Below are 144179 nucleotides of genomic sequence, written 5' to 3' on the forward strand. Positions count from 1 at the left end.
GAAAAGATTAACCAAACTAAAAGTTATTTCTTTGAAAAAATACATAAAATCGACAAATCCTTAATTAGACTATCCAAGGAAAAAAGAGAAAGGACTCAAATCTACAAAATTATAATGAAAAAGGAGACATTAAAACTGATACCAAAGAAACATACAGTATAAGAAGTAACTGTGAACAAATATACAACAAACTGGACAAACTTGAAGATCTGGAAAAATTCTTAGAAACATATGACTTACCCGGACTGAATCAGGAAGAAACAGAAAATCTGAATAGACCAATACTGCTAAGGAGTCTGAATCACTAATCAAAAATCTCCCAATGAAGAAAAGCCCAGGACTGGAAGCCTTCAGTGGTAATTTTCACCAAGCAATTAAAGTAGAATTAACACCAATCCTTCTCAAACTCAAGAAATAAAAGAGGAAGAAACACTCCCAAACTCCTTTTATCCTGATACCAAAACTAGAAAAGGACACGACTAGAAAAGAAAACTACAGGCCAATATCCCTAATAAATATGGATGAAAAAATCCTCAATAAAATACTAGCTAACCAAATTCAGCAACACACAAAAAAGGATCACAGACTATGATCAAATGGGATTTATCCCTGGAATGCAAGGATTGTACAACATATGCAAATTAATCAACATACATCATATTAATAGAATAAAAGAAAAGAAACATATGATCATCTCAAAAGGTGCAGAAAAAACATTTGACAAAATTCAACATTCACTCCTGATAAAAACTCTTAACTAATTAGGCACAGAAGGAACATATCTCAACATAATAAAGGCCATATATGACAAACACTCAGCTAACATCATACTTAATGGTGAAAGTCTGAAAGCTTTTTCTCTAAGGTCAGGAAAAAGACAAGGGTGCCCATCTTTACCACTCCTATTCGACACAGTACTAGAAGTCACAGATAGAGCAATTAGGCAAGAAAAAGAAAGAAGAGGTATCAGAATTGGAAAGGAAAAGGTAAAATTGTCTCTATTTGCAGATGACATGATTTTATATATAGACCTGAATAGACGTTTTCCAAAGAAGACATGCAGATGGCCGTTACATGAAAAGATGCTCAATATCACTAGTCATCAGAGAAATGCAAAGCAAAACCACAATGATAAATTGCCTTATACCTGTTAGAATGGCTATCCTCAAAAAGACAATTATAACAAGTGTTGGTGAGGATGTGGAAAAAAAGGGAACCCCCGTGCATTGTTGGTAGGAATGTAAATTAGTGCAACTACTATAAAAATCAGTATGAAGATTCTTCAGAAAATTAAAAATAGAATTACCATATGATCCAACAATTCCACTTCTGGGTATTTATCTGAAGAAAACAAAATCACTAACTCAAAAAGATATATGCACCCCAAAGTTCGATGCAGCATTACTTACAATAGCCAAAAAAGGAAGCAATCTAAGTGTCCATCAATGGATGAACGGATAAAGAAAATGTGATACACACATAGACACACAGACACACACACACACCAGAATACTAAGCCATAAAAAAGGAATCAAATCTTGCTATTTGTGACTACATGGATGAACCTTGAAGATATACTGCTAAGTGAAATAGGTCAGACAGAGAAAGACAAATAGCATATGACCTCACTTATATGAATATAGAAAAGTAAAAAACAAACCCAAACTGAGCTCATAGATAAAGAACAGACTGGTGGCTGCCAGCCATGGGGGTTTGCGGAAGTAGGTGAAGGGGTCAAAAGGTACAAACTTCCAGTTATAAAATAAAGGAGTCATGCATATGTAATGTACAATATGGTGATTATAGTTAATAATACCGTATTGTGTATTTGAAAGTTGCTAAGGGTAAATCTTAAAAGTTCTCATTTCACACACACACAAAACTGTAACTGTGGGATTATGGGTGTTAACTATAATTACTGAGGTGATCATTTCACAATATATGCAAATTCTGAATCATTATGTTGTATATCTGAAACTAATATAATGTTATATTGTCAATTATATTTCAATTAAATATTATTAAAAAAGATTCGTCTGATAGAATAACAAACAAGTGAGGTAATGTTGATGAAAGCACTTTGTAAACTGTAAAGCACCAAACAAATAGTTACTGAGTGACAACAAAAAATACTGCATGGTGGTATCACAGATAAAGACTAAACTGATAACTGCATACAGTTATACATTTATTTATATCAATAAATATATATATTGATAACTGCATAGTTATATTTTATTATATCAATAAGTATTTATTGATTAATAACAATTAGATGGTCACAGAGGAATCACAAAACCCACTGACAATGTTGTAGAACGTTATAGTTTCAAAAATGCAAAAATTTGTGCAAAAAATGATTGCCTGAATTGCTACCCAGTATCAGAACCTCCATGATTATTAGCCAATTTTCTTTTTTCCTGCTATGTGTATCAGGGAATTTCTTTCCCCAGCACTTCATTCCTTCAGCTCAAAAGCATGACCTCTGACTTTCTGAGCAGCTGTGCAAAAATTTCTAAGATCAATAAGGGAAAACATCACAAGTAATGGCAGGTGGATGGGACAGAGTAGTCGAAGGTTGACAGAAATACAGCCCCTAGTCAGTTCATTGCTCTGTAACAGAGGACTCAGTTACTAAGAGAACTGATCTCCTCCAAAGGGTATTCTGGCAGAAATACTTCTCTTCAAAAAAATTTCTGATGTGTGATGGTGATATGAAAGTGGGGGGGGGGGGCGCAGAGTGAAGACCCTAAATATTTGCTACTATCTGTCAGAAATGGTCGTCTGAGAGAACTGTGTTATGGGGGAAAGTAAATCTCTAACCATTGCTTTGACCACAGAGGCCAGAAGTGTTTGTTTCAAGACATTGAGTACAGAGCTGAGGTCTGGTATTTTGCTGGTGACTGCTGAAGAGGAGGGATTTGGCTTCTGGCAGAACATAAAGCCAAGTTGACAACAAAGCCTTCCTTTCAAGCCATCCAAATGAACACATTTCTAATCTGAAATTCAAATACTTGACAACAGAGAGCCTGTGAGCTGGGCTTTGAACAGGAAATTGCTTCATGGTTTTAGCATAATGAATGAGGCAGTTAGACTAAATCCATTTAGCAGGAAAAGAATGCTTTCACATGCTTTCTGAAAGAAACGAGGGAGGAACCTTCTTAATTTCCCAAATTTCTCAGGACTTAGAGACGCAAATGCTCCATGTAAATTGTATCTGTTCTGTTCTATGATTGGTATGTAAAAAGCCATCCTCTCCCCAGTATTCAGAAATCATCTTTGTTAGAAAATGCTGGGCTTCTGAATGTTGGGGAAACCGAAGGTGATGAATAAAGTTTAGGAAGTTCTCATGCTTATTGTGTCCTGTACTTCCCAGGATGATGGGGAGTGCATTAATTCTGAAACCTTGTCTTAGTCACTGGCAGTGTTAATTCCAACAGACCCAGTATTGCAGTCTTTTAGGGAACAGGGGAGAGATGTGGATGCAAAGAACAAGCTTGGACAGAAGAGGCAGAGGAGGACCAACACGCTCCATGGGGCAGACTCTCTCACATTCCTCGCCATTGTGTCCAGAAATGAACCTCTAGCTCTCAGTCGTAACACAGAAGCAGGCTGGTCCTGACAACAGAGGCAGCACTGAGACTTGTAGCACAGGCAGGGGAAGAACCACTATTAGGGGAAGGGGAAAGATGTTTGTTTGTGTCAGGTCCATGTAACAAGGCTGACCTTAAGAGAGCCTGATGACAGACATCCTTTGGGAAGGAGAGGACTAGAGAAAATGAAAAAACCACCACCACCACCACCCCACCCAAAAAAAGAAAGCAAGAGTAATAATATCAGTAGCATAAACAAGAAGGAGACAGACCCTGGGAGAGTGGGTTAAGTCCTATCCCAGGCAGGTTTGCCAGAGGAGGACTGATCTGTAACCAAGGCCCAGCAGTGTTTCCTAGCAGCACTGAATATAGACACAGTTGTGTGTGGCACTGCCTCTGAGCCTGGGCCCAAGACGGCCAAGGGAAAATCATTCTGTGTAACCAGGCTTCTACCAGAGCAGACAAATATATAACAAGGTCTGACATCTTTGCATTCACAACTTGCTAGGTAATATACCCAAACCGTCTCCTGAGCCCGACTGCTATGGAAACATGATGTAAATAGATATGGTTTCTTTTTAGTCATTGTTTTCAACTTTCCTACCAGAGGCAACAGTAAAGTCCTTCCAGTTGGCCTGGTAACGAAGACACTATGACAGATTACTTTACAAAGAGATGTTTTAACACCATTCATGTGTGCCAAGCATCTAATTCATGTTTACAGTTAAAAATAAAAAGGACTGTGTCCCAGTTTCCTCACTGCTAAGCAATCGTCCTTCCTGGCAGAGGATGGGAGACCTTGGCATGTATACAGATTGGCTATATGATCACCTACTTGAAAGGACGCATGATGAATTAAGCTGAGAAGTACTGACTTTAAATGTATGAGAACAGTTCTGATCTAGAATAGTGATGATCACCCCAGAAGCAGAAAATGAATACTTAGTGGACCTTATGAGTTGTACCGAAGCACCAGTTAGAACTAGTCCAGTTCATTCATGATAGTACTTCAACCCAAGGAGTGAGAGATGGGCAGAGAGGAGAGCTGGATAGTCAAGAAGCTTGCATACCTGGGTAAAGCAGGAGAGAAAAAGCCGATGAGCTTTCGTTCAGAATCCTGTTCTGGAGCCTCGGGGTAGGAGATGCCGGCAAAGGAGCCATGTGGGCAAGCGGGCATGCACAGCAGTGGGCCCTTTCTCTTGCCTATGGAAGCCAAAATCCCTTTGAGGCAGTCTTTAATTCTGTAAGAGATAAAGCGTAAAGGCTAAGTGAGCCTGGGAGAACAGAAGAGAAGGAAATTCGTGTTGAAGTAGAAAGGGTTAATAGCTGAGCTTTATTATGAGGTGGAGGGAAAGCTCCCAGAAGGGCTTACTAAATACAGATACTTATAGATACTGAAGATATCTTTGTGGACCCCTTGCAAATTTAAGGCTAAGGCTGCAAGGAGCCAGAAGCAGCAGAGAAGGAAGTACATAGATGAGGATGGCTGGAAGCATCAGAGACAGCGAAGGGTTCCTTATAGCTTTCCACCCAAGCCCCTGTTAGGTAGAGACTGAAGGGGGGTGTGTCCCCCTGGGGAAGTGGGAGGGGTTTAGCCTAAAGAGGACTGATGAAAGTTCAGTATTTCTTTCAGATGTGGTGGTTTACTCTTAAAAATGCTTGAGTATTTTCAACTCCAGTGTATATTCATTTTGCTTTGATATAAAAATGATCTAAAATGAATTACCAACAAGCTAATGTGACCTTCAGGAAGAGGTGCCGTGCCTCTTGTGTGGTGATGCCTGGCTCCCTGCCCGTGGGCTGCATCCAACTGAGGTACGTGGACCTGGGGCCAGCACTTGACGGAATCGTTACAAAGCAAGTTGCTCAAAGCCCAGATCTGACTGTTGTTTTCTTACCCAGTCCTAACTCAGAATAACTCAGAACAGGCAAAGTAATCTAAGGAGAGTGTCCCCTGTCTTCTAGCTCTTCAAATGCTGCCTTTAAAGAATTACCTGAAAGGAAAACTTGATAAAATGACGTCAATTTTGTCCCTACCCCAACTAGGAGAGATTTGGCATCTTCTTTGGGATGACTTCTCCCCTTTCTAGTGTGTAGAATATAGTTAGAATTAAGTTGCTAACAAGAATACAAACTGACTGCAAATGCAAATTTACGCCTCCACCAGGGTTATCTTTCTCTCCTCACTCTTCTGGAGAAAACAAATTTTAACTGAGTGTTTGCACAGGCACAGGGCAAGTCTTGCAAGTAAACTACTGAGGGAGACCCTGCAGGGTTTGCTTGTCTGTTCAGCCATTTTCCCCCTGGGCTCTGCCATGTGGCCCCTTAGCATGGGGTGTCTCGGGACTGTGTGACAGAACTCCAGCCTGGCGGGCTGTTGGAGTTTTTCCAACATCGCAACAAATCGCTCCCTCTTAAAAGAGAAAACAAAACTTAACAAGCCAGGCGAAACATTCGCCATGTATTTGTATCATTTCATTAGTGTTCATTAACGTTTTTAGTGAAACAGCTAATATTTAATGTTCACATTGGGCGCTATTAGAAGTCACTTCCTCTCCTTGATTATTTTCTTCACTTACAGAAAAGGCAGAGCCACCCTCTTATTCTTAGCCATAACCCTGAGTCAACCATATAGTCAGGGTACGACAACAGCCTCAAATGTTGCTCCTTTGTGTGCTGTCTTCATATATCACCTGTACATATTTATTTTTCACTGTATAACTTTAACTTAATTCTTGTTTTCCTAGGCTTATTTGAAGCGAAAATACTTCTCAAATAGTCGTTTTGATGTGCTGATGTGTTTCTCAATATATTAAATTAAATAAGTATACAACTCAAACTATAAGATAGAAAAAAGTTTCCATCTGCCCCCTAAATCATCCTGTGAAACCCCAGTAACACACATAAAACAAGAGCAGATTACATCATGTCCTACAGTGCCCATAAGGGATTAAACACAGAGGCGGGAGGTAGGTTGGATGGCCTATATTCTTTCAGTGGTAGCAACTCCCAGAAATGAAGTTGGGCACTGAGTTCCAAGGAGGAGGATTTGCGGCTACAGGCAGGCCTGGAAGAGAGGGAAACGGGACTTTCTCCTGTAACTCCCAAGGGAGGCTGGGGGCTAAAAGAAGAACACGGCTGAAGCCATAGGTATGCGGCGCTGGTGTGGAAGCACCGCCATCTGACTTTTCTCCTGTTCATTCTGACTAGTGGCTGCTGCAAGGATGGAGAGAGAGAATGAATTGCTTTTGGGGGATGAAGCAGAAAGTCCCTACTGAGGGGTAGCAGGACGTGCCATAAAGATTATTTTAAACGGGAGACAATTGAGAAGAAGCAGATATAAGACAAGCTCTCTGCCCTCCCACTAGCTGCCTAAGAGCACGACAAAAATTTGTAAAGGTATCCCCCTCCTCTCTCTACCAGGAAGTAAGGGAGTTAGTCACCAGAGACAACGCTACATGCTTATCAGCCCGGAGACAGCACCAGAGGAACCCATGTAACACCAGCCGTGTTACAACCAGCTCTCATCGGCCCTTAGTTTCCCCATAGATTCGCGTCCCACAACTTGCTGACTCCAGGAGCTCAAAGTCCTTTCCTTTGTGTTGTCACTTGTCTAAACATTTATTATAACTACTAGTATCGTTCAGATGCTCTATAAGCTCAAGTTCTAACCACCCTTTTGTGTTACTCATCACTGGGTACTCCCATGTGTAAGTGCAATGCACATGCTAATAAACTTCCGTTGGTTTTTCTCTTGTTAATCTGTCTTTTGTCAATCTAATTTACAGGGCTGCAGTCAGAGAACCTACCATGAGTGGAGGAAAAAATATTTTCCCTCCCCTATACTACCTGTCTGTTAGTTTCCTCTGCATTTGAGAGTAACTGGAGATTATTTTCTTCCTGCCCCTACGGTTGCAATAGAATGAGATATATTAGTTTTAAAAATGGATGTCTTTTTTCTTTTTGGGCAAATGAGCATTTAGGGCTGGGTAAATGACCCTTGTTTTCGTGCCTGCAGGACACAAGCACAGTAAAAGAGATGGGTGTTTTCCTGGGAGAATGTGTAGATCCTGCAAAAGTTTCTAGCTGAAGCCTAATGGTACCTTGAAAGGTCCTGAGCAGCTGGCCCAGGTGTGGCCCACAGGATTGGCCGCAGCCATGGTGCTGACTGGGCAGGGGAGCATATGAACATCACGTTCAGAGTGACCCTGGAGGGCCCTGGAAAAAAGGCTGCTCATTTTGCCCAGGACCATTCCTGCTCTCCTTCCCCTTGGGATATAAGTATTGTTGGGAAAACTAAAGAAAGAGTGTGACAGTGTGAGAGCAAGGACCATGTCTCAGTATTGTCGTCATTAGTTTTTCAGCAAATGACGAAGTAGATCAAAGTTATACATTTGGATGGAATGTTATTGAAGGGCCTAGCGTAGCGCCCCACGACACTGTTCTACTAATAGTTCGCTTACTTTATATGGGCCACTTTTCTGAGTTCTTTACCTATAGTAATTCCCTTAATCCCCACCATAAATTGTCTTCAATATACATTATCCCCAGTTTACAGATGGAGAAACTAAGCCCAGAGTCATAGCTAGCTGAGGCAGAGCCTTTAAGAATGAGGGAAGTCTGGCTTCAGAATCTGTGCTCTCATGTCCTATGCTATCCTGTTTTGCTTACTAAACATCATGTGGATGGATGGATGGGGCAGAGGGTGGAACAGCAGCTTATATGACTCACTGAGATTGATGCATCTGCTCTTATGTGCGACCAGAACCTTAGTGGCTCTAATTTCTCTACTTATGCTAGAAAGGTTATGGGGTTTTCTTTCCCTCACGTTCAGAAATGAAATGAATGACACACAGACATAGAAAACAAACTTATGAATACCAAAGGGGAAAGGGGGGGAGGGATAAATTAGGAGGTTGGGATTGACATATATACATTACTATATATAAAATAGATAACCAACAAGGATATGTACTGTATAGCATAGGGAACTATACTCAATATTTTCTAATAACCTATAAGGGAAAACAATCTGAAAAAGAATATATATATATATATATATATATATATATATCTGAATCACTTTGCTGTACACCTGAAACTAACAAAACATGGTAAATCAACTGTATTACAATAAAAATTTAAAAAAGAAATGAAATGAATGGAATTTGAACTCTGGATTGCCTTTGGAGTGTTTAGGGAAAATGTTGCCACGTTCCTTTTAACAACAACAAAAATTGTGTGAACAAGCACTATGTGTTCATGAACGTTCATTGTTAAGGCATTAGTGATAAATCAGCAAATTCAGGATCTTTTTTTTTTTTTTTAATTTTAGAAGAGCAGGCAGGATGTTAAGTAATCTGATTCTTCTTCTGTTTTCCGTTATATCTCCTGGTAGAAACCCATTCATAATGGTCAACTTCTTTAAATAGCATATGTGTACATAAACTTTAATATTATATATAATTGCGTTGGAGTTATTTTGATTTTTAGAAACAGTTGTCACAATTGGGTTTTCAAATTAAACCTCTGGGCCAGTATTTGGGTATTAAAATGTTAAAAGGATAATATGGCCTGATCATTCTTCTTTTAGTGACATTCAGGAACCACTATTGAAATATATCCCACTGGGTAACACCCAGTGGTTAAGCCACAGAGCTCTGGAATCAGACACCCTAAGGTGGAAACCCATTTGCAGGCTGTGTGATCTGAGGCAAAGTACTGAACCTCTCTGTGCCTTTGTTTCTTTTTGTCTAAAATGGGCTAATATGATCCCATGATCATGAGATGATCCATGTAATGAGATCTTAGTACAGTACCTGATACACTGAAAGCACTCAATAAATGTTACGTAAAGTGAATAAGCACACATTCTATAAGTTTCATTTATGTTATACTAAGATTTCATTCAATATTAGAAAAAGGCCTAGCCTCAGGTCTTTCACAGAATGCAAGCTCACCAGGTGTTAAATTTGTATGTTAATTATCCATTGATAGCCACCTGGTGTATGCTTTTTCTGACATACTATCTACAAAATAATCCCCCCTTAGGCCTTCCACTGAATAAAGCAGGAAAATAATCTGAGGTTGTCTCCTCTACAGTAAGTACAACTGTGGTTTGAAAATAGCCTTTCCATAATGGTACATTATTTTTTTCTTAGCAGTTTCACTCCTGCAGTCATCTAATACCTTTGAAGCAGATTAAGCCATTAAACGGTGTTCTCCTAGTGTCTCATAATTGCCAGCAAAGTCTAATCAGATAGCGGTGGCTACACGAGAGCCTTCAAGAAATACTATAAGATAATTAAAACATAAAGGTTATGCAAAAGTAGCAAATCAATAGAGACAGTAAACATGGTTTATCAACAATCCTGAGAACATTTTTTCAATTCTAAAATGTAAATGGACCTGGGTTGGAGCACACAGCTAGGATGACAGATAGGATCCCGGTAACGGTTTAATTAACTCCAGTTTCCTGCATGTTAAAGGTTGCCTCAGCCCACTGGCTCATGTAACAAACCCTCTGAGGATTTCGTTAGCCAGTGTCTGATAGGAAGACCGGGCAGCCTTCCTTTCCTTACAGGGTTACGTTCTGCCCTACTCCTTTGGAGGCCTTATCAAAACACAGTCCTCTGTTTTCTCTATAAATACACAGATATTTTTAATTTCAGCTCAAATGGTTTGACTTTGTAATCAAGGTAAAAGAAATACACACATACGCTGCCTAAGTAATGAGAACAGTGCGTTGGGAAGAATTGCGTAATTAAAATTATATATTAAAATTCACACGTAGGTGTAGAATGTTAGAAAAACCATGGCAGCTCTCCAGATGATTCACTTGCTTTTTTAATTCTTCTATAATGTAGTCTATTTTATAATGAGCAACAGAACTCTGCCACTTGGTTAGTTCAACTGGATGAAAGGGATAATAAGGAATGTTTACTATTAATGGATATTGAAACTACTACTTTGAGCAGCCCCAGTAAAGAATAGTTATTCACTGTTCTTAGCTGGCCATTTAAAACGGAATATAGCCAGTGTTTTGCTTGCAATCATGAATTTAACTAACTCTTACAGGAGAGATAAGGGTAAGCTTTATTTCAAGAATTACTCTCTATTTTTAAAAAAATTGCTCTGAGGGCCAAGTGTTAGCTAAAAGAAAAATTCTTTTTCTAACCTGGTAGAATTAGGTTTCGCACAATTACCTTTATCATTAGTAAATAAAGGAGTTACTTAACCTCTGCCCTTGCAGAAGTTCTTGATATTTTGCTTAGGAAAGGGCAAGAGGCCCATTATAGATTATTTACTCATTTTGTTAAAAGGTTATTCTTGAAGACTGTGATACAGAAACACATAATACATAAACTGTGTTAATAAAGATCTATTTACTCCACCATTTAAAGAAGCTGGTTATTATATGATGCTCATTAATACCATGAACAGATTTTTTTTTCCCAGTGTTCCCAAAGATTATCAAGCTGTCAGTAAAGGACTCATTTTCTTTAAATTAGAAATCACCGAGGTAGCCTGTGTGGAGGATATTAAAAGCAAGTGTAGTCATGCCATCTTATTGCAAGATGAGCTAGAGCTAAGTACATCACTTACCTTTTGAAATGAAATGTCGAAAATGCCAACTACCTGCGATTTAAAAAATGTCTCTCTCTTCCAATACTTAGGCTTTTCATCCTGAAGCAGGAATCTAAGCTTGTCCTTTTAAACAATGATTTAAAGGAAGAAATTTAACACCCCCTGCTTGCAACATCCATTTTTCAATAAATCTATACTTTCTCTGCCCTCCGCCATGTTATCAGTCATCCACATCCCAGAGGAAATGCATCAGGCTCGGGGTTAAATTAAGGTCCTATCTCCAGTGATTGTCTAGAAAGCTGTCTACATTCTCAAACAAACTTATCTGCATTATATACAGCCATAAGTGCTTCTTGCCAAGTGAAGACACTGTTGTTTTTCTCCACTGATGTCAATGGTAAGATTACTACTTCCCAGTTGAGAATTAAAAGCCACGATTACATTTCATTATAAATTGTAAATAGGTTGAACTTCACAATCTGTTTAGTTCTGTGATGCTGAAATCAACAAGGGATATGTATGTCTTATATTCTTATGAAAAAAATAGGTCTAATGAGATGCATTGTCTTATTTCTCAAAATAATATTTCAAGTTATACCACTTCATACTATCTTTCTTTGATAGTTTGGTAGTTTGCTCATTTGGAAGAAGTACAGTATCTAAAAAGACCACTGTTTTACAACTTCTTGCTTAACAAACAAAAAATAGAAAAGCACATCTGACATACATTAGTTTTATTAAATAGAAGAATTGTCTCAGACATCAAGGAAGGTTAGTCAAGGTCAAAGATAACTAAACTTTGTGATAAAAACATGAAACACATAACACATGCACACTACACACACGTGTTCTTTTTCCCCACTTTAAGCAAACCCATTTAAATGCTCTTCATAGGTAAATACTTTAAAATACATTGGGCTTTATCCCCTTTAGTGGGATAGAAATACCAACCAGCATGATTAGAAACTAAACAAGGCCCAGCTTACAAAATAAGAAGGGTTCCACAATAATTTGCTATAAAATCCCTGAACTGAGAGGTAGAAGAAGGCATCACAGAGAAATACCTGAGCAGGGTGAGGGTAGCTTATCCTAACTCACCAGCTAACTAACCACTGCATAGTTGGAGGGAGAGGAGGGATAGTTTGTACTGTATGTTTAGCCACAAAATTCACAAACTCACTCATTCAATAAATATACATCGAGTACATACTATATGCCAGGTATAGTTCTAGGCCCTGGGGATGTATGAGTTAACACAACAGACAAAGTCCATGTCCTCATGGAGCTTATATTCTAGTGGGAGAAGTCAGATAAAGAAACACACAACTAACGAGGCACTCTGTGCTCTGGGAAAAACTGGCAGAACAGGTCTTCAGATAGGTATTTTCAGGAGAAGATTTTATGAGCCCAATTCTTGCATCTCCTCACATCTAGAAGAGCACTAAAATCATTAACAGTGACATCTGCTCCTCCTGACCAGCAGCAAGTCTCTGCCAAAATGTGTGCTTGACCCTCCTTCACTAAACTCACATTAATATATAGACTGACCTCTCCCCCGACCTCTTCAGAGCAGTTTCTCAGAGCTGCCGGAAATTCTGTCTCCTAGGCTATACAGTCCTCACTTTGCACCAAATCATACTTAACCCACACACAAAAAAAGAGAAACACATAACTATATATACGCCTCATGAGAGTTAGTGCTATGGAGAAATCTGGGGTGGGGGAGGGCACTGTTTTGTATAAGGGGCTCAGGAAAGGTCTCATTAGGTAAGGTGACCTTTGAGGAGAGAGCTGAAGGGAGTGAAGGGGTGGGCCCTGGGGACATGTGGGGGAAGAGAATTGCAAACAGAGACAACAGCAAGCACAAAGGCCCTGGGGTGAGTGCTCAGAAGAGCAGGGAGGGGGCTTCCCTGGTGGCGCAGTGGTTGAGAGTCCGCCTGCCGATGCAGGGGACATGGGTTCGAGCCCTGGTCTGGGAAGATCCCACATGCCGCGGAGCAGCTAAGCCCGTGCACCACAACTACTGAACCTGCACTCTAGAGCCCGTGAGCCACAACTACGGAGGTCGTGTGCTGCCACTACTGAAGCCCGCACACCTAGAGCTGGGCTCTGCAACAAGAGAAGCCACCGTAATAAGCCCACGCACCACAACAAAGACTAGCCCCCGCTCACCGCAACTAGAGAAAGCCTGCGCGTAGCAATGAAGACCCAACGCACCCAAAAATATATAAATAAAATTTAAAAAAAAAAAGAGCAGGGAGTCAATGTGGCATGGTTAGGGGGAAAGTGGTAGGCGATGAGGACAGAAAGGTAGTGGTGTGCCATGAGATGACCTGTGGGTATGCTTCGGGTAGGTCATGTAGCACCTTGAAGGACAATGTGAGTATTTGAGCACTGTGGAAAGAGGAGTAGTGTGACCTGATAAAGGTTTTTAGAGCATGACTATGTCTGCTATGTGGAGAAGAGACGCAGGGGACAGGAGTGGAAGCAGAAAGCAGAGTCAGGGGACTATTATAATCATCTAGAGAAGAGATGATTGTGGCTTGGACTATGGCGTTGACAACAGAGGAGATGAAAAAATTTTAGACACATTTTGAAGGAGCCTAAAGAATTGCCTGTCAGACTGGATACAGTGTTGAGAGAAGGATGGATGGCTCTAAGGTTTTTGGTTGGCAAACTTGGAAAAATACAATTGCCATTTACAGAGATTGGGATGACTTCCACGGGAGCAAGATTATAGGGGTGGAAGTGGCTGGGACAAGAGCTTGATGGTGGGCTTACGTCTGAGATGCCCATTAGACATCCAGGTGGAGATGTCAAGTAGAGAACTGGATATATGAGCCTGGAATTCAGGGAAGAGGTCCAGGCTGGAGATATTACTATTTTTTTCTTTTTTTTTTTTGGCTGAGACGCACAGCATGTGGAATCTTAGTTCCCTGACCAGGGATGGAACCCGTGTCCCCTGCAGTGGAAGCACGGAGTCTTAACCACTGGACTGCCAGGGAAGTCCTGGAGATGTAAATCTAAAGTCATCCAAATAGAGGTAACACTTAAATCCAAGACACTAGATGAGCTCACCCAAGAAGCTGACACAGACAGAGGAGAATTCTGAATGCTGAGCTTGGAATACTCCGTGGCTAGAGTGCTGAGAGGTGGGGAAGAACCAGCAAAGAAAACAGAGGAAGATGACTGGTGAAGGCGGAGGATAACCGAGAAAGAGAATAATTCCAGAAGCCAAGTGAAAATGCTTCAACAATGGGGTAATGCATTATGCCAATGCTGTTGATACAGAAAGTAAGAATAGAACAGAGAATGACCACTGGGTTTGGCTCTTTGAAGGTCACCAGTGATCTTGACAAGAATGATGTCAACACAGGGACAAGAACTAAAGCATTATGGGAGTAGATTCAAGACAGAATGGGAAGAAAGGAGCTAGCAAGGTCCTATGTCTTGTAGGAGTTTTACTCTCAAGATGAGAAGAAAAAACAGGGAAGTACCTGGAGAGGAGCCTGGGTAGGGTTATTTTTAAGATGGGAGATATTACAGTACTTTTGTATATTGATGGAAATGATCTAGAAGAAAGGGAACACTGATGATGCATGAGAAAGGAGATAATGGCCCACATGTGCATTACATAAGCGCCAAAATCTATTAGTAAATTCCACTGTATAGACTGCAAATCCCTTGTGGTCTTACGAGCTCATACACTTTTATATAGAGAGAAATGGTTAGGGGTAGGACTAGATGACTCCAAAGGTCCCTAACTAGCTGACACTATGATTGTCTATGTTCACAAGTCTAAATACACACTCAAAATCAGAGGTAACAGTAACTTTATAAAGAAGAAACACAAATACATCAGAAGTAGCAAGAGCTCAGCACTCCCCTCTGCTGATAAAAGTCATTTTCAAGTAAAAAAAAAAAAAAGATGATAGGACTGGTCTTACATTAAAAATGTATGTGAATATTTCAGGTCATTTACTGTCCTGTAGTGTTGGTTCAGATTGAATTCAGAACCCTGAAGACACGAAGAAAGTTGTTTTTTCATGGCATTCCTGCAGCGTAAGTTTTGTTTCATGGTATCTTTGTGAGATTATTGACACAGTCCGAAGTTGTAAGTGGAATATTTTAATGAATAGAATTTTAGGGACCAATGTTGTACTGTCCTATCATGAGAGCCACAAGCTAAGCTAAGTCTCTCTCTGTGTGCCTCCCCTTTCCACCTCTGAATTATCTAACCCATACTTGAAGTTATGGCCCATTTTTGTAACCATCTATTGTGGCCATCTGGTATAATCCATTACCCCTAGAGTTTGTTCCACTTTAAGATTATATACTCTTAAAGGTTCTTTCACAGTTTTTGTAATTGTCTTTTTTTAAATCAAGGAGACCACAGACTTAAGAGCATGAACAATTTCCTGCAGTTCTGTACCATGATGAGCTAGCACTTGATTCTATTAAGCCTATACTTTCTAGATGTGTTAGTTGGGCCCTTTCATTCATGTTGCTAGAAATATGTGTGTGTGTGTGTGTGTGTGTGTGTGTGTGTGTGTGTGTCTATATATATGTATACTTAAGTGCCCAATTGAAAGGCGTTTATTGTAAGGATACACAGGAAAGTAAGAAAGACAAGAAATAATTGAAACCTTTTTGTATCCAGGTATCATGAGGCTACAATGCTGCTCAAGAAACTGGCCAATGTTTAAAATATCCCCTGTGAATGTACAATGCCATTGACCCCTCAGCAGCAAACTTCTGTTGCCCTGATCTTTGGGTCACTCTATCTCTGTCTTTGTTCTATTCATTTCCAACAAAAGCATCTCTGTACTCCTCACCACTTTGTAGCTTGTGCATGGTTTTCCAGCCTGGGAAATTGTTTACTTCTATATCTCTGTCTTTTGGCCTATAACTCTTCTAACCACTATCCATTCTCCCCAAGATAAAGGCTATGATTAATTTAATCATTTTCCTGGGTTTTCATCTACATCATTGGCTGGTTCTTCATTTTCAAATCCCAGATCTTCCTGGTCATTAAATGTTGTGGTTTCATGAATATCAATCCTGGTCTGCTTTCTAACACTTTGTCCCCCAGGTGATTTCATTCAGCCATGATGTTGGCTTTGACTAATATCTATACCCCTGTGATTTCATCTGCATAACTGCTTCTCCTCCTTCAGATATCAGCTCAAATGTCACCTTCTCTAAGAAGCCACATTCGACCAGTCCTCCCTTTCACTATGACTATGTCTTCCCTATAATCTTCTGTGACAAGGACACATTTTGAAATATTTGTAGGATACACTGACCACTATCTATTTCTCCCACGAAACTGTAAGATTCAGGAGGGTAGAGCCTATCTCTGATTGGGTTAAGCACTGTGTTAGCTACCAGCTCCTTGCAGAGCATGGGGCATTTAGTATGATCTCAGAAATGAATGAAATACTGAATGAATCAATCTCTAACTTAGATTTTTTCCCCCAATGAACAGAGTTCACATGCTAAACGATCTCATAAGCAGGCCCCCATGTCTGATCTATCAGTAGGGATCAGGGAAATGGAGTCACGTAAAACAAAGAATCTTCTCCATCCATTTTCTTTGGAAGAGGGTTTGGTGAGTGGTAGACCTGAAGACTCTTTGCCACTACATTCTATCATCTCTATTCAGAGTTAACTATGTCCAGTTTTCCTATATAGGATTGAGTCAGCAGCTAAGAGTATAATACATGTTCATCATTGTGACTCCCACTGGTACACCCCCGGGAGATTAATGTATGTCAATGACTCACTATACCTTATAAATGTTAATTGACAAGATATATCAGGATAAGTGTCATGGAAAAAACACACAAGATAGAATACTGTTTTGTGTGTGCTTCGATTTCAGAATTTGGAGCTGCTTAGACAAAGAAGTGTTTATTTTGTTTAAAGATGTTAGACTGGAGTAGGTATGTCAATAGTCTAAGATTAAATAACCTTTTTTTCTGAGAGTTGCAAATACTCTTTTCCCAGATTACTGGGTTTAACACTATTTCTTTTTACTAAGATAATCATTAAAAATTTTTATTAGCTTTGTTTTGAACTCTATCAGCATTTGTGAACTGATTAGAATAAAAACTGTTTAACAACAAGTTAATAGTTATAACTGACTCATAGTTGATAATTAGGAAAAACCCTTTCTCTTGCATTGGTATGCTGTGTTATTGATTTAACTTTCATTTTCAAGGTCATTTTTTCCCCATAAACTCCCTGGAGTAGCTTAGTTAAATATACTGCATTACATAAAAACATAAATAGTTCAAATCCAAATGCAACTAATCAATTTTATAGAATTGAAGAATGTTGCTCACGTTATTAAAAAAAAAAGATTGTTGACAAATCCAAAGCAATATATAGTATACTTGGCAGGGGTGATATAAAGGGCTAAAGCTAATTATTATTTTTGGGTTTTTTTTGTGTGTGTGTGTGGTACACGGGCCTCTCACTGTTGTGGCCTCTCCCGTTGCAGAGCACAGGCTCTGGACACGCAGGCTCAGCGGCCATGGCTCATGGGCCTAGCCACTCCACGGCATGTGGGATCTTCCCAGACCGGGGCACGAACCCATGTCCCCTGCATCGGCAGGCGGACTCTCAACCACTGCGCCACCAGGGATGCCCTATTTTTGGTTTTTATACAAAAAGAATAATGACTTTATTATTGACATTATTAAAAACTAAACAGTAGAGAAAATTATATAAAATAAAAATTTTAAACCAACCACAAAACAACCATCCAGATATTACAGTGAAGTAATTTGATGAGCATAGATATATATAGATTAAAGGATATATAAATAGATCAAATTTTCTAAAAATTATATTAATGAAATATTTTTAACTTAATAGAAAAAAGGAAAAATATATGTGAATTAATTGCTGAAACACAAGTACATGCTCTACTTCAAGGAAAAAAATTATAAAAGAACTAAAGAGACCAGAGTTCATTTCAAAAGTCAAATTCTTAAACTTTAGACAGTATTCATCCCTGACCTGCTATGAAAGATGATGACATTTGGACATTAGCACATGACAGTTTCCCTCTCCTTCTTTCTTCCTTACCCCCTGGTTTTGGTAGTTCTGAATATTATAATGCCAAGGTTTATAACATAGTATATTCTGTAATCATATTACCCTACTTTAAAAAATCTGAATTCTGTATTTCTCTTCTATATATCTAATTCTCTATTCTTAAGTTCTGTTTTTATTTTTTAAATTTTATTTTATAGTTAAGTACTTGTTAAAAGAAAGTCTTGTGGACTGTTATTTCCTAAGTTTTTGTATCCACTGGAATGCCTATTTTATATGTATTCAGTCAAGGTGCCTCAGGGAAATGGAGGGAGAATCAGTCCAGGTGCTTCAAATAAAGTGCGATTTGACTGAAGGAGTTAGAGGTTTACTAAACTGCTGAAAGGGCTGGAGTAGTCCAACTCAGGGAAATTGGCATTCAGGAAATCAGGAACGACAAAAATCTCAGGAAGCCAACATTGATGACCTCAGTGGCCTATAGCACCCAAATGAGTGACTTGCAGGGGGATGCCTAGAAGCTGCCATGTGCCAAAGCCTATATGCTTGCCTGCTGCTAGCACCAAGCCATGATGGCTTCTGCATCTTGTCTGCCTTCTACATCTTGTTCAAGTTCCTCTCACCGGCAGAATTCCATCTGGAATTCTGCTGGCTGGAATGGAGAAAACGGTATTTCCAGTCTTTATACCTTGCAATATAGGAGGGGACAAAGGGACAAAATGACGCCTGGTTGTCATAGACAATCTAGACAATACCTTGACTGCTTGTAATATTCTGGAGGCACATATTCTTTCCCACAGAAATATTTCCCTATGACTCTTGGCACTGAGTGTTGCTAGGGAGCCTAATTAATTTCTTCCCATCTCCCTACTTTCTTTTCTTTTTAAACCTAGATACCAAAAGACTTTTTTGGGTTTTTTTGAAGTTCAATTCAATAATATCATTCAGTATTGCAATTTGTGTCAAACTCTGTTATTATTTTCAAGTGTCTATGAATATTCCTGTAAGAAGAGTGTATTTTCCCAATTCTTTATCATCATTGGCCATATGGCTTGTATAGACAAATGGAATGTGAGGAGAAATGACATGGCAGTATGGAGAATAAACATGTCTAATATTTTTAAGGTATTACCTATCTGAATTTATAGTCAGTGTTTCATTCTTACAGTATTTCTATTTCTAAATATCTATTCTAAGGCAGTGCTCAACTTTATATAAGCACAGAGGTATACAGAGGTGTTCAGTGCAGCACTGTTCATGGTGGAGCCCTGGGAATATGTAAATTAAAAAAAAATATATAACACCTTTGTATCCACCACCTAGATTCAATGATGGTTTACATGTTTTCCATATTTGCTTTATCTTTAGCTCTATGTGTATGTGTATACATTCTCATCCCCCCACACCACACACACACACATTTTTGCTGAATCATTTGAAAGTAAGTTACAGACATCATGACACTTCACCCCCCTAAGGACCTCTAAATACTCCAGCATGCGTTTCCTAATAAGGACATTCTCCAACATAACCACAATATAATCATTATACCTAAGAAAATTAAAAATAATTTCCTAATAACATTTAACATTCAGTCCATATTTTTCATTTGTAACAGTGGAACACTGGGAATAAGTATTTATTAATACAAAGGGTAATGGTTAAATGAATTGTGGGAACATCCATAATCCAGACTACTGGGCAGTAAGTTGGCACAGGTCTATATTCATTAACTTTTTTTTTTTTTTTTTTTTGCGGTACACGGGCCTCTCACTGTTGTGGCCTATCCCGTTGCAGAGCACAGGCTCCAGACATGCAGGCTCAGTGGCCATGGCTCACAGGCCCAGCCGCTCCGCGGCATGTGGGATCTTCCTGGACTGGGGCATGAACCCGTGTCCCCTGCATCAGCAGGCAGACTCTCAACCACTGCACCACCAGGGAAGCCCTATATTCATTAACTTTTAAAGATCTTCAAGACATATTGGTAAATTAGAAAAGTACGTTGCAGAGAAAATTATATAGTAAAATTCCATATATATGAAACACCAAATTTAAGTATTTCATGTGTTTACACATGCCTAGGAAAAGGCAGAAGAATAAATCTTAAAATGCTAAATATGGTTACTTTTGGAGTAGTGATTGTTATGGAGGCTGAGGAGTGGAGTGGGAAGATTTTACTCTAGATACCTAGATTGTACTCTAGGTATTTATACCTATTATTACAATAGGTATTTATACCTATTACTACGATGGTAATGTATTCATGTGTTATAATGTAATAAACAAACTAAAAGCTAAAAGGAAATCTTATTGTTTAATGGATAACCCTTAACCACTGTTTTGATAGGTGAGGTGGAGAGAATTGGAATCAAAGAGGCAAAGGGAAACCATGATTTACTGAGTAGACATGTGCTTGTCACCTTGCCCAGCGTTCTTCTTATAGATGTTCATGGCCGTCTCTGAGATAAGATGTATAACCCCATGTTAGAGATGAGGAAACTGAGATTCAACAATCCTTATTGACTAATCCAATAATCACACTATTAGCAAATGGTAGAGTCAAGATCAAAACCCAAGATCTTTCTAACTCCCATATTGTTACACTTCATAAGACAGTTGTATCTTTAGTCAACAGTGGTTATATATGTTTAATTTATTTTGTAACAATTGTGGTAAGCTATGTGTTTGGGAAGGAGTGATAAATGGAGTGGGCAGTGGAGCTAGGATTTCCAAATTATCCTCGCTTTGTCTTGTTTCTGTAGTACCCTTATATGCTTCTCCTATCTCTTTGTACTTTTGTAAGCTTTTGTACATTTTTCCTTCCTCCTGGATTTCCATACTTGTTTATTCTTCTTTACCAGATTCCTGAACTTAAATATTCTTTGACCTTATGTTATTCTTTTTTCATAGAGTTATACTCCGTACATTGTCCAGCATAAATTAGACCTCTTTATGTGAATTAGACTTAGAATGTATGAACCAAGAGAGTTTGATACTTTAATAATAGATCTGCTTCTAGATGATCGTAAAGTTTATTTAAAAATTACCAATGGGAAAAATAGCTAATCCAGATAGCATCCCAAGAGAATTTCATGAAGTTTTTCTATCTAATTTTAACTGCTTTATTAACTTGGGTCATGTAACCAAAATAATTCTTCCTCTATGTACTCAGCAAGTTAATATTGAGCTGGGGTTTTCAGAAAGATTACAAGAGTTCATAAATTTCTTGTTATCGACTTGAAATAACCTCATAAAATCATACCAAGAATACTAACTAATGATGCTAACTTATATTAATATAAGTGGAAGCATCCCAGTCTATTTTATAATTATTGGGAAATGGCTTTTGGTAATTTACATGAAGGCTTTACTGGTTCTATTACTTACCAGAATACATTGACCAATATAATCATTTTTTAATCTCAGAAAGTTAAATAGGAACAAAGGCCTTACAACTGTTGTGCAAACAGAAAAGAAAATAAATAAATGGCAACGTTTGGGATGGACTGTCTAAACTCCCATCCCTTTCTTTAAGGAGTAACACTGTCTAGGTTCTGGAATTCTTCCCTTTAGGATAGAAGTATTAGAGCAGATATGGGACTAATGTTTCCCCTGAGAACTAAGCAATGACTAAGCATGCCAACCATGACTGCCTCAGTCTGACTAGAACTCAAACCTCTTATTATGCTTCTCCCCACTGAACCCCCTAAAGCTTCTCACTGACCTCAGCTTCTGTCTGTTGCGTAATGGCCGTGTCTTGCAATTCTCTCATCCAAAGCTGCTGTATCACATTAGAGGTTGACCTCTCTTTGGCTTTTAGCCTCCAAAGTCCCAGTCATAGATAAGGGGATATAACTATGTTTGCCTGAACTGTTTCATGTTACTTAGACAATATTAATAATCAAAATTAGTCTTTGGATGCAACAAACCCATCAATAAAATCTATCCTGGAGTACTCTGAGTACACGAACAAAACATTCTCACTCTCTGAACACTGGAACTGTTTGTGTTTTTACTGAGATAAAAGAAAACTGTAGTAACATGTTGGAGGAAAATCACTGATACATAGGCTATCACTTGTTTTACCCTTTTCAACTCAATCCCCTAGGTTAGATAAATAAGTGACAGAACTTCAAAGAAAATCACATTCACAATATCTAGGAAATAGTCTCAAGTGGTCAAGTTGAACAAAAAGTCAACTGTGTTACTGTGAAGGATTTTAGAGATTATGTAATTCAAGCCCCTTATTTTACAGATGAGGAAGCAGTGTCCTGGAAGATGAAGTAAATTGTACAAGGCCAAAATGGATTATTAGAAGCAAAATGAAATGTGATTTAATTATCTGGCTTCTAATCTAATCCTATTCCTAAACTGCATAATGAATCATCAGTAGAGTTTGATGACTATGAGTGGGCATTTTAAACTTGGAAAAGTATGATTTCTTGGAGTAATTACGTTGTACTGAATGGGTGCAATAATTGATGCTATATCACATAATGTGCATTTTTGCAAATATAAAATATCATAGGTGTCGTTGGACATTTATTTTGTAAATTTGTACAGGTTTATACAATCATCCCTCAGTATCCACAGGGGATTGGTTCCAGGACCCACAAAGATATCAAAATCTGAGATGCTCAAGACCCTTATATACAATAGTGTAGCATTTACATATAACCTATGCACATCTTCTTGTATACTTTAAATAATCTCTAGATTATTTATAATACTTAATACAGTGGAACAGGATAGAAAGCCCAGAAATAAATCCACACACCTATAGTCAATTAATCTATGACAAAGATGGCAAGAATATACAATGGAGAAAAGACAGTCTCCTCAAAAAGTGGTGCTGAGAAAACTGGATAGCTACATGTAAAAGAATGAAATTAGAACACTCCCTAACACCATACACAAAAATAAACTCAAGATGGATTAAAGACCTAAATGTAAGACCAGATACTATAAAACTCTTAGAGGAAAACATAGGCAGAACACACTTTGACATAAATCACAGCAGTATCTTCACCTCCTAGAGTAATGAAAATAAAAACACATGGGACCCAATTAAACTTAAAAGCTTTTGCACAGCAAAGGAAACCATAAACAAAATGAAAAGACAACCCACAGAATGGGAGAAAATATTTGCAAACAATGTGACTGACAAGGGATTAATCTCCAAAATACAGAAACAGCTCAGCCCAATATCAAAAAAAAAAAAAAACAATGGCAGAAAAAAAATGGGCAGAAGATCTAAACAGACAATTCTCCAAAGAAGACATATAGATGGCCAAAAAGTACATGAAAAGATGCTAAACATCACTAATTATTAGAGAAATGGAGATCAAAACTACCATGAGGTATCACCTCATACCAGTCAGAATGGACATCATCAAAAAGTCTACAAACAGTAAATGCTGGAGAGGGTGTGGAGAAAAGGGAACCCTCCTACACTGTTCATGGGAATGTAAATTGGTACAGCCACTATGGAAAATAGTATTGAGGTTCCTCAAAAAACTAAAAATAGAACTACCATATGATCCAGCAATCCCACATCTGGGCATACATCTGGAGAAAACCATACTTCAAAAAGATACATGCACCCCAATGTTCACTGCAGCACTATTTACAATAGCCAAGACATGGAAGAGACCTAAATGTCCCATCAACAAATAAATGGACAAAGACGATGTGTTACATATGTACAATGGAATATTACTCAGCCATAAAAAAGAATGGAATAATGCCATTTGCAGCAACATGGATGAACCTAGAGATTATCATACTAAGTGAAGTAAGACAGAGAAAGAAAAATATCATATGATATCACTTATATGTGGAATCTAAAAAAATAATACAAATGAACTTATTTACAAAACAGAAACAGACTCACAGACTTCAAAAACAAACTTATGGTTACCAAAGGCGAAAGGTAGCGGGGAGGGATAAATTAGGGGGATGGGATTAACAAAAACACTACTACTATATAAAACAGATAATCAACAAGGACCTAGTGTATAGCACAGGGAACTCTATTCAATACTCTGTATATAGGAAAAGAATCTGAAAAAGAATACATATGTGTATATGTATAAGTAATCATTTTGCTGTACATCTGAAACACAACACTGTAAATCAAGTATACTCTAAAATAAAAATTAAAAAAATCCTAATACAATGTAAATGCCATATAAATAGTTGCCCAAGCAAGGTAAATTCAAGTTTTGCATTTTGGAACTTTCTGGAATTTTTTTCTGAATATTTTTGATCCACAGTTGGTTAAATCCATGGATGTGGAATCTGAAGATTCAAAGGGCTGACTGTAATTTCATGTCTTGTATAAGACTTTGGCACCATCTATTATTCCATATATGTGCAGTTCTTAATATGAAAATCACAATCTCATTTTGCTACATCTGAACTTAAAATTTTACATTAACATATGAGTATATTTTTTCCATTTTGCAAAAACTGAAATTGAGTACCACAAAGGTTAAGAAATTGGATCTAGGATCCATATTTCACACTTTTCCTTCTGGCTTGATAATCAGGTGTAAGTTATATTAGTACTATAAAGGGGCATAGAGAATAATAAAAAAAAACTTTGGCAGGCCAAAATATCTTTTCAGCTCTTCTTCATTTTTTCTGTATGTCCACTTTTCCCTCTCAGATTATTGAGAAATAGGAACAGTCATGGGAGAGAGACCTCAGGTTGTTTCAGCAACCACTGATGTTTCTTGGTTGTCTCCCTAAGAAATCAGTTTATCAAGGACGATATACTGTTAATTGAAAATACTCTTTGCAGTTATAACGTTTGACAATTCTTTTTTTTTGTTTTTTTAACCAGGAAGGATATACTTTGGTTATCTGGAGAACATTAAATGGGTAACTCTAACCTAATGGATGACATCAACAGCTGTCAATACTTTAGATATTTGTCAAGACTCTTTCACTAAAATTATAGGCTCTTCTTTTTGAATAATACTATGTTACATGAAATTTCTCTATAATTTTGAGAAACTCTGGTCTTTTCAAACAAAAAAACTGATGAAGATTAGAAATACTGTAGGCTAAATCTTGAATGCAAGATAAGTAAACAAAGGAGAATGCAGAAGACGGTCTGTGGAAGGCAGGACAAGGTAAGAACCGCACACATGATCTACACCACAGCTCTGCGCATTCCAGCCTGAATTGTGTGTCACCTGCTGCGAAGGGGAGCTGGGTGCTAGAAAGAGGGATTTGGAGTGAAGACCCAGGGAGACAACAGCTCTTGGCTGTGAAAGGATAGCCTGAAGGGACAGGAGCAAGGGGTGCCACAAGTGGAAAACTCTGTGGAAAAAGCCTGAGACAACAGAGCAAGGCGTCATTGTCGAGCAGTGTGCAAGGGGCGGAGCTGCCATCATAATCCCCTTACCCACACGCTGACTTCTGCAGGCACTGGGAGGGGCTCCCATCTGAGTGGGCCCACCTGCCCCCTGGGCCAGAGCCTCCTCCGCCTGCATAGGCTCCAGGGGCCTGAGTGCCACCCACCCCTAAACCCTCCTTGGGAATCAGCCCTGGGCACCCCTGCCTGGGACGAGAGTCCGCTGAAGCTGGCAGGGTTGGAGGGCTAAAGTGTGGGGTTGGCAGAACAGACCTGGCCAGGGAAACACAGTTGACTATGTGGATACAATAGAAGGGACAGGAGTGAGGGGACATGTGGCCAGGAATGCTCCTAGAGGAAGCGTGGTCTGCCTGGAAAGCGAGGTGCCATTGTTGAGAGGAGTGCAAAGAGGCAGGGCTGGCAACACTCCCATATGCCAGCTCCTGATGCTGCAGGTACTGGGAGTACCCAAGTGAGCTCCAAGCAGCTGCTGCTTTCACTCCCTCTCACCTGGGAAAGGATCAGATGCTTGAGGGTGGCACATACGCAGAGGTGGGGTTAAAACCAAAACTGAGCCCGAGGGGTGGTGCAACTAAGGAAGAGAAATGCAAATCTTTCCATGCAGCAGCACAAGCTGTGAATCAAATCCCCAAGATCGGCTGGGTAAATCCTGTGTTTGTGGAATACCTGAATAGACAATGAGTGTTTCAACATCTGAGACCAGTCTAGCCTTTGTAGCACTGGACTTTGTGGGCAAATACACACGGTAATCAGGACAGATCAGAGTCTGAGCTGGTTCCACAGTGTCCACAGCAGGTCCAGAGACCTACCTAGAGGTATAGGAAGGCCTCCTGGGGAGGTGGTCTCAGGAAAATATTCTTATTACTATTATTCTTTGTTGGTTTGTTTTGTTTTCTTCAGTTGTTGGTATTGTTGCTTTTATCTTTTATTTTCTACTTTTTAAAAAAATTTTTATCTTATGTAATTTTCTTAATATACATAAAGCTTTTTAAAAAATATTTTCCCCTTACTTTTTTGTTGCTTAGTGGCTTGTCTTTTGTTTTTCATATTATACGTATATATATATTCAATTGTTCTGGTGTATATTCCATGTTTTATTCGCTTTTTTGTTGTTGTTGTGGATATTGTTTGCTTGCCCCATTTCTGTTTTATTTTTCATCCTTTGTTTTCATTAGTATAGTCTTTATTGACTGTTCTCATATCAGAATTCTCTTGTTTGGTTGTCTGTTCCCTTGGGTTTTTTTTTCTTTTCTGTGTGTGCGTGTGTGTGTTGTGTTGCTGTTGCTGCTGCTTGTTTGCTGCTGTTTTCGCTATTTGCCCTGAGCTTTGTCTGTCTGTTTTTTTTGTTGTTGCTGTTGGGTTTTTCTTTGTTTTGTTTTTCTTTTTCCTTTTCTTTTCTCTATTTTTTATCAGGCTTCACTGTGCAGCTTGTGGGCTCTTGGTTCCCAGACCAGGGGTCGGGCCTGGGCCTCTGGGGTACGAACAGAGAGTCCAGGATACTGGAACGTCAGAGGATTCCTGGACCCAGAAAATATTAATCAATGTGTGCATTCCTGAAGGTATCCATATCAACACCAAGACCCATCCCCACACCACTGCTTGCAGGCTCCAGTGCTAAACACCTCACACCAAACGACCAGCAAGACAGGAACACAGCCCCACCCATCAGGAGACAGACTGCCTAAAGTCGTACTAAGCTCACAGATACCCCAAAACACACCACCTGATGCAGCCCTGCCCATGAGAGGGAAAAGACTCAACTCCACCCAACAGAGCACAGGCACCAAGCCCTCCCACCAGGAAGCCTGCACAAGCCCCTGCACCAAACTCATAGAAGAGGGCAGACAACAGAAACAAGAGGAACCATGACCCTGCAGCCTGCAGAAAGGAGACCATAAACACAGTAGGTTAGACAGAATGAAACAACAGAGAAATATACTGCAGACAAAGGAGCAAGGTAAAATCCCACAAAAGCAAATAAATGAAGAGGAAATGGGCAAGCTACCTGAAAAAAGAATTCAGAGTAATGATAATAAAGATGAACCAAGATCTAGGAAATAAAATGGAGAAAATACAAGAAACGTTTAACAAGGACCTAGAAGAACTAAAGAACAAACAATCAGTGATGAACAACACAATAACAAATGAAAAATACACAAGAAGGAATCAACAGCAGAATAACTGAGGCAGAAGAACAAGTAAGTGAGCTGGAAGACAGAATGGTGGAAATAACTGCTGAGGAACACAATAAAGAAAAAAGAATGAAAAGAATTGAGGACAGTCTCAGAGACCTCTGGGACAACATCAATCACACCAATATTCGAATTGTAGTGGCCCTAGTAGAAGAGAAAGGGAACGGGCCTGAGAAAATATTTGAAGAGATTAGAGTCGAAAACTTCCCTAACATGGGGAAAGAAATAGTTGGTCACGTCCAGAAAGTGCAGAGAGTTCCATACAAGATAAACCCAAGGAGAAACATGCCGAGACACATAGTAATCAAACTAATAAAAAATAAATACAAAGAAAAAATATCAAAAACAGCAAGGGAAAAGCAACAAATAACCTAGAAGGGAATCCCCATAAGGTTAACAGCTGACTTTTCAGCAGAAACTCTTCAGGCCAGAAGGGAGTGGCAGGACATACTTACAGTGATGGAAGGGAAAAACCTACAACCAAGATTACTCTACCCAGCGAGGATCTCATTCAGAACTGACAGAGAAATGAAAAGCTTTTCAGACAAGCAAAAGCTAAGAGAATTCAGCACCACCAAACCAGCTTTACAGCAAATGCTAAAGAAACTTCCCTAGGTGGGAAACACAAGAGAAGAAAAAGACCCACAAAAACAAACCCAAAACAATTAAGAAAATTAAGAAAACAATTAAGAAAAAATTAAGAAAATGGTAATGGGAACATACATATTGATAAGAACTTGAATGTAAATGGATTAAATGCCCCAACCAAAAGACACAGACTAGCTGAATGGATACAAAAACAAGACCCATGTACATGCTGTCTACAAGAGGCCCACTTCAGACCTACTGATCATTTCAATAGACGCAGAAAAAGCTTTCAACAAAATTTGACACCCATTTATGATAAAAACTTTCCAGAAAGTGGGCATAGAGGGAACCTACTTCAACATAATAAAGCCCATATATGACAAACTCACAGCAAACATTACTCTCAATGGTGAAAAACTGAAAGAATTTCTTCTAAGATTAGGAACAAGACAAGGGTGCCCACTCTCACCACTATTATTCAACATAGTTTTGGAAGTCCTAGCCACACCAATGAGAGAAGAAAAAGAAAAAACAGGAATCCAAATTGGAAAAGAAGAAGTAAAACTGTCATTGTTTGCAGATGACATGATACTATATATAGAAAATCCTAAAGATGCTACCAGAAAACTACTAGAGCTAATCAATGAATTTGGTAAGGTTGCAGGATACAAAATTAATACATACAAATTTCTTGCATTCCTATACACTAACAATGGACGGTCAGAAAGAGAAATTAAGGGAACAATCCCATTTACCATCAAAACAAAAAGAATAAAATACCTAGGAATAAACCTACTTAAGGAGCCAAAAGACCTGTATGCAGAAAACTATAAGACACTCTTGAAAGAAATCAAAGACGACACACACAGATGGAAAAACATACCATGTTCTTGGATTGGAAGAATCAACATTGTGAAAATGACTATACTGCCCAAAGCAATCAACAGATTCAGTGCAACTCCTAACAAATTACTAATGACATTTTGTACAGAACTAGAACAAAAATGTTTACAATTTGTATGGAGAAACAAAAGACCCTGCATAGCCACAACAATCTTGAGAAAAAAAAATGGAGCTGGAGGAATCAGGCTCCCTGACTTCAGACTACACTACAAAGCTACAGTAATCAAGGCAGTATGGTACTGGCAGAAATACAGAAATACATATCATTGGGACAGGATAGAAAGCCCAGAGATAAACCCATGCACCTATGGTCACCTAATCTATGACAAAGAAGGCAAAAACATACAATGGAGAAAAGACAGCCTCTTCAATAAGTGGTGCTGGGAAAACTGAACAGCTTCATGTAAAAGAATGAAATCAGAACACTCCCTAACACCATACACAAAAATAAACTCAAAATGCATTAAAGAGCTAAATATAAGGCCAGACACTATCAAACTCTTACAGGAAAACATAGGCAGAACACTCTTTGACATAAATCACAATAACATCTTTTTTGCCTCACCTCCTGGAGTAATGAAAATTAAAACAAAAATAAACAAATGGGACCTAATGAAACTTAAAAGGTTTTGCACAGCAAAGGAAACCATAAACAAGATGAAAACACAACCCTCAGAATGGGAGAAAATATTTTCAAACGAAGCAACTGACAAAGGATTAATCTCCAAAATATATAGGCAGCTCATGCAGCTCAATATCAAAAATCAAACAGCCCATTCCACAAATGGGCAGAAGACCTAAATAGACATTTCTCCAAAGAAGACATACAGATAGCCAACAAACACATGAAAAAATGCTCAACATCACTAATTATTAGAGAAATGCAAATCAAAACTACAATGAGGTATCACCTCGCATTGGCCAGAATGGCCATCATCAAAAAATCTACAAACAATAAATGCTGGAGAGGGTGTGGAGAAGAGGGAACCCTCGTATACTGTTGGTAGGAATGTAAATTGATACAGCCACTATGGAAAACAGTATGGAGGTTCCTCAAAAAACTAGAAATAGAACTACCATATGACCCAACAATCCCACTACTGGGCATATACCCAGAGAAAACCATATTCAAAAAAACATATGAACCCCAATCTTCATAGCAGCATTATTTACAATAGCCAGGACATGGAAGCAACCTACACGTCCATCAACAGAGGAATGGATAAAGAAGATGTGGTATATATATACAATGGAATATTACTCAGCCATAAAAAGGAATGAAATTGGGTCATTTGTAGAGACGTGGATGGACCTAGCGAGTGTCATACAGAGTGAAGTAAGTCAGAAAGAGAAAAGCAAATATCATATAATAACGCATATATGTGGAATCTAGAAAAATGGTATAGATGATCTTATTTGCAAAGTAGAAATAGAGATACAGACTTGAAGAACAAATGTACGGTTACCAAGGGGGAAAGGGGTGGGGTGGGAAGAACTGGGAGACTGGAAATGACAAATATACATATTGATACTATGTATAAAGTAGACAACTGATGGGAACATACTGTATAGCACAGGGAACTCTACCTAGTGCACTGTGGTAACATAAATGGGAGGGAAGTCCAAAAGGGAGGGGATATCTGTATGTGTGTGGCTGATACATTTTATTGTGCAGTGGAGGCTAACACAACATTGTAAAGCAACCATACTCCAATAAAAGTTAATTTAAAAAAAAATAAAGAGCCACCTGAGTTAATGCTAACAATTTTCCATTAATTTTTTGCTGTACAGTTTTGATGAGTTGGAAAACTCCAGTAGCCATTTCCAGTTCCTTAAAAGTTTAAGGAATTGTCTTTTATAATCTGCTCAACTAATTATTGGGAAAATTTACAGACATATTACAATCAGTTTCACTTAAAAATTTCAGTTTTCAAATGAAAGGCTGATTGAAATAATTGACATTAAGTGCTGTGTTGAGTAGCAAACCAGTGACTTCTTAATTGACATTGAACAGGAAAAGTTTGTGAAGTGATATTAAATTAACATTTACATTAAATTAATAAAAATAGTTTGGAGAATGAGAAAAGAACATTCCCATTAGTGGAATTTCCATTAATAGAGTTGATATTAAATGAACTTGATAATAGTAGGCAGGGGGAAGAGATGGCTGCCTAGAAATGAGAAAAAAAATCAATGAGCAGAGAAGAAACTGCTGGGAACAGCATCAACTCCAAGACAAGTAAAATGATTTTCTTTAGGAAGGTGGTTAAAGAACTAGCATGTACTGTTTAGCAAAGAAATAAAAACCAAAGCTCTATTCAGTAGTCCACAATTTTTTATAAACCACAACTTTCAAATGCTTATTATCATCATATTTTTCAAAAAACTAGTTTATAGAACAGTTTTTTTTTTTAAGAGGAGATGGAAATAGGATAGAACCATCTTAATGACTAATCAATCTTGTGGTATTAGTTCCTCAGGTTTTCTTTATGAGTAGCAGGCTAAAATATAAAGTCTCAGATGTTTACTAACTCTGGTATTTAATTACTGAACCATGTATTCCATCAGTGTACTTAGGTGGTATTACCTCAGTGAAGAGACAAAAGTAAGGAGAACTATGTTTAACCAGTGATCATCCAAATGCTTGCTGCTGCCTTGCTATGAAGAGCATGTCCAGATGTTTTGCAGATCTAATACAATTATGCTTTAAATTGCTATTAACAGCATTAGGACTATCATATGATAGAAATGATAAATAGATCATCCCAATGAGTGATAGTTTTAGCACACTGCCATTTCCAAAAACAGAACCTTCAAAATGCCAGATATTCATTTTGATAGGACTCAGCTAATCATATATATCACCCTTAATTTTTACTTCTGGAGCTAACAACACAAACAATCCTGGACAGGAGAAAACTTTTTCTGTGGTGTTGGTGAAGTCATCAACACCCATTTCCTGGGATGGTGGTATGGGTGGAGTAAGCTGGGGCATGCAGCATCTAGTCACTCGTGTTGGTGGCCCAAGTTCTAGAGAAGGGTGGCTGGTGGTGGTGGTCATGGTGTTCTTGTTGCACTGGGCCAATGGCATGTTAGGGCTGTAGCTCTGGCTCTATGCCTTCCCTCTGTTCTGGGCCAGGTTGTCTAGTACTCCCAGCAAGCCTATGACCTATCAAAGTTTCAATTGTTTCCTTTTCTCTTGAATGAGCCTGAATTAGTCTCTGTTGGTTGCAAATAAGAACCTCACTGATACAAGTAACTTGCATTTAATATGGGACTACAATACGTGGTGGGAATTTAATAAATATTTGTTGGGTGAATCAAAAACGTGAATAAGACTCTTGATTCTCAAATATAAATTCACCTTATCTTGACACCAGTGTCACTGCTAGTAAATGTCTTGAAATACCTTGACCAATGACAGGCAGCTTTTTGAGTGTTCTCAGTGAGAATGGCATGGAAAGCTGTAGTAATTCTCCTATGAGGAGTGGTCCCTTTGGAACTCTTCTGATCTGCATGCAGGGTCACGTGTGCAAAAGCAAATTTGGGGGTGATAAGAATGTTACCCCTCATGGAGTAATACATTTTTAAAAGTGATTTTAGTACCTCTACTTTAAAAAAAATGCCTAACTGGGCTTCCCTGGTGGCACAGCGGTTGAGAGTCTGCCTGCCGATGCAGGGGACACGGGTTTGTGCCCTGGTCCGGGAAGATCCCACATGCCGTGGAGCGGCTAGGCCCGTGAGCCATGGCCGCTGAGCCTGCGCGTCCAGAGCCTGTGCTCTGCAATGGGAGGGGCCACAACAGTGAGAGACCCTCATAACGCAAAAAATAAAATAAAATAAAAGCCTAACCTACTAGACTTAATGTCTACTTTATCAAAAACATATACAATAAAGAGGAAATTATCTATTAGCAATGAGATGCATATAAAAGAGTATTGTTTGTCCTTTTTCTCATGGTGTGAATTGCCACAAGAAAACTGCCACTAAAATTACCATCTCATATTATGTACTAGCTATAATATTTTCTGCCTCAAGTACAATTTTTCCTAGCCTGGCCATTTCATTCTCTTTATCTACTTTTTATTATTAAAACAAAAATGAAACACTCTAATTTTTATAGCTGTTCCTGTTACTTTTAGTTACTAAATGGAAAGGACCTTGTTTTCTGAGTTTTGTGCAAGTTTTCCTCACAGTGCATGCAATGACTCTATCACATATGCTAATAACCTCTTTTAGAACACGTTTGCTCATTACTGATGAATCTCTTTTCTTTTGAAGAAATACCATTTCATTATGCCATCAAGTAAACAATCTGAAAACTGGATGGGACAGACTGTCATCAAAGAATTTAGAATAAACTTTCGAAGCTAGTAGCTGAGGATAAAATAATTAGAATAAGTCCAATTACTGCTGTAGATTGTAACTATAAGTTTCAAAAAGGAGAAGCCAAGGAATATTAGAGCAATAAGGAGTCAACCACAACAGAGTGGGAACTACAGTATATGAAGTCCCTTAACAGGTGGAGGCTGGGTGATGGAGGTGGGGCAGTGGGCTGTGGGGCTGGAGGAGGCGGGAGGATGCTGGGAAGTAAGAATGTCTGGTTCCTCAAAATTTCAATGTAATATTTCTCTTGTACTTCTCCCCATATTGGGTAAAAGGAACGTTTTGACTGGGCTGGTTTCTCCAACTATAAAATTAGGACAAAAAGTCATTGGGATTTCAGATTTTGTCTAGCTCTAATTCATTTGCTATACAGAGGGTCATGGAAATTGGACATTTTAAAAAAAAATGTTCACTCAGTTCAGCATAGTATTACTTATCCATAGCCTAAGTTTATAGAAGAAAAGGGAACTGAAGAAAGTATCTGAAATTCCAGGAGGCAATGCAGATCTTCCAGGTGTCCATGATTAGAATGAACTCAATACAGGGCTCTGGGATGGTAAATGTCAAATAAATAGAGCTGCAATTGTGAGTTGGTTTGATTAGACACCTAGGGGGTTCTTTTCCAGCCACTTCCCACTGGAAAGGTCAGCTAATCACAGTAATTAGGAATTCTTTTGTATTAGCCTTGTTCAGCTTGGAAAGACCAGTAATTAGTTACAACTTCAAAGGTATAGTTTCTTCACAGAGACTACCAATCTTAACCAGGGATTATTACTAAATAAAAAAAATTTTTCAAGTTTTAAGTCCTAAGCATGTTTATCTTCACTTGATCTATGGAGAGTGATTTTACAATAATGTTTTCGATATTCACTGTTAACAAAAAGACCCTGAAAACTGGACAATCTATGATGGATTAATCATGTTAAATACATGAACATTCAGATTACAGTACTTGGGAAAGCTCAAGCATTTCAGATGCTGTTCTGCAAAATGTACAGTGAATCCTACATCAACATGAGTCTAAATGATAGTAATTCTTTGATGAAAACAATTTTCTGCTGTGTTTATATGTATATGTGCGTCTGTTTAGTAAAAACATAAATTGCAAGATTTTTTTTGCAGAAGAAAACGGTGTTGGGAAATGTGAATCATTAAATATTGAGGATGGATAAACAGGGCAATGGAGTCTTGAGGAACTCCTGACAGGAAAACTCAGGGCCTCTTCTTCTGCTCTCCCCTTATTCGGAATATTCATGTTAACCTCTCTTTACTTCTGTTTACCTGCTTTGTTTTATCACCATGTGACATACTATTATGTTTTCTTTAGTTAATATGTCTCCCAAATAGAACTCAGAGCTGTTTGTTTTGTTCACTGGTTAATGCCCAAACCTAGAAGGGGCTTGGCACACAGTAGGAGCTCAAGAAATATTTATTGAATGAGAGAGGAGGAAGCAGCTGTTAATTTTCCCTTCAAGAGCTGACTTAAAAAATACTCAAGTCTCTATTTTATCTACATATATTGGAAGTGGAAGTATGAATGTATAGACAGAGTTTCTGACAGTATTCACCTATAGCCACTGGGACCAGGGGAAGTTGATGGGCTTGCCAAGGTAGCAGAAGGTGTTTGAATTATGAACTGAGAGCAGAAATAGCAGGCCATATGATCCAGCAATCCCATTCCTGGGCATATATCTGGAAAAAATTATCATTCAAAAAGATACATTCACCCCTATGTTCATAGCAGCACTATTCACAATAGCCAAGATACGGAAACAGCTTAAATGTCCACTGACAGATGACTGGATAAAGAAGATGTGGTAAATATATACAATGGAATAATACTCAGCCATAGAAAGAATGAAATAATGCCATCTGCAGCAACATGGATGCAACTAGAGATTATCATACTAAGTGAAGTCAGTCAGAAATAGAAAGACAAATACCATATGATATCACTTATATGTGGAATCTAAAATATGGCACAAATGAACTTAGCTACAAAACAGAAACAGACTCACCGACAGAGAGAACAGATTTGTGGTTGCCAAAGGAGAAGGTGGGGCAGATGGACTCTGTAGTTAGTAGATGCAAACTATTACATATAGAATGGATGGACACCAAGGTCCTACTGTATAGCACAGGGAACTATATTCAATGTCCTGGGATAAACCATAATGGAAAAGAATATAAAAAAGAATGTATATGTGTGTATAACTGAATCACTTTGCTGTACAGCTGAAATTAACACAACATTGTAAATCAACTATACTTAAAAAAATAAATTAAAAAAACCAGAAATACCTGGTCACTGTCTAGGAGTATTGAGGACTACCAAAGCCTGACAGAGGGGAGCAGAAATCCACCTCCACCCCCTCCATCTTCTCCTGGCCTCCATGAGCGTTAATCTAGGAAAGACCTCTTTTCTGCTTAGGTTTTTGCCTCACTCTCTCTAGACTTGATTCCTTTGCTTCTCCAATCCATATGACAGGTACTATGCCACTAATATATTCTAGTCTTGCCACCTAGAAATAGATTTGACTGTTTTGTTTTTGATTCCAATTCCAGTACTATTCTGGAAGAACTCTGATTGGCTCAAATTGGACCAGCTGGCTACCTTGGAAGAGTAATCTCATTTGATGGATAGAGTCACACTGTATTCACATCAGGATGATCAAATAATTTATCATCGAAATTGAGTGTTAAAATAATTATCTAGTTTTTGAAATATTATTTACTGACCCACAAATTGGTTTTATTGTAATGGCATGCCCTTAAAAATAATCTTATTCCAAACTATCCAAAAAATAAATATTCCTTCCAAAAGAATGAAATGAGTTATATGTCTACAATAAAGCAAAAAGGAAAATTAAATTTCATATCAATTATTTGAACATTAAGAAATGACCATGTGGCTTTAGGATCCAGTAATTGTAGGCACTTAGTAAATAATTCCTAGATAAAGGGATGAAGAGGACTTGAATTTCAGTGAGCTTTTATAGCTTTGAGCTGCTAACTGGAGAAATTCAACAATTGTTATCAAATCCTCCATTTGAATAAGTCTGGATTCCAGCACCTACTCAGCTGTAAGGTCTACCCTGAGAATTTGTCAACATTTCAGAAATCCTTGGAAGAGAGATAACACTTTTTTGAAACATTCCCTATAACCAACTATGTGAGGCAGTGCTTCTTGATACCACAGCTAAATGTTTCTCTTGTCTTCAAGTGCTTTCCCCTAGAACTTCCATCCTGCAAACCACTGGATAACTAACCTTCCTAAAAAGCCCGTCACTACCACATTCCCCACTTATGAATTTTGTTATGCTCTAAAGTGTCTCCCGCTGGAATCAATCATCTTCTTTACTGATGATCTCAAATTATGCAAATACAGAGGGCCACCTGTACTATGCCATTTAATAAAGAAATGTGACCACTGACAACAAAATCCAATATATGACCCTAGACAGTGAATCCTGTACTGAGTTAGGAAAATGCTCTAAAAACCATTATTAGGTCAACTGACAAAGCTAGAACGTGACAGTAGATTCAAGTATTGTACCAATATAAATTTATAAAATTAATAAATACTGAGGTTATGCAAGATAATATCCTTAATCTTAGGAAATATTACACTGTAATATTTAGGGTAAAGGGCCACGATATGGGTAGCTTACCCACAAATCAAAAAATAAAAAGATAGAGAAAGGGGAGTGAAAGAGAATAATAAAGCCAGTTGGACAAAATATTAACAATAAATTAATTTGGGGAAAGGGTATATGGGCGTTCCTTGTAACAATTTTATTTTAATAGCTTTTTGTAAGTTTGAAATTATTTCTGAATTAGAAGTTTAAAAAATATTTTACTACAATAAAGCTACTCTAAAACATAATTATAGCATTTCAAATTTAGATCTTCTATACTACTTGAGCTATCATCATTAGTTTTCAGTTTCTCTTTTGCTTTCCTAGAGATAATTTTCAATTTTGATCGTCTTTCTGATTTAGTCATATGCTAAATATTGAGAAATCTATTCACTGCCTGTGCCTCTCACATGCTGTTGGATGTGGCCACAGCAGAAGTTAAAGTATACAGTGGAGGTCACCAAACCCATCTTGGCTTATTTCAATGCAGCTCTTCATAATGATACCTCATTAACAAATGGGAAATCCTGGACAAACACTAAACCTAATGACATGACTATTATAAACAAGGACTGTCTCAAATAAACTGAATGTAGGGATACTATAACAGGAAGGCTCCTGTGAAAGCCATGCGGATAGAACTAGAGGGAAGTGATTCTCAGAACAGGGATGATGGTAAAACAATCCCAAATATTTCTCTACAGATGATGAAGGTAGGGAAGGCATTAAAGGTCAAAACATCAATGTTAAGTACTCCCACTCCAGAAAATAGTTTCAAAATAGAGTTATGCTATTTAGACAGTTAGGGTCAGTAGAGACTAATATTTGAAACATCTGTTGGCAGTTCATATGCACTCTTTTCAGAAGTAGTAGAAATATTATGTTACACTGTCAGAAACAGATGAAAGATGACAAGTTATAGTTTGTTGTTACCGCTGGTATAATTCCTTCATATTTGTATCTCAGTGACATTCAGTTTCATTTCTTTTTTTCTTGTGAAGTTGTAGAAGCTAAATAAGCTGTCAGGTGTCAAATGTAGAAAAGTATTTCTTCTTCAGGAGAGATGAAAGATTACTTAGAATACACCCTCAATTATACATTGTAAAATTGTAGGGATTTGCCCTCAATTATGCAATGGTTAAAGCAGAGCCTTACATAGAGTTCATTCCCAGTCAAGGAAAAGAATTTTAGGATAGCTCTATCCCAGTAGGAACAGTCTTTTTGTCTAGAATGATGTCACCTGCCTAACTAATAGATAATTGTGAAACATCAGAAAGGCTGTCTATTTGTATTTTGTGGACCCAGGATGAATAGTATCAGTGCCTTCCCCACTCCACCGCCTGGCCCTTTCCTCTTTTGTTAATTTCAATCACTTTTAGTGCTTTCTCTGTGCCAGACACAGCAGTAAGTGTTTTACATATGTTTCTCATTTTATTATCCTTTTCCAAACCTGAAAAAGGTATCACTCTCATTTAATAGATGAGAAAAATGACACTGAATTGTGCAACATTTACTTACTTCAAAGTCAATGAGAACAAAGTGTTGGCAGAACCAAGAATTGATTTACAGGTCTGACTCCATAAGTCCTAGGCTCAAAAACCACAGTAATAGTCTGCCTTCCAATAGCTCATGACCTTTATTCCTAGATCAGTAATTTCCCTTTTAAGAATGCATTTAAGGGGCTGCATCTTCCCTCTGCCTATGTCTGGAATACATTTTGACTCCCCTACAGGTGTCTTTCAGGAGTGTGTAACTCTATGGATTTCAGCAAGTCAGCCTGTTCTCCCAATGTGAATAATAATTAGGAGCCTTACTTCACTAAAACTGGGTTTATTTCTAATGCATTCTACTCTTGAAGAATTCTAAATTTAAGAATGGTTTTATATTAAGTTCAAAACTGTCTCTGTAACTAATTTCTAAACATCTGTCCATATCTATCTTTGGGAAATTAACAGAAAAAGTCTAATTCTTCTTCCATTTGATAAACTATCAAACATCTTAAAGAAATTTACATTTTGTGCTAATTTTTTTCTTTTCTACAAAAAAATTCTCAGACCATTGGTTGCCTATCTGGCTCTATTGAAGAAATCTCATTTTTCCCCCCCAGAAAGGTAGAGATTAAGAACACAGTTTTAAATTCCCATTTTCTGAGATCAACTTGGGTGTTTCTTTTCATTTTAACTCCAGGAATTTCTTTCAGGGATTTCACCTCAGGTTGACCCCAGATCCTTAAACAATTTTACTGACTCGTCTCTCCCTTCTCATGAGTTAGAACATTACTGGCAGACCAAGTGTACATTTAGATATTAGTTTGCTACCTTGGTCTTTTGTCCACAGTGGATATTACATCACCTTTGTTGAGTGGATAATTCCTGAGCTGCTGGGCTTCCATCAGTCCTCTAGCTTGAGTGGTATCACTTTACAGGGTTCTTTCTACATGCATTTCTCCTTTATTTCTTGCAATAATCCTCTGAAAGGGATGTTACTGCTCCCATTAAATAAACGTGCTTCCCCTTCTTTCTTCCATTCTAAACTGAAGTTTAAAGCAATTAAGTAATTGCCCAACACCATGTGAGCCAATATTCAATATCAGCTATTTGGATTCTGAAACTTCTTCCCTTTCCACTAGTTGTGCTTTTAAACTCCTTGAATCATTTTCTTAAATGAAGTTATAAGTGCAACTCAATGTCTAAAAGAGATAAAGGTCACACTGAACAGTACTTTGAGTTAAATTTATCACATTTACTTACTCAAAAATCAATTAATAAGAACAATGAAGCTATGCTGATGCTGAACACAACTTTTGAATTGGTAGTTATAAACATCATTTATGATCGTATCATTTCAACATATAAAATTCATTTTATTACGATTTCCATATGACCTGTAGGTAAAATTTCTAATAGCTCACCTGCTACTCTGAGGATACTGTTCATTTAAACTGATTCAATAGCTTCGAAGTAGAATAGTGGACTATTTTGTTTCAAAGTTCAGTCATTAAGCCTAAGAAGTGCTCACATTCCTTATTCTTGAGAGATGTGACAGGTTACAAGTGTTCTGTAATCAGAATGCTTTTCTTCAAATATTAACTCTTAGTTCTAAGAGTTTGACCTTGGGCAAACTACTTAAACTTTTTGAAACTCAGTTGTCTTAACAGTAAAATGGACACATTGTTAGGGCTCTACAGACACTACCTATTACTCTTATTTATTTACTTATTTAACATCTTTATTGGAGTATAATTGCTTTACATTGTTGTGTTAGTTTCTTCTTTATAAAAAAGTGAATCAGCTATGCATATACATATGTCCCCATATCTCCTCCCTCTTGCGTCTCCCTCCCACCCTCCCTATCCCACCCATCTAGGTGGACAGAAAGCACTGAGCTGACCTCCCTGGGCAATGCAGCTGCTTCCTACTAGCTATCTATTTTACATTTGGTAGTGTATATATGTCAATGCTACTCTCTCACTTTGTCCCAGTTTACACTTTCCCCTCTCTGTGCCCTCAAGTCCATTCTCTACATCTGCGTCTTTATTCCTGTCCTGCCCCTAGGTTCATCAGAACCATTTCTTTTTCTGGATTCCATATATATATGTTAGCATATGGTATTTGTTTTTCTCTTTCTGACTTACTTCATTTTGTATGACAGACTCTAGGTCCATCCACCTCACTACAAATAACTCAATTACGTTTCTTTCTATGGCTGAGTAATATTCCATTGTATATATGTGCCACAACTTCCTTATCCATTCATCTGTCAATGGACATTTAGGTTGCTTCCATGTCCTGGCTATTGTAAATAGTGTTGCAATGAACATTGTGGTATGTATCTCTTTTTGAATTATGGCTTTCTCAGGGTATATGCCCAGTAGTGGGATTGCTGGGTCATATGGTTGTTCTATTTTTAGTTTTTTAAGGACCTCCATACTGTTCTCCATAGTGGCTATATCAATTTACATTCCCACCAACTGTTCTCCATAGTGGCTGTATCAATTTACATTCCCACCAACAGTGCAAGAGGGTTCCCTTTTCTCCACACTCTCTCTAGCATTTACTGTTCGTAGAAATTTTTTTTTTTTTTTGCGGTATGCGGGCCTCTCACTGCTGTGGCCTCTTCCGTTGCAAAGCACAGGCTCCGGACGCGCAGGTCCAGCGGCCATGGCCCACGGGCCCAGCTGCTCCGCAGCATGTGTGATCCTCCTAGACCGGGGCATGAACCCGTGTCCCCTGCATCGGCAGGCAGACTCTCAACCACTGTGCCACCAGGGAAGCCCTGTTTGAAGAATTTTTGATGATGGTGATTCTGACTGGTGTGAGGTGATACCTCACTGTAGTTTTGATTTGCATTTCTCTAATGATTAATGATGTTGAGCATCCTTTCATATTTTGTTGGCAATCTGTATATCTTCTTTGGAAAAATGTTTATTTAGACATTCTGCCCATTTTTGGATTGGGTTGTTTGTTTTTTTTTGATATTGAGCTGCATGATCTACTTGTATATTCTGGAGATTAATCCTTTGTCATTTGCTACGTTTGCAAATATTTTCTGCCATTCTGAGGGTTGTCTTTTCGTCTTGTTTATGGTTTCCTTTGCTGTGCAAAAGCTTTAAAGTTTCATTAGGTCCCATTTGTTTATTTTTGTTTTTATTTCCATTTTTCTAGGAGGTGGATCAAAAAGGATCTTGCTGTGATTTATGTCAAAGAGTGTTCTGCCTATGTTTTCCTCTAAGAGTTTTAGTATCTGGTCTTACATTTAGGTCTTTAATCCATTTTGAGTTTATTTTTGTGTATGGTGTTAGGAAGTGTTCTAATTTCACTTTTTACATGTAGCTGTCCAGTTTTCCAGCACCACTTACTGAAGAGGCTGTCTTTTCTCCATTGTATATTCTTGCCTCCTTTGTCAAAGATAAGGCGACCATATGTGCAAGGGTTTATCTCTGGGATTTCTATCTTGTTCCAGTGATCTATATTTCTGTTTTATGCCAGTACCATACTGTCTTGATTATTGTAGCTTTGTAGTTTAGTCTGAAATCATGGAGCCTGATGCCTCTAGCTCAATTTTTCTTTCTCAAGATTGCTTTGGCTATTTCGGGTCTTTTGGGTTTCCACAAAAATTGTGATATTTTTTGTTCTAGTTCTGTGAAAAATGCCATTGGTAGTTTGATAGGGATTGCATTGAATCTGTAGATTGCTTTGGGTAGTAGAGTCATTTTCACAATGTTCATTCTTCCAATCCAAGAACATGGAATATCTCTCCATCTGTTTGTATCACCTTTAATTTCTTTCATCAGTGTCTTATAGTTTTCTGTATACAGGCCTTTTGTCTCCTTAGGTAGGTTTATTCCTAGGTATTTTATTCTTTTTGTTGCAATGGTAGATGGGAGTGTTTCCTTAATTTCTCTTTCAGATTTTTCATCGTTAGTGTATAGGAATGCAAGAGATCTCTGTGCACTAATTTTGTATCCTGCTACTTTACCAAATTCATTGATTAGCTCTAGTAGTTTTCTGGTAGCATCTTTAGGATTCTCTATATATAGTATCATGTCATTTGCAAACAGTGACAGCTTTACTTCTTCTTTACGGATTAGGAGTCCTTTTATTTCTTTTTCTCTTCTAACTGCTATGACTAAAACTTCCAAAACTATTTTAAATAATAGTGGTGAGAGAGGGCATTCTTGTCTTGTTCCTGATCTGAGAGGAAATGTTTCAGTTTTTCACCTTTGAGAATGATGTTGGCTGTGGGTTTGTCCTATATGGCCTTTATTATGTTGAGGTAAGTTCCCTCTATGCCTACTCTCTGGGGAGTTTTTAATCATAAATGGGTGTTGAATTTTGTCAAAAGCTGTTTCTGCAACTATTCAGATTATCATATAGTTTTTATCTTTCAGTTTGTTAATATGGTGTATCACACTGATTGATGTGCATATATTGAAGAATCCTTGCATTCCTGAGATAAAGCCCACTCCATCATCGTGTATGATCTTTTTAATGTGCTGTTGGGTTCTGTTTGCTAGTATTTTGTTGAGGATTTTTGCATCTATGTTCATCAATGATATTGGTCTGTAGTTCTCTTTTTTTGTGACATCTCTGTCTGGTTTTGGTATTGGGGTGATGGTGGCCTAGTAGAATGACTTTGGGAGTGTTCCTCCCTCTGCTATATTTTGGAAGAGTTTGAGAAGGATAGGTGTTAGCTCCTCTCTAAATGTTTGATAGAATTCACCTGTAAAGCCATCTGGTCCTGGGCTTTTGTTGGTTGGAAGATTTTTAATCACAGTTTCAATTTCAGTGCTTGTGATTGGTTTATTTATATTATTTTCTTCCTAGTTCAGTCTTGGGAGGTTGTGCTTTTCTAGTAATTTGTCCATTTCTTCCAGGTTGTCCATTTTATTGGCATATAGTTGCTTGTAGTAATCCCTCATGATTCTTTGTATTTCTGCAGTGTCAGCTGTCACATCTCCATTTTAATTTCTAATTCTATTGATTTGAGACTTCTTCCCTTTTTTCTTGATGACTCTGGCTAGTGTTTTATCAATTTTGTTTATCTTCTCAAAACACCAGCTTTCAGTTTTATTGAGGTTTGCTATTGTTTCCTTCATTTCTTTTTCATTTCTTTTTCATCTGATCTTTATGACTTCCTTCCTCCTGCTAACTTCAGGATTTTTTTGTTCTTCTTTCTCTAATTGCTTTAGGTGTAAGGTGAGGTTATTTATTTACATTTTTCTTCTTTCTTGAGGTAGGATTGTATTGCTATAAACTTCTCTCTTAGAACTGCTTTTGCTGCATCCCATAGGTTTTGGGTCACCGTGTTTTCATTGTCATTTGTTTCGAGGTATTTTTTGATTTCCTCTTTGATTTCTTCAGTGATCTCTTGGTTATTGAGTAGTGTATTGTTGAGCCTCCATGTGTCTGTATTTTTTACAGTTTTTTCCTGTAATTGATATCTAGTCTCATAGCGTTTTGGTCAGAAAAGATACTTGATATGATTTCATTTTTCTTAAATTTACCTAGGCTTGATTTGTGACCCAAGATGTGATGTATCCTGGAGAATGCTCCATGGGCACTTGAAAAGAAAGGGTATACTGTTGTTTTTGGATGGCATGTCCTATAAATATCAATTAAGTCCATCTTGTTTAATGTGTCATTTAAAGCTTGTGTTTCCTTATTTATTTGCATTGTGGATGACCTGTCCATTGGTGTAGTGGGGTGTTAAAGTCCCCTACTATAATTGTGTTACTGTCGATTTCCCCTTTTATGACTGTTAGCATTTGCCTTATGTATTGTGGTGCTCTTACGTTGGGTGCATAAATATTTACAATTGTTACATCTTCTTCTTGGATTGATCCCTTGATCGTTATGTAGTATCCTTTTTTGTCTCTTGTAATAGTCTTTATTTTAAAGTCTATTTTGTCTGATATGAGAATTGCTACTCCAGTTTTCTTTTGACTTCCATTTGCCTGGAATATCTTTTTCCATCCCCTCAGTTTCAGTCTGAATGTGTCCCTAGGTCTGAAGTGGGTCTCTTGTAGGCAGCATATATATGGGTCTTGTTTTGTATCCATTCTGCCAGTCTGTGTCTTTTGGTTGGAGCAGTTAATCCATTTACATTTAAGGTAATTATCGATATGTATGTTCCTATTACCATCTTCTTAATTGTTCTGGGTTTGTTTGTGTACGTCTTTTCCCTCTCTTTTGTTTCCTGCCTAGAGAAGTTCCTTTAGCATTTGTTGTAAAGCTCGTTTGGGTGGTGCTGAATTCTCTTAGCTTTTGCTTGTCTGTAAAGGTTTTAATTTCTCCATTGTATCTGAACAGATCCTTGCTGGGTAATCTTGGTTGTAGGTTTTTCCCTTTTATCACTTTAAATATGTCTTGCCACTCTCTTCTGGCTTGTAGAGTTTCTGCTGAAAGATCACTGTTAACCTTATGGGGATTCCCTTGTATGTTATTTGTTGCTTTTCCCAGGCTGCTTTTAATATTTTTGCTTCACATTTAATATTTGATAGCTTGAATAATATGTGTCTTGGTGTGTTTCTCCTTGGATTTATCCTGTATGGGACTCTCTGTGCTTCCTGGAGTTGATTGACTATTTCCTTTTCCCTGTTAGTGAAGTTTTCAACTATAGTCTCTTCAAATATTTTCTCAGTCCCTTTCTTTTTCTCTTCTTCTTCTGGGACCCCTATAATTCGAATGTTGGTGCATTTAATGTTGTCCCAGAGGTCTGTGAGACTGTCTTCTTTTCATTCTTTTTTCTGATCTGTGGTAGCTATTTCCACTATTTTATTTTCCACGTCACTTATCCATTCTTCTGCCTCAGTTATTCTGCTATTGGTTCCGTCTACAGAATTTTTAATTTCATTTATTATGTTGTTCATCATTGTCTGTTTGCTCTTTAGTTCTTCTAGGTCCTTGTTAAACGTTTCTTGTATTTTCTCCATTCTATTTCCAAGATATTGGATCATCTTTACTATCATTACTCTGAGTTCTTTTTCAGGTAGACTGCCTATTTCCTCTTCATTTGGTTGGTCTGGTGGGTTTTTACCTTGCTCCTTCATTTGCTGCATATTTCTCTGTCTTCCTATTTTCCTTAACATACATACATTCATAACATACGTAACATTCGCAGGCTGCAGGTTCGTAGTTCCCATTGTTCTTGGTGTCTGCCCCCAGTGGGTAAGGTTGATTCATTGGCTTGTGTAGGCTTCCTGGTGGAGGGGACTGCCTGTGTCCTGGTGGGTGGGGCTGTATCTTGTCTTTCTGGTGGGCAGGGCAGCGTCCAATGGTGTGTTTTGGGGTGTCTGTGACCTTATTATGATTTTAGGCAGCCTCTGTGCTAATGGGTGGGCTTGTGTTCCTTTCTTGCTAGTTGTTTGGCATGGGGCATCCAACACTGGAGCTTGCTGGCCGTTGGGTGGAGCTGGGTCTTAGTGGTGAGACGGAGATCTCTGGGAGAGCTGTCACCGATTGATATTACTTGGGGCTGGGATGTCTCTGGTGGTCCAGTGTCCTGAACTCAGCTCTCCCACCTCAGAGGCTCAGGCCTGACACCCAGCCAGAGCACCAGGACCCTGTCAGCCATACAGCTCAGAAGAAAATGGAGAAAATTGCAGCTGTGGCGCACTAGCCCCTTTCAGGCTGTGTTCACGCAGCCAACCCCAGTCCTCTCCCTAGGATCTGACCTCCGAAGTCCGAGCCTCAGCTCCCAGCCCCCACCCTCCCTGGCAGGTGGGCAGACAAGCCTCTCGGGCTGGTGAGTACTGGTCGGCACTGATCCTCTGTGCGGGAATCTTTCCGCTTTGCCCTCTGCATACCTGTTGCTGCGTTCTCCTCTGTGGCTCTGAAGCTTCCCCCGCCACACCCAGTCCCCACCAGTGAAGGGACTTCCTAGAATGTGGAAACTTTTCCTCCTTCACAGCTCCCTCCCAGAGGTGCAGGTCCTATTCTTTTGTGTCTGTTTTTTCTTTTGTCTTTTGCCCTATGCAGGTACATGGGGATTTTCTTCCCTTTTGTGAAGTCTGAGGTCTTCTGCCAGCATTCAGTAGTTGTTCTGTAGGAGTTGTTCCACATGTAGATGTATTATTATTATTTTTTTTTGCAGTACGCGGGCCTCTCACTGTTGTGGCCTCTCCCGTTGCGGAGCACAGGCTCTGGACGCACAGGCTCAGCAGCCATGGCTCACGGGCCCAGCTGCTCCGTGGCATGTGGGATCTTCCCAGACTGGGGCACGAACCCGCGTCCCCTGCATCGGCAGGTGGACTCTCAACCACTGCACCACCAGGGAATCTCTGTAGATGTATTTTTGATGTATTTGTGGGGAGGAAGGTGATCCCCACCTCCTACTCCTCTGCCATCTTGAAGGTCCACCTACTTTTAGATATAAATACAATATAATACATGATAAAATACAAGCTCTCCAATTTGTAAGTAATATATAAAAGTGTCTATAGTATCATCCTGACTAAATATTGATACATTCTTGTGATTGCCAGGGAACTGTTATGTTAGAATGAAACTGTTCCCCAAGCAGATCTACCTAAACCTTCTTGGGCATTATGTGAGCGGCATTAGGAACTTAAGTAGGGTATTTGATATCCAATTTTATAAGCATAAACATTCACTGAACTGCAATTTCAAAAGAGACAGTCCTGAGCTATTAACCACTCAATAAATAACACATTTACAAGTCCAGACATGTTCTCAGTACGGGAGATGAAGCTTTTATTTCAAAAGTGAGTTAAAATCAAAGTGCAAGTCAACTCATCTGTTAATATATTATGTGATAAACTGTGCTTTTTTACAGTTTTAATATGGATTAATATATAAATATGTTAATAGAAAAGTTTAAATCAAGTGATTTCTGGAACATCTTAAATACGTATAGAATACAGTTTGAAAATTTCTGATCATAATATATCTTGAGGCTAGGGAGTTTCCTTATTAGTTTATTAATATTCCTTTCAAAATTGACATGTGCTTTTTTTCCCCTCTTTTTGTCACCAACAGGGTACATCTACTTTGTTTAATTGGATACATCACCAAACCTCTCAAAGCCTATTTCCTTACAGAAAAACAGAGATATTAATAACTTATCTGAATAAATTAAATTATATTTATAATGTACTTAGCATTTCTCTATAACATGGTAGGTATTCATTAAATGATACCTGGTATCATTATTACCATTGTTTATTTTGTCTTATATAGATATGTTTATGTGTTTTGAAGTGGACAAGTTAGAAACATTATTCTAAGAAGAAAATTAGAAAGGTCTCCACCATTCTGTTGCCTGTCCATAAACAAATATAATCAATTTTACTAGCTTAGAACTGAACTTACACAAATTAAGAGAGCTAACTGTGGGAAACTGGCTTTAATTATATGTATGCAGATGGTTTTATAATTCAGAATATTGCCCATGTGGGAGAATTTGGTAGGTGAATACAGTAAGAACTTTAATGACATGATTGCTTTTTATGTGACCACAGATTTAACTAATTTAAAATGTTTGGCTCTTGGAGGATTGAACGGAGTAGAAATGCCTGGTCTGAGTCTAAATCAATTTTGCTGCAATGGAAAAGGATGGGGGAAACAGCCTCCAAATAGAAGTATAAAATCCTCCAAGAAGTTTATTTTTACCTGTTATACGAGTAACTTTTATAGGCGATGGGATCTTGTTTCTCTTATATTGTTATTTTAAATATTTCAATAGCACCAGAGGAATGGTAAATACCAGAGCTCAAAAAAACAAGCACTCCTAAATAATAATCTAAAAAATAACTCAGTTACAACATATTTTCATAAAATCAGTTTGTACAAAAACATATATTAAAATAAATGATCTGTCTCATTATCATTCAGGAGGCATCTCACTCAGCTGGAATAAAACTTATTTCAGACTCACACATACAGAAATCTCAGATAAATTACAAATATATGGGCACACACAAATTAAACAGAGTACACTTTATAAGTGTTTAAGGTGCTAAAATTATTTTGGAGGGTACATCTGTATATTTTTATGACATGCTGTGTCACTGCCTTTTCAAATTTGAGTAAATTACAGTTTGGACACCATAATTACATTGGCTCATGTTTGATGGTTATGCTTTCTAATACTCAGCCAATGTTAATCAAGATCTCCTAAATTTATATCTCTGTATGAGCTATACAGAGATATAAATTTATATCTCATTCCCTGTATGAGCCTGTATGAGCTTATGTGCTTTGGATAATTATACTCATCTACTGCTTTTATGATGTGGATGGATACCACTCCCTTAGTCCCATAGCTTTCATTCATCTTTCAGTATTCAGACCATGGTTTGAAATTCTCTTTTCTCCCCTTTTGGCTAATACGTGTGTTTTAACTGAGTGATACTTTCACCTTTCTGTCCACCATCCTTCCTACTCATCAAAACCAGATTGAATTTTGCTGCAGAAGAAAGATGTGTTCAATAAAACTTTGCCAAGAAGATGGTTATTGATATATCTTTGAAAGGCAGCTGTATTGCTTATGTACCACTGGGGACTGGAGTAGTGAGATTTAAATTGCTTGTGGTACCAAGTAAAAGCAAACTGTTTTCTTTGCAACTTAAAAATTTGAAATAAAGTAGTCTCCATGTCTTTCTCACATTTAAGAAAAGAGTTGTGAATAAACGAATGGTCCTTGGAGATAGTGTAAAGAATTAGGCTATCATTATGGAAAATACTATCCATAGGTTCACTGAAATATTTTATGGTGATAGTCTTAAGAATGTAATTAGATTTAGAGCCAACATAGTAAAATAATTTATGGTCAGTTTTTAAGTCTTTTAAAAATTCTTGTAAAGACATCTTTGAAAATACCAACACATATTTTTAAAACCTTAGAAAGACCATAGTTGCTCTCTATGAAATGTTTCATTTTAGGAATATTTCATTCAATGGCTTTGACGAATTTGGATATGGATTGAGATCCAAGGAAGCCATGTATAAGTCTTGGATTTATGTAAAGGAAACTGAGTGACTTGTAAACACAGTAAGAACTCACTAAAAGTTCATTGAAAATATACAGACATATATCAGTTATATACAAAGGAGGCTTTGGGGAGAGGGGGAAAAGTGAAATGAAAGGATGTGCCCCTTTATTTTGTCTAGTGGGAAATAAGAATTTCAAAATACGCTTTTGCAAATAGCAGTTATAGAAATTCTCTTTTGGTAGCCTAGTCTGAGACACAAAAATGACTTTGCTAAGGTTTTCCTGAACAGCTTTCTTGTTAAGATTGAAAAACATTCTTGGCGTTGTACATTTCTTCATAATCCCTAACTAAAGAATTGTCACCTCAAATGAGGGTATGTTTAGTGTAAACCAATCCAAACTGTTTATTTTCAACATTACAAATTTGTTTTCCTTTTCTACTCTCAAACAAAGTTCTTAACATGATGCATTTGTGATTTTTCACATTATTTTCATCATTATTGTCATCAATAAGAAAATAAATTTTTATGGAGAACCTACCTATCTTCACATTTTCATCCCATGTGCTACATACATGGGAAGATACAAAGCAGATACGGTCGTGCACTGAAGGAATTTACTCTCCATTTGGGGGGAACTATGTTCTTAAATGCTACTCTTGCCTCCAGATTCTTCCCCTCTCATACCACCTTCTAAAATATCACCAAACATACAAATGAAAATTTCCTGGTAACCTGGTAAAGTGATATGCATTTATAAATATATCTTCAATCCCCTTTCCATATCTCAATGCATGTGAGAAGAAATGCAAAAAGACCCAAAAGAGAGTAAAGCCAGGGCAGTCTTTAAAACTGAACTTTGATTGTAACCACCTACTGCCATTCATGTCCACTGTCAGAGAACCGAAGCCTTACTGGCTTACAGTGCTTGAGAACAACCTCCATCCAGTCACTGGATGACAACCAAGCTATGAAAACACAGGGGCAACCCCTAGGAAGCCAAACTTAAAAATAATTGGGCTTCCCTGGTGGTGCAGTGGTTGAGAGTCCGCCTGTCGATGCAGGGGACACAGGTTCGTGCCCCGGTCTGGGAAGATCCCACACGCCGTGGAGCGGCTGGGCCCGTGAGCCATGGCCGCTGAGCCTCCGCTTCCGGAGCCTGTGCTCCGCAACAGAAGAGGCCACAACAGTGAGAGGCCCGCATACCGCAAAAAAAAAAGTAGTTATTATTATTTTAAAACTTGGAATAGAGATGTCACCAGCCACACAGTGTATGTGAAACAGATCTCACTGGTTTAAACCAAGCAAGTTACTAAGCAAAAAAATAAAAAACGCAAGCAACCAGCAGCTTATTAATAAGAGCTTTGGGGGAGAATTCAGAATCCACAGTTGGAACCATGTAGTATTTAAAATGTATAGCTTTCAACAAAATTATAACTTAAGCAAAGAATGAATAAAGTATCTATTGGGAATACACCAAAAAAAAAAAAAAAAAAAAAAAAACTTGGGAAAAACACTGAAAAAAAGAAAAAGATCACTCTGACTGTCCAAAGATGTTGGATTTAGCAGACAAAAACTTCAAAGTGGCTAATATAAATATGTGCACTAAGAAAACTAAAACACTAAGGAATCATGTTTAAAGAATTAAAATAAAGCATGAAAACAATGAATCAACAAGTGAAGGAGATAAACATTTTTTTAAAAGTGGAAATTGACATTGACAAGTGCAATTAATAAAATTAAAAGTGAAGTAGAGGGGCTCAACAGGAGACAGGTGATGGATGACAAGAGAATCTATAAACTAGAAGATAAATAGAAATGATCCAATTTGAAGAACAGAGGGAGAAAAGATTGAAGAAAAACGATCAGAGCCTCCAAGACATGTGGGACCACACTGAGTGTACCAATGTATGTGTAACTGGAGACCAGAAGGAGAGGAGAAAGAAAAAGAGATGGAAAATAAAATTTGTAGAAACAATGGCTAACCTCCCAAATTTGATGAAACAAATTAATCTACACAGCCAATAAGTTCAACTAACCCGAAGTAGGAGAAATCAAAGAAATCTATGCCTAGGCACATTATACTGTTGAAGGTAAAACACAAAGCAATAAATCTTAAAACCAGTAAGAGAAAAACAGCTTATCACATACAGTGGTGCATCAATAAAATTAATGGCTGACTACTCAACTGAAAAGGCAGAAGCCAGGAAGAAGTGGAATTGCATATTTAAAGTGCTGAAAGAACAAAAGCTCTCAATCGAGAATTCTATAAAGCAAAACTAACTTTCAAAAATGAAGGCAGGGCTTCCCTGGTGGCACAGTGGTTGAGAGTCCGCCTGCCGATGCAGGGGACACGGGTTCATGCCCCGGTCTGGGAAGAGCCCACATGCCGCGGAGCGGCTGGGCCCATGAGCCATGGCCACTGAGCCTGCGTGTCCGGAGCCTGTGCTCCACAACGGGAGTGGCCACAGCAGTGAGAGGCCCACATACCGCAAACATAAATAAATAAATAAAATAAATGAAGGCAAAATAGAGACAATCTTATATAAAGAAACACAGAGAGAAATAACAGCCCACAGTGCCACAATAAGTAATATCTGAGGGAAGTTCTGAAGGAAGTGAGCTGCATGTACATCTGGCAGATCAGAATCCCAGGCAGTGGGAATTGCAAGTTCAAAGTCTCCAAGGAAGGGCTGTGTTCACTTTATTTGAGGAACATAAAGGAACTAGTATGTTTGGAACAGAGTGAATGATTGGAAGAATAGAAGGGGATGGAATCAGAGAGATATGGTGCCCAGATCATATAGGGTATTTTTTGGTTACAGAAGCATGACTTTTACTAGGAGAAATGTGAAGAGATATTTGAAGGTTTTGAGGTGGCAGGGGGGAGATCTGGCCTGAACTGACTTAGGTTTCAACAGGATTTCTGAACACTGTTATAAATAGTTTGAGAAAGAACAGGGTTAAAGGACGAAGACCAATTAGGAACATAGTACTTTAATCCCGGCAACTCTTAATGATTCCTTAAACTATGTGGTAAAGAGCAGAGATAAGAAATGATTGGATTCTTGATATGATTTGAAGGTAGAACCAGACAGGATGTGTTGATAGCATGGCTGTGGGTTGTGAGAGAAAAAAGTAGGTCAAGGAAGACTGAAGATTTTTGCTGGAGTATTTAGAAATATTAAGATGTGAAATAATGGGAGGAACCACTATGGGGAGGAATATAAAGAGCTACATTTTGGACAAATTAAGCTTGAGATGATTATTACATGTTTAATTGGAGATATCAAGTAGGTTACAGAATATACACACCTGTATTTCAGGAGGGAGTGAATCTAGGCTAGAGATATAAATTAGGGGGTCACCAGAACTTGGATGGTATTTAGAGCCATGAGACTGGATGAGATAGTCACAGAGAAGAGGCTTAAGGAACACTTCAGTATGAAAAGAACAAAACTATAAGTAGGACCCAGGAAGAAGGATTAAGGAGGAGTTGCCAAAGAATTACTTGGAAAATCAGGTGAGTGTATCCTTGAACCCAAGGAAGGAGAATGTTTAAAGAGGAGGGTACAATTAGTTGTGTGATGGGTCAAAAGGAATGAGAACTGAGAAGTGCTGGAAGATTTAGCAATGTGGGTATCTTTGGCAAAATAAGAGCAGTTATATAGCTTGATGGGGGCAAAATGCTTATGGTGTAGGGTTAAGAAAGACTGAAAGAAACTAGAGCTATCCAGTACAAAGACATATTTAAAGTTTTATTGTAATGGTAAAGAAAAATGGAGTAAAAATGTAGAGGTATAGAATGTGTTCAAACTTAAGGTGTTATCAACTTAAAATAGACAGTAATAAATGTAGGCTGTTATATGTAAACTTCATGGTAACCAAAAAGTAAACACCTATGGTAGATACACAAAAGATAATGAGAAAGGAATCTAAGCATACCACTAAAGAAACTCATCAAAGCACAAAGGAAGAGAGCAAGAGAAGAAGAAAGGAAAAGAGAAGAACCGCAAAACAGCCAGAACATAATTAACGAAATGGCAATAACTACATAATGATCACTAAGTACTTTAAATGGACTAAACTCCCCTATCAAAAGACACTGAAGGGTACAATGGATCAGAAAACAAGATATAGACCCATCTATATGCTGCCTACAAGAGATTCACTTCCTATGTAAGACACACAAAAACTGAAAGTGAAGAGATGGAAAAAAGTTGTTCCATGCAAATGGAAAAGAAAAGAAATGTGAGTAGCTATTCTTATATCAGTCAAAATACACTTTGAACAAAGACTGCAATAAAAGAAAAAGAAGGGCATTACATAATGATAAAGGGGTCAATTCAATGAGAGGACATAATATTTATAATTATGCACCCAAAGAACAAGCACCTAAGTAAATAAAGCAAATATTAACAGACCCAAAGTGAGAAATAGATAGCAATACCATAATAGTGGGGGACTTTAATACACTACTTACAGCAATGGATAGACTGTCAAGACAGAAGATCAATAAGGAAATACTGGCCTTAAATGACACTTAGACCAGATGGACTTAACAGACATATGTGGAAGATTCCGTCTAAAAGCAGCAGAATACACAGTCTTCTCAGTGCACATGGAACATGTTCCAGGGCAGACCAGATGTTAGGCCACAAAACAAGTCTTAAAACATTTAAAAACATTGACATCATAGTAAACATCTTTTCAGACCACAGTGGTATGAATGAAATATCAATTACAAAAAGAAAGCTGGAAAATTCACAATCATACGGAAATTAAACAATATGCTACTGAAAAATCAGTGAATTAATGAAGAAACAAAAGAGAAATCAAAAAAATATATTGCCACAAATGAAAATGGAAATAGAACATACAAAACATATGCATGCAGCAAAAGCAGATCTAAGAGGGAAGCTCATAGCAATAATTACCTTCCTAAAGAAACAAGAAAAATCTCAAAAAAACCCCTAAATTTTACACATCAAGGAAATAGAAAAAAAAAAGAACAAATGAAGCCCAAAGTTAACAGAAGGAAGAAAATAAAGATCAGAGTGGAAATAAATGAAACAGAGAATAAAATAACAATAGAAAAGATGAATAAAACCAAGAACTGGTTCTTTGAAAAGATAAACAAAATTGACAACCCTCTATCTAGAGTCACCAAGAAAAAAAAAGAGAGAGGACTCAAAATAAGAAATGAAAGAGGAGAGGTTACAACTGATATCACAGAAATAAAAAGAATCATAAGAGATGTCTATGAACAATTACAGGTCAATAAACTTGACAACTTAGAAGAAGTGGATAAATTCCTAGAAACATGCAATCTTCCAGACTGATCATAAAGAAATAGACCAATTACTAGTAACAAGATTGAATTAGGAGACTTCCCTGGTGGCACAGTGGTTAAGAATCCACCTGCCAATGCAGGGGACATGGGTTCAATCCCTGGTCCGGGAAGATCTCACATGCCATGGAGCAACTAAGCCCATGCACCACAACTACTGAGCCTATGCTCTAAAGCCCACAAGCCACAACTACTGAGCCCACATGCTGCAACTACTGAAGCCCACAGGCCTAGAGCCTGTGCTCTGCAACAAGAGAAGCCACTGCCATGAGAAGCCCGCATACTGCAACGAAGAGTAGCCCCTGCTCTCTGCAACTACAGAAAGCTTGTACACAGCAACGAAGACACAATGCAGTCCAAAAAAAAGAGAAAGATTGAATTAGTTATCAAAAACCTCCCAACAAATGAAAGTCCAAAACCAGATGGCTTCATGGTGAATTCTACCAAACATTTAAAGTATTAATACCAATCCTTCTCTAACTCTTCCAAAAAATGGAAGAGGAGGGAACACTTTCAAACTCATTTTACAAGGCCAGCATTATTTTGATACGACAATCAGGCAAGGACACTACAAGAAAAGAAAATTACAGGCCAATATCAGATGAACGTAAATGTAAAAATCATCAACAAAATATTAGGAAGCCCAATTCAACAAGACATTAAAAAGGGTCATACACCATGATCAAATGGTATTTATTCCAGGGATGCAAGGATGTTTGAACATCTGCAAATCAACATGATATACCACATTAGCAGATAAAACTCATCTGATCATCTCAATAGATGCAGAAAAAGCATTTGACAAAATTCAACATCCATTTATGATTAAAAAAATAATAACTCTCAAAACAGTGGGTATAGTGAAAAAGTACCTCATCATAATGAAGTGTGTATATGACAAACTCACAACTAATAACATACCCAAATGGTGAAAAGTTGAAAGCCTTTTCTCTAAGATCAGGAACAAGACAAGGATGCCCACTCTCACCACTTTTATTCAACATAGTATTGGAAGTCCTAGTCAAAGCAATTACACAAGAAAAAGGAATGAAAGGCATCCAACTTAGAAAGGAAGAAGTAAAACTGTCACTTTTGGCAGATGACATGACATTATATATAGATACTCTAAAGACTTCACACCAAAACTGTTAAAACCAATTAAAATTGACTGAAGTTGCAGGATATAAAATTAATATACATAAATCTGTTGTATTTCTATACAATAAAAACAAATTAACAGGGGCTTCCCTGGTGGTGCAGTGGATGGGAATCTGCCTGCCAATGCAGGGGACATGGGTTCGATCCCTGCTCTGGGAGGATCCCACATGCCACAGCTGCTGGGCCTGCATTCTAGAGCCCGCAAGCCACAAATACTGAAGCCTGCGTGCCTAGAGCCCGTGCTCTGTGATGGGAGAGGCCACCACAATGAGAAGCCTGCGCACCACAATAAGGAGTGGCCCCCACTCACCTCAGCTAGAAAAAGCCTGCATGCAGCAACAAAGACCCAACACAGCCAATTAAAAAAAAAATTAACAGAAAGAGAAGATAATCCCATTTACAACTGCATCAAAAAGAATAAAATACCTAGGAATAAAGTTAATGTAGGATGCAAAAGACCTGTACATTGAAAACTATACTACATTGATGAAAAACTGAGGAAAGACACAAATGGTAAGATATTCTATGCTCATGGAATTGGAAGAATTAATATTCTTAAAATGTCTATACTACCCAGAATGATCTACAGCTATCAAAATTCCAACTGCACTTTTCACAGAAAGAGAATAAAGGATCCTAAAATTTGTATGGAACCAGAAAAGACTGACTAGCCAAAGTCATCTTGAGAAAGAAGAACAAAGCTGGATGCATCATGTTTCCTGTTTTCAAACTGTATTACAAAGCTGTAGTAATCAAAACTATATAGTACTGACCTAAAAACAGACACATAGATCAATGGAGCAGAACACAGAACCCCAAAATAAACCCATGCACATATGGTCAATTAATTTATAACAAAGGAGCCAAGAATATACAATGGGGAAAGAATAGTTTCTCCAATAAGTGGTGGTGGGAAAACTGGACAGCCATATGCAATAGAATGAAACTGGACCACTATCTTATACACAAAAACTAACTCAAAATGGATTAAAGACTTGAATTTAAGACCTGAAACCATAAAACTCCTGGAAGAAAACATAAGTGCTAAGCTCTTTGACATCAGGCTTGGTGATTATTTTTTTGGATCTGACTCCAAAAGCAAAGGCAACAAAAGCAAAAATAAACAAGAGGGATGACGACAAACTAAAAGGTTTCTGTACAGCAAAGGAAACCATCAACAAAATGAAAAGGCAACCTACGGAATGGGAAAAAAATATTTGCAAGTCTTATCAGATAAGGGGTTAATAACCAAAACATAAAAAGAACTCATACAACTATATATAAAAAATCCGATTAAGGGCTTCCCTGGCGGCGCAGTGGTTGAGAGTCTGCCTGCCGATGCCAGGGGACACGGGTTCGTGCCCTGGTCTGGGAGGATCCCACATGCCGCGGAGCGGCTGGGCCCGTGAGCCACGGCCACTGAGCCTCTGCGTCCGGAGCCTGTGCTCCACAACGGGAGAGGCCACAATGGTGAGAGGCCTGCGTACCACAAAAAAAAAAAAAAAAGAAAGAAAGAAAATCCGATTAAAAACTGAGCAGAGGATCTGAATAGACATTTTTTCCGACAAAGACGTACAGATAGCCAACAGGTACATAAAAAGATGTTCAAAATCAGTAACCATTAGGGAAATGCAAATCAATCACAATGAGACATCACCTCACACCTGGTAGAACAACTACCATAGAAAAGACAAGAAATAACAAGTGTTAGCCAGGATGTGGAGAAAAGGAAACACTCGTGTACTGTCGGTGGTAATGTAAAGTGGTGCAGCCACTGTGGAAAACGGTATGGAAGTTACTCAAAAAATTAAAAACAGAACTACTATATGATCCAGCAATTCCACTCCTGGGTATTTATTTGAAGAAAGTGAAAAAACTATTTCCAAAAGATTTATGCACCCCCATGTTCATGCATGATTATTTACAATAGCCAAGATATGGAAACAACTTAAGTGTCCACAGATGGATAAATGGATAAAAGAGATATGGTGTATATGGAGAATGAAATACTATTAAGTCACAAAAAAGAATGAAATCTTACCATTTAGGACAATATGGATGGATTTTAAAAGCATTATACTAAGTGAAATAAGTCAGAGAAACACCAATACCATATGACCTCACTTACATGTAGAATCTAAAAACCAAACAAAGACAAGCTCATGAAGGGGGTCAAAAGGTATAAACTTTCAGGTATAAAGAAGTCATGGCGTTGAAATGTACAGCATGGTGACTATAGTTAATGCTCTATTGCATATTTGAAAGTTGCTAAAAGATCGTAAAAATCCTCATCAGAAGAAAAAAACATTTTTGTAACTGTATGGTAACAGATGTTAATGAGACTTATTATGATCATTTCACAATGTATACAAATATTGAATCATTATGTTGTACACCTGAAGCTAATATATGTCAATTATACTGCCAAAAAAGGGAAAAAAGAAATTGGAGCTATCTAGTACAAAAAATATTTGTTTTATTGTAAAGGGAAGGAAAGAAATGGAGTGATAACTGGCAGGAGGTGGGGAGTGAGGTTTATAGAGAGATTTTTTTTTTTTTCCACTGGGAAAAATAACATATGTGATTGCAATTGGTAGTAATTCAGTAGAGGAGCAAAAACCTACTTATTGCTGCAGCCATCCTCTTACACTGATGAGAGGGGATGGGAGGTCCACAAGTTTTCGACTGGTCTGATCAAGGAGTGGGGACACTTTAGCCACATTTGCAGGAATGACCACAGAGTATGTGGGTTCAGATGTCAGTAGGTTGAAGAGTTCTTTTGTCACCATCCTCTGCGATAATCACTTTTTCTGATCATGAAAATCCTCGGGTCTATGTATTCTTTTGATCAATACTACCAATATTATCTTTAGAAACCAGATTAATTTATTATACAAGTCATCCTGTTTCATCGGTAGGCTCTAGGTGTACCCGTACTTTCTCTACAAGAAAAATGCACACTACCTTTGATGGTTATTTTCCTTGATACACACAGGCCCCCTTTGTCCATATTTACAGGTTTATGACAATTTTCTAGATGGTTTAGTCATCCAAAAAAAGACCATCTAATAAGTAGAATGTTACAATGCCAACATATTAATAACTGCTATTATTTGTATAGTGCTGTGTGGTTCAAGTATTTTCATATATGTTACCTTAATCTTCAAAAAATATGAATAGTAGATGAAATAGTTATTTTTTTACTATTGCTATTTTATAGATTAGGAAACCAAAAATTGTCGCATGTCCAAGATGTAAAACAAAACAAAAACAAGATGACATTAGTAATTGGTGAATCCAGGATTCAAATCAGATATTCTGATTCCAGGAATATCAGGATATATTATGCTAGGGACCAAAATCCCACAATTCTCATTTCCTCGTAAAGCATTATAATTTTAATATAAGTTTTCTAATTAAGGGAAGAAAAGCACCATTTATTTAGAAGAGTAAGTTTTAGCCTTTAAGTTTACCAAAAATTTGTGAAATAAAAACAACGCTTAACACATATAAAAATGGTTCTGAAGAACCTACAGGCAGGAAAGGAATAAAGACGCAGATGTAGAGAATGGACTTGAGGACACGGGGAGGGGGAAGGGTAAGCTGGGACGAAGTGAGAGAGTAGCATGGACTTATATATACTACCAAATGTAAAATAGATAGCTAGTGGGAAGCAGCCGCATAGCACAGGGAGATCAGCTCAGTGCTTTGTGACCACCTAGAGGGGTGGGATAGGGAGGGTGGGATAGGGAGGGTGGGAGGGAGACGCAAGAGGGAGGAGATATGGGGATATATGTATATGTATAGCTGATTCACTTTGTTATAAAGCAGAAACTAGCACACCATTGTAAAGCAATGATACTCAAATAAAGCTGTTAAAAAAAACCCAAAACACTGACAGAGAAGGGTATATGGGGTGTGAGAATGGCAATGGGAACTATGGTAAATTTTGGTAGATTTTCTGCCCAAATGCATTGCAACCTGTTTAGGAGGCTTTTGCTGTTTTCGCTGTGTCACAATCATTATAGGATGACTAGTATTACAGTAGTCTTCAGGAACATTTTACCAATGAATCCTAACAGTATTCTGATGACAAAGATGATATTTACAAAGTCAAGTAAAAACACAGAACAGATGTAAAGTAACTCTGTGGTAGGTGGAATTCAGAACTACAGTCTTAGTACACTGCCCTGATTCCAATCATGAAAAAGGAAGCATGTTCTCTTGAAACTGCAGCTGAAATTGTGAATTCCTCACAACAGTGTGTGTTCACTGCAGAACCAGAGTAAAGAGATCAGAATCCATTGTTACAGGGCTCAGTGGTAAACTCTGCAGGCTTCAGATTTTGTGTCACAGTCTTTTTCTAACTTCCTTCAGTCCTGAGCTGTGGGAATGACGGTCAAATTACTTATACTGGCTTATTTGACTCCTTAAGGCCAAAAGGAAAAAGATGAAATTTGTACTACTTTTTCTTCCAGTAAAATTAAGTACCTGATTTATTACATAAGAGGTAATTTAATATGAATATTTAAACAACAGATCATTAGCACTTCATTTTTTAAGATCTTTCACTCCAGGGTGTGGCTGACAGATGATTTTTGCTCCTTGTTTTTAAATGACTGTATGGTCATTCTTTATTTCTCTTTAAGTCATATGGAAGCCAGGCACTTCTGACCCCTATGTCTTTTTCCTTCACCACAGAAACCTGGTTTGACGCATCACAAGTGTTGTACAGCTCATCTGTGCTGCAGAAAGGAACCAAGGAACTGGTGAATTGTAGCTGCTTTTAAAAAAGAGTTGAAAAAAATCAATAATAAATTATCTTCCTATACAGCAGTTTAGGTTCTTTGCACGTCCCCTCTGACATGTAGATGTAGTTATAAATTGATTTAGTTGGGGACCGTAAAGAATCTCACTTGCTCTGGACTGCCTGGTGAATGTGCATTAGCGAAATAAAAATAACCCACCTTGTCAGAGGGCCTTTCTAGGAGCTGGCGAACCCAGCAAGTTATTTTTATAGTTTAATGAGCTAGGCCCTGGCTTCCACGGGGAGACACAGCAAGTGGAGTGCTTCAAAATTTACTGCTGTAAAATGATCAGGATTCATGTTGTCTATAAAACATGAAAAACATTCTTCATTCCTTACCAATTAGATCATAGTTACGACTCACAGTTCCTTTGAGCTTAAAAGAAAAAATTTAACTGCTAGACATAAATGAATGCTGTGGTTAAATTAAACCCTTCAACAGCCCAAACAGGCTTGAAAGAAATGCCTTCTGGATGTTATTAACACGCATATTTAAGTGCTATTTTTAAATTTTAACTGCAAGCCATAGCAAGCACAAATATTTAGAATAGCTATTTTGGCATCATAGCATTACTTTCACATTTTTTCATCTTTACTAATTCTTTCCAATAATTACTTCACCTTTTATTATATTAAAATATTTTTGCAGAGATAGGGAATTTGTTTTATGAGAGTAACTGTATTTGAGGAGGCAACAAACAATGAATGGCTATGTAGCTCTGTAGTAGGAAGTTCTGTACACTTATTATGTCAACAGGATCATGTGTCATTTTCCATGAGTATTCTAAAATTTCCAAGAATTGAGAATTTGAACTCAACTTTTTAAAAGGTTTGTTTATAATTATTTAAAAATACATTCTTTGTCGAAAAGTTGAAACATAACTACAAGGAAGACCATAAAAGCCATCCTTACCAAAGTAAAATTTGGATATAAAGCTCTCATGTATGTATGTACGTATGTGTATATATATATATATATATATATATATATATATATATATATATATATATACAGTTGACCCTTGAACAATGCAGTGGTTAGGGATGCTTACCCCCCACGCAGTTGAAAATCCAAGTGTAAGTCCACATTCAGCCCTCCACATCTGTGGTTCTGCACCTGCAGTGGATTCAACCAACCTCAGACATGTAGCTCTGTTGTATTTATTGAACAAAAAAATCCACATATAACAGACCTGCACAGTTCAAACGCGTGTTGTCCAAGGCTCCACTATATATGTATATTTATATGGGTATATGTGTGTGAGACAGAGTTTTGGATTTCCATATTGTCTATATCACAACAACGTACTTTTTCATATGACATTATGTAACACAAGATGTGTTTGTTTGCTAGGGCTGCCATAACAAAATGCCACAGACTGCACTGTTTAAAAAACAGGTATTTACTTCTGACAGTGCTGGAAACTGGAAGTCTGAGATCAAGGTGCTGGCAGGTTTGGTTTTTCCTAAGGCCTCTCTCCTTGGCTGGGAGATGGCCACCTTCTCTATCCTAACTTGGCCTTTTCTCTTTATGTGCATATTCTGGTGTCTTTCTCTTCTCATAAGGACACCAGTTTTATTTGGTTAGGACTCCACCCTTACATTCACATTTAACCTTAAACTACCTCTTTAAAGGCCCTATCTCCAGATATAGTCACCTTGGAGATTAGGGCTTCACTATTCAGTTTTGTGAGTGACATAGTTCAGTCCATAAAACATGACTTTAAAAGTTCACATGGTATTTTACCTTACAGATGCCCTATATTTTAATAATTCTCCTGGTTTGAGACAATTAGAATTTTTGACAGATTCTGTTATTAATCATAGTACCATTTTCTGCATTTTATGTGTGCAGAAAATACATCTGCATTTTTATCTACATCTTTGATAATTTCTTTAGTATATGTGCTGCTAATACTTTGATACTTGAATATAAATTACTAGAAGTGAAATTATTATGTGGGGAAATCAACATTTCAAGCCTCTTCTTCCTGTATTTATATACAGGAAGCATATAGTGCTTTTTGTCTTCCATGAAATCCTTGCCTATTCCAATGTCCTATAGGTATTATTCTGTTTTCTTCTAGAAACTTTATGGTTCTTGCATTTATGAACAGGCCTATCATTCATCAGGAGTTACATTTTGATATGAAGTGAGGCAGGTCTAGTGTTTCATTTATTTTTCCCATAAATATTTCCAACTGTTACAGCAGGGGTCCCCAACCCCCAGGCCATGGACTGGTACCAGTCTTCGGCCTGTTAGGAACTGGGCCGCACAGCAGGAGGTGAGCGGCCTGCGGGCGAGCCAAGCTTCATCTGCTGCTCCCTGTGGCTCCCCATCGCTCGCGTTACCGCCTGAACCATCCGCCCCCCCCAACCCCCACTGTCTGTGGAAAAATTGTCTTCCAAGAAACCGGTCCCTGGTAGCGAAAAGGTTGGGGACTGCTGTGTTACAGTACCTTTTGTTTAAAAGAGTTTAATTGTATTAACTTGGTGACTTGGTTGAAAGAAATCACTTGACTGTACACTTATGAGTCTATTTCTTAACTCAGTTCTGTCCCATTCATCTACCTCTCTATCCTTATGTCAGTGTTTTCACTGTCTTGATTACTTATAGTTTAATATTCAATCTTGAAATCAATTAATATAAATCCTACAACTTTGTTCTACTCTTCAAGATTTTGACTATTCAACTCCCTTATATCTCCCTATAGTTTTTAGAACCAGCTAATTGATTTCTTTAAAAATTCTGCATTTTGATTGGTGTTAGACTTACAAATCAGTTCTGAAATAATACCGTATTAATAGTGAGTCTTCTATTGCATTGGTGTAATATATACCTCAACTTTCTTTAATTTCTCTCAGTAATGCGTTAGTCTTCAGTGTATAGAAACTGCATGTATACTGATGATTTTATTTCTAGATGATTGTTATGATGCTATTATAAATGATATTTTTAAAATTTCATTTTATAGTTGTTCATTGCTAATATTATAAATAAAGCAGAATTTTTTATATTAACTTGTATACTGTGACCTTGATAAGTTCACTCATTATTTCTATTGGCTTTTTGGTGTGTGTTGATTTTATAGGGTTCTCTTTATATACAATCATAACATCTGTGATAGAGACAGTTTTACCTGTTTATTATCTTTATGTCTTTTCTTTTACTTGGCTTATTGCATTGTTAGAACTGCCACTGTGATGACACTGTGAGAGTGAATGTTTTGTTTGCAATTTTAGTTAAAAAATACTCAATATTTCACTATTAAGTATAATTTTAGTTACAGGGTTATCAATTATTTTTTATCCAATAGATATTAAGCTTGATTCTATTCTTAGTTTACTGAGTATTCCTTAAAATCATGACTGGGTATCCAAATTTCTCAAACCTTTTCTCTGTATTTATTGTGATGATATCATATATTTTTTTCTCTTTTATGTTAATATGGTGAACTGCATTGTTTGATTTTCAAATGTTAAACCAAATTGCTTTTTTGGGATAAATGCCTCTTAGTTATGACATATCCTTTTCCAATATTGCTAGATCTGATCTGTTCATATTTAAGGATTTTTTAAATCTATGTTTATGAGGGATATTGGTTTATAGTTCTCTTTTGTAATGTCTTCATTACGTTTTAAAATTAAAGTTGTGCTGCCCTCATAAAATGAGTTGGGAAATGCTTCCTGTTCCTCTAAATTCTTAAAATTAGTTGCAGTTTAGTATATTTTTCTTAAAACTTTAACAGAATTTATTTTTCAATTATGGAGTTTTCTTTGTGGGAAGGTGATTAATTTTCTTAATAGACATAGGACTATTTAGATTGTCTGTTTCTTTTTACGTTTTGATGAATTGTATTTTTCAAAGAAATTGCCCATTTCATCTAAACTATTGAATTTATTGGCATGGTTTTGTTTAAAATGTCACCTTATTATACTTTTAATGTCTACAGGATCTGTAAAGGTGTGCTTTTTGTGGCAGATATTAATACTTCATGCAATTTTTCTTTTTCTTCAGTCTTGCTAGAGTTTACACATTTTAAGAAGCAACTTTTAAACTTTGTTGATTTTTCTGTCAGTTATCACGTTTATCACCTTTCAGTCCTATTTTTAATTTTTCTTTTCTTATATTTACTTCAGGTTTAACTTTCTCTCATTTTTCTACGTTCTTATCACAGAAACTTAGATCTTTGCTTTTATATGTCTTTTTTTCAAATACAGTTATTTAAAACCACAAGTTTTGTTCTAAACACTATTTTATCTGTATCTGAGATATTTTGTGTGTTTTCATTATCACTCAGAAATATTTTCTAATTTCTATTCTGAGTTCACCTAATGAGCTACTTAGAAGTATATTAATTTTCAAACATTTGAGAATTTTCTATGTGTTTTTATTAATTTCAAGTGTAGTAACATTGAGGCTTAGAACACACTTTATGATTTTATTCCTTTGGAATGTATTGTGGTCTATCTTGGTGAACGTCCCATATGCTCATGAGAAGAATGAATATTTTGCAGTTGGTGGCTGTGGTGTTCTACAAATGGCAGTAAGATCAGGTTGGTTGATAATGTTTCAAGTATTCTGTATCTATATTAATTTTTATCTCTTTGTTCTATCAATTACTCAGAAGGGGGTGACAAAATCTACAGTTATGACTGGACATTTAACTTTCCCTTTTTTCTACCTTGTATTTGTTTCAAGTACTTTGAAGATCAAAATTAGGTAAGATTGTTATATTTTGTTGATGACATTTTACCATTATGGAATGTTCCTCACTATCTTTGATAATCCTTTTGCCTATATTATCTGATTTTAAATAATCAATACTACCTTTTTTATGCTTTGAGTTTGCATGGTTTGTCCTTTTCCTATTGTTTTACTTCCAAACTTTGTATCTTTAAATATTGTTTGTGATACTTGTAAATAACATTGTCTTGATATTTGATTTATCCAGTTTATGGTATATTTTGATCATATGCTGGTTAGTAAATATTATCATCCTCCAGAAACGGTATACCTCTTCTTTTGTTACGCTGGTAGCATGAATGGATAAATCCTTCTAATTTGTAGTTGAGTTTGCTTGGGGTTGTGTTACAGCTTTAGATAAATATAGTGTATCACCGACTTCAAATGGATGAGGGTGAAACAGAACTTTTACTTTAGCAGTACTTGGGATCTGAGCACTTGCTAGATTTCAGATATCTCTTATGTTTTACATCCTAAATGCCATATCTTTCTCTGTTTTACAACCTGGCTGACAGCTTTGCGGCTCACTAGGGAGTTTCTTTCTCCTCTCCAGTCCGTCCTGGCTTTCTGGGCTTTGAAAGACTTCTCCCAACCCTGCTCCTCTGTCCTCAGCATTCAGAATCTGCTGTCTCCCCATTATTGAAGATTCAGTGTACCTTTGAGGGGTTTTATTCTTTCTTCTGCCCTGTTCTCAACCTTTAGCAGGTCATTACTGGGCACTCTGTGAATGTCTGGGCACTTGGTCAGTGGGGTTCCTCTCCGTTCTCCTGCCCTACATCCTGCCTTGATTAGAGAATAGCAGTGAATTTCCAGAGTGATCTGGAAGAATTTCTCTCAACTCTCCTTTTGTATTAACAAGCTTCAACATACGACTCTCACATACTCATTTAGGTATTTAAGAAAGAGTTATTGGTAGGTGCACATTTGTTCTATGGCTGGGGATCCTTGGTATTATAATCCATCTTGTCTGCCCACAAGACAATTAAAAGTTAATTAAAAATTTGGCGGGTTTATCCCTTTGTTTGTGGTAGATTTCTTCTCTTCCCACTACCCCAACAAAGCTGAAAACATGCATAGGTATTTTTCCCTTAGGATGGGCCTGTCATGTTTAAAATTTAGTTCGTTTAGATATCTTTGTGCCTTCAGCTTGGATTTTTTTAAAACAAGAATCTTGTCACTTATCCAGCTTGTTCTCATTGTTGGGATAGAAGCAACAGTCTTTTGTGGGCTTCCCTATCTTAATTGGCAGTGAAGGGTCCTGACTGGAATTTTCCTTGGAAAATTTAGTTCAGCTAATTAAGCATTATGGTAAAAATTGATACCTCAAAATATCCAAATTTACCATCTTGAAACATATCGTATCTCTCCATCTAAATGTTTACATACTTTACCCAGTTCCCATTTTTTGTAAGAAGAAATTTTAAATGTGGTTAAAGAATATTTGAATATATGACAAACCCTTGGCTAGCCTAAGAAAAAAAGAAAAGTCTCCAGTAAAAATCAGAAAGGAAAGAAGGGACATTACAATGAATGCCTCAGAAATAAAAAGAATCATAAAATATATGAATAATACAAAAACTATGAATAATTATATGCCAGTGAACTGGATAACTTAAAAGAGATGGATAGATCCCTAGAAACATACAATACACCAAGCTAAATTATGAAGGAATAAAAAGTCTGAAAATACCTGTAACTAGTATAAAGATTCAATCAGTAATCAAAAACCTCCCAACTAAGTAAAACTCAGGACCATATGCTTTCACTGGTGAATTCTATTAACATTTAAAGAAGAATTAACCCCAACCCTTTTCAAACAATTCCAAAAAACTGAAGAGGAGGGAACATTTGCAAACTCATTTATGAGGCCAGCGTTACCCTGACATCAAAGCCAGACAAAGATACCACAGGAACAGAAAACTACAGGGTAATATCCCTGATAAATATAGATGCAAAAATACTCAACAAAACACCAGCAAAGCAAATCCAACATCACACTATAAGGATCACACAAAACCACAACAAGATGGTCAAGTGGGATTTATCCCTAGGATATAAGGATGGCTCAACATACAAAAATCCATTAATGTGATACAACACATTAATAGAATGAATGACCAAAGTCATATTATCATCTCAACTGATGCAGAAAAAGCATTTGACAAAATTCAGCACCTCTCATGATAAAAACTCTCAAACTCAGAATAGAAGGAAAATACCCCAGCATAATAAAAGCCATGTAGGACAAGCCCACACCTAACATCATACTCCTATGAAAAACTGAAAGCCTTCCTATAAGGATGTCCAATCTCACCATTTCTATTCAACAAGACTTAGCCAGAGCAATGAGGCAAGAAAAAGAAATAAAAAGCATCCAAATTGGAAAGAAAGAAGTAAAACTGTCCCTTTTTGCAGATGACATAATCTTTATGTGGAAAACTCTACAGAATCCATCAAAAAACTATTCAAACTACTGAACAAATTCAGTAAAGTTACAGGATACAAAACTAACATAAAAAAGCAGTTGTGTTTCTAGACACTAACAATGAATTATCTAAAAATGAAGTTAGGAAGACAATCCCATTTACAAGAGTGCCCAAAAGAATAAAATACTTAGGAATAACCTTAACTAAGGAGGTGAAAAACTTGTATATGAGAACTACAAAACACTGATGAAAGAAATTAAGACACTAATAAACAGAAACATATTTATGAATTGAACAAATTAATATTGTTAAAATATCCATACTACTCAAAGTAATCTACAGACTCCATGCAATCCCTATCAAAATCCCAGTGTCATTTTTACAAAAAGAGAAAAACAATTCAATTCATACAGAACCACAAAAGACCATCAATAGCCAGATCAATCCTGAGGAAAAAGAACAAAGCTGGATACATCACACTTCCTGATTTCAAAATATATTACAAAGCTATAGGAATCAAAACAGTATGGTACTGGCATTAAAAACACACATAAAAACCAATGGAATTAGAGTCCAGAAATACATCCAAGCATGTATGGTAAACTGATCTTTGACAAGCATGTCAAGAATTCACAATGAGGAAAGAACAGTCTCTTCAACAAATGATGCTAGGAAAATTCAAAATCCATATGCAAGATAAAATTGAACCCTTAATTTACTCCACACACAAAAATCAACTCAAAATGTATTAAAGACTTAATCATAGGACCTGAAATTGTAAAATTCCAAGAAGAAAACATGGGGGAAAGCTTCATGACATTGGTCTTGTCGATAATTTCATGAATATAACACGGAAATGACAGACAACAAAAGCAAAATTAGACAGGTGGAACTACATCTAACTAAAAAGCTCTGCACAACAAAGGAAGCAATCAGAAGAGTGAAAAGGCAACTTAAAGAATGGGAGAATATATCTGCAAACCATATATTTGATAAGAGGTTAATCTCCAAAATCTATAAGGAACTTCTACAAATCAATAGCAAATAATGAATACCCAATTTAAAAATGGGATAATGACTTGACTCATTTCTCAAAAGAAGAAATAAATATAAATATTAAAATAAATAAATATAAATATATATAAGTAACCAACAGGTATATAAAAATGCTCAACATCACTACTCATCAGGGAAAATAAACCAAAACCATGAGATATCACCTCACACCTGCCAATATGGGTATTAGCAAAAAAAGAAGTTATGTATTGGTGAAAATGTGGAGAAATCACAACCCTTCCCCCCTTTACTGGTATGCAATATTGGTGTATACACTACAGAAAACAGTGTGGAGTTCTGTCAAAAAATTAAAAATAGAACCACTATATTGTCCAGCAATCCCACTTCTGGATATTTATCCAAAGGAATTTAAATCAGGATCTTAACATTATTAGCACAATGTTAATTGTGGAACTATTCACAATAGCCAAGATGTGAAAACAACCTACATGTCCATGAACAAATGAATGAGGAAAACGTGTTATATACAAACAGTGGGCAGAAATCATGCAACAATTTGCTAAACCTTAAGGATATTATGCTAAGATAAATATGCCAGACACAGAAGGACAAATACTGCATGCTTCTTCGTATATTAGGTATCTAAAATAGATTCATACAAGTGGTTGTCAGGCGCAGGGGAAAGGGATAAATGGACAGTTACTAATCAATGGGCATAAACTTTCAGCAAAGTAAGATGAACAAGCTCTAGAGATATGAAGTACAACATTGCAACTATGGTCAACAATACCTATTGTACACTTAAAAAATTGTTGAGCAGGTAGATTTCATGTTAAATGCTCTTACCACAATCAAATTAAATTGTAAAAGTTAAAAAATGTTGGAATACACTAGAATTTTATGTGAAGAATTGCAAAAAAAGTTATTTAATAATCAATGACTAGATGGATTACTATTCATGCCAACATCGAAATATTTTGCAGCTAAGAAAGAAAATCACATTTTGAAGCTTCTATAATATAGAAAAATGTTCAGATTTTTTCAACATGTATTTATTTATTTATTGAGCATGTATTTATTGAGCATTAAATTCCAAACACTGTAGCAGGGGCTAACTATGCATAGACTTGAAAAATACATGGCTTCTGCCTGAATGGAGCTTATAATATTGTAAAAAAGACAAAGCAGTAAACAAATATGTAATCAACAACTTTGGTGTAACAGGAAGTAAACGAAAAGGGGTGCAGATCTCCATTATCATGTGGGCTAAAGCCACTCTTAGCAAAGATAAAATGTAAGTAATTACAGAGATGAAGCCACGTGATTGGCAGGAACAACAGTTCAAGCAGTGGGAACAGTGTGAATGAAGAGCCTAAGAGGAACTAGAACTTAAGACAGTTTACAAACTAATGCAATGTTCCATGACTGAAGAATATTTGGCACATAGGGAATCATGAATTACAAGATTGACTTGGTAGTTAGAGACTTGTTCACTCATGGCTTTAAAGGTTTTACAAGGTTTTAAAAGTAAGGGGTTTAGATTTATTTCTTTGTTCAAGTGTTTCTTATTTAAGTGTTTAAGCTGACTTTAAACACGATCTGGTTTGTCACTGCAAAAATAAAACAAAAATTTTTAGTGGAGAAGCAAGAACTACAATTCTGCAGTCTGTGGAACAAAAACCACATTCACAGAAAGACAGACAAGATGAAAAGGCAGAGGGCTATGTACCAGATGAAGGAACAAGATAAATCCGCAGAAAACAACTAAATGAACTGGAGATAGGCAACCTTCCAGAAAAAGAATTCAGAATAATGATAGCGAAGATGATCCAGGACCTCAGAAAAGAATAGAGGCAAAGATCGAGAAGATGCAAGAAATGTTTAACAAAGACCTAGAAAGATTAAAGAACAAACAAACAGAGATGAACAATACAATAACTGAAAGGAAAACCACACTAGAAGGAATCAATAGCAGAATAACTGAGGCAGAAGAACGGATGAGTGACCTGGAAGACAGAATGGTGAAATTCACTGCTACAGAACAGAATAAAGAAAAAAGAATGAGAAGAAATGAAGACAGCCTAAGAGACCTCTGGGACAACATTAAATGCAGCAACATTTGCAGTATAGGGGCACCAGAATGAGAAGACAGAGAGAAAGGACCAGAGAAAATATTTGAAGAGATTATAGTCGAAAACTTCCCTAACATGGGAAAGGAAATAGCCACCCAAGTCCAGGAAGTGCAGAGAGTCCCATACAGGATAAATCCAAGGAGAAACACATCAAGACACACAGTAATCAAACTGGCAAAAATTAAAGACAAAGAAAAATTACTGAAAGCAGCAAGAGAAAAATGACAAAAAACATACAATGGAACTCCAATAAGATTAACAGCTGATTTCTCAGCAGAAACTCTAGAAGCCAGAAGGGAGTGGCATGATATACTTAAAGTGATGAGAGGGAAGAACCTACAACCAAGATTATTCTACCCGGCAAGGATCTCATTCAGATTTGATGGAGAAATCAAAAGTTTTACAGACAAGTAAAAGTTAAGAGAATTCAGCACCACCAAACCAGCTCTACAACAAATGCTAAAGGAACTTCTCTAAGTGGGAAACACAAGAGAAGAAAAGGACCTACAAAAACAAACCCAAAACAATTGAGAAAATGGTCACAGGAATATACATATCAATCATTACCTTAAACGCGAATGGATTAAATGCTCCAACCAAAAGACACAGGCTTGCTGAATGGATACAAAAACAAGACCCATATATATGCTGTCTTACAAGAGACCCACTTCAGACCTAGGGACACATACAGACTGAAAGTGAGGGTATGGAAAAAGATATTCCATGCAAATGGAAATCAAAAGAAAGCTGGAGTAGCAATACTCATATCAGATAAAATAGACTTTAAAATAAAGAATGTTACAAGAGACAAGGAAGGACACTACATAATGATCAAAGGATCAATCCAAGAAGAAGATATAACAATTATAAATATATACGCCCCCAACATAGGAGCACCTCAAAACATAAGGAAACTGCTAACAGCTATAAAAGAGGAAGTCGACAGTAACACAATAATAGTGGGGGACTTTAACACCTCACTTACACCAATAGACAGATCATCCAAAATAAAAGTAAATAAGGAAATAGAAGCTTTAAATGACACAATAGACCAGACAGAGTTAATTGATATTTATAGGACATTCCATCCAAAAACAGCAGATTACACTTTCTTCTCAAGTGCGCAAGGAACATTCTCCAGGATAGATTACATCTTGGGTCACAAATCAAGCCTCAGTAAATTTAAAAAAATTGAAATCATATCAAGCAACTATATGACCACAACGCTTTGAGATTAGAAATGAATTACAGGGAAAAAAATGTAAAAACACAAACACATCGAGGCTAAACAATACATTCCTAAATAACCAAGAGATCACTGAAGAAATCAAAGAGGAAATCAAAAAATACCTAGAGACAAATGACAATGAAAACACGATGATCCAAAACCTATGGGATGCAGCAAAAGCAGTTCTAAGAGGGCAGTTTATAGTTATACAAGCCTACCTCAAGAAACAATAAAAGTCTCAAATAAACAATCTAACCTTACAACTAAAGGAACGAGAGAAAGAAGAACAAAACCCAAAGTTAGCAGAAGGAAAGAAATCATAAAGATCAGAGCAGAAATAAATGAAATAGAAACAAAGAAAACAGTAGCAAAGATCAATAAAACTAAACACTGGTTCTTTGAGAAGATAAACAAAATTGATAAACCATTAGCCAGACTCATCAAGAAAAAGAGGGAGAGGACTCAAATCAATAAAATTAGAAATGAAAAAGGAGAAGTTACAACAGACACCACAGAAATACAAAGCATCCTAAGAGACTACTACAAGCGAATCTATGCCAATAAAATGGACAACCTGGAAGAAATGGACAAACTCTTAGAAAGGTGTAACCTTCCAAGACTGAACCAGGAAGAAACACAGAATATAAACAGACGAGTCACAAGTAATGAAATTGAAACAGTGATGAAAAATCTTCTGCCAAACAAGCCCAGGACCAGATGGCTTCACAGGTGAATTCTATCAAACATTTAGAGAAGAGCTAACACCCATCCTTCTCAAAGTCTTCCAAAAAATTGCAGAGGAAGGAACACTCCCAAACTCATCCTATGAGGCCAATGTCACCCTGATACCAAAACCAGACAAAGATACTACAAAGAAAGAAAATTACAGACCAATATCACTGATGAATATAGATGCAAAAATCCTCAACAAAATACTAGCAAACAGAACCCAACGACACATTAAAAGGATCATACACCATGATCAAGTGGGATTTATCCCAGGGATGCAAGGATTCTTCAATATACGCAAGTCCATCCATGTGATACACCATGTTAACAAATTGAAGAATAAAAATTATATGATCGTCTCAATAGATGCAGAAAAAGCTTTTGACAAAATTCAACACCAATTTATGATAAAAACTCTCCAGAAAGTGGGCATAGAGGGAAAATACCTGAACATGATAAAGGCCATATATGACACACCCACAGCAAACATCATTCTCAATGGTGAAAAACTGAAAGCATTTCTTCTAAGATCAGGAACAAGACAAGGATGTCCACTCTCACAACTATTATTCAACATAGTTTTGGAAGTCCTAGCCACGGCAATCAGAGAAGAAAAAGGATTACAAATTGGAAAAGAAGAAGTGAAACTGTCATTGTTTGCAGATGACATGATACTATATAGAGAGAATCCTAAAGATGCCACCAGAAAACTACTAGAGCTTATCAATGAATTTGGTAAAGTTGCAGGATACAAAATTAATGCACAGTAATCTCTTGCATTCCTATACACTAATGATGAAAAATCTGAAAGAGAAATTAAGGAAACATTCCAATTTAACCACTGCAACAAAAAGAATAAAATACCTAGGAATAAACGTACCTAGGGAGACAAAAGACCTGTATGCAGAAAATTCTAAGACACTGATGAAAGAAATTAAAGGTGATACAAACAGATGGAGAGATATACCATGTTCTTGGATTGGAAGAATGAACATTGTGAAAATGACTCTACTACCCAAAGCAATCTACAGATTCAATGCAATCCCTATCAAATTACCGATGGCATTTTTTACAGAACTAGAATAAAAAACCTTAAAATTTGTATGGAGACACAAAAGACCCCCAATAGCCAAAGCAGTCTTGAGGGAAAAAAACAGAGCTGGAGGAATCAGACTCCCTGGCTTCAGACTATACTTCAAAGCTACAGTAATCAAGACAATATGGTGCTGGCACAAAAACAGAAACAGAGATCAATGGAACAAGATAGAAAGCCCAGAGATAAACCCATGCACCTATGGTCAACTAATCTATGACAAAGCAGAGACGGATATACAATGGAGAAAAGACAGTCTCTTCAATAAGTGGTGCTGGGAAAACTGGACAGCTACATGTAAAAGAATGAAATTAGAACACTCGCTAACACCATACACAAAAATAAACCCAAAATGGATTAGAGACCTAACTGTAATACTGGGCAGTATAAAACTCTTAGAGGAAAACAGAGGAAGAACACTCTTTGACAGAAATGAGAGCAAGATCATTTTTAATACACCTCCTAGAGTAATGGAAATAAAAACAAAATTAAACAAATTGGACCTAAGGAAACTTGAAAGCTTTTGCACAGCAAAGGAAACCATAAACAAGACGATAAGACAACCCTCAGTATGGGAGAAAATATTTGCAAATGAATCAATGGACAAAAGATTAATCTCCAAAATATATAAACAACTCATGCAGCTCAATATTAAAGAAACAAACAACCCAATCCAAAAATGGGCAGAAGACCTAAATAGACATTTCTCCAAAGAAGACATACAGATGGCCAAGAAGCACATGAAAAGCTGCTCAACATCACTAATTATTAGAGAAATGCAAATCAAAATTACAATGAGGTATCACCTCACAACAGTTAGAATGGGCAACATCAGAAAATCTACAAACAAAAAATGCTAGAGAGGGTGTGGAGAAAAGGGAACCCTCTTGCACTGTTGGTGGTAATGTAAATTGATACAGTCACTATGGAGAACAGTATGGAGGTTCCTTAAAAAACTAGAAATAGAATTACCATATGATCCAGCAATCCCACTACTGGGCTTGTACCCAGAGAAAACTGTAATTCAACAAGACACATGCAGCCCAATGTTCATTGCAGCACTATTTCCAATAGCTAGGTCACGGAAGCAACCTAAATGCCCATCGACAGATGAATGGATAAAAACGATGTGGTATATATACAGTGGAATATTACTCAGCCATAAAAAGGAACGAAATTGGGTCATTTGTTGAGACGTGGATAGATCTGGAGACTGTCATACAAGTGAAGTAAGTCAGAAAGAGAAAAACAAATATCGCATATTAACACATATGTGGAACCTAGAAAAATGGTACAGATGAACTGGTATGAGGGCAGAAATTGAGACACAGATGTAGAGAACAAACCTATGGACACCACAGGGGGAAAGCGGCAGGGTGGTGGTGGTGGTGGTGGTGGTGTGATGAAATGGGCGATTGGGATTGACATGTATACACTGATGTGTATAAAACTGATGACTAATAACTTGCTGCATAAAAAAAAATAAAATAAAATTTAAAAATTTTTTTAAAAAAGAGGTGAAATATATTCCTGTTTATCATCAGGTGACAAGCACTCAGATATATAATACATTGATATCTGCATTTCCTTTTGTGCTTTACGGTCACACTCTGCCATCTGTTCCATTATATTTAATGGCAAATTCCAAGGAAACCCAAGCTGTCCAGTTTCCTTTTATTCATTCTCACATTTCATATTAATAGACATCTCTGTCTATCACTGAAACCAACCAACTCCCTTTTCTATCCAGTCTTTTGGTCCTCAGAGTCTACTACTTTCTCATAAACAACTCTCTCAAAAAAAAAAAAAATTTAGTGGAGAACTGAATGAAGAGAAGCATGGGAAGTAAGGAGAGCAGAAAGGGGGCTACCTAGCAGTCCAGGTGAGGAAAAAAGTGGCACATGTAGACTGCAATCTGTTTTATAAACAGTGGCCAGATCTGACATGTGTTTTAGAAGTGCAGTGGCTAGGACTTTATGTTAATTTGAATGAAGGCATGAAGGAGAGGGAGAAGTAGTAAGTACTGATTTCCAGCTTTGTGGCTTAAGGAGAAAAACTGATTGGAGGGTGATACTAATTTCCAATGTGGGAAAGATAGAAAGAGGAAAATTATGTTAAGAAAAAAACTACAAATCAAGTCCTTTATTTTAGTTATGCTAACCTTCACATTCAAATGAGGATGCTGAGCAGGAAGTTGGATTTGAGGTTGGGGTTTGGGCTGAGGCTAACTTGGCAGGTTGTCAGTACATACATTTAAGTATGAATTCTCTGATCTCAGTGAGAGTGAAGAAGTATGCAACTACCTTCCAAAATCAGTATTATTGGCAGTGTCCTATGGGTGGCGGGATTATGATCAGATTTATTTCCTTCCTTGTAACCGTAAATATTTATTGAACATTTACACAAATATAATGGTTTAAAGGAAGCTTATTAAAAATATTCAGAAAGACAATATAATCTCTAAGACTCTAGGGATAGCTGTTGTCCCTCTTTTCTCATGGTTTCCTTGACCCCCCCCACACCCCCCTGCATATCTTCTTCTCTCACTCCACGCATTATGTTTTAATTAGAAAAAAATGCCATTTTAAATACTGTAATTATCTGTTATCTATTGGTGTTTAGTGTTGAAGAGAATTCTGAAGCTTTTGTACTTTTTTTTTTCTTTTTTTTTGGGGGGGGAACTTTACACTTTTATTTGTTTCCTGAAATAAGTATGTATATAGCTTTTCTTTTTTTTAACATCTTTATTGGAGTATAATTGCTTTTCAATGGTGTGTTAGTTTCTGCTGTATCACAAAGTGAATCAGCTATACATATACATATATCCCCATATCCCCTCCCTCTTGTATCTCCCTCCCACCCTCCCTATCCCCACCCATCTATGGAAACACAAAAGACCCCGAATAGCCAAAGCAATCTTGAGAAAGAAAAACGGAGCTGGAGGAATAAGGCTCCCTGACTTCAGACTATAATACAAAGCTACAGTAATCAAGACAGTATGGTACTGGCACAAAAACAGAAATATAGATCAATGGAACAGGATAGAAAGCCCAGAGATATGGGCTTTGGTTACCCACGCACATATGGTTACCTTATCTTTGATAAAGGAGGCAAGAATATACAATGGGGAAAAGACAACCTCTTCAATAAGTGGTGCTGGGAAAACTGGACAGCTACATATAAAAGAATGAAATTTGAACACTTCCTAACACCATACACAAAAATAAACTCAAAATGTACTTTCATTTGGATATAATTTCCCCTTCTCAGATGTTCAGAGAATTATTTTTAATCTATAATCATATGTGTAATATTTCTTGGCACTTGTTCATTAGTTTTTCCAGTTATTATTGAACCCACGTAAAATGGTCTGACAGCACCATGTCACAGAGTCTGGGAAAACAATGGGAACTTGTAGGCGAACCCTGACCAGATCCTTTTCACATGATCAGCCTAATGATGGGATTACTGTTTTAGCTTTCGTCTGTGATCACCTTATATTGTGACACGTTGTGGAAAAACTTTAGGTTGAAAATAACAAACATCAAGGAAGAATTACAAAGCCAGAGCTGGGTAGGGCTTTGGTCTCACATCTAGTCTCGCCTATTCTATAGCTGGGAAAACTGGAGAGAATTGCCCCTGTGTCCCACCATGACCAGTCCAGGGCAGCTGAATGCAGGCTCTGCTCCATTTTTTTGTTCATATTTTTCATGATTTTCTAGATAGAGAATTGGATTTCTGACTTAAGACTGTGCTCTGAATGCTTCATTTTAAAATTAAATGCATTCAGGACTTTCCTGGTGGTGCAGGGTTTAAGAATCTGCCTGCCAATGCAGGGGACATGGGTTTGATCCCTGGTCCAGGAAGATCCCACGTGCCGCGGAGCAACTAAGCCCATGTGCCACCACTACTGAGCTTGTGCTCTAGAGCCTGAGAGCCACAACTACTGAGCCCACGTGCCACAACTACTGAAGCCCATTAGCCTAGAGCTCGTGCTCCACAACAAGAGAAGCCAGCACAATGAGAAGCCCATGCACCACAACGAAGAGTAGCCTCTACTCACCGCAACTAGAGAAAGCCCGCATGCAGTAACAAAGACCCAATGCAGCCAAAAAAAAAAAAAAAAGAATTAAATGCATTCAATTCTTTATCTTCATGGCAGGTTTGCATTAGAGATCACTTCCAATACCAAGAAAAATTAGGAAGTCATGAAAAAAGTTGTTTTCTCGTCTACTCTTTATTTAGTACTTCATGCTATTATATACCCACATATCTCTATACACCTGTGTCTATACACACACACACACACATACACAAACACACACAAGGCAAAGACACACCACACACCCACACACCTTCTTGATCTTTCTTTGATGTCTTTCATCTTTTCTTTTATTGCCTTTTCTTCTCAGTCTTCTAGAACAGGTTTGCCTTTTCACTGCACGAATTAATGTATTTTCCTTCTCTCCTGCAAGCTAGTCACTCTAACCCTTCTTAAAATTTGCAATCAAATTTTTATACCTATGGAATCTTTTCTAATCACAGGTGATTTCTTCCTTATAACTTATTCTTCTAAATATATGTGCCATTTTCTTGACTCTTTTTAAAAAATGAATCAAATTAAAAGGAGATTTTTAAAAAATATATCTGAATCTATATATTTTTAAAGGTCAAGAATTTGTTTCCTGTGCTTACCTATTTTGGAGGAAGCCCCTCCTCACCAGCTCTCTGAATGTTGTGCCCGCTTGCTCCTTACCTTTCCACTCTGAGAGGAATCCCCACTAGTCCAACTTTCTACAGCTTATGTTATCTTGCCCTCAAAGCAAAGTCTGCTTTCAGTTTCCTCAGTTTGCCTAACTTACAGCCTCAAACCCACAGAGGTCACTCACACTAACTCAGGAGGCACGCCACACTTTGAGAGGCGCTCTTACTGGCATCAGTTCTCTAGGCCACAGCCAATACCATTCTGTCTCTCCTCTAGCATATGGATGGCACCTGTATTAATTTTCTATTGATGTTGTAACAGATTACAGAAAACTTATTAGCTTACTACACCCATTTATCTTCATCTCCTCCACTAGATTTACTTTCCTATAGCTCCTCTAGGTCAAAAATTTGGGTAGGATCAGCTGGATCCTCTGCTCTGGGTCTCACAAGATCAAATTTAAAGCTTTGGCTGCATTAGGCTCTTTTCTGGAGGACTTGTAGGAATGAGGTCTCCATCTCCTCACCGGCTGTAAGCCAGGGTCTGCTATCTTGCTCTTAGATACTACTTGCATTCCTTCGCATCTGGTTCCCTCCATCATCAAAGTCCCTAGGATACACTGAGTCCTCCTCATACCTTGAATTGCTCTGCTTTTTATTCTTAGTTCCTTATTCTACTTTTAAGGACTCATGTGATTAGGCTGGGTCCATAGATAATCCAGCACAATCTCCATATCTTCAAATCAACTGATTGATAACATTAACTGCATCTGCAAAGTCTCTGTTTTTTGTCTAACATAACATAACCAACAAGAGGTAGAGCTCATATAGGCAAAATTTTGCCTGTCACCACACCCTTCCCAGAATACATGCAGGGAACAAGAGAAGAGAACGGTAAGAGAGAAAGATACATGTTTTAGAGGACTGAGTCATTCATTCTTCAACAGAAAGCAGGCACAAATTGCCTGCTGTTATTTTAATTAAACTCACTATTAATAATAAAGCAACTAAGAGAGTTCAGGATTATGCATATACACATGCCCTAAAAGATGAAATGTTATACAAAGGAACAGTAGTCGTAAAATCCCAACAATTTCATATGGTAACCATTTCCTGTGGCTTTCAATCAAAAACAAGGGTGAGTAAATTATTTGGGAGAAGTGATATTCTGGATTGTCTATTAAAAATTAGAGAAGGAAGGGGAAGGTATTTGTTTAATTTTACTGAATAGTCATTAAATGAAGTGTTTAAGTAAATTAGATTTTGGGAAAGAAAGAGAAAAGAAAAAAAAAAGAATTTACTAGGTGAGTACATTTCCGTGGTGCAAAGAAGCAAGTTAATTAAAACACATGCATTGTGAAGATTCAATGTACTGGGTGTCAACATGTACGTCTGAATTCACCTTGTTTATATAATACTGGGGTAGACAGTACATAAGTACAGCCTCTAGAGTGCATCTTCCTAAACTGTAGTTATATATACTAACAGTGTCTGTATTCTATCGTAGTTATCAAAAGAGGAAAAAAAGCACCCCCCTGCAAGGACTGTGCATACAGCATCTCTTAGAAGCTACTCATTTCTAGATTTTTCCAATTAATCTTCATTCTAATGCTCTTTTACATTTCATCTATCTTCCATTTTTCAGTGTGATAAAGATGAAATGGTGCCAATGAAAATGGGCTAAGGTTTTCACTGCAACTTTTTTTAATAGAATAAATTGATAACTTCTGGAAAAGCTGGCAATGTAAAAATTTGTTTATAGACTCTATTTCCACTGAAGTTGAACAAAATTACAAACAAAAAGTGAATTTTTAAAGAGGCAGAGGAAAAGAAACACATGATTACTCTTGAAACTAAGGAACAACCAAAAGTATAAGGAATTTTAGTCACATAGAAAACAAATTAGATAAAATGAAATGGACACACTAAAAGCCAATACTCAACTCATTTCAAGGAAGAGATTCAGTGTTGTTACTGAGACTACTCCTTGGCTTTTCTGATCCTGCTGCATGAAAGTTGTTATCAATAAATGAAGAACAAGATGACAAGACACTATGGAAAACAGCATGGAGTCTCCTCAAAAAGTTAAAAATATAACTACCATATGATCCAGCAGTTCCACTTTTGAGTATTTATCCCAAGAATATGAAAACACTAACTCAAAAAGATATGTACCCCCATGTTCACTGCAGCACTAATTACAATAGCAAAGACATAAAAGAAACTTAAGTGTCCACAGATGAATGAATGGATAAGGAAATTGTGGTATACACATACAATGGAATATTTTTCAGATTAAAAAAGAATGGAATCTTGCCATTTGCAACAACATGGATGGACCCCAAGAGCATTATGCTAAGTGAAATAAGTCAGACAGAGAAACACAAATACTGTATGACCTCTCATATCTGGAATCTAAAAAACAAACACCAAATTCACAGAAAAAGAGATCTGGCAGGTGGTTGCCAGAGCTGGGGATGGGGTGGTGGGAGAAATCAGATAAAAATATAAAAAAAGGCAAATACTGTAAATATTTGTTAAATGTTAGTTTAGCTGAAGTAAGTCTGTATATGTTTAATATAAGTGCTAAAAAGGAAAGATGATCTCATCTACTATGTAATACATTGAGCAAAGTATATACAGGTAATTTATAAACTTCTGATTGTGATGATGCCTTGGGAAAGGGAAAAAATTAAAATATCTTTAGCTATGACATGAATCATGTATTTCCATCTTTGATTACAAAATTATAACATACATCTTTAAATACATTATAAGAAAAAAAGGTGGCTGTTTTACATTGAAGTCTTTATATGATAGCTGATGTCATCTGTTATCTAAAGTACTTAATTTAAAAAAGGATTTTTAATACCTTAATGAATAATTTCAGCTTAAATGAAAGATGAGACAACAAAAACAAAGTGAACTGTAAAAAAATTTCGCAGGGCTAAAGAAAACACGGCCAGCCCTCTATATCCACAGATGTGGAACCCACAGATACAGAGGGTTGACTGTAAGGGACTTCAGCATCTGTGGATTTTAGTATCTGCAGAGGATCATGGAACCACTGTCTGGTATGGCAGATATGTTGGAATTATTAGACAAATAATTTTTAAAAAACTATGATGAATATCTTCAGGCTTTGATGGAAGAAGCAGATAAAAATTCAAGAACAGATGGATAATGTAAGCAGAGAAATGTAGACTATAAGAGTAAGAAAATGTTAGCAATAAAAAATACTAAAACAGAAGAATGCTTCTTCTGGGCTCATCAGTACAATGGACACAGCTGAGTAAAGAGTCTCTGAGCTTGAGGATATGATAATAAACTTCCAAAACTGAAAAGACAAGAGAAAAAAGGCTGGAAAAAACAAAGAACAGAATATCCAAATATCTAAGAACTGTGAGAATACTTGTAGAAGAAAGAAAAATGAAGAGAAAAAAATATTTGAGGCCATAATAACTAAGAATTTTCTCCATTTTAATATCAGACACTAAACCACAGACCCAATAAGCTTGGAGAACAACAAGCAAGATAAATGCCCTCCCAAACTACACCTAGGCATACTGTATTAAAACTTCAGAAAATCAAACGTAAAGAAAAAAAATCTTGAAAGAAGCTAGAAGTGAAAAAAATCCACCTTACCTATAGAGGAAAAAGATAAAAATTACATGAAACTTCTCCTCAGATACCAGTGAATTATGAAGGTGAAAACACATTACATTTACTTTTACTTTAGCACTCCACAAAATGAAATACTTAGGCATAAATCTAACAAAATTCATATAAGACATATGAGAAAAACTACCGTCTGATGAAACATACCAAAGAAGAGCTAAATAAGTGCAGAGATATTCCATGTTCATGTATAGGAAGACTCGATATTATCAAGATATCAGTTCTTCCCAACTTGACCTATAGATTCACTCAATCTCAATCAAAATACCAGCAAGTTGTGGATATTGACAAAATGACTCTAAAGTTTATATGGAGAGGCAAAACACCCAGAAGAGCCAACACAATATTGAAGGAGAAGAAAAAAATTGAAAGACTGACACTATCCAAATTCAAGACTTACTATAAAGGTATAAAGGTACAACAATCAAGACAGTGTGGTGCTGGTGAAAGAGTTAGATAAACAGATCAATGAAACAGAAATAGAAAGCCTGGAAACAGGTGTGATGAATTGGGCGATTGGGATTGACATGTATACACTGCTGTGTATAAAACTGATGACTAACAAGAACCTGCTGTATAAAAAAATAAATAAAATTAAATTAAAAAATAAAAAAAAAAGGAAAGCCTGGAAACAGACCCACATAAATACAGTCAACTGATATTTAACAAAGGAGCAAAGGCAATACAGTGGAGAAAAGATAGTCTTTTCAACAAGTGATACTTGGATAACTGGACATCTACATAAAAGAAAACTAAACTAGTCACAGAACTCACAACCTAAACAAAAAGTTACTCAAAATGGATCAGAGACCTAAATGTAAAACACAAAAATATAAAACATATATATAGGTATATAAAAATATGTATTAAAAAATATATAATATAGAACACTACTATATATAGTATAGGAGAAATATATATTATAGTATATATATATATATATATAGTATAGGAGAAATCTCAGTGAACTTGGGTAGAGCAATGACTTTTTAGGTAAAACACCACAGGCACAATTCCTGAAAGAAGGAATTGATAACTTAAATTTGATTAAAATTGCAAACTCCTCCTCTGAGAAAGACAATCACAAGAGAATGAGAAGCCAAGCCACTGTTTATGAGAAAATATTATAAAAGGCCTATCTAATAAAGGATTGTTATCCAAACTATACAAAGAGTTCTTGAAGCTCAACAGTAATGAACAGCCCAATTAAAAGAGTAGGCAAAGGACCTAATATTTCACCAAAGAAGATCTACAGGTGAAAAGATGTTCATCATCATATGGCATTGGGAATTGCTAATTAAAACAACGAGATATCACTATATACCTGTTAGAAAGGCCAAAATCCAAAACAATAACAATGCTCAATACTAGCAAGGATATGGAGCAACAGGAACTCTCATTTAAACAGGTGGGGATACAAAATGGTACAACCCCTTTGGAAGACAGTTTGACAAGTTTTTTACAAAATTAAGCATGCTTTTTCCATATGATCCAACAATTGTTTTCATTTGAATTTACCTAAATGAACTGAAATCTCATGTCCACACAAAAACCTGCACACAGATGTTTATAAAAGTAGTACTCATAACTGCAAAAACTTAGAAGCAACTAGGATGTCCTTCAGTAGGTGAACAGATAAAGAAACTGAATCATTCAGACAACTGTACATTATTTAGTGTTAAAAGAAATGAGTTACCAAGCTATGAAATGACATGGAACAATCTTAAATGCATATTACTAAGTGAGAGAAGCCAAGCTGAAAAGGCTTTAAGCTATGTGATTACAACTACATGACACTCTGGAAAACACAGAACCAAGGAGACAGTAAGAAGTTCAGTGGTTACCAGGAGTCAGGGTGGAGGGAGAGGTGAATAGGCAGAACACAGACGATTAGTAGACAGAACACATAGGAACAGTACAAGTATTCTATATGATACTACAATGGCTGATATATTTGTGAAAGCCCATACAGTGTACAACATCAAGAATGAACTCCGATATAAACTATGACTTTGGGTGATTATGATGATGAAATAAAATTTATACTTTAAGGCAGAACAAGAAAAATTAAACATAAAATTCTCTGTGTTTGTTTGAGACTTCTCCCTCACTAATGTGCAGTGTGGATCTGCATTACACATTAATCAGAGCTCCTCAAAGAGGGGAGTGCAGGTTCAACTGTAAAGATCAATTTTTTTTCTTTCTTCTGACACTAGCAACGTTACTTCTTAAAAGAATAGCGTTCCTTCCCAGCTCTGTAGGGGGTCATCGTGACTTGCTATTGGCTTTGAATGTGTTTACCTGGACTATGTATCCTTGGTGAACTTTATGTAAAATATCAGTGTCTCATTTTGATGTATGATCCTTTGTCTCAAAAATGTATATGACTATGCATTCGACTTCTAACAGGTGGAACAGTTCTCAGAGCTTTCTGAGAATCAGCTTCCCGGGTTATAATCCTCAGTTTGGCGCCAATAAAATTCCCTTTTTTTCTTCTTAATAGTTAATTGAATTTTTGTCCACAATGTGTCAATGTAGGTTCATCAATTTTAACAAATGTACCACCCTGTTGGGGGATGTGATAATCAGGAAGGTTGTGTGAATGGGGGTGGGGGTGCAGGGATTATATAGGAACTGTGAATCTAATACTGCTCTAAAAATAGTTTTCTAATTAAAAAAATACGAGTCAATTGCCATTATTTCACTGCTGAGTTAGTTGTAGAAGAATTGTTTAAGTTTTATGAAGACATATAAATAACCAGTAATAGAATTAAGGGAGGAGAGGATGGGGAGTGGAAGGATAAAAATATAAAAAAAAATCAAAAATATCACAGAAAAATTAATTAAGAGAGAAAAGAAAGTGTAATAGGGAACAGCAAATCTGACCCCATGTTGGATCTGTTTCTTTTACTCTAACCTTTAGGCTCTGTTGCCTGTGCTTAGTCATGCTGGCTCTGCACCTTTGTAAAAGAATGTCCCCTATAGCGTGAAATATACAGGATAGTCTATCCTCAGGGCTCTGAACTTCAAGAGTTCCATTCATAGAGATAAAAAGTTGCAGAACAGCGAATAACATTTCTCTTGTTGGAGGTTTATAGGAACATCTGACCTGACATAGGTGGACAGCTGTAAGAACAACGGATTCCTGCACCAGGAAGTTTGTAATAACCAATCACCCTCCTCCCCTTTTTAGTATGAAAGAAGCCTCAACTCTGACTGGGGTAGGATGGTTCTTTGGGACACTAGTCTGACATCTTCTCAGTCTGCTGGCTTTCCAAATAAAGTTGTTATTCCTTGCCTCAACACTCATTTCCTGATTTACTGGCCTGTTGTGCAGTGAGCAGAACAAGTTTGGACTCGGCAACAAAAGGAGTAAAAAGTATTCCAAAAAAAGAAAATAAATTAAGAATTTAAAAGACCTAACATAACATACTGTATGGTATAGTAAATATGTATGAATTAATGGTCACCTGATCTATGACAAAGGAGGCAAGAATATACAATGGAGAAAAGACAGTCTCTTCAATAAGTGGTGCTGGGAAAACTGGACAGCTCCATGTAAAAGAATGAAATTCGAATACTCCCTAACACCATACACAAAAATAAACTCAAAATGCATTGAAGACCTAACTGTAAGGCCAGACATTATAAAACCCTTAGAGGAAAACTGGTGGAACACTCTTTGACATAAATCACAGCAGGATCTTTTTTGACCCATCTCCTAGAGTAATGCAAATGAAAACAAATATCAATAAATGGGGCCTAATCAAACTTAAAAGCTTTTGCACAGAAAAGGAAACCATAAACAAGACAAAAAAACAAGCCTCAGAATGGGAGAAAATATCTGCAAACGAAGCAACTGACAAAGGATTAATCTCCGAGATATACAAACAGCTCATGCAGCTCAATATCAAAAAAACAAACAACCCGATCAAAAAATGGGCAGAAGACCTAAATAGACATTTCTCCAAAGAAGACATACAGATGGCCAATAAACACATAACAAGATGCTCAACATCACTAATTATTAGAGAAATGCAAGTCAAAGCTACAATTACCTTACACCCGTCAGAATGGCCATCATTAAAATATCTACAAACAGGGCTTCCCTGGTGGCGCAGTGGTTGAGAGTCCGCCTGCTGATGCAGGAGACACGGGTTCATGCCCCGGTCTGGGAAAATCCCACATGCCGCGGAGCGGCTAGGCCCGTGAGCCATGGCCGATGAGCCTGTGCGTCTGGAGCCTGTGCTCTGCAACGGGAGATGCCACAACAGTGAGAGGCCCACGTACCACAAAAAAAAAAAAAAAAAAAAAAAAAAATCTACAAACCATAAATGCTGGAGAGGGTGTGGAGAAAAGGAAACCCTCTTGCACTGTTGGATGTAAACTGATATAGCCACTATGGAGAACAGTATGGAGGTTCCTTAAAAACCTAAAAACAGAACTATCATACGACCCAGCAATCCTACTACTGGGCATATACCCAGAGAAAACCATAATTCAAAAACAGACATGCACCCCAATGTTCACTGCAGCACTATTTGCAATAGCCAGGACATGGAAGCAACCTAAATGTCCATCAACAGAGGAATGGATAAAGAAGATGTGGTACATATATACAATGGAATATTACTCAGCCATAAAAAGGAATAAAATTGGATCATTTGTAGAGATATGGATGGGCCTAGAGACTGTCATACAGAATGAAGTAAGTCAGAAAGAGAAAAACAAATATCATATATTAATGCATATATGTGGACCTAGAAAAATGGTATAGATAATCTTATTTGCAAAACTGAAATAGAGACACAGACATAGAGAACAAAGGTATGGATACCAACGGGGGAAAACAGGGGTGGGATGAATTGGAAGATTGGGATTGACGTATATACACTATTGACACTATGTTTAAAATAGATAACAAATGAGAACGTACTGTATAGCTCAGGGCTCTGTGGTGACCTAAATGGGAAGGAAATCCAAAAAAGAGGGGATATATGCATATGTATAGCTGATTCATTTTGCTGTACAGTAGAAACTAACACAACATTGGAAGCAACTATACTCCAATAAAAATTAATTATAAAAAATAAAATAAAAAACAGCAAAAACAAAATACCATATCTATTTGAAAGAGAAACATAAGAAACGACTCTTAGTTTGAGTCAAAAAAATCCAACTACTGCCAAGGCCATCAGCTATAGACACATAAAAGAAAGTGACTCAGAAGATGGGTAAAATGCACCAGGAAAATGCAAAGAAATAAAAAGCTAAAGTCACAATATTAAAAACAGATCTGGTGGAATTCAAAGTAAAAAGTCTTAAAGAGGATAACTTTTTGATGAAGGATATTGTCTAAAAATAAGGCATATCAAAACTTAATGCACAAAATTGAATATAGTTAAAATCTAAAGAGGAAAAAAGTTGAAACCTAAGAAAAGCTTACAAAAAATAGAAGATCAGTGAAAAATACAGTCTCTGAATATATAGAACAAGTAAGGTCATTTTACTTATTGTTACATATTGAGGTCTACTCTCTGAAAACAGAATTCATCTTATTTTCAAGCAGCAGCCATGGAATATTTACTAGAATTAAGCATATATTAGGAAGTGGTAACAATCAGTTTTCACAGTGTATATAATATGTTGCATTTCTGTAAGTAAGTTAAAATATTATATATCTAAAAAAGTATAGAGAGCAAAACATTAACATTTATATTTGTATCTTGGGATTATGACTTATTTTTCTTCTTTACTTCTTTCAGCAAAATTTAAGTGTTTTACAATGAACTTGCATGAAATTTTTAACTTAAATGGTCAATGTTACTATAAAAAATAAACTTAGTTATTAAATAAAGTGACCCAAATAGTTTTTAAAATAAAAGTTTTCTTAAAACAAGAGTGGAAGCACACTTTTCCTCGGAAAGTTTATGAAATGTAAGGAACAGAATCTCAAAGCTTTGCTATTTTGTCAAGTCAAGAGTGCCTTTAGATGTTATCATTCTGGAATCCATATTTCCTGTCTCTTTCTTTTCACACTTAGGCATATTGCAAACTCACACATGCTACTCAATCCTCTGAAGCAATGTTGATTACTGGTCCCAAGTGACTTCAGCTTTGGCTACAAACTGACTTTGTAAATATGCTTCCCAGATATGCCTAGTAAAAGAAAACTGTCAACATTCAAGTAAGATCACTTTCCTACTAATTCCTAAGCAATGACCCTAACCAAATGCTGAAATACAAGATTCTGAGAACAGCTCATTGGTTTTTAAAGAATAAGTATTAAAGAAAGAGAAGGTAAAAAGTAAATATTTGTTTTAAAAATATGTTTTAAAAGTTTTTACAGTTTTAAAAGTTGAACAATAATACTGTACCCTAAATACATAATCAATTTGGTTCTTGGCTTAAAAGTCACAAAAAGATTTATCTCCAAACAAAATGTACTTGTTCAGTTTTTCTTTTAGGAGGCTCCAAAGGAGTCCTAATACATAGACCATTCTTTTCTACCCAATCCTGAACAGTTTTAGAAAAAGAACAAAAGTGGCACTTGAGATCAGACTCAAAGACATGGCTTCATCCAAGTATATCAGCCTAGCAGTATCGTGAATAGCACACACCAGAATTAGGCAGAATTATCCACACAGACCCAGGCAAGTATGGATCCATACGGTATCCCTCAGAGGCTGAGCAATGGAACCTGTGCTCAAATATCTTTTACCACACTCAGCTCGTTTCCTCTCACCTCTCTTAGTTGCCTTTGCTGTACCTTCCTCTTGCTTACAATTCTAAATGTCGCCGTGCCGAGCTGTTAGTCCTTGGACCACATCTATTTTTCTGACTACACTCACTCTCTAGAGTCTAGATGATCTCATCCTGTCCCATGATTTCAACTCTGATCTCTGAGCTGATGCCCAGCTTGGGCTTTTCCTGGTGAACTCCAGGGTTATGTATCCACTCTCGTGTTCAATATCTCCACTTGGAAGTCTAACTGGCATCTTAAACTCAATGTGTCTAAAACTGAAGTCTTGATCTTTACCTTCCAACTGCACCAAAAACAGCTCCTTTCCCAGTCTTGCCCACCTCAATTAACTGCAAATTCATTCTTCAGTTACTCAGATCAGTATCTTTGATGTTTATCCTTGATGCTTACCATTTTTCATACTGTATCTCATTTATCAGCAAATTTTGTCACCCATTCTTCAAATATTCCTAGACTCCAATTTTTTTTTTTTTTTTTTTTGGCTGCGTTGGGTCTCCATTGCTGAGCACAGGCTTTCTCTAGTTGCAGCGAGCGGGGGCTACTCTTCACGGCGGTGGGCAGGCTTCTCATTGCGGTGGTTTCTCTTGTTGTGGAGCACGGGCTCTAAGCACGCGGGCTTCAGTAGTTGCAGAACGTGGGGTCAGTAGTTGTGGTTTGTGGGCCCTAAAGTGCCCAGCCTCAGTAGCTGTGGTGCATGGGCTTAGTTGCTCTGTGGCATGTGGGATCTTCCCAGACCAGGTATTGAACCCGTGTCTCCTGCATTGGCAGGTGGATTCTTAACCACTGCGTCACCAGGGAAGTCCCCAGAATCCAACTCCTTCTAGCCATCTTCACTGTTAGCACCATCATCTCGGTTCTGGATTATATCAATAACCTCTTAACTCTACTTTTGTTTCAATCTTCCCCATCCCCAAAATGAGCCTTTTCACAGGAGTCAACTGATTTTGTTAAAACACAAGTCATATTAGGTTATTTCCCACCTACTTCCCAGCTACTCTGTTCCCTTGCTCTTCCTCAAATTCTGGAGGCGATCTCTGCTTCAGGCCCTTTGCATGATTGCAGAAGGTTCTGCTTGGAATGCTCTAATTCCAGACATCTACATGCTTCTCTCCCGCACTTCCTTCTGGTGTTAGTTACAATCACCTTCTCAGTAAGGCCTTCCCTGTACTTCCTATCTAAAATTTCAGCTCCCTCCCATCTAGATATTTCTTCTCTGCTTTTTTAACACTTGTCACTTTAAAAACACTTATTATGTTTATTTTCTTTGTCTCTTATCAGAATGTAAGGGATTTTTGTCTGTTTTCTTCACAGCTGCAACTCCAGTGCCCAGAACAATGTCTGATATACATAAGCACTGAATACTATTTATTAAATGAATGAATGGGTTAGCTCACATCTACGAGGAAGAAGGGCTGAACTGAGCCAAGCAAGCCTAGTTTTTTTTCCCCAAAATTTACCATCTTATCAGAACTGCCCTTCCCTAAACACAGTGAGTGAAGGAGCAAAAGGGAGGCCATGGGTGTTATCGTGCAAGGAGCTCCACGAACAAAGAAGGAACACAAGGAGTGAGGAACAAGGTGCTCTATAACACTTTTTTTGTTTCCATATTCTGAATTAAAAACTAAAGTAATGTTGCAGTTATAATCCCAGAAACTCTAAAACAGGTCTTCTTACTACAGTCTGAGGGCCAAATCTGGCCCACAACCTGTTTTCTGTATGGCTCTTGACTTAAGAATTTGTTTTTCACATTTTGAAAGGATCAGAAATATAAGGAAAAGAAGGAGCGCATCCTCCTACTCAAATCTCAAAACTTCTCCAAGCAAGACAGCTTAACTTTTGAGTTTAATTTTGTTTCGTTTCTTATATAAGAGATGTCATTTGTGCAATCAGTGCCATGCCAAGAAACAAACAATACACACACACAAACTATCGTCTTCAGGAAGCATTGAAGGATTCTGAAATGGAGAGACATTCTGCATTTATCCCCAGTCTCATTGAGAAAAACAGGGCCTCCTCCTGACATATTCCCAGGCCCTGAGTGCACAGCAGCAGGGTCGAATCTGTTCTCTGCATTTTCTTCCAGCTGGATAGATCAGGTGCTCTCTGCAAGGGCACTCTGAAGAATAGGCTACCACTGCAGTGCATCTGGGAAATGGTGTTCGAGAAACAATAAAAGGGGCCCTGGCTTAAAGCATATTAAGGGATCACAGAACTACACCTTGACTGCACTTTCAGATCTTTTGATTCAAAGACACACTTCTTATCTCCCAAGGGGTGAGGCCAACCTACCAGAGAATACAGACAGTGCCTCACAAATAAGGTTGCCAACTGCACGTCAGGCATGATGAGTAAGAACACAGTGAGGGGCTCCTTCACGGCCTGCAATGCAGTCAAATGGGTCAGGGAGGAAACTCAGGGCGGCTGTGCTGAGCCACAGCCTAAATGTCAAGGCAAACCTGCATCACGGTGGCACTGAAGTGGTTCATTGTCCACCTGGGGCTACACTGGGAACAGGACATACATTATGCCCACTCTGCCTGGCAGCTTTGCTTGTCTACTCCCTTTGGATATTTCATTTACATCCTTTTCCATAGGTAATAGGAGGCCGGAAGGTGTGAGCAGGTGTGAGCAAAGGGAATACCAAGCTGATATACATCCATACATCACTGAAACAACAGGGTTTACCTACATGTATAGAGAAGACTCACAGCAACCTCGTCGCATTTTATACCCATTATGTTTGTACGTGTCACTTTCCTAATAGGATTTGAGATGATTAAAGGGCAGGCATACCATACAAATTACAATAAATTCTCAAAATTGTGAAAAGGACAAGAAAGCGAATATGGCAAATCTGAAGCCTATAAACAGCTGTTGTGATCAACTTTCCAATTTCCTTCAGTTTGCTGTTAGCCAACTCACCTTTCCTGGTAAAGCCACATGGGCCTAGCATGTAGTCAGCTGCCAATAAGCCATGAATGAGTTGCCACACAACAGTCTTCTCATTCTTTTCTGTACCCAATTGCCCAGGAAACTCATGGAACAGATTCCCTCCAGAAATGTCGTGGCTTTCTAATTAAATGCTTCTCTAAATTGAATCAATGTTTATTCTGCCGGTGAAAATTTTACTAGGAAATGATGTAAATGGAAGCACATTTTTATCACAGATTGCCAACTAATAAATAGACCAATGGTCAGAGAGGAAAATTCTAAAAGGCTCAGCGGCCATGGCTCACGGGCCCAGCCGCTCCACGGCATGTGGGATCTTCCCGGACCGGGGCACGAACCCGCGTCCCCTTTATCGGCAGGCGGACTCCCAACCACTGCGCCACCAGGGAAGCCCTCCAATTCTTTTTAAACTTACTTGGTAACCAAAGATCCTTTGAGCTGTGTGTGTGTGTGATTCACTTCTATTAGCCCCTTGTGGTTTAACTGGACTGCTTTCTCACCTTACATATCCTATTCACCCACTCCCCATGCTCTTGCCTTCTCTCCTGCAGAAACAAAGGAAGATGGGTGAAGATTTCTTTGAAGTCGTTTCAGCTCCCATGAGAGTGTATACGCTATCTCGTTATCAAAAACAAACAAATAAAATCACTGTAGTCCAACTGCAGACATAGCCAAGCAAGTGAACCACAACGCCAAGGGCTTTGGGCCTTATCTCTGTTCATCATGTTTGATTTAATCAACAGATGACACCAGCAGGGGAGATGTCAATAATCCTGATATTTAACATTACCCACACTCCAATTGTGAGAGCTGTTGCCTATGAATTATTTCTATGGGTCTCTTTTCTTTACGGGACACTTTGCGATGGTATGGAACCATGCTGTCTTGCCTGTTTTCAGACCTCCAGACTCACATATACCACAGCTTATTCAACAAGTCCATTCCGGTATCTAAAATGCACCTCATATCTCAACATATTCCAGAATGAATCGTCACGTCCTCACCACATTTTGTCCTCGTTCAGTGGTCCTACGCCAATGAATCACACTTCCCTCCATTCAGCTGCACAAGCCCCACACCCAGGAATTGTCTGAGAACACCTTAACCCTCCCGCCAAGTCAAATCCATCACAATATCCTGTTCAACCTCCTAAATATCTCCCAAATATACTGTTTTCCCCTTAATTCCACATCATCCTTGTCTTTGATACCACAATTTCTAATATTTGTTCTGTTACACTGCTGATCTATTTTTGACAAAGTAGCTGGGATTATCATTTAAAAATGCAACTCTGATCAGGGCACTTAACAGCTACATTCCACTCAAAATGCTAAAAATCCAGCAGTGGTTTTCTCCATTGCTCTTAGGATCAAGACCAACATCCTTAACACATTATTCATGGCTCCTACATGGGTCAGCCCTGCCTACATTTCAAGTTTCACCCCACTTCCCACTCTCTCTCACGATCCAGCCATACTTCCCTTTTCTCTTCCTTTAGTCCTTCCAACTCCCTATTCTCATTTTTGCCATAGGACCTTTATACATGGCTGTAGCTCTACCTGGAAGGCCCTCTCTCCACCCTAAGGCTTTCTGAATAACTAAGTCTCACCATTCAAGCCTTAGCCAAGTGTCCCTTCCTCAATGAAGCCTTCTCTAAGTCCTCAGGCTAAGACACATTCCTTCCTTATACTCTCCTCTATTCTTCCCTTTAGATCACTTATCTGAGCTTGTCATGATATTCTTCATATCAAGGGTATGATTTCTAAATTAATATTTGCCTCTCCCATGAGACTAAACTCCATAAGACAAGGAGTTGTGATGTTTAAAAGTTACCTCTCTATGCCAGTATCCAACAGTGTATCTACCAGTGTATCTTTTAGGCATCAATTGGCTGACTGAACAAGTAACAATTTTAAGACAAATTTGTGAACTTTGCCTATATTTACAGAAGTAGAGTCTATGGATTGTGTTTTCAGACTCTATATATTTAAGAAGTATCTCGATGTAATTTTGATCTAGCCATGCTTGGAAACCACTGTTAAAGGAAAACTATTTCTTTACTTACAACACTTGATACCAGATGTGCAGTATTTTTTTTCTCCCCACCCCAACTAATTTTCCAACTCTTCCAACACCAACTGGGTGTCCTATAATTTATTCAATTCTGCCACTAATTACGTGGAGTTAGTGCCAGTCTCTACAGCTTTAAAGCCTCAGTCCCGAAAGACAGCCCTCACTTCCGATGCCAGTCACAAGTAATGGGTCCCAGGGGACCCACATTTCTGTCTAACGTGGCTACGAAGTCAGAAGTTCCCACAATCACCCCCACTCAGCTTTGATAATTTGCTGGAATGGCTCACAAAACTCAGGGAAACATTTATTTACTATTACTTATTTATTATAAAGGAAAAAGATGAACAGGCAGATGAAGGAATACATAGTGCAAGGTCTAGCAGGGTTCCAATCACAGAAGCTTCTGTCCCTACAGGGACATAGTATACAATCTTCCTGGCATATGGATATGTTCACCAACTCAGAAGTTTTCCAAACCCCATAGTTGAGGGATTTTTATAGAGATGTCATCACATAGGCATGATCAATTATTAACTCAATCTCCAGCCCCTCTCCCCTCTCTGGGGATTAGGCTGTGGGGCTGAAAGTTCCAAGCTTCTAATCATGGCCTGGCCTTTCTGGTGACCAGCCCCCATCCTAAAGTTATCCAGGAGCTCACCAAGAGTCACCTCATTAAAACAAAAGATTCTCCTAACACCCAAGAAATTCCAAGGGATTTAGGAGCTCTTTATAAAACGCTATCAAACCCATCACTCAAGAAATTACAAGGGTTTTAGGAACTCTGTGTCAGGAACTGGGGTCAAAGACTAAATATTAGAACATATGATGCCCCTAGCCTTCCTATCATTGAGGAAATTACAAGGGTGTTTGAAGCTCTGTGTCAGCATCTGAATTCAGAGACCACATACATATTTCTTATGTTACAACTGTCTTAGAAAATGTCTAGCTCACATAGTGCGAGAAGGTTTCAAATAACTTCCCAGGAGGTAATTATCTGAACTTTGCCAGGCATTTTAAGGTTGAGGCGGGGAAATGGTACCATAGGGGAGTCACTACTTAAAAAGCTGTATATTTCATTTGGGAAGCGTTCATTGTTAGAAAACTTCATTAAATGGTGCCAGCACCATAAATCTCATTTTGCTGATCCCAGATTTTCTAGGGAGTTTCACAGAAGAGGTCTAATCTGCCTTCTAGAGGTCAGTCCATCAAATATTGGAAGCGTTTGTACTATACTACAAATATTTTTTGACTACACCAAACATAAGCAGGTCCTTTAATAGTTCCTTAAATGACATGGTTTCCAGGTGCTAACCCTTTCCAGATGCACTCCAGTTTTCCACTGTCTCTCCTAAAATCATCACTCAGAACAGATCATACTTCAGAATGTTCTGATCAATGCAGACTTTAGCAAACCTACTCTCTTCATAGTTCCAAACTATGAAGCCATCTTGTACCTGTGGGGTACAAGGAAATCAAGTTATTTACTCAAATGAATGTAGTTAGTAATAGGGATGGGAATAGGACTTAATTAGCCTAATTCCATAGTTTTTTCAATTTTTTGTCTTCCTCCTAACAGTATGAACGTTTAGCATCAAATATATCTGGTAAATGTCAACACAATTTCCTTCATTAAACACAAAATTCAGGGGTCAAGGATCTTTCAACTTTCTTCTCTTTGCCATATTCTGTGATTGCTTCTGCACATCACTCATCAGTGATTCTTGATGATAAGCTATGGTGTTTATCATCATCTCTACAACTATTCACTGTAATGTCATGAGTTTAAGTGGGATTGAAAGTGATCACTGAGGTGAGATTACACTGACCTCTTAATACTGTCTTTCACAGTTTAACCTCACTGCATTGTTCAATCTCATTGAATTGTAGCTATAGTTCTTAGATATGGCAATATCCACACCATTTGCGTTAGGAAAAGAGTTTTAATATTTTACTGTTTCCAATACTTTCCTTGGAGTCATTACTTTATTTTGAAGCATACTTGGAGAGTGTTTTAGAAAGTATTTCTTTTACTTCTTTCCAGGAAGAACTTCAGTAAATTTTTACACTATTAAAATGGCAGATTGGTGGCATGAAAAGAAAACTGAATTTGAATTCAGGAAACCCCAATTTCAATTTGAATTCTTCTACTATATGTAGTTGTATGACATTGAAGAATTCACTTAACCTTTCTGAATCTCAGTTTTCATTAAACAAATAAAGGATTTTATGTCAAAATACTATGAGAAAAATATACGATATGAATTTAAGACATTAATACTATTAAGAAAAACATGTTAACATGTTAGGGATATGTAAGAAACTTCTGAGTTCCCAGAGGAAATAGTTGCTTACGTACTCTTATCTCTCCACTTCCTCCGTAAAACAAACATTCAGACCGACAAGTATGGCAAACAAAGCTGTTCAGAATCCACACTTAGAGCCTGAATTGGGATCAGAAATTACAACATACTTTCACATGTGTAAGTAGGGAAATCAATACCTGCACACAGCAGAGCAAGCTCTAGAGCTCACCCCAGAGACAACAGGTGGCAACATGAGGGGTTCTGTGCGGAAGAGGAGAAGCATCAGACACCTTGTATGACAGACAACAGATCAAAATTATCTCCCAGGAAGAGAGATTCACACCCTAAATGCCATCTTAGAACATTGAGAACATGAGACATGGTGGATTGGGACACTGGCCGCTGAAGAATCCATAGGCAAAGACTTAAGAATGTGCCAGAGCAGAGATGGAAACCTTGCAAGAGCCCCACTGCAGGGAATGGCAGATGACTAAGAAGGGGAAGAGCACCATTGGAGGATTGGGAGTGAAAGGAAAGAAGGAAACAAGCCCTGAAAATTAGGAGATCTATAGAAATTTTAAACAAAAAAAATCACAAAATCAGAAGACATAAAATATCCCTCACCCACCCGAACCAAGCACTACTAATTTTAAAACGACAACACAGTATACAAAGAGAAGGGTATCCACACAGTAACAGATGTTGTGGGCCAAACATACTGCTCAGCCCTGCCTACATACCCCATTATTGTTGATACAGAAGAAGACAAGACATTTCAAAATTAGCATAAATTGGCAGACGGCATCCATACAAAGGTATTGTAAATAGAAAAGTTTTTACCTGTTAGCAGGTAAAAACTACAACATAACAGCACAACCTGACTAAATATTCTTTTTTTTTTAAGATTTTTTTTGATGTGGACCATTTTTAAAGTCTTTACTGAATCTGTTACAATATTGCTTCTGTTTTATGTTTTTTTGGTTTTTTGGCCACGAGGCATGTGGGATCGTAGCTCCCCAACCAGGGATTGAACCCGCACCACCTGCATTGGAAGGCAAAGTCTTAACCACTGGACCACCAGGGAAGTACCCTGACTAAATATGCTTAAGCAAATATTTGTACGTGTAAATAAAATATGTCAAATCAGAAACTCAAAAATGAAGAACCAAAATGGGCATACACACACATATACTACACACACAGAAGATATGAGTGACTAAACTCAGAAAAGAAAAATATAAAATCAAACTGAAAATAAAGACTCAATTATAAGATGTCCAAGGGAGACTAGATTCAACTGAAAATATAACATTGGATGTTGAAAAAAAGATAATATAGCAAAAAGATAGAAAATTTTAAAATGAAGAAGAATCAAAGACAGTGAAAGATATAAGATAGATGATCCAACATATATATATATATATATATATATATATATAAAAAACTACAATTTAAGAAGAAAAGCAAAAAAAATTAAGCTAGTCAGTTTTAAGATATATCGTAGTAAAACTATGAAACATTAAAAATAAAGAAAAAATTTTCTGCCTTTCCAGGTAAAAAGACAAATTTACTTAAAATAAATCAGGTTGGCATCACACTTTTTAACAGTAACATATAAAAGCAACACACTGGGAAAGCAATAGCTTAAAGGAACTCAAAAGAGAAAGTATGAGCCAAAAATCTTATATCCAGCCAAGCTCTTCTTCAAGTAACAAGGCTACAGACAATGTAGCCTGCAAACACCAGAGGAATACTGTCCTCATGAACAATTCCTGAGACCCTATGAGAGGACAAGCTCTATCTGACCAAAACACACAGGGGGAACATCAGCCATAGGACTAATAGTGAGCATTGAATATGCTTAATTATAGATCCAAGGTTCAAGCAAATGTGCGGGGCGAAGGTAGAAGATAGTGTGTAAAAGTTATGAATTCTGACCTAGTAGGAATAATTCAACCAAAAATCAGAGGAGAAAGAGACAGAAAAAGAAATTAGATAAGCTCATTGACTGTCACGTAATAAGCAGGAGTTGAAGATATCACTTAAAGTTGTCCAAACAAAGAGAAAGTATCTAAACAAGGGAAAAGAGGACAAAGAACAGCATATAAATTATGAACATAAAAGTAACCAGTAGCACAAAAATACAGATCTTCCTAATGAAGAGAGCACTGTAGAAAAAGGGGCAAAGAAAACAGAGCATAGAGAGAAAGAAAAACAGTAAATATAGCCTATAATTTGTAAATATATGCAATATAAAACATAAAAAGAATGATCAAGCTGAGACCAAACATATTTGTGATATAAGTAACACAAAATTGGCTTACCTCACCTATTTTTAAAAATTTAGATTGATTTACAAAGCAAAACCCTAATATATGCCAAATACAAAGAAAAACATAGTTAAAAATAAATAATTCTAAAATGTTAACAGTAAAAGGATGGGTAAATGTATACCATGAAAATCCAAACAGTAAGAAAGCAGGGATGGCAACCCTGAGAGTAAACAAGGGAGAATTCAGACCAAAAATCAGCAATTGTGATAAAGGCTTTTACAATGCTAAGAACATCAATTTGCAATAAATATATAACAATTACAAATATATATGAACCAAACAGAAACTCATCAGTAATAATAAGGACTTTTTATTTCTCTCACTTCGTATCAAGCCTGCAAAGGATCCTTCTCACTCCCAAGTCAATCAGCAATTCTCAACTTTTGTTTTACATTGGAATTATCTGAAGACCTTTAGAAACACTGATGGCTATGGCCTCACACCCGGAAATTCTGATTTAACAGGTTTGTAATATACCTAGGCTGTAAGAACGTTAACTTTCCCAGATGGTTCTAATGTGCTTAGAAGATTGAAAACCACTGAAATAGAGCAAAAAGGATTGGAAAAATAGTGAAATGACCTTTCTACAATGAGAAAATAATATTCACAACAGCAAGCAAGTAGATACTTAGAAATAAACTTAACAACAAACATGCAAAAATGATGAGAACAGTTGAAGAAAAAGGGATTTCTTCATCTTGAAAAGGATGTAAAGCCATTGCATATACTGTGATTGTCCCTAAGAGAATATATAAATTAAATGCAGTCCCCATAAACACACCAAGTCTTCTGAGAGCTAGACCAGTTAAATCTAACATTCATATAAACCAGACACGTGTAGAGCTAGGAAACTCCAAAAAAAAAAAAAAAAAAGCATACACTGGTATTGAATTTTGTTGAAAGCTTTCCCTGCATCTATTGAGATGACCATATGGTTTTCCTCCTTCAATTTGTTAATATGGTGTATCACATTGATTGATTTGCACATATTGAAGAATCCTTGCATTCCTGGGATAAACCCCACTTGATCATGGTGTATGATCCTTTTAATGTGCTGTTGGATTCTCTTTGCTAATATTCTGTTGAGGATTTTTGCATCTATGTTCATCAGTTATATTGGTCTGCAGTTTTTTTTTGTGACATCTTTGTCTGGTTTTGGTATCAGGGTGATGGTGGCCTCATAGAATGAGTTTGGGAGTGTTCCTCCCTCTGGTATATTTTGGAAGAGTTTGAGAAGGATAGGTGTTAGCTTTTCTCTAAATGTTTGATAGAATTTGCCTGTGAAGCCATCTGGTCCTGGGCTTTTGTTTGTTGGAAGATTTTTAATCACAGTTTCCATTTCAGTGCTTGTGATTGGTCTGTTCATATGTTCTATTTCTTCCTGATTCAGTCTTGGAAGGTTGTGCATTTCTAAGAATGTGTCCATTTCTTCCAGGTTGTCCATTTTATTGGCATGTAGTCGCTTGTAGTAATCTCTCAGGATCCTTTGTATTTCTGCAGTGTCAGTTGTTACTTCCCCTTTTTCATTTCTAATTCTATTGACTTGAGTCTTCCTTTTTTATTTGATGAGTCTGGCTAATGGTTTATCAATTTTGTTTATTTTCTCAAAGAACAAGCTTTTAGTTTTATTGATCTTTGCTATCACTTCCTTCACTTCTCTTTCATTTATTTGATCTGATCTTTATGATTTCTTTCTTTCTGCTAACTTTCGGGGGGTTTTGTTCTTCTTTCTCTAATTGCTTTAGGTGTAAGGTTAGGTTGTTTACTTGAGATGTTTCTTGTTTCTTAAGGTAGGATTGTATTGCTACCAACTTCCCTCTCAGAACAGCTTTTGCTGCATCCCATAGGTATTGGGTTGTCATGTTTTCATTGTCATTTGTTTCCAGGTATTTTTTGATTTCCTCTTTAATTTCTTCACTGATCTCTTGGTTATTAGGTAGTGTATTGTACAGCCTCCATGTGTTGGTATTTTATACAGATTTTTTCCTGTAATTGATATCTAGTCTCATAGCATTGTGGTCAGAAAAAATACTTGATATGATTTCAATTTTCTTAAATTTACCAAGGATTGACTTGTGACCCAAGATATGATCTATCTGGAAGAATGTTCCATGAGCACTTGAGAAGAAAGTGTATTCTGTTGTTTTTGGATGGAATGTCCTATAAATATCAATTAAGTCCACCTTGTTTAATGTATCATTTAAAGCTTGTGTTTCCTTATTTATTTTCATTTTGGATGATCTGTCCATTGGTGTAAGTGGGGTGTTATTGTGTTACTGTCAATTTCCCCTTTTATGGCTCTTAGCATTGGCCTTATGTATTGAAGTGCTATGTTGGGTTCATAAAAATTTAGAATTGTTATATCTTCTTCTTGGATTGATCCCTTGATCATTATGTAGTGTCCCTCTTTGCCTCTTGTAATAATCTTTGTTTTAAAGTCTATTTTGTCTGATATGAGAATTGCTACTCCAGCTTTCTTTTGATTTCCATTTGCATGGAATATCTTTTTCCATCCCCTCACTTTCAGTCTGTATGTGTCCCTAGGTCTAAAGTGGGTTTCCTGTAGACAGCATATATACAGGTCTTGTTTTGTATCCATTCAGCAAGTCTATGTCTTTTAGTAGGAGCATTTAATCGATTTTGATTTAAGGTAATTATCAATATGTATGTTCCTATTACCATTTTCTTAATTCTTTTGGGTTTGTTACTGTAGGTCTTTTCCTTCTCTTGTGTTTCCTGCCTAGAGAAGTTCCTTTAGCATTTGTTGTAGAGCTGGTTTGGTTGTGCTGAATTCTGTTAGCTTTTGCTTGTCTGCAAAGGTTTTAATTCCTCCATCAAGTCTGAAATTCAACACCCATTTATGATAAAAACCCTCCAGAAAGTAGGCAGAAAGGGAACTTTCCTCAACATAATAAAGGCCATATATGACAAACCCACAGACAACATCGTCCTCAATGGTGAAAAACTGAAACCATTTCCACTAAGATCAGGAACAAGACAAGGTTGCCCACTCTCACCACTATCATTCAACGTAGTTTTGGAAGTTTCAGCCACAGCAATCAAAGAAGAAAAAGAAATAAAAGGAATCCAAATCGGAAAAGAAGAAGTAAAGCTGTCACTGTTTGCAGATGACATGATACTATACACAAAGAATCCTGAAGATGCTACCAGAAAACTACTAGAGCTAATCAATGAATTTGGTAAAGTATCAGGATACAAAATTAATGCACAGAAATCTCTTGCATTCTTATACACTAATGATGACAAATCTGAAAGTGATATTAAGAAAACACTCCCATTTACCGTTGCAACAGAAAGAATAAAATACCTAGGAATAAACCTACCTAAGGAGACAAAAGACCTGTATACAGAAAACTATAAGGCACTGATGAGAGAAGTTAAAGATGATACAAATAGATGGAGAGATATACCATGTCCTTGGATTGGAAGAATCAACATTGTGAAAATGACTATACTACCCAAAGCAGTCTACAAATTCAATGCAATCCCTGTCAAACTACCACTGGCATTTTTCACAGAACTAGAACAAAAAATTTCACAACTTGTATGGAAACACAAAAGACCTCGAATAGCCAAAGCAATCTTGAGAAAGAAAAACAGAGCTGGAGGAATCAGGCTCCCAGACTTCAGACTATACTACAAAGCTACAGTAATCAAGACAATATGGTACTGGCACAAAAACAGAAAGATAGTTCAATGGAACATGATAAAAAGCCCAGAGATAAACCCACGCACATATGGTCCCCTTATCTTTGATAAAGGAGGCAAGAATATACAATGAAGAAAAGATAGCCTCTTAAATAAGTGATGCTGGAAAAACCTGACATCTACACGTACAAGAACGAAATTTGAACACTCCCTAACACCATACACAAAAATAAACTCAAAATGGATTAAAGACCTAAATGTAAGGCCAGACACTATCAAATTCTTAAAGGAAAACTGAGGCAGAACACTCTATGGCATAAATCACAGCAAGATCCTTTTTGACTCACCTCCTAGAGAAATGGAAATAAAAAGAAAAATAAACAAATGGGACCTAATGAAACTTAAAAGCTTTTGCACAGCAAAGGAAACCATAAAGAAGACGATAAGACAACCCTCAGAATGGGAGAAAATATTTGCAAATGAAGCAACTGACAAAGGATTAATCTCCAAAATTTACAAGCAGCTCATGCAGCTCAATATCCAAAAAACAAACAACCCAATCCAAAAATGGGCAGAAGACATAAATAGACATTTCTCCAAAGAAGATATACAAATTGCCAACACACATGAAAGAATGCTCAACATCATTAATCATTAGAGAAATGCAAATCAAAACTACAATGCGGTATCATCTCACAATGGTCAGAATGGCCATCATCAAAAAATCTAGAAACAATAAATGCTGGAGAGGGTGTGGAGAAAACGGAACACTCTTGCACTGTTGGTGGGAATGTGAATTGGTACCGCCACTATGGAGAACACTATGGAGGTTCCTTAAAAAACTACAAATAGAACTACCATATGACCCAGCAATCCCACTACGGGGCATATACCCCGAGAAAACCATAATTCAAAAAGAGTCATGTACCAAAATGTTCATTGCAGTTCTATTTACAATAGCCCGGAGATGGAAACAACCTAAGTGTCCATCATCAGATGAACGGATAAAGAAGATGTGGCACATATATGCAATGGAATATTACCCAGCCATAAAAAGAAACGAAACTGAGCTATTTGTAATGAGGTGGATAGACCTAGAGTCTGTCATACAGAGTGAAGTAAGTCAGAAAGAGAAAGACAAATACCATATGCTAACACATATATATGGAATTTAAGAAAAAAAAATGCCATGAAGATCCTAGGGGTAAGACAGGAATAAAGACACAGACGTACTAGAGAATGGATTTGAGGATATGGGAAGCGTGAAGGGTAAGCTGTGACAAAGCGAGAGAGAGGCATGGACATATATACACTACCAAATGTAAGGTAGATAGCTAGTGGGAAGCAGCCGCATAGCATAGGGAGATCAGCTCGGTGCTTTGTGACCACCTGGAGGGGTAGGATAGGGAGGGTGGGAGGGAGGGAGATCCAAGAGGGAAGAGATATGGGAATATATGTATATGTATAACTGATTCACTTTGTTATAAAGCAGAAACTAACACACCATTGTAAAGCAATTGTACTCCAATAAAAACGTTAAAAAAAAAAAAAGCAGTAAGAGTTGACTAGCCCTAATATGTAAAACATATTATCAAAACACTAATTAAAACTGTGTGGTACTGGTCATGAATTGACAGACTGACCAGTAGAACAGAATAGGAAGTTCAAAAACAACTCCAAAACATGTAGCAATTTAGTGAGTGATAAGGAAGGCATATCAAATGGATGGGAGGAAAGATGGACTTTACAATAGATGTTCTTGAGACATCTGAAAAATGGTAATTTGGACTCATACTTTATACTAAATGGACAAGAGATCGAAATGTAAAAACTGATGTTTAAGTACTAGAATAACACATGGGTGAATTTCTTTATAACCTGGATGTGAGCAAAGTTTTCCTAACTCAAAATTCAGTTGCAATTTAAAAAAAGATGAATAAACTCTACTACATTAAAAAAAAGTTTTCATTGTAAAATTATGTCAAAGAAAAAATGAAAATCTGGGAGAAAACAACTGCAATATGTTCAACATATACAAGGCTAGTTTCCCTATCATACAAAGAACTCAAAATGAGAAAAAAAAGCCAAGCTGACAGAAAAAGGGCAAAATCCACGAATAGTTCACAGAAAAAGCTAGAACAAATGTCTCTTAAATTTTGAAAAGATGTTCACCTGCCTACTAAAACTGAAAGTACATTGAAATACCAATGTATCAATAAAAATTAGTTCTCTTATCACACAAGTTTCTTTGTTTTTTTTTTGGCTGCACCGCATGGCTTGCAGGATGCTAGTTCCATGACCAGGGACTGAAGCTGGGCCACGGTAGTAAAAGTCCGGAGTCCTAACCACTGGACTGCCAGGGAACTCCCATCACACAGGTTGCCATTCTTCATTAAATGAAACCAGGGCTCTTTGGTTAAAATGGTGGGTTTCAGATTTGGGAGAAAAAGAGAATAAGGTTAACACTAAATATTGTGTTCTAGAAATCAAGAAAGTGCTCTAAGACTAATGAGGCTATGCTAGATGGGCATAGGAATCCACTTGAAGTGCCTACCATTGGTCAAATTTGGGACAATTAAAGCATCAAAAAATAATAAAAGTAATGGGTTACATAAAACTGAAATTTAAAAAAAGGATCATGAGTTCATAATGATACTCAAGAGAGAAAGAGGGAAAGAAAGGACTAAAAAAGAGGAGAGAGGGGGCTAATAAATAAGAAAGGATTGACAGAGTTAGTAAATAATACCATTTACAACTCCCAGTGTAAGAATTTTTTAGGACAAGAATCCTCAATGCATGCTAAAAGGATTGGATGAAATTTTAGGGGTTGTATTCATTTTCTATTAGAGTTGCAACAAATTATCAAAAGTTTAGGGGTTTAAAACAATACAAATTTGTTAACTTATAGTTCTGTAGGTCAGAAGTCAGACATGGGACCCACTAGGCTCAAATCAAGCAGGTCAGAATTCCTTCCTGGAAGCCTTAGGGGTGAATCTGTTTCCTTGTCTTTTCCGCTTCTAGAAAATGCCTGCATTCTTTAGCTTGTGACTCCCTTTGTCCATTTTTAAAGAAAATCGTGTTACATGTCACTAACAAGTCTTCCTTAGTCACATCTCCCTCTCAATCTTCCACCTCCATCTTTGACTTGTAAGGACCCTTGTGATTACATTGGGCCCATATGGATAATCCAAGGTAATTTCCACATATTCAGGTCAACTGGTTAGCAACCTTAATTCTATCTGCTACCTTCATTCCCCTTATCCATCCCTTAACTGAACACATTCACAGGTCCCACGGATAAGGACATAGACATCTGTAGGGGTAATAAGGTGAGGGTGGTATTATTCTGTTTACCATGGGGAGACAGGACTGCATGCTGTCAAAGTTTTATGCCCCAGATTACTATTGATTATATACACATAAAAGAAACAGAAGGTACCTTTACAAGTGAGAGATCCAGCTTAATTAAGGGCTCAAATGTAGTCTCACCAATAATGGGACAAAAGGCCATTCCAGGCCTCTGGATGTAAAGCAACAGCAAGAACATTAACTCACTGGACTTCCCTGGAGGTTGAGAATCCGCCTGCCAATGCAGGGTACACGGGTTCGATCCGTAGTCTGGGAAGATCCCACATAACAGAGCAACTAAGCCCATGCACCACAATTACTGAGCCTGTGTTCTAGAGCCCACGAGCCACAACTACTGAGCCCTCATGTCACCACTACTGAAGCCCGTGCTCCACAACCAGAGAAACCAGCGCAATGAAAAGCCCACGCCCTGCAACAAAGAGTAGCCCCCGCTCGCCGCAGCTAGAGAAAGCCCGCGCGCAGCAATGAAGACCCAACGCAGCCAAAAATAAATAAATAAATAAATAATTTTTTTTTTAAGAGTAACATTAACTCACCTATGCAGCACTATTGTCAAAAATATTTAACCTTAATTTAAACCTGAGGAAAGAAATCAATAAGTCCGGATAACAACATATTCTATAAACTAGTAGCCTGGATTCTTAAAAAATTTCAATGGCATGAAAGAAAAAAATAGCAAGTGAATTGTTACAGATTAAAGGAGCCCAAAGAGATGTGACTGTGAAATACAATGTGTCTTTCTTGACTGGATCCTGGTTAAAGGTGAAAATCAGCAAAAATGATATGTTTAGAGAATTCAGAGAATTTTAAATATGATCTGTTTAATATGCAAAATTAAGGTGTTCTGAGAATTACAGAATTTTAAATATGGTTTGTTGAATATGCAAAATTAACTACTCATATTAAACACTTACATCTGATCATGATATTGTGGTTATTTGACAGAATGCCCTTGCTCTGAAGAGACAGTATTTACGTTTGTGATATCACGACGTCTTCGGCTGGCTTTCAAATAGCCCAGCAGAAAAAGAGGGTGGGCAAGATGTGTACGGGACGTATGTAGAGAAAAAGTGAATATGAAAAAAGTATTAACAGTTGGTGAAACTAAACAAAAGATGAACTCCACGGCTGAAGTTTCTTGCTTGCACAAGGTGGTAGATGGTGGATGTGGGCAGTTGGTTTCGCCTCAGGGCGTCTATCACCATCCGGCATTTATCTAGCTATCACCTAATTTGTTTTCAACATTTGACCAAATAAGCCAAATAATGAACCCTCAATCTTCTGAAAAGCTAAAACTTTTCCTTCTCTGTATTTATTTTATTTTCTAATTTTATTTTATATTACAGTTGATTTATAATGTTGTGTTAGTTTCAGGTGTACAGCAAAGTGATTCAGTTATACATATATCCATTCTTTTTCAGATTCTTTTTTGGGATTAACATATACACACTGCTATATATAAAACAGGTAACAAGGACCTACTGTGTAGCGTAGGGAACTCTACTCAATATTCTATAATAACCTAAATGGAAAAAGAATCCTTCTAATCCTTCTTTTAATTTTATACCCATTGCTGAATTTTTAAAGTTGGTTTAAATGCTTCATAGCTTAGACTTTATTTGGCTACCATGAACTTCTCTAGCCAGAAAACATTTCCTCTTTCTTTCTTCTAAGACTTGGTCGAAGCTTTGCTCCCCTACAAACAGATCATTAAGATGAATACAGTAAATATCTTCCTACTTTCATACTTAAGGAAATGTCTTCTTCTCTCTACCCAGGTAAAGAAATAACCTGCAATTTCTCTCATAGTTCCAAATGTATGGTTTGATGACTTGTTTGTAAACTATGTTTCATAGCAGAAGAGACCCTTTCCTGACATTCTACCACACTGAGCGTCTACCATGTTGTGGACATTTCATACATGTTACAGAAACATAAGGGAAGATTTTCTAAACCACATTTTCACATATTCTTCAGGATGGAAACTTTCAAACCAACTCTTTATCCTCCTCTGAGGGTGTAAATTTCCAAACAGCAGAAGCGAGGACAGCAGAAAGGACAAAATACAGGAACATGTACCCTTAAAAAGCCAGTACAAATGTTTAAAAAGCGATTCCCTAACATTTACAGCTGTTTTTTCTTATAGAAGTTTCCTTATGATTCCAGCATTGTGTCACCTGATAAGCTACATTGCTCCTTACTATTCCAGATAATACGCAACTGGGTTTTGGAGAACTCTTTATTAAAATGCCCTTAAGTCATAAAAGCGTACTTTGAAGTAGAACAGTAGGCAGCTGCTTCAGTAAGTTGAAGATCAAAGATGTTGCTCTCCCTATGGCCAATAAGAATGAAAACTTGATTTTAGTGCAGAAGTGTTTGGGGAGAAGAAACGATTTCTTACTGAAAAAAGAAAGCTAGAAACGGGGCAAGGAGGCTGTGGACCTGTCTGCTTCACTCCGTGGGTCATGTATTTCTCCAATAGCCTAGCAGACCTTCTTTGAATCAGTCTTTTTCAGTTTAAAACCTTTTCTTCAACTCCCCATTCTTTTTCTTCTCAACAGCTGGTCCCTTATCTTTGCCCTTGAAAGAGAACATGCTGGCCTGGCCCCCAGAGACAAGTCCTCTGAGGCGAGTGTGTACCGTTTCCTATTCTCACTGCTCTCGTTCTGATACAAACCACCACACATTACATTATTTTTTCGTCCTCATTATTCTCCCATTCATGCTTTGTGAATGCCAGCAACAGGACTTCAGAATAAAAATGCTCACAGCAGCCACCTCAAGAAGCTGTGTGGTATCAACTTTTGAGACGGACTGTTGACTGACCATTTGCTTTGTACTTTCGAGGAGACTGGCTAGGGAGTGAAACTGAGCCGGTTCGACATCTCTTGATCATACAACTCCTGGAGTTTCCCTGAATTCTGAAGCAAAATGGTCAGTTAATCGCAGCATAGAGTGTTAAGGAAGAGAAGAGAGGGATGGGGGAGCCAGACTGGTTTTTCCACAGTGCTGTACCAATGGGATCAGCATCCTGTCCTAGGAGACCTTCTGGACTGACCTCAAGAGAGAAAGTCTGCACAGAGCAATGGCTGAGCCTTGAGGTTTCTAGAGAAGGCCCAGTTTATGTTAAATAATGTACCCACCACACTATTTGATATTCAATTCACATTCAAGAACAGTTATCAAACCATGAGAGGTAGAGTTTAGATCTGAGGGTTATCCACTTCGTATTCTCTTTTAGAACTAATGGAGATTATAGCCTAAGGAGCCATTCCTTTTGAAATTTTCAAGAATTCCCCAAACTACCCAAAGATCACATGGGGATGCCCTGAAGAGTTGAGCAAAGTCCAAAGCTGATATCGCATATACCCCATGCCAAATGGATGGATGAATATACGTGTATGTATCAGAACAGAAAACCCAGTAAGCATGGGTATGAATGCAGTTCTGCCCTCAAAACTCCCTACAAAATTTTGCTGTCCAGACGACAGAAAGTCTAAGAATTTGATTATTTCCTAGGATAGGACTGAATTCTGCATGTAAGCACTCCCAGTAGACACAGCATAGATTTCAACACATAGAATGACTCTCTACAGGAAATAGACTTTTCCCATTTTTCTGTAATTTTTCTCAAATGCTAAAGGAATGGCATAGGCACAACGAAGCCATTAAGATACATCTGGCCATACAAATATTTCCAACTGCATATTAACTATACATATGGATATATTTCTATATGCTCATATAGATAATCTTCCATATTTAAAAACTCATTTTCTCCTGGCATTCTCCGCCACCTCTACCCCAAGTAAACAAATGTGTTTGAGGACGAAGAGTTCTAGTTGGAATCGTCTTTCATAAAACCATTTCAAACTCCTAGTTTGGAAGCAAATGGTGCCATAGTAACTGAAGGCTACGTGGTTCTCAGCTCATATTCTGAAGTGAATGCAGCGGATCAAATCAGTAATCTGTTGGCAGCCCCAGTAGTTCACAGGTCTATCTTTACTCTTCCCCGTCTCTCTCCACCATGGGCACTTCCATCTAAGTAGAAGAGCAGCTAGAATACAGGGCTCCATATTAAAGGACTTTATCAGGGACTGTGTTTTGAATACCTAGTTTAGAAAAAGAGTAATGTGAGCCTCTCGAAACAGCTGAAAACCTTTAGACTGTACTTTTGGGGGAAAAGAAATGAAAATACCTTGTGTTCATGAAATGACGCTCTTCTTTTGTTTTCATGTGAGACTGATCATGATAGTTATACATCTTTTGCTTCTGAGAAGTCAGTCACAGGAATGAAACAAGGCATTGAGAAGTGGTGTCAGGGTTGCTGCTGCTGCTGCTTTTTAACATATAGACTGTTTTTTAGTTTTAGCTTCACAGCAAAATTGAGTAGAAAGTAGAGATTGCTCACCCACTACCCCCCGCCAACAACCACAGCTTCCCCCATTATCAAATGATGTCATGGGGTGGGGCCCTAAGCCGATAGGATGATTATTCTTATAAAAGAGACACCAGAAAGCTCACTCTCTCTCTCTCCATGACACACACTGAGGAAAGGCCATGTGAGGACACAGGAAGATGATGGCCATCTGTAAGCCAGGAAGGGAGCTCTTACGTTGAACCAAATTGGCCAGAAACTTGATCTTGGACTTTTAGCCTCCCAAACTGTGAGAAAATAAATTTCTGTTATTTAAGCCTTCCAGTCCACGCTATTTTGTTATGGCAGCCTTAGCTGACTAATATAGGCATTGTTCTAGTTAGCTATTGCCAAATAATGAAACATTCCAAAAGTTAGTGTCTTAAAGTGATAACAATCATTTCCTTACCTCTCACAGATTCTGAGGATCAGAAACTCTGGAAGGATTCAGCTGGGCGGTTCTGGCATGGTTGCTTTTCTTGTGGTTCCAGTCAAATTTTGACTGGAACAGGAAGAGCTGAGGGCTGGCACCTCTCATGTATGCTCAGGGAATACATGGGGTCTTTCTGCACAGGCTGTGGGACTTCCTAAGAGCATGAGAGCCTCAGGGTTGACAAACGGCTTGCATGGCGCATGATAATATTAAATTAGTATACCAGGAAAAAAGGCAGAAGTGTCACTTTTTTTTTTTTAACATTTTTATTGGAGTATAATTGCTTTACAATGGTGTGTTAGTTTCTGCTTTATAACAAAGTGAATCAGTTATACATATACATATATCCCCATATCTCTTCCCTCTTGTGTCTCCCTCCCTCCCACCCTCCCTATCCCACCCTTCTAGCTGGTCACAAAGCACTGAGCTGATCTCCCTGTGCTATGCAACTGCTTCCCACTAGCTATCTCGTTTACATTTGGGAGTGTATATATGTCCATATATACACTACCACTCTCTCACTTTGTCCCAGCTTACCCTTCCCCCTCCCCGTGTCCTCAAGTCCATTCTCTAGTAGGTCTGTGTCTTTATTCCCTTCTTGCCCCTAGGTTCTTCATGACCACTTTTTTTTTTTTTTTTAGATTCCATATATATGTGTTAGCATACAGTATTTGTTTTCCTCTTTCTGACTTACTTCACTCTGTATGATGAACTCTAGGTCCATCCACCTCACTACAAATAACTCAATTTCGTTTCTTTTTATGGCTGAGTAATATTCCATTGTATTTATGTGCCACATCTTCTTTATCCATTCGTCTGTCGAGGGACACTTATGTTGCTTCCAAGTCCTGGCTATTGTAAATAGAGCTGCAATGAACATTTTGGTACATGATTCTTTTTGAATTATGGTTTTCTCAGGGTATATGCCCAGTAGTGGGATTGCTGGGTCATATGGTAGTTCTAGTTTTAGTTTTTTAAGGAACCTCCATACTGTTCTCCATAGTGGCTGTATCAATTTACATACCCACCAACAGTGCAAGAGTGTTCCCTTTTCTCCACACCCTCTCCAGCATTTACTGTTTCTAGATTTTTTGATGATGGCCATTCTGACCATTGTGAGATGATATCGCATTGTAGTTTTGATTTGCATTTCTCTAATGATTAATGATGTTGAGCAGTTTTTCATGTGTTTGTTGGCCATCTGTATATCTTCTTTGGAGAAATGTCTATTTATGTCTCTGTCCATTTTTCGATTGGGTTGTTTGTTTTTTTGATATTGAGCTGCATGAGCTGCTTGTAAATTTTGGAGATTAATCCTTTGTCAGTTGCTTCATTTGCAAATATTTTCTCCCATTCTGAGGGTTGTGTGTCACTATCTTTTATGATCTAACCTCGGAAATCACTCTGCGTCACTCCCATCCATTCTATTATGAGCAAGTAATGGCCTGATAACTTTGAAGGATAGGGTAGCTAGCCTCCACCTCTTTATACAGAAGTGGTTAAGATTTTAGAAGTATGTGTGGGATGGGAGCTCTTTTTGTGGCTATCGCTTAAAAATACAATCTGCCACAGATATATTTTGTTCCAAGGATGATGATTTTTCCATAGTAATTTGATGATGCTAAAACAGAAACCCTTCCTCATGTGGAGGCATTAAAATATGGAGTTTAGAAAAAAAAGAGATGAGTCATAAGCTATTTAGGATGAGATGAGCAGTGTTCACTCCACTTTAAGAACCTAGGGTCACAGAAGTCACGTCCAAACAGATATCTTTAAACTAACTCTCTTAGCTAAGGCCTCTGGAGAGGGCTGGGGTCAACTTGGTTGTGTGAAAGGATGATTCATCTTATAAAGCCAGAGAACCAAAGAGCCCTAAGCATCAGCTGGGACACTAGTATGAGGGGATCTGACCCAATACTGATCAATGAGCATCTTTGGTTGGACCTCAGAGTCCCTCCCAGAGCAGAACCTGGACCCGTGGGGGTTAGGGAGGAGCGGAATGGCAGGGGTAGAGGGAGTGATGGTGGTGCAAGAGGGAGGGTGGGTACCACGCAGTCCACAGACTTGGCAGCAGTCCATGAGATGGGAACAGCTGGATGAAAGTGCCCTGCAAAGATACTGAGACACCAAATCCACCAGCAGCATCACCAGCAAAGACAGCAAGGAGAGAATTTGGTAATAATGGTAAAAGAGGCTTGGTTGTCCAGACTGGAGGAGAAATCACAAAACCATTTGAGATGACCCAAAGGCTACATTCATATTTTCTGTCTGGTAGGGGACTGTCTCTTAGAATAGAGTTTCTGGGTACACAATTTCTCTTATGCCTAGAAGAGGATTGCTGGAAAACAGATCTTGTATGTTTCATATCTAGAACACCTTGTCCCAGACTTGATAGTATCAAAAAGTGATAAGAATGAATAAATCACTCTCAAAAGATCTGGACTTAGTTCACAAAGAAAGATCAAATACTGCTGAGGCTACTGATAACAGTGTTACTAAAGAACCCAAAATGTTAACTGGAGGGCTTGATGCTCCTTCTATCAATTGTTTCCCCAATACAGGTCATAGGATAAGACTACCAGGGCTAGTGAAGGAGTCAAGGTAAATCAAGATGATATTAATTCAGAGTTTTTTGAAGGTCAGAAAGATTCTTTAGAAGTGAATATTTTAAGACTGGGTCTGATGGAAACAACCAAAATGTCCATTGACAGATGAATGGATAAAGAAGATGTGTTACATATATACAATGGAATATTACTCAGCCATAAAAAGAATGAAATAATGCCATTTGTAGCAACATGGATGGATCTAGAGATTATCATACTAAATTAAGCCAGACAGTTAAAGACAGATATCATATGGGATCACTTACCTGTATATGTGGAATCTAAAATACGACACAAATGAACTTACCTATGAAACAGACTCACAAACATAGAGAATAGACTTGTGGTTGTCAAGAGGTAGTGGGGCTGGAGGAGGGTTGGATTGGGAGTTTGGGACTAGTAGATGCAAACTATTACATATAGAATGGATAAACAACAAAGTCCTACTGTATAGCACAGGGAACTATATTCGATATACTGTGATAAACCATAATGGAAAAGAATATGAAAAAGAATAGTATATGTGTGTGTGTGTGTATGTGTGTGTGTGTGTGTGTGTGTGTGTGTGTGTGTGTGTAGGTATAATTGAATCACTGTGCTATACAGCAGAAACTAATACAACATTATAAATCAACTATACTTGAATTTTAAAAAATAAAATTAAAAAATATTAAAACTGGGTCTGACAGGACTATGGGCAAAAACACTGTCAGGATCCATTAGAGTAAAATGGGATGAAATAAGTTAACTTTCCAATGCCCCTTACCTCTTTTGTGCAACCAGTGATAATGTCCTTTTTTAAAAAACAAAAAACAAAAAACAATGAATCTCCCTGTGCCATAATATACTGTTCAGGGGACTAACCTCAGCTCAGAGGAGACTGAAAATAGTTCAGGGAACTAGAGAACATGTTTTATAGCTTTGTTATTTCCTTTCCACTTTCCTTCCCAATTTCAAGAAAATATTCTACTCTTGGCAAGGGGTTAGTGTGAAATCTTTTGAACTTAATATTCTCCCATGCATAAACTGGTAACTGAAACTAAGGGGCATATTAATTCAGAGGAACAGAGTAGAGAGACTTAAGCCTTGGGGAAATAAATTCTAATTTTTATTAAATATTTGGAAGAGCATAAGAGGAAATTTTATCTATTGATGTATTTTCCTTCCAAACTTAGTGTATTGTCTTGATAATCGTTCATCATAGAAATTCATGTCAAGTCTCTCATTCTTCTCCTTAACCGCCTCCACAATACAAAGTGGTCTGAAGAAACATTGTCAACCTAAGTACACATGGCCTGAGAAATGTTTTCCTGCCACTTGGGAAGACTGTCCTACTGACCTAGGGGAAAGCTTTGGCAGAAAGAAAGAGAACACCACAGAATCAATGGATTCAATCTCAGTGATCAGTGGAGGGGGAGCCAACCCGTCCTAATTACTGTGGTTACCATAAAAGTCACTGCCTCTCCAACGCCTTCCTGCCAATTAACCACCAGTACTTTTCGATCATCCAGTGGCAGGAATTTCCTATGAAGTACTGTCTTTGGAACTGCTTTCCCTAGGAGAGTCACATATGTGGAGTATTTTCTCATCCTGTTTCAACAACACAGATTTTGGAGTAGCATTCAGAGCAGAATTAATGGGAAGACAAGCTGGGTATTCATCTAGGAGGCAGATCTAAAAGGAGAACTGAAACATCACTGGACTAAACTGGCAAAATATAAATCGGTTTTACTCTTCACTGGTGTCAACCTGTCTGTGTCGAGTACTTTTGTGAATCGCACATGAACCTGAGTTCAAAAATCAGTAATGCATGCTGCTTTGCTTACCAGGAATGAGTGATTTCGCTTAATTACCTAAATGTTAAACCCCTTAATTTGCCACCCAAGATACTGTCTCATCTAGAAAATTTCAAAAGGAAATTGAGAAAACTACAAAAATGTGGGAAATATTTTGGTTTTGTTTTTAGTCCACCCTTCTCTAACTACTGAAGGTAGTGAGTTTTCACATACAGTTTTTGTTAATTAAAAAATCAGCTTCTTCTAGTTTCCATAAAAAAGGAGGTACAAATACTTAAATATGGCTTAAGAGGTGCCAATTTATCAGTCTTCCCAGAGCAACATGTCTCAAGTCAACTTTGAGCGACACAAGACCCATCTAACCAGCTTTTCGGCATCTTTGTTGTCAGAGACAATCCATAAATGGGATGCATCTAGAAGTAGCACTGACCTTTGAAGGCCCACTTACTAGATACGTTCTTATTAAATAAACAAGTCCTTTAGTGAACCACGCTTTTGACTGTTTTTTTCCCACCAATTCTCCACTATTCACTTCTCTAAGCATATAGAATCACTTCCTCACTTTTACTCCAGAACTTTTTTTTGATGTTTGGCTAACCTCCAATTCATCATCAATTATGAATTCTCTCTGTGTCATTTATAATTCATCAAGAAACATCATGAAAATCCTACATCCAGTTAATTTGATTTCACAGTTATTTGAAGGCTAACCACAGCTTTTTAGGGACTTAACATGTGTCAGGCACTGGGTTAAAGGCTATACACACTTATACAATATTCATTTTAGCCTCATAATAACCTTCTAAAATAGATACTGTCTCCATTTAAGACAAGAAAACTGAAACTAAAACACATCGCATTTCTTTTTCCTAACATTTCACAGACAGTAAGCAGGAAAACTAGAATTTGACTCTCAGTATGTCAACTTATCAGACATCAAAACCTGTAACAGAGAAGAACAAACCTGACTCCATATTGGATCTGGTCCTTTAGCTCTAACCTTCTTGCTCTATTGCCTGTACTTAGTAATGCTGGCTCTGCACCTCTTGTAAAGGAGTGTTGCCTACAGCCTGACATCATAGCCCTTTCTCAAGGCTCTGCCTCCCAGGCTTGACCTTTAAAGGTATAACACTTTTCATTCATCTAGAGATGAAAAGTTGCAGAACAGAGAATAACATTTGTCTCGTAGAGGTGTACACGAACATCGTGACCAGACCTACGTGGACAGCTACAAAAATAAAGGATCATCACATCCCTTCTCAGGTCTGGCCAGCACCAAGAAGTCTGCAACAACCAGTCACACCCTCTCCCCTTTCAGTATAAAAGAAGCCTGAGTTCTAATTAGGGTAAGATCGTTCTTTGGGACACTGCCCACCATCTTCTTGGTCTGCTGGCTTTCTGAGTAAAGTTACTATTTCTTGTCCCAACACCTTGTCTCTCAACTTATTGGCCTGTCATTCAGAGAGCACTATGAGCTTAGACTGGGTAACAAACCCATGCTCTAAAATCCTGCACTACGGGGAATTCCTGGCTGCCCAGTGGTTAGGACTCTGCGCTTTCACTGCAGGGCCCGGGTTTGATCCCTGGTCAGGCAACTAAGACCCCACATGCCAGGCGGCCAAAAAAGAAATAAATATAAAATAAAATCCTGCACTAATTTATCAATCATTTATTGACCAAGTGATATGTACCATGCTTTTCACTGTGCCTTTTGCATTCATTCCAGATGGACTCACCAAATTTCATAGAGGCTAAATAACTTTCCAAGTGGTCTCAAAGCCTGTGAGTGGCAAAGCTAGAGATCAAAGTCAGACCTGTCTCTCCAGGTGTACAATGCCCACAATATGACTCTATCTTCAGGAAGAGTGTGAGGGTTTGCATGGAATGACTAGAAGACTGACTTCTCCCTCAGTGCCCAGAATCTCCACTGACTGCATAGAAGTTTTCACAGTACTGAATTTTCAATCTTTGGGAGGTAGTTTTCCTTTATTTGCTTGTTCTTTTTAATTTTTTATTTATTTTTTATTTGTATTTTTGGTGTAGCTGTGAGAACCTTAGTCAATATCTTGGTTAATCCATCCTTAATTTCTTCTAGGAACCTCTGGGTACCATCTGGCCAAAATTTCTCCCATACAAAAATTAGCTTTATCTATTACTTTTCTGAGGCTTTAATATGGGCTAGGATTGCCCTCTACACTTTCACCTCTAATGTTGTTTTTTAGTAGGTAAATGAACAGTTTACAAAGCACTTATCCTAAGTTATTTTTCAATTTAGCTTTTCATTTTATGTTGGCAAAATCAGAGGGATAAAAATCGGTATTAACCTAAATACTTAGCTCGTCAACACTGCAGAATTTAACAAACCAGTCCTTTGTCTTATCAGTTGAGATAGCTGCTGTGGTTGACCACTAACTAGGGTTCTTGAGGTAGATAGCTTCAGACATGGCTTTTAATGATGCTCTCTCATGCACACCTCTTGGTATTTGTGCCCTCATATATACCCTCTCCTTGAGTGTGGTCTGGATATAGTGATTTGCTTCTAATGAGCAGAATATAGCAAAAGTCATGGGTGCCATTTCCATGATCAGATTACAAAAATACTGGTTTTCATCTTGCTAAAACTTTTTCTTGCTAATACACTCTCGCCCTCTCACTTTCCCATTCTGATGAAGCAAGCTGCCATGTTGTGAAATGCTCACTGAAGATGCCCGTATGGCAAAGATCCAAGGGAAATCTCTGGCTAATAGCTTATGAGGGACTAAGGTTTTGTCCAATAACTCGCAATGAAATGAATCATGCCAACAACCATGAGAGTGAGCTAGGAGCATATCCTTCCCAATCACGCCTTGAGATGACTATAGCCTTGTTAGAGAACCCAGCTAAGCATACTCTAATTGCTGACCCAGAGACACTGCGAGACAATAAATGTATATTGTTTTAGTCTGCTAAGTCTTAGAGTAATTTGTTACATAGCAATAGATAACAAATACAGCTCATTACTTCTAGCCTTCCACAGAGCTGGGCTGAGACATGCTTTGCTTAGATTGGCCTGCCCAGGGACACCTGCTCTTTGCATCCCCAGTGAGCACCAACTCCTTGTATTTTGAAGACCATGTTTCTGAACTTGGGAGCTCATTTGCTTTAACTGTTTGCTCCTTAGAGAGAAGGCAAAACTCCATTTTCTTCAGAAACATAATCTCCCTGACACTGGGATATAGCTGTGCAGTTGTCTACCTGACTTGCCTTCTTAGGACTTAATTTCAGTGCTAAATAACGGCTGACAAATGGACTTTCTCCCCTGACTTGGAGCTCACACATTTTATCATCAGTCTCATTTAATTATTCTAATTATAACAAATAAAAAATATTTATAACTCGGTAAGAGTAGTTGTATATTTAATAATAACTTAAACCATAGCTTTCATTGAATGAGTGCTTAGGCTGCGCTACGCTTAGATCTTTATATGAGTTATATTACATAAAAGTTAAAAGTTATTATTTTCACCCACTATTCTGTTTCTCAATTTACAGATGCGTAAATGCGAGTTTTAGGGAGGTTATGTAATTGCCTACAGTTGCACAGAAAGAAATAGAACTGGGACATGAACTTGAATCCAGACAATCTGTCTCCAGAGGCCACACTCACATACTGAAAAGTACAAAACAACCCCTTTTTTTAAGACAATTGTTTAGAGCACTTTTAGGATTACAGAAAAATTGAGAGGAAGGTACAGAGATTTCCCATATATCTCCTGCTCCCACACATGCATAGCCTCCCTGTTATCAACATTCCCCACCTAGTTGTACATTTGTTGCAATTAATGAACGTACACTGACACGTCGTAATCACTCCAACGTCCACAGTTTATGTTAGGGTTCACTCTTGTTATTGTACATTCTATGGGTTTCGATAAATGTATACTGACATATATCCTCCACTACAGGATCGTATAGAGTATTTTTACTGCCCCCAAATCCTCTGTGCTCTGTCAGTTCATCAATCCCCCATTCCTAAACCCTGTAAAAAATTTTAAAATATAAAAAAATAACTTAAGCCATCACAAATCCTACTATCAGAAATAATTTCTGTTAATATATTGACTTATTTGGTTTATTTGGCTTGTTTCCTAGTTTTCTTTATGTGTAAATGTAAATTATTTTACGGGGTAAAAAATTCTGCTTTTTCTATTTAAACCTTTATTATGAATATTTTATTATGCTGTATTTAAAAAAACATGATTTCTAATAAGTATAAAATTTTCCAAAATAGTACATATCAATTTTTAAATCACTACTCTAATGTTGGACAGGACTCTAAGTTTTCCTAATAAATAATATTGCAATGTTCTTGAATGTGAAGATTTATATTCTTAGAAGTAAAAATATTAGGTTAAATGTACATTTTAAGGCTCTAGTTATGTATTAACAAAATGATTTTTAGAAAGAGAAAAAACCAAGTTACATTCCCTTAAACAATTAAGTGTTTGCATGTCTTGCCAAATCTACCCCAGTCGTTTTATTATTTCAGATTTTCCAATTATTAAAAAATTCATCTTGAAATTATTTTAATTTTTATTCCTTATTGAGCGTGGAAAAGTTATCCAAATGTTCATTCACTTATACCTAAGTTTATTAATTTGGTGCTGTTTTATTGGGAGAAGAAGAAGAGGAAGGGAGACTAGGGAGGGTGTGTGAAGCCGAGGGAAGAGGCTGAACAGAGGCACAGAGATGTGAGAAGACAAGACGTGAGGGCAAATGAGAAGCATTATAGAATTTTCAGTCTGGAAATGACAGGATAAGAATTCAATTTTTCCAAAGATTATTCTGGAAACAAGGGAGAGAGTAAATTCACAAAATAGGAATAGAGTGAAACAAAATAGGAATAGAGTGAATGGGTAACAACTAAGTCAGAGAAGTCAGCTGGAAGCTTGTTTAGTAACTGACACAAGAAAATGGGGGTCAAGATAAGCCAAAACTAAGGTGGGGGCAATAAAGAAGGAGATAAGGAGAAAGATTCAAGGGTTGTTTAGGAGGTGGAAACGATAGGGCTTGGAGGCTCTTGGACATGCGGAAAAAGGAAAAATCTGGGGTGACTGCCAGATTTCTGGTTGGTAAGACTTGGATGGAAGTATTTCACTGGTCAAGTATTAGAGAGGAATGTTGGGACAACCACGGGAAGACATCCAGGAGCCGATCAGTGGTCTAGATTTGTCACTTGGAAGAAAAGTGGGAGTTGGAGACAGAGGTTAGAAAGTGCTAGGTGGTACTTGAGGTGGCTTTTCTAAGCCTTTATCATTTATAATGTGTGGAAAATAATGTTTAATTCATAGGATTATTGAAAGGCACCAATGAAATAATGTTTATAAAGTGTTTAGCTTAGTGCCTGGAGCATAACAAACACTAAATAATGAGAGCTGCCTCTTTACTATAGTAAGAAAGCAAGAATGGTCATCAATATATCACACTTAACAGATCCTGAGAAAGATAAGCCCTAAAGTGTATCAGGTTAATATCGCAATGGGGAGAATCTAGGTGACCTTGCAAAGAGCGGTTTCCACAAAGGAGTAATTGTGATTGGGAGAGTTTTTGTAATTGTGATTGGGAGGACTGTTTTGAAGTGTTCCAAAAGCAAACTGTAGTGAAAGCAAGAGATGGATGAGGCTGAATATCAAACATGAAATGCAACAGTAAATCATGGTGTTCAGTCTCTGTAGTAGGCAGAATAATGGCCCTCTAAAAATCTCTATATCCTAATCCCTGGAATTCGTAACTATGTTACTGCACATGACAAAAGATATTTTGCATATATGATTAAGGAAGTTAAAATGGGGAAATTACTTTGTATTATTTGGGTAAGTGTAATTATAAACGTCCATGTAAGAAGGAGGCAGGAGGGTCAGGGTCAGTGAAGGAGATGAGATGACAGAGGCAGAGGCCAGAGTGATGCAGCCACAATCCAAGGAATGTGAGCAGCCTACAGAATAGAAGTGGGAAAAGATAAAGAACAGATTCTCCCTTAGAGTCTCCAGAAGGGACACTGACTTTAGTCCTGCAAAACCCATTTCAGGCCTCTGACCTCCAGAACTGTGAGAAAAACTTTTACTGTTTTAGGCCACTGAGTTGTGTAATGAGTTTCAGCAGCCATGGGAAATGGATACGGTTCGTTAAGAGTATGAAGGGGGGTAAGATCCAGAGCCTATGCTAGGGGATCAGATCTGGCTTACGTGGGGACCTCAGCAGCCCATGCAGGGTAAACAACTGCCCAGATAATCCCCAAGTGGCCAATCAGCATAGCCTTGATTAGAGTCTAGAACCATGCCTGATACAGAGCAAGTGTTCAATATATATGGAATAAATTAATAATTCTGAGCATTTTATTTTTTTAATTACACTTTGATCTCACTTCTATCTTTCCAACCTCCTCAGATGCTTACCTAAGAGTTCTAAATTTTAAAGGTTGTTTCATTTCCCCTGAAAATGTTGCCATCTCATGTGATTTGCTGAGTATAAAACAAAAGTTGACACGTAAAGTAAAAGTATACGTGTAAACTAAAGTTGACGAATTTCAGTTCATCTCCACAGAAGAACTAATTCAAACCAACCTTCTCTCATTTCTATCTCCCTTGAATGAAAAGTTGATCCGAACAATTCAATCTCGGCTGAGATGAATTAGAAATTAGAAGCTTTCTATGCAGGTTTAAGCAGCTCCGGGATTACACTTTTACAAATTTCTTTAGAGGGAGTTAACAATAAAGATTAAAAGCAATAGCCCTGCAAAGTACATACTGTAGCTAGATGTGAAAGGACACAACAAGCTCCCGCTCAAAAAAACTCCCTGCGGCTGAGGTTCTGGTCTTCTGTGGATTCAATTCTTGCTTTCACTGACGTTCTTTGAAAAGAGCAGCCACGTTGTTTAATTCAACATTCAAAGAAGCCACTGTTAACCACGTGGTCCACTGTGATAAAGTCAAAATGTGTGTGAGAGTCCCTCCAGGCATGGAAGAAGGGCCTGGAATTCTTGCATTCTTCAGCCTCTGCCTTTCCTTCCTAGAGGCTTGACTTGACTATCTGAACTTTGTCACATGATTTGCTTCCTTTTCACTACCATCCAAAGTGCTGTTTGAGGCTCCTTGGATCTTTAAAGAACAGTGTTTCCATATCGTCTTTTCTCCCCCAAGCATTTTATCCTGTATTTTAGATTACATTTTAAAAACAATTCACATCTCCTGCCTCCTTCCTGCCTTCCTGACATTCTCTTCCTTACTCTTTGTATCTGCCTCCAGTCAATGAGACTAAGGATTTGACATTAATCTTGACTAGAAAGGTAAGCAAATATTTTGAGGAGAGTGTAGGGAGTATTTTGGGGAAGGGATATGAAGAGTAGACTGAATAAACAAATTAAAAGATGGAAAATTATTTTAAATATTATAATCAGATGGTCATAAACCACACCTTTTCATGACTCCTTAACTGGTCCATTCTACCCACCATTTAGGACTGCACTGCAGATTTCCATAGCAACTCTCCTTAATTGTTAGTATGCCAATGCAGTAATTATCACATTCACAAACGAAGACTGGTCATTTTCTCAGTAGGGAAAGAAAATAACTATGGTCTATGGACGAACCAGAGAAGATGAATCATTTATTCCCTTCTCACTTAACTACATCCTGAAGCATTCCCTACCAGTTTTGCAAAAACTGTTCTTATGAGTTTGTTAATTTTGGAAGCAGAATGGACTCTTTCAGGGCACTATGGCACCCGGCAAAGATACATAATAACCCATGAGCCTACGTAAATGTGGCTTACAATGCTGGCTTTTATTGGGTTGTTTGCAAATGGACAGAAGCAATACGTAATGTCATTTTAGAGGCCTTCTTATGGTAATCAGAGACGGGCTTGAAGATGCAGGTGTGCTTTCATGTACACACACACACACACACACACACACACACACACCACGCTCCAACCTTAGAATGACTCTTCAGTTATTATGATTCTCTGTCTCAAGTATATAGATAAAAGCTCTATTCATAACAGTTTTAGGCCTTCCTGGCATCTAACATGAATGATATTTTTATTTTTATTTTATTATTATTTTTTTGCGGTACGTGGGCCTCTCACTGTTGTGGCCTCTCCCGTTGCGGAGCACAGGCTCCGGACGCGCAGCCTACGCGGCCATGGCTCACGGGCCCAGCCGCTCCACGGCATGTGGGATCTTCCTGGACCGGGGCACGAACCCGTGTCCCCTGCATCGGCAGGCGGACTCTCAACCACTGCGCCACCAGGGAAGCCCATGAATGATATTTTTAAATAAACCTTGGTTACTTTCTATATGTTTGAAAATGATGGTCGGCATAGCAAAAGAATCCATAAAACAAAAGAGACTGGAGCTTTCCAATGGCATATTTTTCAAATGCTTTAGTTGATAAGGTTGGGCTAGAAATAAGCAGCAATGTGTGGGTAATATTCTTTCCTCTGATTTCATTATATGGTTGTAACAGAGAAACGCCTACTGGTTACTAGTGGGATGTGGAGTCCGTGTGTCTCTATCGCATCATCTTGTCTGTATGTTCTAGATTGGAAGATTCTCTGTTACTCAACAAATACCGACCTTTGTGAGCCCCTGCTATGAGCCAGGCACTGTCCTAGCCCCAGCGGAGACCGCAGAGAACAAACCAACTCCATTTCTGTAGTCACAGGGCCTGTGTTCTAGTGGCAGGAAACAGCCAACCAATGAATAGATATATCATGTGACAGCTGATGGTAAGTGTTACAAGGAAAAATAAAGCAGGATAAAGAGGATAGATACTAATAGGAGTGAGGCTTATTTTATGTGGGGTGGTCAAAAGAAGACCTCTCCGAGGAGGTGACATTTGACATTTGAGCAGAGTCTTCAAAGAAATGGCTTTTCAGTTTTGCTAAATGCTCTCAGATCCCTGCACCACTTTCAGTAAATCTGAATATGAAACAAACATCTGCCAGATGAAAGAAGCAAGAAGGTAAAGACAGGAAACTCGAGTGATACATCCACACAGATCCAATTCGGGGACTAATTTATGCTTCCAAAGCATGTTCAGAAAAAAGCGAAGAAGAAATCCCCACACTGAGGTCCTTTGATGAATCACCAGTAGCTAATTGTTACCAAGCATCCCACAGGCATGACATATCATTGGAAATCTGGGTGGATTTCACAAGAGAAATGTTATTGCATTTAAACAATACCATTAGCCAATCTGATTTCACTTACTGGTATGCACTTTGTTCCAGCTATCTAGTCTAAAGATGAATTGCCCAATGGTTGTATTGTCAAAATGACAGCGTGAAAAGAGAAGCATGTGGGTTGTAATAATAATGTGGTACATGTGTAGAAGGTCAGAGAAGCAACAGATTAACATTCCAGCAAGAGATTTCCCCTGGGACATCTCTTGAAAGTATCAAAGGCCAAAGGATCAGGACACTGATAATGTGTCTGGCATTGGTGGTGAAATTGTTGTATGTATTTAGCTCTGCTGAGGACAGAGCTGTGTTCTTTTCAATTAGCTGATGAAATCTCTCCTGAACAATGAAGAAGCCAACCACGGAAACCGGCTTCAATACAGCTGAATGAATGGAAATGAGGCTGTGTGAAAATATGAGTTGCTTACTTCAGATTAATGAAATTCATTTGAATATGTTCCCTTGAGAAGGCAACTAAATAATTCCCTACCCTGGAGACTTAAGCGTACCATATATAGCATGACATTTCTTCATTGAATTTTAAACCAAATTCTCAAGTTTGCAACCCTTCTGCAAGGTGAACCTGGGGATTATGGGATGGGGGAGTCCAGTGGTCCTTTCTAACTGCTGGCTCTGTGGGGCAAAGGGTGAGGGGCAGGGAGCACACGGGCTCTGCAGGCAGAGGAACCTGGGTTTGAAACTGGATTTCCTAATTTACTGATGTGTAAAATTAAACCCCATTTTCCTTATTTTTAGAATGGGGAAAATACACGCAGCCCACATATTTGTAGGGCAGATTTAAAAAGGCAATGCCTACGGAATATTTTGTGATCGTGCAAGGAATGGGAGCTATCGCTAAATGTTACAGCTTCTCTGTGGCTTCTATGACATTCCTACTGCCTCACCTTCCCTGGTGCTGGGAGAAAAATCCTGGGTGGCTTGATACACATTAAGAGGGAATGGTAAGTTTTGTTTATATTTCTAAATATAAGTACCCCTTAACTTCAGGAAGGAAGACTGTCTGCTTTGTTTGAAACTTCATTTATGTATTTACTATCAAAAATGAAGATCTGAAAAACAGAGGGATATTTTTCAGGAAATTTCAGGAAATAAGTAAAATACAACAAGTGATTTTCAAAGTACATAGGAAATATCACAATAAAAATTTGGGAGGCAGTGTATATAATGGTTGGAATGTAGTTCCTGGATTCACTGCATGTGTTTAAATTCCAGCTCCACTACTTCTTGATGCGTAACCTCCAGCAAGTTGCTTACCCTCTCTGGGCCTCTCCTTCTTACCTGTAAAATGGGCAAATAATAGGACCCACATCATAGGGTTGATGGAGGATTAATTAAATTGGCAAAAAGCTTCAAACCATGCATGGTACTATTTGTAATTCTTGATTACTCAAACCATCATGAATGTAATTCTAATCAAAAAATGTTTTAGGGAAACTTAATAATGTTTTCAGATAGAACTTTAATTGTGATTTATAATTTTGTTACTAACATGGGTGGTTGTGTTATTACCTCTTTGCTATAAGGTCTTAATTCTTTAGATAGCAAGAGTGCTGTAAATAGCAATAAGAGAGCCTTACGCGAAGCTGACTTGACTTTGAACTGTTCTGAGAAAGCACGTTGTCCTCTTCACAGTGAGATCCCTGGAGACCATCAGAGCAGCCCCTGAAACAGAGCCCCTACCTCCCGCTGTGGGAGCCACAATTCACAGCAACATCCTCAATTCTCCCCTTCAACACAAACCCAGAGGAGCAGGGAAGACAGCCCTGTCAAAACAGCTTATGACTTGAGGACTCCAAAGGCAAGTTCCATGAAGATATAATATCTCAGTGTGGGATACACAAGTCTCTTTTTAAAAAAATCTGGTCTCTTTTATGACTTGGATAGCTAGTGTCTGGGTAAGATGTTCGAAACCGATGAAGTATAAAAGCTGGGCAGAACTCCTCATCTATTTAAGGTTCCCGGACAATGGTGTCAACTCCTCTCCTGCTCTTCACAATTATCACTTGATAGTCTTTGAATCAACAATAAAATGGAAATGGAAGAGGCAGTCTGACCTGCACCTTAAGAGGATGCTATAGAGGGCTTACAATGATTACCTGAGGAAGATGCAGCCTGATGGGCACTAAAGCAGGGATTAATAGTTTCAACTGCTGCTTGATGAATTTCTCTGAAAAGAGAGGCCTGAAGGACATTGGCAGAAAGAAATGGGAGAAAACATAAATGGCTTGTGAGAAAGAGCCAAATGGCCTTTTCCTGTTTCCTAAGAGACTGAATCTCCTGGGCTGGAGAATGTGCTGTTTCTTATAAAAGGTTCTGGAAATGCACTTTCTTACCAAAATTCAAAGCAGGGCCACAAATCATTTCTAGGAGACAAAAAACAGTAAGTAGTGTCAGCACAGAGGAATATATTGTACTTTGCGCTGCCATGAGGAATTATGGTGGGTTGTGATGAGCGGAATATAAAGTAACATAAGTTGCCTGTTGACAACAGGGTTTGAAATTATAAAATGTAAAACCAATATATTTCCTGCACACTATGAAACAGCTGGGGTATTTTTATGGCTTCTAGCAGGATACCATGCCATCTCTCAAAACCCTATAATTCTATAAGCACCATAAGTGCATCTTGTTATTTATTTTGTTTGTTTATTTGGCTTCAAGGATTTCACAGGCAGCACTGCACAGAATCAAATGTAAAGAAAGTGATCAACACTGAATTGTGCTGTCTTTAAGAATGTCCAGTCCTGCCTCTACTGAAGGGTGGGTTGGACATTATGTTCAATGTGGCAGCATACCTAGGCAGAACAGAATCTTTTCCTTGCAAGAGGGGGAAAAAAAAAATGATTCAATCAAAAATGCCACAGGAATGTTTCCCTCCATGGTCTGTGTGGAGTCTACATATAAAAATTAAGTCTTTGTCGATCTAGATGTATATGGAAGAGAAACAGCAAACAATAGAGCAAATAGAGTAAAATGCCAAAAAAAAAACCATTAAGTCTTTTATGAGGTTGACAACAGCAGAGTTCATATAAGTTCCCTTTAAATGACAGATGGTGATAAGCAAGTCAACACTTTATGTGCTAGACTTTAGAAGTGTCGCAGCCACTGACCCACATTAATGAAGAGCACAGACAAAAGGCAGGAAGCAAAACTCTGTGCCAAGCATCCTACCCTAAACAATGATTGATTGCATTGTCTTCATTCTGGTTGCTTACTCTAAACCCATGCATGTCAATCAATCAGTACAAAAGACTCTGATTGCTTAAAATGCTTTGGCTGTTACATTAGCTGTGGTTTTATGTTTTAATCAAATATCACATTTTCAATTATTATACGCTGAACTCCTGGGATACAGAATTGACTGGAAATTTGTTAGGACTTTGGCAGTGTTGGTGGTTAATGATTTGAAGCGCGTATGCAGCTGCAGATGAGCAGAGGGCTGGGAAGGGTGTGGGGTGAGTACCAGAGGATGCTCTGCTTGTGGATGGAGAGAACCATCTTACCCAGAAATAGATTCTTGCTGCCTGAAAAGGGCAGAGAATCTAGTCAAATATCTTCCCCCGGCTTGAGACAGAGGCCTTCTCTTTCCTGATTGCAGGCTCAGGAATTTTGTGAGGGTAAGCATCGCCCTTCACACAGAAGTTTGTCAGCTGTCAGCAGCTCCTGACATGACAAAATCCCAAAGCAGGGGTACTGGGGCTGTGTAATACAGAAGTGCCCAGTTGTCTGAGTTGAAAAGAGAGGAAACATCAGATGTTGCTTTTCTAACAAAGACCCAGTTTCATGCTTAACATCACAAAGATAACTTGGTTTTCTGTTCTTAGGATTAAAAAAAAAGAAAAAAAAAAAAAAAAACCTTTGTTCCCTTGAAGTAAGAGCAAGCTATGTGAAATGAATTTTAACCAGGTTCTGCCAATATCTATCAGCACACAGCATTTCATATTGCAGATAATAAGAGTCTGGAGAAAATGACAGGCAGGAGCAAGAGAAATCTGGAGGCGAGGGTCAGAGTTTGCAGCATCCAGGTCAGACAAGGGGTTGGAAGGCTTTTGGGATGAGGGTTTGATTGAACCTGAGAACATGCTGAGTGCCCATGTTCAGAGGTGTGGATTTTTTTAAAATAAAAAATAGATTAAACTAGGAATTTGGGGGGTTATTTTTCCTTTTTGCTACGCCCACCTATAAGGGAAATAAATGTGTTGATGTAGAGAAGACAATCATAAATGAATGGAGTATGTAGCTCATTATTCATGACAATAATTAAATATCACTTATTAATACGGTTTATGAAGACCTTCTCCTCTAGGTAAGACAGAGAAGTTATGAATCCTTTCCATTTAGATAAAGAAAGAAGCCAAGATTATACCAAAAAAAAGATGACACGTCTTCCCAAAGACAGGACGTTATAAGACGTGTGTGATGTCCGCAGATGCAAAGACAGACGATGTTCGAAAAACAAAGAGTAACTATGAGAGTTTGGTGAAAGGTTTAGGTTAGGTATCCTTCTTCGAATAATGTTTTAAGATTGCTTGATAACACCAGAGAATTTTAAAAGAATGTGAAAGAAAATGCCTTAACCACAGCTGGTGGAAATAAAAAAAAGCACGAGATCCAGTTATTAATCCTGGTAGCTGTTTCTTGGATACTGAAAAGAGAAGTCAAAAAGCCAGAAGCAAGTTCAACGAACATCTCTAATATGAGCCTATTTCTGGGAAATTCTCCACTAAGGGAAACAAGAAATCATATTGTATTGAGATTTATAGTCAGCACATACATCAACCATGTCTGCAAGTCTGTATTTCCCTATGGTTTATCTTCTTTTATTCTGTATCAGTTTTTTTCCTCTAAGACTCTGTGTGTATGTGTGTGTGTGTGTGTGTGTGTGTGCGCGCGCGTGTGTACAGTTAGCTGTGCAGAGATAAAAACAAGTCAATTTAGTTAAAGGTAAGAAAGGTGATGTGGTGATATGGGCACTGGAGTGACTGGGAAGATCAAAGGGCAAACTAAATACAACTCACCAGGTGACGTGCGCCACGGGATTAACTTCCCTGGGTCTCTCTTCCTCATCTACAGAAGGAGGCTTTTTACATCAGGCTTCTCTGAGACCCTTTCTAGGCCTGATATTCTACAATGTAAATGTTCCCCACATTTTCCCAAGGATTAAATCATCAATGGTGCATGCATAACACAGGGTGGGTTTTCAATTAGTACCCACACAGAGTGATAATAATTTTAATTGCATTTTGTTGTATTTCCTATTAATCTTGGAACAGAACTGCTATGTGTTAAGAAAACTGTGGAGGACACAACAGCTTAGAAAATAATTACTGTGCAAAAAAAAATTCAATTTATTCCAAAATTTTGCATTAATCTCAGGCTAAGTAAAAGGATACTAAACTGAGGTTTAGATTTCTAGGTCTAGATTTTGCTCTGTTGAGACTCTGGGCAAAGCTTTCATTTTTCATTACTTCAAAGTGAAGGGAGGATTCAGGTAAAACAATTTCTTAGACGACTTCACAATTCCCTTTTCATGATGTCCTGAGAGTGAGTGTGTTGTTATGGGAAAATCTGTGTTGTTTTTTTTTTTTTCAGACAGCGAGCCCTGGACTTGACACACAGCTCTACAACTCACTGCTGTGTGATGGGGACGGGCCGGCTCTGGGAACCTCTCTTAGCTTTCGGGATTATTCCAGGCATAAGGATGCATATAAAGTGTGTGTGTGTGTGTGTGTGTGTGTGTGTGTGTGTGTGTGTGTGTTGGGGGGGCATATACGCAACTGGATTTAGGGAATCTTAGTGAGTATTACGGAGCTTGCTCTGATTTCCCTTTGATTCTGAGCTTTCGAACTCACGGTAATTTCCATGGTTTATATACAATAATCTGTCTCAAAAAGAACCATCTTAATGTTCATCATATAGCAAAAAGCCCTCTGTTGGTATGTGAACAACTGAGTTTCAGTTGAAACCCCTAAAAAACCCTCCCAGGACTTCAGAGGAGACTGTCCCTGCAATCTCTTCCACAGCAAAGCACAGAACCTGCAATACTGTAACTCGTACAGAGTAAACCCAAGGGACAGAGCTCCACCTCAGCAGGGAATTCATTGAAGCCAAGACTGACTCCTGAATAAACCAAGAAAGTGAAACGCCTCCAGGGAAAGGGCTCCCAAGCTGCCCCCCGGCTGGGTACCCCCGGAGGTAAATCAGCTGGGTACACATCCACCCATCTGTCTATCATGTCCACTTCATCCAAATTACGCAACAGGTATACCCTAGAGCCAGAGCCTTTCCCACATCAACTCTGCACTGTTAACTGGAGAAAAGGACAAGGGGTTCTAGAGGAAAAGAAGAATATGGCAAAGTACTGCCTTTCTTAACATCGAAGTGTATTCACATGCACACACTGCTTTTAATGTTTATTTCTAGGGGGGAAAGCATAAAAAATACCAATCTACACTTGGCATAAATAAAGAATATATGAAATAGTTTGATTTTAATTCTATATTTTCAGAAAGCATGCTAACCTATGCAAAAATGATGTAGAAATGTAGACACAGAAGCCAACATGGAGATCATTTAGTCTAACATCATCATTTTAGAGGAGAAAACTGCTTTTAAAAATGGTTGCCATCCAGGGAGATCAGCTCGGTGCTAGGTGACCGCCTGGAGGGGTGTGATAGGGAGGGTGGGAGGGATGGAGACGCAAGAGGGAAGAGATATGGGACCATATGTATATGTATAACTGATTCACTTTGTTATGAAGCAGAAACTAACACACCATTGTAAAGCAATTATACTCTAATAAAGATGTTAAAAAAAAATGGTTGCCATCGTTTCACCTCTCTGAAGTTTCCTGTGGCCCTTGATTTAACTCACACTTAATATTTTATATACAACCTGGTCACTGGAGTAAATGTTCCACAAGCAATTAAATGATATACACACTGATGCCACTATTCTTCTAATGCCATTTCCTAGTGGCTGCATGCTGACCACACATATTATGTGGCTAAGAACCTCAAAGAAATATCAAATGATGAAACTCAAAGGGTTCCTGATGTAAATTAAACTTTTACAGACAGACTATGTTTGACCACCAAGTACTTAATTCTCAACCACACTGAAAGAGTAACTCTGTATCTTAGATAACGCAACTTGTACCTAAAGTCAAATTCTCCCATACTCATTTTTTTCCAGTGTCCAGGTCACATCCTAGTAGAGGAATTAGTCTCTTAAAAGAATATTTTGCTTCATTATACAACGTTGCTTCCTGTAGCAAGTAGAGCAACTGGTACATTTATTTACCCAAACCAGGAAATACTGATACCTTGCAAATCATACAACAGATTTCCTAGCATCACAGCCAGATACAGATCCTACTATAATCAAATGGCATAGGATAAAACACTGAAATATCGACTAATCCCATATAAATCATGCATTTAGCAACTTGAGGAGTACTTCCACTAAGTTTGAAGTCCACAGATAACCATCTTAGCTTCTAGAGTTTCTGAAAAACAAACATGCCTTTCAGGACCAAGCATGTACACTGAGGCACTGGGAAAAGAGAATCTACTCTCTGTTGGCTTATTCTGCCCTAAACAGAGGAAATTCCCATATTCTGCTGGGGTATCTGAACACCAATAGAAAAGAAGTTTGGATTGAATTATGCCATTATTTCAGCATGGTATAATTTCTGCCCTGTATTTTCAGATTTCTTGTAGGAAGTCAGCCAGGCTGATAAATTGGTAAAATTAATTTTCTTGAGTATATTTATTAATATAGTAAATGATTCATTATCTTATTACTAACATCCACTGAGCCTAATTTCTTCATAAATACTTTATTATCATCTCTGAATTTCCTCATAATTAAACATAATGCATAAAAACAGTGAAAACTTGATTTGCCTAAATACTTACAACCAAAACTCTTGAAAAAGTGTTGGGGCCCAATATTATACAAGGTTTCTCGAAACGTTTGGGAAACCCTAACCAGATCATCAACCAGATATTAAAGAATCAGAGCAGGATTATTTTTCAAAATTAAACTAATTCTAAAGTATGTGCATAAGGGCATTAAGAATCTTTTCTTCCTCAAAGAGAAAAATGTACCAGTATATTTATAATGTTTTTTTTCCAGCTATTTATAATGTTTGCATAGGAGAGAGATACTCAGGTTAACCAAAAGTGTGGCAAGCATACTTCTTGTTCTGCCCAGAAGAGTCTCACTCTTTGCCTGTTACCTGAGAATAATTATTAATAGTGTCTAATTTCACCTTCAAAGACATCCTGGTTTGAGAAAATAAATTATGTGATCAATTTAAAAAAAAAGACAGGATTCTGTCTCAGGCTATATGAGAAAGTTAAGAAAGCACAAGCAACTGTACCAGCTTTCAGATGGCCAGGCAAGATGGAAAGCTGGAATTTTGCTCAGAATACCATAGTACTCGAGAGACCCAATGGTAACTCTCTGTAGTCAGAGCGCAAACTGTGAGCAGAGGCAGAAATAACAGTAAGGAAATTGTTAGTGAAGGCTACACAAATGGCAAGAAAGGTACTAGCAAAGACTGAAAAAAATGTTGAGAAAATTTTTATTGAAAGTTGGGATAATGGTACCCCATGTTATACAGTAGTGAAACAGCTGTAAAGCAGGTGCCTGAAGAAATGTGGAAGAAAGGAAGTATACTTTATATACTCTGGGACCTTGGTGAGTTGATTTTCAGGAAGAATGTTCAAAGTGGCAACTGGCTTCTTTTAAAGCAGTGGCAGGGCTCAGTTAAAGAAAGAAGTGTTAAAATTTCAAGAAAAATTTGGAAGGACTATAAAGTGACTAGGAATTTCTGAGTTGGAAAATTAAACTATTTCTAATTTTTACTCCTTCCACCCTGAAAAGATTCTCAGAGTGAAATACTGCCTGGGGCATAGATCAAATCAAGTGTGTGGCAATAAGACTGTTCTAAGATCACTAAAAGATTTAAGGCAGCGCTGAGTAGAGCCCCCTCAGCTACAAAAAAAAAAAAGAAGAGTTAATTCCATCCAGTTTATTTAATTTTATTTGTTGTATTTGCTCTCTATTTGGGTCTTCGGTCTGTTTTTGGAATTGGATATACAGTTGACCCTTGAACAACATAGGTGTCAGAGATGCCAACCCTCCACACACTGGAAAATCCACGTATAACTATTTTTGACTTCCCAAAAATTTAACTACTAATAGCCTTCTGTTGACCAGAAGCCTTACTGACAGCATAAACTGGTTGATTAACACATATTTTGTATGTTATATGTATTACATGCTATAATCGTACAATAAGGTAAGCTAGAGAAAAGAAAGTGTTGTTAAGAACATCATAAGAAAGAGAATATATACATTTATAGAACTCTACTGTAGTTATCAATACCATAACTTTACATCATCAGTTTCCAAGATGAACCATCTGTCAGTACCTACATCAGTATTGTCTCATATGATACAAAATACTGTAGATGTTATATATAGTACTAACACTAGTTATCAAAACTGAAAAGATAATGTGAAAAAGAAATTCATATTTATTTACAGGTATAACGATTCATGCAATGATAATGAACAAGCAGCCATACGATTGCTTTATGGTAGCCCAGTGTAATCAACAGGATTGTCTAACGGTAGGCTAGCCTATTCACTAATGAACGAATTGTTACACAACTGTTAGGGCATACGGTACTACAGTCATACTCATAATACAGCCTTGGTAATATTGTTAAACTTTTAAAAACCACTTACCTGTGATGATGGGCTGATACGCAGTTTCTCCAATTCCAAGAGAGAAGCATACTGTAATTCTTTGAAAGTGACACTATAAAACAATAAGAAATTAAGTTTTATATTAGATATCACTCACCTTATGCCTGTGTAAGGATAAACTAGTATCTACATCTATTTTATGTATTCATGACACCTTTTTCTTAAGTTTTTTGATATTTCTATGCCTACATGGTACATCTGCAACTTTTTTCAAAATGTCACAAATATCAAAAAAAGTCCCAATATATTTACTAACAAAAAATGCACAAATAAATGGGCTTTCACAGTTCAAACCCATGTTGTTCAAGGGTCAAATCATTTTACAGTGTTTACAGTGTTCCTCACGGCACCCTTTTTAACACAGAACACTTATCTCCAGAACTAGTAACGCATTTTGGAAAATGCTACTCTACGTTAAAAAAAATTCTTTTTTGACCTTTCCTAATCTGGGAAAACAGTTCATTAGGTGTTATATTTGCTGTTTTTGGTTTAATACCACATACAAATAAATTCAAAGAAATACCATTATTGATTACAGAGAAGACACAGAGTAAAGCATGTGGTGAAAATATAAAACGTTCCATCTAGTCAATGGCAAAGAAAATGGTGGAGGTGGTTATGCTCCACAATGATTTGATCCTGTCTTTCATCTTGTTTAAACAGAAAGCCACCTTATTTCTCTATAATGACCACTTCCAGGCTTTATGTTCACATTCTTGTATCAGGAATTTCTATTTGTTTATATCATTAATAATCATGTGTGCTAAGCTAGGATTGTGATATTAATCATTTGGGCTAGACCAAAATTGTGAAATAAAAAAAGTTGTGATAGGTAATATGGATGACAATTGTGTCACATCATTTTTTTAGAAATAAGCATATCACATGATTATACTGTTTCTTGAATAAATAACAGAAGTAAAAAGCCGAACATCTTGATGTAGATGATTATATTACCTAGTTAACGTATGTTTCACATTTTAATGATCACAAGTTAAATATTTAGGGTTATGCTTTTGATTTTTCCTTTCTTCATAAAGTTGTTATTTAAGATTTAAAACTCTATGCTTTAACTAGATTGGAGAAAGTCAAATCTTTTTTGTAACTGTTTAAGGTTTACCATCAATGAAGGACTATATTTAACAAATGCCCAGCTGTGTTTATTGATCTTATTTCCTTCATATCTTTAACTTGTTAGAAGATAAAAGCTGTAGTCATGTTTCAACAGTAAAAAATTAAATATGTGAATAATTTAGCTCTTCATGAATGGATCTTTCACTAATCATTCCATATCCTTACAAAATGTACTACATTGATATACTGTAGTCAATGTCCAGATCTATGGTTGAAGGCTCATCACACACGTTAAACACAGTTAGTTTATCTTAATTTAAATGTTAGATGCGGCATGTGATTTCCAAAGAAAACAGAAATTCCTAATGATGTTGGATTGATTTGTACCAGTGAAGATGCCTTTATTATTTGGAACAAATGATTAGTCTTTCTTTACCAAAGTTGCTGTTGTGCTTTCTCAACTAGGTATTTTAATTTTCACATTGACAACCAGTCAGAAAGAATCCATTACAAACGATCAAAGCATATGCTTGATAGGCTAGTTTCTTAAAATGACAAGTCGGACAGTTCTGTGATACAGAAAAGTTGATGTGTGCTTTAATCTCCATATTTTGATGTGCTGCACACCACGTTGCCTTAGTTGAAATGCATTTTGTTCTTAAAGGTTTCACTAAGTGTTTCCTCTTTAAACACTTTGTCAGGTGGAGAGATGCTCTGGATGGAAGTTGTTACTAATGTATAATAACTGTTTTACTACTTCACAGTGAAGAGAATTGGTTTGCCTTTCTAATATCTGACCTAAAATTTAGTTCATAAATTGAAACAGAAATGAAAATAGGGAAAAGGAAAGAAAAATCAGTATTTTCCTTTTGACTATTTTAATACACAGGGGTTAATTAAAACAAGTGAAGTCAATTAAAAAAAAAAAAAACAAAACTATTTGACAATAGTATTTACAGTTGTCCAGGAATGGAAAGGCCTTGCCTGTGGGCATCAGAGCATAAAACACCAGATAGTTATAGATGATCAGGCAAGCCATCCACCTTAGGAGTCTGAAACAGGTAGGAATTTTCCTATGCCATTTTTACGTATATAAAATGTCATATTTCTTTATATTTCTAAAACAAATCATATCTCCAAGCTTCAATAGCCAAGGTGCATGGAAAGGTTAATATTTTATGATTCCAGGGAGAGGGCTCAAGATTGCGGAATAGGAGGATGTAGTGGCTCACCTCCTCCCAGAAACACATCAAAAATACATCTATTTGTGGAACAATTCTCACAGAAAATCAAGGGGAAGCTGGCAGAAGATCTCCTATACAACCAAAGCTGCAGGAAAGATCTCCACATAACCACGTAGGACAGGGAAAAAAAGGCATCCTGTTGGGACCTGTGCCCCTGGAAGGAGACTGAAAGGAAAAGGTCTGCATGGGCAGACCCTCACTCTGTAGAGCCACAATCTGGGCATCCTAGTCCTGGGGTCTTGCATGGAGGAGACAAGCCTCCTTGCCTACTGGGAAATCCACTGGGACAGACAGAAAGGCTGGAGAAGCCCAGCCTCTATACGTGAGTATGCACAGGCTGGCTTGCCAACCATGAGGGCAGAGGGCCTTGCACTGGTGGCTGCTGCCTCCCCGTACTCCCCAATCTGAAGGGGAGAACACCTTGGTCCCGCTCCCTCCACCCCACAGGCTGGCACAATATCTGGGCAAAGGCTCAGTCTAGCTATGCAGAGACAGACCAGGGTATCTGGTGTGTGCTCAGGGTGGGGCGCTGGTGGCCACTGTCACTGCATGCACAGGAGGCCTGGGGTGTGATCCACGTGGGGCAGCAGTGGCCACTGTCACTGCATGCAGAGTACACAGCAGTCAGTCTCACAGCAAGAGCACTCCAGGTCCACCCACTCCACACTGCAGCTTAGCACTAGATGTGGGGCAGACAGGTCCTGGGACAGGTCTGCCACAGAGGCAGCCCAGATCGTAGGTGGCAGCACAGCCATTTCAATTCCTGCAGCCACAATGCCCCGACCCCCAGCCCCAGTCTACTCCACACCACAGCCCTGCACTAACTCTGGGAGGGATATAACAGAGAAAGGGACATGACCTTGGGCTGCTTCTGAGCTGAACTGCAGGTGCCTACACAGGTGGCATGCGTTCTCTGTGGCTATTCTGTCCTCACTTACTTCAGCAATCACCTCCTTTGGGGCAGGGCATGCACTCAAGGGCAATGGAGCCTGATCAAACCTGAACATAAGATTTTTACTCCAACAAGTGGGGAGCAGATCCCATCCCTGACAGGGCAGCGATAGCCACAGAGCAGAGAGGAGGCCCTGCCTCACACTGTACACAGGTTCTAGATACTAAGACACCAACCACACCCCCTTATCAAGGGGCTAATAGCCAGCACACTCTGAGGAAAGACATGGCTGATGTCCATAAGGAAACCAGTCCTCTCACCAAAAACACTGGACACACAGTCTATACACGAATACTCCCACATAAAAACATCTCTTCAAGGCCAGAGTAGATAACTGTTTCTCCTAAATTCATAGAGACAGAGAAAGTTAAATTAAATGAGAAGGCAGAGGAACTGCTCTCAATTAAAAGAACAAGAGAGATCCCCTAAAATAACAAATAATGAAGCATAGCTTACCAGGCTACTAGACGATGAGTTCAGAAAGGTGGTAGTAAAAATACTAACTGAATTAAGGAAGACTGTTGATAGAAACACAGATCACTGTAACAAGGAACTAGAAATTATAAAGATGAACCAATCAAAAATAGACAATTCAGAGGGAAACCTTGAAGATGGTGTAAGACGTGGAGATCACCTTTCTCCCCACAAATACATCACAAATACAACTACATGTGGAACAACTCCTACAGAAAACCTATTGAAGGCTGGCAGAAGACCTCAGACCTCCCAAAATGGCCCATGTACCTTGGTAGGGCAAAAGAAAAAAGAAAATACAGAGACAAAAGAATAGGGACGGGACCTGCATCAGTGGGAGGGAGCTGTGAAGGAGGAAAGGTTTCCACACACTAGGAAGCCCCTTCGCGAGCGGAGACTGCAGGTGGCGGAGGGGGGAGCTTTGGAACCACGGAGGAGGGTGCAGCAACAGGGGTGCAGAGGGCAAAGCGGAGAGATTCCCGCACAGAGGATCGGTGCCGACCAGCACTCACCAGCCCAAGAGGCTTGTCTGCTCACCTGCCGGGGCGGGCGGGGCTGGGAGCTGAGGCTTGGGCTTTGGAGGTCAGATCCCAGGGAGAGGACTGGGGTTGGCTGCGTGAAGACAGCCTGAAGGGGGCTAGTGTGCCAAAGGTAGCCAGGAGGCAGTCCAGGAAAAAGTGTGTACCTGCCTAAGAGGCAAGAGACCATTGTTTCAGGGTGTGTGAGGAGAAGGGATTCAGAGCATCACCTAAACGAGCTCCAGAGACAGGCATGAGCCATAGCTATCAGCGTGGACCTCAGAGACGAGCATGTGACACTAAGGCTGCTGCTGCAGCCACCAAGAAGCCTGTGTGCAAGCACAGGTCACTATCCACACCTGTGCAGCCCGCCATTGCGAGAGTCCCATGAACCAGGGACAACTTCCCCAGGAGAACACACGGCGAACCTCAGGCAGGTGCAACGTCATGCCAGCTTCTGCCGCCGCAGGCTCGCCCCGCATTCTGTACCCCGCCCTCCCCCCAGCCTGAGTGAGCCAGAGGCCCCAAATCAGCTGCTCCTTTAACCCTGTCCTGTATGAGCAAAGAACAGACGCCCTCAGGCGACCTACATGCAGAGGCGGGGCCAAATCCAAAGCTGAACCCCAGGAGCCATGCGAACAAAGAAGAGAAATGGAAATTTCTCCCAGCAGCCTCAGGAGCAGCAGATTAAATCTTCACAAACATCTTGATGTACCCTGCATCTATGGAATATCTGAATAGACAACGAAACGTCCCAAACTGAGGAAGTAGACTTTGGGAGCAACGATATATATTATTTTGCTTTTTCTCTTTTTGTGAGTGTGTATGTGTATGCTTCTTTGTGTGATTTTGTCTTTATAGCTTTGCTTTTAACATTTGTCCTAGGGTTCTCTCTGCCCATTTATTTTTTTTAGCAAGCTTTTTAGCACTTGTTATCATTGGTGCATTTGTTTTTTGGTTTGGTTGCTCTCTTCTTTCTTTCATTCTTTTTCTTTGTCCTTTTTTACTACATTTTAATTTTTTATTTCTAATAATTATTGTTTATTTTAATAACTCGTTCTTTTTTCCTTTCTTCCTCTCTTTCCTTCTTTTCTTCTTTCTTTCTTTCCTTCTCCCTTTTCTTCTGAGCTGTGTGGCTGACAGGGTCTTGGTGCTCCGGCCGGGTGTCAGGCCTCTGCCTCTGATGTGGAACAGCCGAGTCCAGGACATTGGTCCACCAGAAACCTCCCAGCTCCATGTAATATCAAACAGCAAAAGCTATCCCAGAGATCTCCATCTCAGCGCTAAGACCCAGCTCCACTCAACAACCAGCAAGCTACAGTGCTAAACACCCTATGCCAAAAAACTAGCAAGACAGGAACACAACCTCACCCATCAGCAGACACGCTGCCTAAAATCATGGTAAGGTCACAGACACCCCAAAACATACCACCGGATGTGGTCTTGCCCACCAGAAAGACAAGATCCAGCCTCATCCACCAGAACACAGGCACTAGTCCCCTCCACCAGGAAGCCTACACAACCCACTGAACCAACCTTAGCCACTGGGGGCAGACACCACAAACAACGGGAACTGAACCTGCAGCCTGCAAAAAGGAGACCCCAAACACAGTGAGTTAAGCAAAATGAGGAGACAAAGAAACACACAGCAGATGAAGGAGCAAGGTAAAAACCCACTAGACCAAACAAATGAAGATGAAATAGGCAGTCTACCTGAAAAAGAATTCAGAGTAATGATAGTAAATATCATCCAAATTCTTGGAAATAGAATGGAGAAAATACAAAAAACGTTTAACAAGGACCGAGAAGAAATAAAGAGCAAACAAACAATGATGATCAACACAATAAGTGAAATTAAAAATTCTACAGAAGGAATCAATAGCAGAATAAATGAGGCAAAAGAACGGATAAGTGACCTGGAAGATAAAATAGTGGAAATAACCACTGCAGAGCAGAATAAAGAGAAAAGAATGAAAAGAATTGAGGACAGTCTCAGAGACCTCTGCAACAACATTAAATGCAACAACATTTGAATTATAGGGGTCCCAGAAGAAGAAGAAAAAAAGAAAGGGACTGAGAAAATATTTGAAGAGATTATAGTTGAAAACTTTCCTAATATGGGAAAGGAAATAGTTAATCAAGTCCAGGAAGCACAGAGACTCCATTACAGGATAAAACCAAGGAGAAACATACCAAGACACATATTAATCATTCTATCAAAAAATTAAGTACAAAGAAAAAATATTAGAAGCAGCATGGGAAAAGAAAACAACATAGAAAGGAATCCCCATAAAGTTAACAGCTGATCGTTCAGCAGGAACTCTGCAAGCCACAAGGGAGTGGCAGGACATATTTAAAGTGATGAAAGGGAAAAACCTACAACCAAGATTACTATACCCAGCAAGGATCTCATTCAGATTCTATGGAAAAATTTAAAACTTTACAGACAAGCAAAAGCTAAGAGAATTCAGCAGCACCAAACCAGCTTACAACAAATGCTAAAGGAATTTCTCCAGGCAGGAAACACAAGAGAAGGAAAAGACCTACAATAACAAACCCAAAAGAATTAAGAAAATGGTAGTAGGAACATACATATCGATAACTGCCTTAAATGTAAATGGATTAAATGCTCCAACCAAAAGACACAGACTGGCTGAATGGACACAAAAAAAGAACCCATATATATGCTGTCTACAAGAGACCAACTTCAGACCTAGGGACACATACAGACTGAAAGTGAAGGGATAGAATAAGATATTCCATGCAAATGGAAATCAAAAGAAAGCTGGAGTAGTAATTCTCGTATCAGACAAAATAGAATTTAAAATAAAGACTATTACAAGAGACAAAGAAGGACATTACATAATGATCAAGGGATCAATCCAAGAAGAAGATATAACAATTGTAAATATTTATGCACCCAACATAGGAGCACCTCAATACATAAGGCAAATGCTAACAGCCATAAAAGGGGAAACTGACAGTAACACAATCATAGTAGGGGAATTTAACATCCAACTTTCACCAATGGACAGATCATCCAAAATAAAAATAAATAAGGAAACACAAGCATTAAATGAAACATTAAACAAGATGGACTTAATTGATACTTACAGGACATTCCATCCCCAAACAACAGAATACACTTTCTTCTCAAGTGCTCATGGAACATTCTCGGAGACAGATCATATCTTGGGTCACAAATCAAGTCTTGGTAAATTTAAGAAAATTGAAATCATATCAAGTATCTTTTCCAACCACAATGCTATGATACTAGATATCAATTACAGGAAAAAAATTTGTAAAAAATACAAACACATGGAGGCTAAACAATATACTATTTAATACCCAAGAGATCACTGAAGAAATCAGAGAGGAAATCAAAAAATATCTAGAAACAAATGACAATGAAAACACGACGACCCAAAACCTATGGGATGCAGCAAAAGCAGCTCTAAGAGGGCAGTTTATAGCAATACAATCCTACCTCAAGAAAACAGAAACATCTCAAATAAACATCCTAACTTATACCTAAAGCAATTAGAGAAAGAAGAACAAAAACACCTCAAAGTTAGCAGAAGGAAAGAAATCATAAAGATCAGATCAAGAATAAATGAAAAAGAAATGAAGGTAACAAGAGCAAAGATCAATAAAACTAAAAGCTGGTTCTTTGAGAAGATAAACAAAATTGATAAACCATTCACCAGACTCATCAAGAAAGAAAGGGAGAAGACTGAAATCAATAGAATCAGAAATGAAAAAGGAGAAGTAACAACTTACACTGCAGAAATACAAAGGATCATGACAGATTACTACAGGCAACTATATGCCAATAAAATGGAAAACCTGGAAGAAATGGACAAATTCTTAGAAAAGCACAACCTTCCAACACTGAACCAGGAAGAAATAGAAAATACGAACAGACCAATCACAAGCACTGAAATTGAGACTGTGATGAAAAAATCTTCCAACAGAGAAAAGCCCAGGACCCAATGGCTTCACAGGTGAATTCTATCAAACATTTAGAGAAGAGCTAACACTTATCCTTCTCACACTCTTCCAAAATATAGCAGAGGGAAGAATACTCCCAAACTCCTTCTGCGAGACCACCATCACCCTGATACCAAAACCAGACAAAGACATCACAAAGAAAGAAAACTACAGGCCAATATCACTGACGAAAATAGATGCAAAAACACTAGCAAACAGAATCCAACAGCACATTAAAAGGATCATATACCATGATTAAGTGGGGTTTATCCCAGGGATGCAAGCATTCTTCAATATACACAAATCAATCTATATGATACACCATATTAACAAATTGAAGGATAAAAAACACACAATTATCTCAATAGATGCAGAAAAAGCTTTCGACAAAATCCAAGACCATTTATGATAAAAACCCTCCAGAAAGTAGGCAGAAAGGGAACTTACCTCAACATAATAAAGGCCATATATGACAAACCCACAGCCAACATCGTTCTCAATGGTGAAAAACTGAAACCATTTCCACTAAGATCAGGAACAAGACAAGGTTGCCCACTATCACCACTGTTATTCACATAGTTTTGGAAGTTTTAGCCACAGCAATCATAAAAGAGAAAGAAATAAAAGGAATCCAAATTGGAAAAGAAGAAGTAAAGCTGTCACTGTTTGCAGGTGACATGATACTATACACAGAGAATCCTGAAGATGCTACCAGAAAACTACGAGAGCTAATCAATGAATTTGGTAAAGTATCAGGATACAAAATTAACGCACAGAAATCTCTTGCATTCCTATACACTATTTGAAAGATAAATTAAGGAAACACTCACATTTACCACTGCAAAATAAAGAATAAAATACCTAGGAATAAACCTACCTAAGGAGACAAAAGACTTGTATGCAGAAAACTATACTACACTGATGAAAGAAATTAAAGATGATACAAACAGATCCATGTTCTTGGACTGAAAGAATCAACATTGTGCAAATGACTCCACTACCCAAAGCAATCTACAGATTCAATGCAATCCCCATGAAACTACCAATGGCATTTTTCACAGAACTAGAACAAAAAATTTCACAATTTGGATGGAAACACAAAAGACCCCAAATAGCCAAAGCAATCTTGAGAAAGAAAAACGGAGCTGGAGGAATCAGGCTCCCAGACTTCAGACTAGACTACAAAGCTACAGTAAACAAGACAATATGCTACTGGAACAAAAACAGAAATATAGATCAATGGAATAGGATAGAAAGCCCAAAGATAAACCCACGCGCCTATGGTCACCTTATTTTTCATAAAGGAGACAAGAATATACAATGGAGAAAAGACAGCCTCTTC

The sequence above is a fragment of the Grampus griseus genome (assembly GCF_964374135.1).
Source record: "Grampus griseus genome assembly, chromosome: 3".
Lineage (NCBI taxonomy): Eukaryota > Metazoa > Chordata > Mammalia > Artiodactyla > Delphinidae > Grampus > Grampus griseus.